Raw genomic sequence first — 143,101 nt, forward strand, 5'->3', positions numbered from 1 at the left:
AGTGCTGATATTAATTCATTTAAATAACTTCTCCCATGAGGTATTTTCTCTTTCCTTCTGCTGACTGGCTTCCTCAAGCGACCAACTAACTGCCATTAGTTAGTTCTGATACCATATTTTAATTTAAAAATTCCTCATGGAAGCACTTTTCTTTGTGTCTGCCTTTGAAAGCACTATGCTTCTCTGTGAGGTATACAGATAATGATAGTAAGCTGCTTAGGTACTGTATCCTGAACAGATAGTTTAGCAGTTCTTAAATGTTTGCTCTTATGCAGCCGCTATACACAAGCAACAGGAGAATGTGTATACAGGAAAGGCAGAAGCACATAATAACAATATGTACTGCTTTTTTTCAATAAAGTTAACATAAATGCTTGCATTGATGTTTTTAGATGTGGATACATAATACAGATTATATGGTATCCTTAGTAGCTTCAGAAGGTAGGTGTTTAATATTAATAATCACTCTGGTAACCTATAGACTTAATTAGAAAGAGAAACAGCTGGATGCTGTGTGAAAACAGTCTTGGCTCTAGATACCCAGTTCCCCTGCAGCAGGCCTGCCCCGTTGCTGAGCTCTTAGCTCAGCGCGGCCGAGAAGAGCATGTTCTCGTGGTTACTTATCCATACTGCTCTTTCTCCCTACTTCTAGGACCTGTTTAAAGGCTTCTGGCGCCTAATGACAAACTAAGAGCCTGAGCACCTATTGAAACCCTGCCTTGAGGTTGGGCAGTTTGTCTTCTGTATGGGAGTAGCTGCCTTTACTCTGCTGGGTAACTTCTCTTGTCTTGTGTCCTCAAGGACGAAAAAACATGGGTTACTTGGGCTTTCATCAACGCTTTAATGCACTTGTCCTGGCTACCCTTGGGCAGATTTTTGCTTAAGCCACGTGCAGACTTCAAACCTTTCAGGTTTTAGAAAAGTAGGAAGAACATAGAAATCTAAGAACTGAAGAATACAACTGAGTTGTTAAGGTAACTCCTCACCTTGCAGAGCTTGTAACTCCAGCGGCGCAAATCCAGCACTCAATACAATTGGATTGGTACACTGTATAAAAACTCAGCAGTGGAGTTAGGCAGCTCAGGTAGCACAGTTCACTGAGCTGCACAGTTTATGAAGAAAGCCCTGTACGTGGGAAACAAGGTGAACAGACGTAGGTGCCTGAAGTAATAAAACACGCAGTTCAGTCAGTAGATGATGCTGATGGATAATGAAAATACCCTACCTGATATGCAAAACGTGAATGTGAGAATGCATGTGTATGTGTAAAAATAGGCCGGGTGCGTCTGCAGTCAGTCCGTCGCAGCAAGGCAAGCGCAAGAAGCACTGCGTCAGATGCGCCCGCAGCCGCTTTTGGTCGCTGCCGATGAGTATCTTGGAACTTTCTCCAAAACAACGCAGGCGATAAAGAAATGAGTATGCAAACTTTTTCTATTTCTCATGTACTTTATCAGCGAGATGGCACCTAGATGGACAGCAGATGTTGTCTTTTGTGATGCAGATGAGGCTGTTGGAGCAGTGCAGCTGATAATGAGCTCTGTGTATTGTTACGAGATAGGGCTGCCAGGCAATAACCACGTAAGAGCCCTACTAACAAACAGTTCCCGTGCAGAGACGGGGTCTGTCTCCTCTGAGACAATGGGTCAAATCATATAATTTTTAGCCTTCATTCAGGGAAAACCTCTTTTAATTTCAGTAGGAGCTTTGACTTTGTCTGGAACACAGGATTTGGCCTTTAGAAATAAACAGCTATTCTGAAAGTGTCAAACAAGATTGCTCAGCTTTGCCGGTAATTGGAGTGGAGTATAAGCAATAATTAGTAGGCAAAAAATAAAAATAATTAGAATAGTTAGGAAATAGCTTTACTAGTTAATATGGAATTTGATGAAATGTTAGGTTGACATCTAACATTTTTTATTTGGCAGGACAGTTTGCAATCCTGAATAATCCATTTAGTGTATGAAATAATGCAAGTACACTAAATATTGGGCTACTGCCAGTCAAATACTTGGCCCAGAAGTGCTTCTTGTAAGCTGGTCCATATAGAAACCAGAATTTTTACTTCATAAATGTCTGTATCGTTATCCCCTTCTTTATATGGGACAGCAAATTGGCATGAGGTAACTTGAGGAAGTATTTGCCGGGAGAACAAGACTATAAATCCTTGTAACAACAATAAGAGGACTAACTTCAGTGGACTTTTGAGCAGCCCTTTCATTTCTGGAGTGAAATATTTCTTCCTCACAGGAATGGACACACCAAGACATGACATCTGAAAAAAATAAAAAAAATAAAATTAGATATCCCCTGTTATGGTAGAGGAAATGTTGAATCTGGTTCTACAGTTCTTAGACAAAATTCCTGATATCTGTATGCAAGGCGTAGCTGTGATTTAGTGAACTGTGTGGTATGTGATCCATGAAGAACTTGCTCACGAGGGAGACGTTTTTATGGTCCACTAGGTATTTGTTTTATCACTTATTCCATCAGAATCGGAGGAATTTGGCCAGGTTTTTAAAATCTGAGTGGGTTAGGGGAACTTTCGTCAATGCCTTATCTGGCAAGATTTTGAAAGGTGCGTGTCCCGTGTATATATAGGGCAGTAAGAGGCTGCACTCTGAACTGTGCAGAATCTGGCCTCTGCCAGTGCCACCATCAGCAACTGACCATGGGGGCACTACAGCATTAGAACAGAATTTTGGGCAATTATTAGCAAATATGTCAATTATTTGTAGGTACTACTTGTAATTTCTGTAATGTTTACATACGCCTTCTCCGTTCTGGAGGGTTTATCATTCATCTTGGTTTTCCCCGGCTCTCTCTTGGAATACAAGAGACTTTTATGATCTGGACAGATTGCAGGTACATAAACATGTTCTTTCCATTATTTGTATGTGTTACAGCGGTGGGAGCGGGGATGGGGATTTTTATAAGTAGCCTAAATTAAAGTGACTTCAGCCTGACTATGAAATTAATAGAGCTATCAAAAAATCCACTGTCATTATACAACAATTGTTAATTATTTACAAGCAAACTTCTGCAAGAACAGCATTGTAGCTGTCAGCATTGTCATTATTAAAATTAAAATGCTTTGAGTAGAAGATAATATGACTCATTTAGGCTAAATGCAGTGAATACTGAAGATTCTGTTTCTCCTCGCCAATTAGTCGGAGAGAGAACAATAGCATCTCTCTCTCCTACCACGATGTTTATTCAAAGACTAACAAGTTAGATACTAACGAATATCTAACAAAATAAATATTTTCAGGGCTTTGTTTAAGAAGGACACAAATTCATTGTAGGTATTGCAATAAAAGTTAAAGCCAAGGGTTTTTTTTCTAGGATGGGGGGGAAAACTATTTACAGTGACTACATTTTCAGATAAAGAAATAGGAGTCCAAAAAGATTTTCACATATGATATGATGCTGTTTGACATGTGCTTTATATGCTTTAGAGTCATGAGTTGCTCAAGTACTCTTTGCTATCTCTGATTTCATTTGTGTTTCCAAACATATCCAGGTCGAAGGGTAACTTCTTCTGATCTTCCTGTAGTTGATCATAATTTTTTTTAAAAAACAGCAAGTGGGGTGTCGAAGAACTTTCAAGAAGACTACGCGGGGTGGCTTGTGTCCCTCTTCCTGCGGTTGTGTATTCTTTTGCATGCAATTTGCACTAGCTAATGTTTCGTTGTTTTAGTGACACTAATGGTGTATGTCAGTGAATCCATCCATGAAAAATTAGAAGCAAAAGAAATGAGGTATGAATATATCAAGGTTGTAAAGGGTGATGCTAGCCTGGCAAGTTTGTACAGATCAGAAGGGACTGAAGCGTCTAGCTAGAGAAGTGCCATGTCATGCTGTCTTTCCTCACAGTAATGCCATCGGTGGTCTCTTCAAAACCTGTTTGGGTTTCTCCCACCTGATCCTTACTTTGCTGCTGTGTGTTCTCCAGCCTACTGTCTTTGCTGGTTTTCTTTTGGGCTGATCAAATGATTCTGGGAGCAGAGCACGCTTGCTTCGGAGTAAGGGAACCGCGGTCCACCTCATGGCATTAAGAGAATGAGTTGTCTGAGAAGACCCCTTACCCTTTTCAGCATAGTTATCAGAAGATGGCTTCGCTGTAGATCTTCTGAGGACTGTGCTTATCTGTGCCTGTAGTGGTGCTTGAATAAGTACAAAAATAGTTTGTTTTTCTAAGTTTTCTTCCATATGGAAAAATTAAGATTGTCAAACACCGCGGGGGGGAATGTTGCTTGGGTGCTATTAGAAATCAAAAGTAGGCTTGCAGTGAGTGAAGGAATCAATCTGTTAACTCATACTGTACGATGAGTTATTTACTCAACTCATTTGCAGAAATAAAATCCAAAATCCTCAGTTACGCTCTCCTGGACTAATGGTTAGGCCACGCTTCCTCTTGAAACTTTAAGTGTCTTGTTTAGAAAACAATTTGTGGATTGAGAATTTTTATATTCTGCTAATGACTTTCAAGTTTTGAATATTCGCGTAGAGGTGGGAGAGAAGCAAGCTGTGTTTCATAAACATCCTAACTTGGAAGGAAAATACGGAGAACACATAATCACGTTTTATTTAACAAAATTTTCTTTAGCATCATTAAAAGCAAGTGTTCATCCACCATTCATTTTGTGTTTGGTTATAGAGGCTGTGGTGGAATGAACAGGAACAAGAGAGCTATTCCAAGTATTTACTATTAAAAGGGAGGGTGGATAGGACTGAATGTGGATTCTATGGAGCAGATTTTTAAAATGTATAATTTGTAATCCTCCCTTTACTGCAAAGGGACCAAAGCTCTAACAAGAATGGTACAAACATGCCTCCTCATTATCTCTGGGCAAAGAGTCTTTCTGTCTTTCCAGTAGCTGGCTAAGAGTGCTTGACCTTCCAATCTGACGTTCTGAGAGTTGGTTCGTTTGATATTACTTTGCCTGTTATTAGAAAAATGTCAGTGCTGGGACACTGCCAGCACGGGTTGGCTCCTATGCTTTCACGCATGTGGTGAACATAGCCCAGTATCAGTTCTAAAGGGAACATCATGCAGGTCCGCATGTAGAGTAGGCTTCAGTTAGGGTCAATTCGTTGGGAATCTGGAATTCCTTTATTAAAGAAAAGGAGAAAAATTCACAGATGTGCTTAAAGTGGAAGGAAAGTGTGTTCTGCTTGTGTGCAGAATGCTGCAAGAATTATTTAGAAATTACTTTTCTGTTACAGTTGCCAAGCTTTGGACGTAGTCTACTGGGTGTATCAGGTCCTGAGCATTGGTTTCACTTGGGCAATTGCACTTTTTGAAGCCTGTCTAAAGTTCTGTGATTTGGTGAGATGTGACCAGTATCGGTTGAAAGGATTTATTTCTTCTAAAGTGTCCTGTTCTTTCCTAACTGTTCTTTTGGCTAATCTTCCCCCAAAGACGCGGAAAGGGTCCAAACTTCTGCCTGATTTCTGAGAAGAGGCCCCGTCAGTTATATTAACTGCTACGATTTCCTTGTTACTCTTAAGCAAGTTATTAATTAACTGAATGTAACCACTGGCTGTTGATAAATCCTTTTAGCTAATTCAAATTCCATATCGAGCTCAGAGTATTTTCGCTCAAGCTGCTGCTGAAGTTGAGCTTTCTGAAGGATTGGTTCTGATCTGGTTTTGAGCGTTAGAGTTGGGGGAAAACGGAGAGAAGATATTTGTTTGCTTGATTCCACATGACAACTCCAGGGTAACTGAATAGACTGTACGGTTGGTTTGATAAGGCTATGCAGTGAGCCAGCAGCCTCACATACCAGAGACGGGGGGCTGGAAGGGGGACTGACAACTGTAATGGATTTTTATCAGAATTTCTCTAAAGACCGACAGTTTGCCTTCACTTACTAATGTTTTTCAGAGGTTTCCCTTCTGAGAGGTATGAATTACTAACTTTAACATGCATTCGTGTAGCGTTTTCAATCATGAATAAATTACTGCATCGAAAGAAGTTTAGTACATCCAAATATTGAATAATGGAAGAAGTTTTTGAGAGTGTGGGAAATGTAGTAGTGTAACTTTTACGGTTTTCTATGTGTATGCAGGTACTATGATTATTACATGTATAAATGTATTACAATAATGTTTGTGAAAAACATGTTGCAAATTAGCTTGAAGTGCTGTAGAGAGAAAAAGCAGTGGCTATGTATCTTGATGTACTACAGCATATGTGTTAATCCTGCCGTGTTCTTAATTCATCTTGGGGCTCACCAGCGTTTTGTTTTCCTCCCCATCCTCAAAAAGCACTTTGTGCCCAGTGATGTAGGATTATTGCCTTACATCTGAAGAAAACGCAGACTAGAGAAGGCATTGGCCCTATTAAAACATGCACTGAAAACAAGCTGGAGCAGATTGCCAGGCACACGGAAGGGACCTTAGGACACTCGGCGATTGTTCAGTGATTGATATCGTAGGAGACTTTGAGGGACAGTGATTTTGTATTTATTCTTCTAGTTGAATTTTTGCTTTGAGCGGAATTCTTAGAGCCCTCTTCCTGTAATCTCCCTCTGAATGCTCTGCTCTGTTTATGCTCTCTTTTTTGATAGAAATATTTTTATACGTTTTGTAAAATTTGGTAACAAGTCCTTTTCCTGTAACAGCACTGGGTAGTGTTGAAAATTCATCACAAAGGTGAAATCTCATCGAAGAAACACTTAAAAATACAAGCTTTTGGCAGCATCACCATGACAATGAGTGTATTGGTATTTGTTCTGTGATACTGCTAATATACTGTAAGTTGTATGTTGTTTATTTTAAGCACAGTATTTTGTGCTTACCAAGCTATTTAGAAATGGAATTCTTACAGATCTGTCTTACTGATATTTAAAAAATGATAAGTTTTATGAAGTGTCACATACAGCATCAGTGTATTTTGAAGCACAGCAGTCAAATTTAAACCTTTATGATATTTTTAATATACTGAGAATTGCAGAAAACTGTCTCCACAGTGTATAGGTTATAAAGTAGACACTCTTTTAAATATACCCTTTTTTTTTTTTTTTTTGCATCAAGATATAAACTGTTTGCAAAAGCAACACTTGGGAAGTTTATAGGTACCCCCTTCACTTCTGTGTGGCTTGTTCTGCGTGAATTGCGCCTCCAGAACCACCTCGGGGGTCCGTGGAATCTGATTTACTTAAAGCAGCATCTGACTTCTAAAACCTAAGAATTAAACCAGTTTATCACAGGAGAGAATGTTTGCCCGCATGCCAGTTTACATTTCTAGGAAGAATACTGAACTTATTTCAAAACAGGAAAAGTAGCAGAGCCTTGCAATTCTAGTAAAGCGATGTATCTTAAAAGAGGCTGTGTAATTCCTCTGGACGTTTTACAGTTGCTTGCAGTAAGAGTACTGTTTCCTTTTACATGAGAATTGGATGTTGAGAGCAAGTCAGTTCACAGCTGCCATGAGTGCAGCAAGGTGTTTCATTAGCAAAAAAATTTTTTAACCGTACCCTAATTAGTAGACTTGGAAATTCATTGTTTCATCATCGGATCTAGCCTAGCATCCACGGGATTTTTAGATGACATGAAGTGTGGAAACCTGTCATGACAGAAAAAAACCAGAGAGGCATGCTGGAAACAATGGTTGTCTTGTGGGAAGAGTTTAAATATATGCAGCTGATCCCATGGGAACTGCTGTAGTCTATTCACCCTGTGTGAAAATGATGCTCTTTCAAAATAATCTTTAATCCTTTTCTTTCACTGAAAAATGTGAGAACTTTATTTGAAAGTTTCAAAAGAATGCTCTATTTTAATAAATACTCTTCAAACGTAAAAGTAAAATTATTAATGTAACATGGAGGAGAAGTTGTCCAAAATATCTTGTGATGTTTTGTTGTGATAATCATAAATCATGTATGAGAATGTCCTTGGAAAATGTTCAAACCAAAACTAAACAAGAAATGTATCCAGGCTTGCTTTTTCCTGGATGGCTGCACGTAGGGAAGGATGTATCCAGCAGTCTCGGAGATATTATGAACTTAGATAACTGAGGTGTATGCTTTTCCACAAAACAATTTTTTTTTCCTGGGATAGAGGAGAAGCCTTTCAAGAGAAGGGAATCCTGTCTTATACACAACAGAAAAGTTTGCTTTGAAGACCGTTCTAGTCTTCCTCCTATTTGTAGGCAAGTAAAATAAAACTAAACATGCAGTTGTTGAAAACATTCACCCTCCACCCCCAGACAAAATGTAAATCTAACCCTCTCTTTGTTCAATCCATGCACATGTGAATAACTTCGCAAACTCCCACAGGGTTTAATAGGGCTGCTGTCCTATCTGTTTTTTATAGGGCCATGTCCTAAAAATTAAATCCTGCTTGGTGAAATGCACAGTCTTATTCCTGGCTGTATCATGCAGCCTGTATTTTTATAGTCTGCATACAGAGTGCTGAAAGGCAAAGAGTTACTGATACTGTTTTGCTTTCCCGTAGCTGCTTTCATCCAAGGCATCCAAAGCACTTCATACAATCCAGTGCATTAAGCATGGCAACATGACTGTGAGGTAAGGAAATTGATTTTTTTTTTCCTTTTTATAGAGAGAATAATCAAAACACTGAGGCTGTGATTTGGCCAAGATCACCACGGTAAAGCAGGGCCTCCAGCCTCCCAGTCCTTTAACGCAAGTCGCCTAATTTTAGCGGCATTCTTCTCTGTGACCATCTTCCTGTCCTGTGTAATTTACTTTAAATTACTGTTTAGAAACGGGTCTTGCATAGTTCTGAGCTTATATCTTTTAGGTTGTTGGGGGTTTTTTGTTTTGTTTGGGGAACGTGAAGGTCATCTTTTGTTTATCAAAGAATTATTGGCTCATGTGGTGACTTGGTCCCTAAGTAAAGAGCAACTGGAAACGCTCCAGTCCTGAGCTAGGCTGCAGCATGTGAAGAGAACCATGTGCTGCGCCGCGGCCAGCTCTGTGCGGTACCGAGGAGAACGGGCTTTGCGAAGTGCTGAACGGATCCCGCCACGCAACCAGTCGCCCCTTGGGAACACTGGCTTGCCACTGGTTTTGGAGTATAGTATGTCATCGGTGTGGCCCAAGCGAGGTGGTGATTTGTACTCGCCAGCCCGTTGTCTCTTGATGTAGACTGGCTTTGAGAGCCTGCAGGGAGTGCTGCTAACGGCTCTGGATTGGTGGATTTTAGCAAGGGGATGAATTAGCTCAGAACTTGGTGCTGTGCGTTTAACCTCCTCCAGAAGTGAGGCCATAAAGTGGCATGCCGCATTACGTACAAGTTCCCTTACAAGTTTAGTTCAACAGTGTAATAGTATTTAGGTGTCTCTTGCTTTGTGATTGAGTGATTGAGGAGATGCTGTAAGATTCACTTAACGCTAACTGCGGATGGTCTATGCTGCTTGAAATTTCTTAGGTATGTTGTGAGGTTTTTCTCATGTTTATATTACTTGGAGAAAAACTTAAGTTAACAATATCGAGACACAGGTCTTCAGAGTTTCCCCTTTTGTTTCCAGTGGGATAGCACCATCTGGGTAGAATCTAGTAACCGTACTTCCATTATGAATCCTTTGAAAATTAAGGAGTTGATACTAATTTCTTGCAGAATTTGCCTCACTAGAAATCTAACTTTTTGGTCTGCCTCTTGTCTTTTTGATTTCAAAGCTTCTTTTTTTTTTGTTTATTTGTTTGTACTTCTAATGTCTATCAGCAGAATCTGAATTCCTGATAAAACTGTAGGACTCAGGCTCTCAACTCAGAGTTCAACTGGCTCTTGGATGCCCTTAGGTCCAACTGCCCTTTTACATGGAATTTCTATTGTTTCTCCTCCATTACTGGAGGAATTATTTTGCAAACAGGCCGATTCAACTGCTTCAAGCTCTGAAACCTGTCAGGCTAGCTTTTATTCTGATTGCTTCTGATAAGGAGCTTTGGTAAGAATGCTGTGCCTCCAGCAAGTCAGAGACTCCCCTCAGAGGGGAACAGCTTCAAGGTCCCAGGGAACGTGTGACTCTCAGTTTTCCATGAAAAGGGGAACTAGGTGCTGAAAACCAGAATCGGAACTTTGAGTGAGATGTGGGACTGCACCACGAACCAGTGGAAATGGCCTGGGTTATATGCTGGGTCTGCATGATGATGATTTGTGAAAAGAGCTGAAGCCACCGCTTTGTTTTGACCGTATGTTCATGTGGGTCCCTACTGCTAAATCCCACAAGCAATGCAACGATGCGGATGGAGCCAGACAGGAGTTAAACTTCTGCTGAGAACTTTTGTCTCTTTTTGTTGATTGTGTACACGGGATCCAAATATAAGACTGATCGGTGTTGATCTGGCAGATATAGTAATCTCTATCCTAGCTGAACAAGAAGATACTGATAGATGATACGAAATCAAGCTGATGAGGTGCTTCAGGAAACACCTCTGAAGTGATTTTTATCATCCAACCCGACTCTATTGGGGGAGGAGGAGGAGAGAAGAGTTAAGAGAGATATTTTACAAGATATGCGTTATGCTTTTCCTTCTCCTTAGTACCAGCTACCTATTAGTAGGAAACAGAATGAGCTTGTAGTGAGCAAGGAGGATACTTAAAGGACAGTTTCTTCCTTAGGAAGGCTATACAAGATAAATCTTTTCAGCACTGTTACGTAATGTAAGTATTAAGAAGATTTGCTATAATTCCATTTCAAAGAGCTTATGGTAAGTAAATGTTTTTCAGTATTGTCCTTAATGTTGTCTATAAAAAAAAAAAAAAAAAATTACATTAAAACAAACTGTTCATAAGAGAGAGGCGGGGAGGCCTTTCTGAGAAACTCTCCTTATGCAGGAGCACATTGAGTAGACTCTCTCTCCCGACAGCTCACGAAGAGGCTGCCGTGTTTCAGCGCGGCTGATCAAAGGGAGGCTTTGCTCCTGAAGCATCCCCGTAAATTATACGTGTGGATTTTGTAATGAAAGTTATGAAAGGGATTGTTAAAAGCCAAAATACATTACAGACCCTCTTTTGTAGTTGTGTAGAGTGCTGCAGAACGATCACGTTTATTCTTTTGGAGAGAACATGTCTTCTACGCTGAGTTCGTTCACTTGTTCTTTTTCTTTCAAACGGTGTGAGCTTACCGAGGGTTTTTTTTTTTTTTTTTTTTACATCCTTCCCGGGGAAGGATAGCTTTCCACTAACACAGAGAGTTCTGTTTTCTCTATTAAAAACAACTGCGCTCAAGTGGAGTAGGCTTTGTATTTTGTCCGAGGAAACAGAGCATTTCATTCAAAGATAAGGCCTCTGCATTTAAGTTCTTTCTAGTCACCTGACGGAGCCGTTGGTAACTTTTAGGCTGCCTTAGTCTGCATTCCTGGCATTCCTTACTCCTGGCACTGCAATTAACAGCTTCAGGTTCACTGCTTGGAGTAGATTCCATAACTTTCCACTTGTTATGCCCTTGGATGTTGCCCGTGGTAGCACAAGAGCAAAGCAAATAGTCTCTTTCAAAGAAAACAGACTTTTCATCTGTAAACGTCATTAAGGATGTCGTTGTGGAGTCGTGAACAGGTAAAAAAAAAAAAAAAAAAAAAATCAGTTTGTGTCTGTGGCTTTTCAAAGTGTTGTTTTCAAATCTGGGAGCTGCTGAATGAGTACAGTGGGCCCAATGCCCTCTGTGCTTGCACCATCACCTTCAGTTCAGTGCCTGGTGATTTATATCATAATGATGATCAGCAGAATCTAGCCTGTTCGGCTTTGGGTTTTGGAATTTTATCGGCTCTTATCTGCTTTTGTCTTGCTGTAAATCAAGCAATAATGTGCTGTAACGATACTAATAGATTTAGGGGAATTAAAAAAAAAAAAAAGTAAAAGTAAGCTTATGGCAGATCAAATGCAGTGTGCTGAATATTGTATTAAAATGGAGATTGCTTCAGTGAAAGATTCCCAGAAAGCCCTCAGCGCTTTGCATCAGTTCTGCCCTTTGTTTGACTTTGACATTTTTTTTTCCTGAAAAATAGCATAAAATTAGGTTAATGGGCATTAAAATTACCCTGTATCTCAAATAACAAGTATAGCTGATCTGGTATGCTACAACATAGTACTTTGTAAACTCCAGAGATGAATGCAGATGAGCTGAGTTTGGCCATGAATCCACGTGAGTCACCTGGAAGGCTTGCTTACTAGATCTTTTGCTCTCCTATGAAATTCAGCACGTATTCTTTGTGATATGAACGAGTAAAGTTGAAAGAGGGCAAGATCGTCTTTGTGACAGAACGTTTGTATTTTAGGTAATGTTTGGATACATGTGAATTAGATACGTATATATGAAGAACTTCCTAACAACCCCTGATGTGCTCCAGTTGGACAGACTGAAGCAGGCGTGAGGTGTTTGTACCTGGTTGAATTTGGTTTAATGTGGCTCTGCACAGGTATAGCAGTTTCACTTATTGCAGACCTATGTGAAAAATCTGATGTTTGATACCTTAATTTGACTGTTACACCTACGCAGCCCCTTCATTATTCTGTTTAGATTATAAATAGCTTATTCATCATAAGACTCTTCACTCTCCTAAATTTTACTTCAGCTATTACCTGTCAAATCTCAAACATTTTTCTTCTTTTTCTTATATAAAGCTACAGGGAAATTCTACTCACTGGAAATATGGAGCTGTCATTTAAGCAATGTATGCAAACGAAGGCAAACTGATCCAGTTTTAGCAACTGCTTTTCTAGTGCAAAACATCTGAAACTAACTCCAACTCTTGAATAAACCTATCTTATATAATGTGTATGTGTGTGTATATATATACACACACATTATGTATGTATATCCTTTGTATTTAGGTAAACTTACTTTAACTCAGAAGGGAATTTTGACTAACAAAACAGCAAATAACCTTCTTCACAGTTCTCTGAATGTTGCTACTTATCTCCTCACGCTTCGTTATAAAGAAAATAGTCATGAAATGGAAGACGCTTGTTGGTGTGGCTTATTATAAATAACTTGAAGGAGTGAGGCTGATCGTTTGTGTACTAAAAAAGGGCCACCGCTAATGCAATTACAGCAAAGGGAACTTAAGGTGATAAGTCAGGCAAAGCTTGCTCAGCGTGAGATCCGTTAAGCTGTACAGTGGCTTCCTGGGAAGAGAGAGGCATTCCAACCTGATGGCACCTACTCTGAATTTTAAAAGTAGACTGCACATAACGCTAGGAAGTGTGCTGTTGCACACACAGGTGGTGAGAGTAGAGGAAGTCTGAGGAAAAAAAGTTATGTTTTGCTTTCCCCCAAAAAAGATTTCGGAAAGTTCTAAGTGATCGTGTAACCTATCTTTTAATGCATGTCTTGGTATGCTCTGAGCCGTGTGCTGTGTATTTTGTTTCCCCTTCTGACTGATGCAAGCTGAGTGTGCTTCTGCTTGGTGTGGCTATTACGAGTGCTTGCGAATGTACTTTATTCCTTATATGGTTTATTCCTTTCTCTGTACAGCTTCAGCCAGGAGGCAATTTCCACCACTGCCTTTCCCTCTCCAGCTCTATCTGAAGCACTAGCAGCCTGGGGAGCGCCCTGCACGTAGGCTTTTACCTCCTCTGTGAGCTGGGAGAGCAAACATTGGCCCCATTTCTGAATTGCTCTCTAGCCTGTCATCAACACCGTACGCTCAGGTGTTCTGCAGCAACTCTTCTGTTGTGCGCTGTAGGTCATTCATTCCACTCGATGTGGACATCCAGTGGCTTTGCTTCTTACAGTTTCAGCCCTTTTCTTCAGGCCTTCCTTGTCCGAGGACTTGGAGTCCGGCTCGCCGCATGCCAACTTTCTCAGGCCGTGGGAGCTCTGCTGCTGTTTCTCTTGTTCCCGGATCTCTGAGGAGATCACAAGTTTTTCTTAATCCTCATTTTAAGACTCCCTCTCTTTCCTCTACTTAGAGTATGTCCACAGCTTCCTCTTTGCTTACTGGGTTTCTCTGTCATCGTGAGTAGGGCGGGTGGGAAAGCGTGGGAAGTGCAGGAGTACAGTCCCCTTTCCCCTTTCCCACACATGGGGCGTCACCCAGACTTGGAAGACGCCTGGTGAGACATCCGTTTGACCTAAAAAAGGCTCTTACCTATCTCGGCAGTCTCCTAGGAAGGGGCCCACATTCCACAGGATGGTGGTGGTGGGGAGGACCTTGGGCTGGCTGTCCTCTCCCTTCGTGTGCAGGGCTCCCTGAGGCAGCATGACTGAAGTTAGGGATAACGGCCCTCACCTAGAAAGTGGAATGAGCAGAGGAGCCCCACCAGCATGAGGAAAGCCTTGGTAATCCCAGAATACCAAACTGCTTTTCTGTGAAATGTGGAAAAAATAAATCTCTCCTATAATTAAGGCAAATATCTCCTCTGGGGTGCTCTTATCATCAGAGGATCAGGGCACAAGTGTGGTACTCTCTTCTTTTATATGTGTCAATGGTACTAAACCTAGGTCCCTGCTTCTGCTCTGCTGTTGTAAAATTCCCCAAGCAAAAAAGGAGTGCATAGTTTCAGCTCAAGAAAGTGTTAATGTTTTACCTGGGTTGGGAAAACTGCAGGTATCATTTTGGCAACAAAGCTGACTGGTTTTTTTCTAGACAAAAATTATCTTTAGAGTCTTACGAATAGCGTAGCTCTGGGGTCAAGACACGAGAGCCCAGAGAACAAACTAAGCGATTTCACCCACCTGCTCTAGGTCTACGCTATTATTGTCTGAAGAAAGAAGGTTTGTAATCCTTATCAGTTAGTCAAGTCAACGTCCTTCTCAGGACCACCTTCTCAATGATGTAGATTGAAATGATAGAAACCTATTTTTGGTTATTAAGTTACTTATTGTTTAGCTAATTTAAAGCTATTTAGTGTTTGAGTGCAAAAGCTACTTCAACATACAATTATGGTACGTGCTTAAGTACAGCTCTGTTTGGTGTGTATACCTCTTAAATGGACCATTTAAAAATTTTTGCTGAACTGGAGGGTGACAGTCAATACTTCTGCTAATAACTGCATTTCTTTCCTTTTAGGTCATGGCCAAGGAGGTCTTGAAATATGCCAAAGACTTATTCTTCCTACTGAACTGATCACTAGTCAGCAGGAATATTTTCATTCTGTCCTCAATTAACTCCTTCATACACATGGTAGATGCAGAGATCTGGCAGACTGGCAGACCACGTCAGCCATGCATCACTTGTTTGAACTGGTTTTGGCGCAAAAGGACCTTTCACGTGCAGGGGATCTTTTCTCCTTGGGCGATGCTGAAATCGAAGGAAGTCTCTCAGAAGCTCTCGAACAAATAAGAATAATTAGTTCGTCTGCGGTAAGCAAAACGCTGTTCTTAATCACTTCGCGTGAGTTTAAATGTATTGTATGAAGTATTAAGTACAGGGACATATACAACTTAAAGATTTAAAAACCTGAAGAATGCCAAACAAAATGCAAGATTTAATGTAAGATTTAAAAGTGTGGTCCCCAAATTCTGTTCCCACTGGCTAAATTCCATTTAAAGATATTTCAAGTTGCTCTTTATCATAAGCTTCAAAAGACTCTTTAATAAAAATTATTGACGATTAATAGGAGTTTAGCGGTGCAGGTGCACTTTGTGTGAAGTATGTATTCACTCTAAGTACTTCAGCAAAAAGTGTCCTGAATGATGATAGTTTTACTGACTTTTAGTGAACTCTAAGTACCGTCCTAGAAAAAAATGCCTTGTATGTTTTCTGCTCTTACTTCTGTCTTTTATCAAAGTCTGTGATGTTATTTGAAGTGGGTGGGTTATGCAAGCCCTGAATTGGCTCTTTTGTGGTGAACTTTAAAAGCGTGTGTGTGGCTTGCTTGGCTGTTAAAAACGTTTTTGTAAGTGTTTGAAGGAGGACATAGAAATAATAGTTTATATCCTCACTTGCACAGTCCAAGGCCAGAGGAGTCCAAGAGCTGCTCTCATCTGACTTCCTCCGTCACCTGCTTGCCCCTGGGTTTTGCCTTTAACTTCTGATTGATTACAGTATAACCTGTGAATAGTTCTTCCATCAACCAGTCCATTCCTTAATTATATTGCAGAGGAGACTTGAGCCTGCTGAGCCGTTTCAAAACTCTTCAGACCCACTTTTGATTGCAATATGTACCAGTTCTCCAAAGGGAACTGGAAGCTTTCATGAGCCGTAAGGCAGTCAACTAGCAACATGTATTTGTTCTGAGAACTGCATTTCTTCTGGCATGTTATAGCATGTGATTTTTAAAATCAGTTTTGGCAACATACAAACGTCTGACTTTGAGAGCTTTGATCCCTGTTTTGCTGGATGCCACAAGAACTCTAAATCATCCATTAGGAAGGTCAATGTGCAGATGCTATTCTTGTCTTTGGTAATTTCTTTGACAGCAATTACATTTGCACAATCTTTCAGAACATTAATCAAGTTACTTTGGCTGTTGTCTCCACTGTTTCAAATCTGCTTCCACTAACCTAATTGCAGATTATCAGATTTTGCAGAAATTCCTCCTAATGTGCTGCTTTGAGAGATGATTACCGAATTTTGGTAGCAAATTTTTTACAGACATACCAGTTTGCATTAAACAGCTAAACCATACTACAGCCTAAAGGAAAGCGAATTTTTAAGTTCCTGAAAGGTAATTGCCACTAGAGGGCATCAATGATCAATGAAACACTTTTTTTTTTTTAAACCAATGTAGAGCTGCTTGTTGCAATGTTAATATTCAGAATTTGCCAGCGCACATATTTTAACTCAAACGTGAGGAACTTCAGAGAAGCGTAGACAGGTGGCTTTCTGTGTCCGAACGGTGGCACCATGCCCGAACAGTCTGGACTATGAACGTCCCTTACTTGCTGCTGGGTGGTTACTCCTAACTCGTCCCAGCCAGCCACTGACCGGGAATGTTCACCTGTTTACCCACATATCATCTTAAAAAAGAACACATGTAAATGTTTGTTGACAAGTACGGGGTTTTCTGGCATACCAAGCAAAGCTCCTAGAGCGTCTGGCTCCTATAAAGCCAGCGAACTGCTTATGAGACAGGCCAAAACGTCGTGTCTTCTGAGTGTTATGTAGCGTCATGCCGCAGCTCCGACCTCAACAGAACCAACTCTCCAACCTCACTGCTGTAAGCTAACGCAGAATTTGGGCACAACCGTTTAAAATCTTCTGTGCAAAAATAATGACTTCTAATACTTCCGTCTGTCTCATCTTTGCTACTCTTTAGGGTAGAATACCCCAGGTTGGACCTGTCTCTCGTCTGTTCTGGGCCTGGTTCTCCACGGACGTCTGTTGCGTTAGCGCAACGTGATACCACTTCGTAGCCACGTGGCAGACGTGTAAATCATTATGGGGGACTGCAGGATTTTGTGATGATGCCTATTTAATTAGTTTGTATTCGTTGTTACACTAGCACAGCGAGGTTCGATCAGTGCTTACGGCAGGGACGCTGCGTGATGTGCAGTGTTTGGGACCCTGCCTTTGGCTATGTGGCTGTACCAATTTCAGTTTGACTTTTGGGACGGTTATGGGAGGAAAAGGCCTGTGCAAGTGGTTCGAATGTAAATGTCTTGACTGTCTGGAACCAGGAGGCCCTGCTTTAAGATAGAGGCCACTGAAAATCATGTGATAACAGTCTGTTTACAGGAAGAAAAGAAAAAAAAAAGATTGTTTCTTCTCTTTCTTTTTGGCTGAAATGTAAAGCTTGAAATGGTGAATTGTCTACCACATGATTAGCTTCTGTTTTTAATCATTCAAAACTTCTTTTTTTATTTTTTGGAAAGATGTATGTGAAGAAAATGGGCAGTTGCAGGAACTTAATGACTTTAAAAGACCTCATAAAGCTAATCTAAAGAACATAGACTCATTGGCAAGTGTCCTTTGTTTGAACTAGGACTACCAAACTAATGACAACGACCAGGCTGTGGTGGAAATCTGCATCACTCGCATCACCACCGCCATCAGGGAGACGGAGTCCATAGAAAAGCACGGGAAAGCGCTGGTGGCTCTCTGGGAGTCGTGCTTAGAGCACAATCTAAAACCTTCGGGAAGAGATGAGGACACACCGCATGCAAAAATTGCATCTGATATCATGAGCTGTATCTTGCAGGTAAGACGGAGCGCAAAGCAGTGCAGCCGAATGCATACCACAGCTCGTCAGCGTTATCCTTCTAAAAACCGCTGTGCTTTTTTTTTTTTGAGGGTGCACTTGAGTGGTTGCATTTGTTTAAAACCAAGGCTCTGACCCCAAATTTTAATGAATATTATTGCATGTATGCAGTATCCATTGTGATGAATCAAAAGTTTTTGGCAACTCTCTTATTAGAAACGTCTTGACTGTTTAGTGCCAGATTTCATTATGCTAATGTGCCATTAATCCTAAGTAATTTGCACTTCATGTAAGAATTCAGGTGGGAGGCAGAGAACTGTCATTTGCTGTGGTTACGGAAAGTTTTATTTGAAAGCGCTTAATACCAAGGCATAGGTTATTCTTTGGCGCTGTTCTGGAAAGCAGCAAAATATCAAAGATATTTTAATGATGTAATATTTAGGTCATCAGATATCCTGTCAGTAAAGGAGGGGGGAGGTCTCCCTTGAAATTTTGATTGCAAGTGCTGAGTCTAGATACAACACAGAAAACTGGCTTCTGAACTGAAATGCGATCTTGCCCATAAAACTCAGTCCTTCAGCCTCAGCCAGTTAAAGAAGATTCGTTAGTTTAAATACAGTTTTTAAATTGTCACAAATATTTAACTGAAGCAGATTTTTAAATGCATTTCTCATTGAGATTATAAAGTTCCTTGGATATTGTCAGGAGAGAAGTTCCTTTGCCGAAGAAATGTTAGTTTGTTGCAGGAATGGAAGGGAAAAAATGGTTTTAACTTTGAGGGCCTGATAGTCAGCATTCAGTTCCCTCTTTCAGAAACTCAGTCATCTTCCTTGCTTCACTCACTGATATGTACCTCTCATCCAAATCTTTTAGGGATTGCATTGCATTATGGGTTATGTCAAGAAAGGAGCTCCCTTAAATGAAATGAGAATGTTATAAATGTACATTAATTTTCTCTCAAATGTAACTTTATCAGCAGGGTCCCTTGCGTTTTTAAAAAAAAAAGAAAAAAAGAAAAAAGAAAAAAAGCATAAACGGAGGGTTTTTTTAAAATATAAAATGAGAGGAATAGTTGAAGTAATGAATATCTTACAGCTGGGTTGAATCTCACAGCATGTTTCTGTTGATATTAGCAGCAGGGAGGTCCCCTAGGTTTGCAAACTTCACAATATCATATTATTGAAATCTGTTTTTCATTGTCACCTTCACGTTTTCATAAGGGTGCTGTCATGCCCTGATATTTGTAATGGAGTCACTGAAACCTTACTCATCCTTCTGTCTGAACAAAAACCTTTTCTTAACTATTTTATCATCTTTATTATAGGAAAAAAATCCTATTCTTTGGAATTTTCTTAGAACTTTTAAATCCCAGTCAGAGGGCTGAAGCTTATCTGCCTGTCCTTTCTGTATGGATTTCTAGCACGTAACTTGGAGCCAAATTTTGCCTCCTACTCAGTAGTTCTTCTCAGCCAAAAGTAATGAGGCATTATGTTGATTTAAGCATGCTGCTGCATAAAGCTCTATTCATTTTAAGGCTTTCCTCATTAAAGAGACAGTCATTGGTCATATAACAGTTGCCGCATTGAGCTATCTTGACACCTAGGAACCGCTGCAGCACGTTCCTCCTTAGGGAGCTGCTGCTGCCGCCGCGCTCCGTTGCTTGGCAAGTCTCTTTTGCGCTGGAAAATCCTCATAGCTGGTTCAACTCGGCTTTTGTGCTTCTCAACCAGTGCAAAATGTAGCCTTAATTAGGGTCAGTCCTGCTCTCAGTGAAGCTAATGGGAAAGGCTGTTGCTATTGATGTAGGGAGAATTGGCCTAGCAGGCAATGTAGCAGGGTATGTGGAACAATAGGATTTTTTTGGTTTGGGTTTTTTTCCCCTCAGATCTAAAGTTATTTTTTCAGTGCTGCTCCAGAATGAGCATGTGTTAAGTCTGGGCTGCCTTTCTTTTCACTAGTTTGTTGCTTTCTGAAACATCTGGGTCCCAGTGGTTGACTGTGATTTCAGATGCTAATTAAATATAATCATACAGCAGGATTATTTTCAAAAACAATGATGCAATCCAGTTTCAAAGAGATGCTCAAAACTGAGTGAAGATGAGAGAAAAGCACTGATTAAGGAGGTTCCAAAAAGAACGCAGGTCCTCAGTAAACAAAAAATACACAACCGGCTGATTGCAAGGAGAACGGATGTATGGGCAATAGATGTGTACAGTGTGTGCACGCAACTTCATGCACAAATAACCGCAGAAAGCAGTTTCTTATGCTAATGTCAAAGCCTAAGTATACATGCAGATACCCCTGACATCACTGAAGTTTGGTGCCGTTTTGAAGACAGAATTTAGCTGCGTTCGGTGCCAAACACAGAAAGATTTCAGTTGACCCTGGTGTCCAATGAAATTGGCTGGAATTTAAGAAAGGAAATCTTAATTCCTAGAGGAAAATTGATGACCATATACTGAAGTGATTCCCCTATGAGCAAGTCCACCGGTACACCTAGTGAAGGTACCTCTCTTGACATGGATGGCTTTGATTTCAAAGTTAATTACATCTTTTTTTCCCCCTCTCTTCTGCTCTCCCAAAGAAGTGGGGGGTTTTTTGTTTTCATTTACTTCCCCAAAACTTCCTGAAGCTGCAAACTGGAAAGAGCTCTTTGCGTTTGCTAAACAGTGCTCTAGGGTTTTAGTTTTGACTTACGGCTTTGGGCTCTCATCACACGCTGCAGCCATTCTCCTGCCTTGGTGTGAGGTTTCTGAAGACAGACCAACAAACAAGAAGGGAAGGAAGGAAGATCATTGCTAGGCCGAGTACCAGGAAGGTCCTACGCTGGCAGAACTGAATGTTTCTGGGGCTTTTTCCGCTGTGATTACATGGGGCTCTGATGCTGCTTTGTGTGTGAATGCAGCCCAGAAGGGACGAGTCTTCAGTCAGCTTGGTGCACGCGAACTGGCTTCTGGGGAGGGAAGAGGCAGTTCCTGGGCAGGGGTGGAGGAGGAGGAGGAGGGGAGGAAGCCAGGCCTCCCTCTGAGCGGCAGCCAAGCGCCGGTGCGGCTGAGCCACGTTGTCTCGCTTGCCCCGCCGCGACGCTGAGCGACGAGGCAGCTGGCGATTTGGGTGGAAACCTGAGCAGCAGGGAGGAAGGAGGACCGTGATGAACAAGTGCCTGGAAACAGAGAATCTCTTTAAAGTGGTGGCAAAAGTTTGGAAAAGAAACAAATGAAAAAACCCCATTATTTATGAAAATGATTTTCATATATCGGTTGCCGTTTAGCGGTCCTAATGACCTTCCCTTACACAAACAGAGCACTAAACCCAAATCACAAGCAGATAATACTGTTTTATACCCGTGCTTTGTCCCAGGGGCTTAGGAAGAGGCTGTTTTGGGAAGGTAGAGGTTGCTTCTCGCTGTGGTCTCTGCGAGCTCAAAGATAGTCCCAAACTCGGAACAGGGTGGCCCGAGTAGTCACGCGAGTTGCCCTTCAGGTCAGGGAAGCCGTGACTCGCACCGGGGCAGATGTACTCGTGCTTGACGTTGCGCCCGCAGCGCTCCTTGTCCGCGCGAGCGTTTCAAGCGGTTCTCGTTGCTGGACCTCGGTGATGGGGAGGGTGGAGCGGAGCGGTGCGCCCGTTGGCGCAGCGAGCAGCCTTTACCGGTCCACAGCATGGCTGACTCTGCCGAAAAAAACCTTTCCTGTGCTTTGGGGCAAAAATTATCTACTCTGTGGGAACGATGGACGTAGCGTCTGCTGTCTTCTCTGGTAACACCAAACCCAAAATGTATTTTGTTAGAAACTTAACCTTTAAGTAGTGCACATAATATCATAATGTTTTCTACTCCTCTTGCAGAAGGCAAAAATAGGTATACTATTAGCATATCCTGTAGTTTTGCATACAGCATATGCTGTAGTTTTAAATTTCCTTGCTTGCTCTTTCTTTGAAGCCTGACCTCAGTGGTGTTACCAAAATACAACCTTTCTCAATCTGATTTTTTGCCTTTTTCCTCTTTGTTTTTTTTTCCAATTCTCATCAGCATAAGACTTTATTTCAATCATTTTTTTCAGCTGCTTATTTTTCAGTGTGCTTTCTTGTTCTCGCAGAACTACAATCGACCTCCTGTAATGGCCTTAGCTGTCCCAGTGGCAGTGAAATTTCTTCAGAGAGGAAATAAGGAACTGTGCAGAAACATGTCGAGTTATCTGTCCTTGGCTGCAATTGCCGAAGTGAATCTGCTGGCTGATCACACAGATGCCATTGTCAAAAGTGTCCTTCAAGGTATGAATGCACAGAGATTTTGCATTTGGTCCTGTTAGGGAGGCTGTAGTAGGCATATATACAAGCATACAAATAAACCTACTATACATTAAATATGATATGTATGTTTTGTGCACTCATAGGAAGAAATCTATAAAGACTTGATGAAACATTTCAGGCACAATCTAGTAATAGAACATACCAAGGAAGCGTCTTCGGGAATATGTGAATTCGGTAAACCCTGATGACGATGGGAGTTTCATTCTAGACTAGATGATCCGTAGAGCAGGAAATCTATCTGTATGTGTTAGTGCGTGGTACTAATGGACTTCAAATTATAAGCCGTTATAAGAGACACTAGTTACTGGGCTCTTACCCTTTCTATTCTTATCACTGGCAATACTCCAAAACTTAAATGGGGATGGAATGAAGCCCGTTCTGTAGAAAAATAGTCAGAGGTAAAATTTAAAAACTTTGTAGCTGTACTTTATTCTTGCCTATGTTATTAGCTTTAAGTGAAATTTGTTGCTAGATTCTGTAAATTTGCTCCTACGACTTTTAAAATAAAACCAAATATGCATACCTCTACCAAAAAGAGACTAACGTAGTTGAAGCAGTTAGGTTTGCAGTACTTGTTTGGGTGCTACTACAGCAGCAAAGTTACAGCTTGTTGTTTTTTTTTTTTTTTTTGAATAGAGGTAATGGCAATAAGTGGTAATAGCTGCCTAATTATTTCAAGAACATCATTCTGAAGAAAGTAAGCCTTCAAATCAAATGTGTGCATTCTGTACTTCTTAACTACACTCAAATTTTTTTTTATTTTATGGAGGGATTGCTAAGTTTGAAAGTATTTTGTTCCGTAAGACATTATGGTAAGAGTTTATTTCTGTCTACTTTGTTTAAGGACAACTGTGTGATTAAGTATGTATGAGCTATGTGATAACACTGATTGAGTAGAATCCAAGTGAAGAATTTTGCTAACAACTTGCAAAGCCAGACAGATAATTCTTTTAAGACTTGTGATGTTAGTATTTAGTTTTTAACATTTTGCATTACCTTTGGGAACCCAGGGCTTTTAACTGAAAGAAATGAAACAAAGCAGGTTTGATATAGTCATAGATTTAGGGGAAAAAGCAGCAAAACCCCACAACTGTTTGAAGATTTTATTATGATTCTGCCTCTTCTTTTTTTATGTATTTATATTGTTCTACCAGCAGATGTTGCTGTGGACATCAGAGATGGAAAGTCTAGATTAGAAAAGGGCACCCTGAATAGGCAAAATGCTGTTTTGCATACTGGGATAATTGCACGAGGCATAATTTGTATTTCAGTCATGAAGAGGTTGGTTTCCAGTAAGCTAAGAACCATAGTTAAAGACTAAAAGTGTTTGCTGAAGGGAGAAGGAAAGCAAGAGGATAATCTGTTAAATATGGATTTTCAGAGCAATGTGGAGACAAAGGGCCTTGTTGTGCAGACGGGGCTCAGTCTAATGGCACTAGTGAAACCGATAGCAGAATTCGGCTCATTGCCTCTGGGTGTTTGAGAGCTAACTGGATTTTTGGCTACTTGGGGCAATTGTTCGGCTGCATAATCAATTTCTTATCTTATTAGCCAAAAAAAGAGCTCTTTAGGAAGAATGTTGAACTACTCTGTTCCATTTAGCGTGAACTCTGCTTCTAACCATGTGGATGTCTATACCCTGCGTGCAGTGCTGACAAATAGACTGTGTGCTGACAAGTTGCATCAGGATAATGGATCAGGCAGGTCTATCCCTGTTTCCAGGGGATAGCAGCAAAACTGCCCTGCAGTCATTACTGTAATCTAAGAGTCCCACGGCTCCTCCGTCTTCTAGGGGAAATTAGCCAACGCACGTGTGCTGCTGTGCTCCGAAGAGGCTGCTTAGAGAGCCGAGCTGAGCTCTGCGGTGTGCTGTAGGCGGGCATGCTTTGCGTTTCTTCGTTGAGGTGCACTTTCCCAGTGTGCTAGAAGGATCACACGGAGTTTGATAAAGGAACTTTATACGAGTAAACATCATTCTTCCTCTTGGATGAAGTATCGTGATAACGGTGTATATAGGGGTTGTAAAGGCTGCTGATGTGGTTGACTTGCAGTGCTGGACAGGAGGAGGCCAGACTGTGGGAAAGATTTGCTAGTGATAAAGGAGAGGAAAGGTACTTGGAAAGAGAATGTTTTCCAGTTGGATCAATGAGAATGAAAGGGCTGGAATTGCATTTGATAATCTGCCAAACCAGTACGAAGATAGTAAGAGACTGCTTCAAAGACAAAGCACTTCAGCTATGAGGTACAGTAAGAAAAGCAGTCAGGAAGGACTTTCAGTAATCTTTTTGAGGATTTTGCTTGTTCTGCTGTATTTCACATACATTTGTTTTCATTTAATGGAGGGCAGTATATGGTAAGAGGATCTGAGAGCGTTGTTGCCCTTGCACAATGTTGGGAAGTCAGTGTTTTTCTTAACTCTGAAGATGCATTTTCTAGCTGACAGCGGATGAACAGAGGTAGTCTTTCACTGTTCCATAGTTACGATTATTTGCAGATATTATTTAGTAAGTGATTTTTTTTTGATGCTCATAGCTAAGCATTTGTAACTTAAATATGTTCTTATTGCAAGGCAGCAGCAATCAGAGCAATTATTTTAGCTGCAATAAACAACATTGGCAACACTTCCGAGCAGACCATGCCACTGTAGCTGTGCAGCGTAAGGCTCTTGAATGGCATAGTGAAGTGGAATTTACCTTGTCATAGCTTTATCTTACTGCTTTTGTGTCATGGAAGGAAGGATGTGGCAGCTGCATTATGTTCAGGAATGAGTATAGCAGCAATATGTCAAGAAACTTTTCAGAGTGTGGTCTTAGGACACGTATAGAGAATGAGAAACACAAACAGGTGAATAGGGCAAAAGAGTGTGCTGATTCCGGTGGAAATAAGAATTGCTTTGAATAAGACATCCTCCAAGAGGACTTGTTCAGTGGCCTCAACATGCAGTGAGGAATCATTCTTACATACATGGCTACAAATTCAGCTAATAATTATTCATTATTCTCTACTTCTGCTCTACTTTTCTACATGCAGATTGCAACCAATATCTACTCTGAGTCTACTTCTTATGTACCACATCCAGCCTTTTTTTTTTTCCTGTGGATTTTGGATAAGCTTGTGTATGCAGGGCTGAGCGTGTTCTGCTCCTGTATGATTTGTGAAAGGCCCTGCCACCCGATGTCTTGTACAAACCTCTTTGTAGCACCAAAAACTGGTTATTTTGGGCATCTAAACATACGTTGAAGCTGAATATGCTCTTCTGGGATAGGCACATTGAATTTTTGATACTTGGAAGGCCAACATTATGTATTGAGTACTGATTTTTTTTTTTTTGGGGGGGGCAGGGGGATACCTCAAAAACAAGCGTTCTTTTAGTCTCCAAGCACTGTGCTAGTACAGCCTTAGGTTGACACACGTTTTTCAGTATGTCAAAGTGTCTCCTCTTTATGAGCAACCCTGTGCATGTGGGAAAAGTCCTAGAGCAGTAGATTCGTCCATATGACAATGTTCATAAGAGGGATTGTTATCATGACAGACGTTTAAAGCTGTCTCTGGCTAGTACTTGGATTTCAGTCCTCTGAGGGTCTTTCCATTTGTATGAGATGTTGACCTTTATGTTCTTTTCCTATTTGCAACTGGAAACAAGTGTTCAAAAAAAATGGAAAAGTTCCAAATTTGTACTTACTTTCAGAGTTCTAGTTCATGAGAAGGGCGGAAAGTATTAGTTTAGTAAACTATCTTTATTTACAGAACAACTTTACAAAAATAATTTCAATAAAATTATTACCAGGTGAATTTACAATATAATACAGCTGCATTTTTTTTCCTCAAAATGTAACATCAGATTATAATGGAGAATATTAACTTTAAATGTTAGGTCAATCCATGGCATAAATAATGTTTCAAACAAGGAACTAGTTTTATTATAGTCTACAAATTGCTAACGATTAATAAACAGCACACGTGGCTTATATGGTTCATCTGTACAGTTCACATCAGCACTATAAAAATCAATGACTGGAGAAGTCTAGAAGATGCACACAGCCTGATGTCTGTTCTGCAGAGAATAGGTCAGCTGTTTACCTGACGTATTCAGTTTAGCACAGATTCCAGGAGCCAAAATCCTGCTCTGAAATGTCCACAGTGGCCCTCATTTCTGTAAATCTGATAGCACTAAGCTAGAGAGACAGCAGTTGTCTGACCTCAGGAACAGCTTTTCCAATGTCATTCCTTGATGTATTTTTTGAGTGTTTTGCCAAAACAGCAGGCAGAGATCAAATCCCATCTCCACAGTACCTCATTTTGTAAACTTACAGTGCTAATCTTCCTGGGGAATTTGAGACTCAGGCTCCTAAGGCTCTGTTTACTTGTGTATATGTTGGTATTCTGCTCTTAGTTAAATATATTCTTCGGTTCAGAACCTACTTTGTCAGATTTTAAGAAACATACTGAGCTCCTCCATGTGGCAAAACTTCAGTAACTCCCCACCCAATGATATTGCCCCTGATGCTGCATGCGTTTTCTCCGCTCTGCATTGCTATCTCTTCATCGTTGAGAACTCTGTCCCACATGTTAAAGCCAGTTAATTTTCCTGAGAAGGCTAAAGCTTCATCAAATCCACCTCCGACGCAGCAACCGTTCTTTTCTTGGCCGATCTGCAGAATTCCTCCGTCTGGAATTGTGTGAGTGTCTGCGATTCCTGAGGTGGTAGCTGCGAGCTCTCCGCTCACCCACAGGGATGCAGTTCCGTTTCCCGAACTCCAGGTGCCACAAAGGTGGATCCACTTTCCGGGAACAATTACATTTTTGACAGTTAACTTGTGCTGGATGCTACCTACAGCAAGCACTGCAGATTCCCGGCTGAGATAAAGCTGAATCTCGTACGGATTTGTCTTTGTTCCGTAGGAGAATACAACAGTTTTGTCCGAAACCTCGGTCACTTTGATCCAAATGCAGGCAGTGAAGGAGTGGAGTGTCATGTCAGCTGTTGGGTGAACGCTCCCAAATATCTTTTTTGAACGCATTGGGAATAAAATTGCTGTTTCACACCCTGAAAGAGTTAAAGATTAGAAAGATTATCTCATATAAATGAAGAACTGCGTATTTGTACATGCACAATGAAGACCTTGACATAAGCTCACTCCTTTTCAAAGGGAGCTGTGAACTCGGCTCATCCGCAGGATATTTTGCGGATTGTGAGAAGCTGTCACAGCTGATGGATGAATTTGCTGAACACTTGGTATGGGAATGGGCCTAGGCTAACAGCACTGCGTGAACAGGACAGGTCCTTCCTCCTGCTGCAGAAGAACTGCATTGCTGTCTTGTACCATGAAAAGTTACCTCTCTGTTTAATGCTGCCTGTTTGACTTGGTGCTTACGTTAGCAAGTTGGACTTCCTAAAGCAGTTGCCTTCTGCTCTGAAGTACCTTGTGGAAGAGCTTGTCTTATTTCTGGGTCACCTGGAGAAATCAGCACTTTACATTAGGTAATTCTGTGGGGTGGTCAAAGGTAAGTGGAGTAATACTTCTTTGGAGGTCTGTCTTTAGCCTCCCCGTTCCTTCTGCAATATGGTGTCATGAAAACAGCAGTATTATGGTAACGGGATGGGTTCAGTGATGTATGAAACTGGAGGCTTTAAACAGTACAATGTACCTATGATAGCATGAAGTTGCTGTTGTGGTTTGTGAGGCAGAGACTTTGGACAGTCATGTTACAGCTAAATAGCATTTTGCTGTTTTAGATAACTGAAAATCTTTTTCAGAGCGCTAAAGGGCCTTGGGGCGTGTCAGTTCTGTGCAATGGAGTGTGGTGGTGAAGCGCCCAAGCTAGCAGGATTACCTGAGAGCTAAAACTAGACATGGTGAGATTGCATCACGGCAGCCTTCTGCTGTGATTGCAGGGCACGGGAGCCTGGGCACCGCTGAAGTCGGCACGTCACTGTGGGCTGGATATGCTGATGAGTTGCCTGTCACCTTTCTAAAGATAATTAAGTTCCTATATTTAGACTGCCTTTTGAAAGTCAAGGCCTAAATCTTTTATGTCATGTTGTTGGTTCAGAAAATTTCATCTACTATCTTGGGTATATGACATAACAAGAAAAACACTGTCAGCTCACAGAAGTTGAAATGGCACAGGTCACTGCGGATGCTTGTGCTGAGAAAGCACACCGCTGCGCCAGAATCTGTTCTGGTTACGTCAGTGTGAACCCAGTGCAGCAGAACTAACACTTGTGGGGTGTTAGACTGGATTACCTAGGGCAAAGTAAACTGCTAGGAAGTAGTTTCAAATCCTGGCTAGTTCCCTTGTCCTCTGTGAACATCTGCCCTAACATCTTCACGCAACTGGTCACAAGAGGCAACCTGCACCAGAGGAGGATGGTCCAATGAGTGTTGGAAAGTGCGAGAAGGGAGTCATGGCAGAGGCATGGAGAATGCAGAGAAAACTTTTTTCTAAATGACTATTAGCCTTTAACTTTCACGTGCACTGGTTAAACATGGGAATAAGATGACCGATATTTTTAAAGCAGCTTGTCTACCATCTTCACTTAATTAATATGTTGCTAATAGAAATTAGATTAGTAAGCCACTAACAAAAATTCATGAAGTTTAGAAAAGTAATTGATGATCACTCAAGTCAAGACACTTCTGGCATTCTATGTACTGTTCCCTGGTTATATGTAATAGCTCAATATTCTAAGAGACATAGGGAAAAGGCAGCCCCCTTCTGCAATTAAGCTGATTCATTTCCTGTTTGAACAAGCTAGAGGATCTAAAATGTCTGGAAATTTGTGCTTTAACGAATGAAGGACTCTTTGTATCCTTCAGGATCAAGCAAATGCATTATTACACAGATTGCTTCCTTTGAACTTTGAGCAAATTTTACACTTTTTCACTCCCTCTTTTGAGAGGCATAGAGTGTGGGGGGCAGCAAGTAACTGTAGGGGATGCACCTTAAAATGCTACTTTGGAACACTGTTGTGAAACAGCTTTTTAATTAGCAAGCTTTCTGGCTTTATTATCAAGGACTAAACAAAATTAAAAACAGCCTCACTGAAGACCAAAAAATGTGATTAGAAAATCCCTCAAGAGATGTCTGGCAGTAGTTCAGGATGTGAGAAATTAAAGGCAGTTGCTAAAAACTCCCTGGAAAAAAATTTCCAGAGACACCCTGGAAGTATTTAAAATGAATCTCTAAAAAGAAAAAAATTTCATATATTTTTTTCTTATAAAACCATGTAGAGACAGATACTGATCTTTCTTATGCAGTGTAAATCAGGATTAAATTCAGTAAAAGCAGTGGAGTTAATCTGGATTTCCACTGATGAGACTGAGATCAGAAGACCATGCTTAATGCAGGTCGAGTTTACTCTCACCTAGTGCATACTAACGGAGAGGTTTGTCATGTTACAGGAGAGAGGCGAAGAATGAGATAATGACTTTTGGAAGGCAAAATCCTTGTCTGTGGTAAAAGGAATATGCTGTATGACCTACTCCCAGTACACAAAGATTACTAAAATGCTACAATTAAAAAAAGAGTAAAAGCAATCTATTCTTGCTTATAAAGCTGAATTCACGTTCTACCTCCAAAGTATAGATTTTTGTCTTAGCTTGTAAAATGCTTTGATGTTAAGTATTGTTGTGTTTGTATTTTAACAGCCTTGTGGAAGTTATTGCTTTTACTCTTTGCCACTGTAAGAAGCGTGCCTGCTTGCTCCCCTGTGTAAGAACCTGTCTGCAGTGCTGCTAGGGAGTTGCTGACAAGCCTGGCATAACTGCACCCCTAGCTTCCTATCTGTGCACACAGCTGCAGATTCTGTAAGGGTAGATTTTAGGGGGGGATTTGGGTTTTTTTTTTCTTAGCTGCAGTAATTTTTTGTGGGAAACGTGATCATTAAAGATGTATCAATACCACTGAGAAATCATGCAACGATAGCTATCCAGTAGGTAGAGCTGTATACATCATAGTTATATTGTGGGTGCAAAATTGCTACGTGAACGCTTTTATATAGATTGGGGCCTGTTCTGTCATCCATAAGTTTCTGTAGTTGCTTTGGCTGGGTATCATATTACAGCACACAAAAATTGAAAAGAAATTTGAGATATGAGCTCATCCTTCTACAGCCACCTCACTTGCTGACCAATAGAAACGCTTCAGAAGGACAGGAAAAAAAAATGTTGGGCAATGTAACTAGTTTTTCCATGGTTGGGGGAAGCTATTGCATCCTGACAGTTGCATGCAGCAAAATGTGTCCTCCTGGACACAGGAAATGTGATCAGCTGTTGCTGGTTGACAGCAGCAGCAGGTCCTCAGATCTAGATCTGGTCCTAAGCAGTCAGAGTTGGTGAGAAGGCGGCAGTGGCTAGGGTAGAAGGAAGGAGCTGGTATGTATATGGCGAGAGCAACAGACTTCAGTGATTAATGAGTATGTGTGGGACTTACCAGCTGGAAAGGTAAAAGGTGAGAGAACATATTTTGCATGTTAGTCTGTTTAAAATATGTTTGCTGTTCTTTGGCTACAGTTTGAATCTGGGAGATTGTCCAGGAGTCAGAATCCTGGCTGAGGGGCTGGTTTACCCTGTGGAAGGACTTTGATTAGATCCTTCCTTGATTCCACGTTTCAAAAGCTCAGTGGTTCTCTCTAGGGAAAAGTTAATGGATCTCCTCCTGGTGTATACAGACTGCTCAAAACTGCTGTACCATTCATAGGATTCCTTTGGAGTTATATACAAAGGAAAGAAGTGTTTGCAGTATGTCTGCTTGGACAGGCCCACAGAAGAGAGTTCTCCAGCAAAACGTCATGCACTGGACTTACCTGCCGGCAGTAAGTGCTGAGCTGCCCATTTTTGAGATACCTTCAGTTCAGCTCTGGTTTGCTGTAGTTCTTTCCAGAGAGAGTTCAAAATGAAATTGTCTCCTGCGGTGTGACCGAATTTATCCTGCTGCTGAAAAGCTGTCTCTTGAACCTCCGCCTCAGATCTGCTCTGCCAAACGCTCTCCAGCTGACTGAGTCTGTTGGACACATTGTGGCTCAGTAACAGCACGTGTTCAAGGATCTTGCCTTGCTCAGATTCGTGAAGCGTCTTTCCTTCCTGAGCTTGTTCGCTGTTCCTCACAAGTGCCTGCTCTACCTGTGACACAATGTGGGAAGTGACTTTCTCAACTGCTGTGGCGTACGTGCTAGCAAAGTTGGCTGCGAGCTGGCTCAGCTCTGCTTGCACGGTCTGTAGTTCCACCTTCAGGATCTCATCGATAGCCTGGAGCATCATGTTCTCCTTCATCTGTGAGTTCTCAAGCATGATGAAGAGCTTGTCCCATTCTGTGTGTTCTCGCTGACAGTCACATGAAGCAGCTGAAATACAAGATACAGATGTTGCTATTCCTTTGTACTTAGGTTTTTAAGCAGAAGAGTTATTTAACAAAATCTGTCTCTCTAAAGTTTATGTGCTCCAAACTACCAGTGTGTTTCCCCCTATTAAAAGAGAAAGGTAAAGCAATGAGTATTATAGCAAATCTAAAACTTAGTGTCATCCCCAGTATTTCCTGGGAAAACTGAAAAATAAGTAGCATAAAGCAAATTCCAAGGGACACTGTTGAAGTACTCTGACGTTTGCTATCTATAACAATCTACTTGTACGTGCTTCTTCCTTTTTAAAAAAGTAATGCGTATAATAACTGTTACAAGAGCTAAGCAGCAAAGAAGACAATTCTGTGCTTAATAAGAGAAAGCTGGTTTAAATCTACTTACTTTCCTCAGTACCAAGAACTGGACCTTCAATTTCATTATCCATATTCACATACATGAGATTATAGTCATCATCTTCATCCAGAGCAGAAACAGGAGCCCTGAAAACACAAAACAGTATGAGCAAGGAAAGCATTTCTTGAGGCAGCATTCTCCAGCTGTTTCCTAAAAGTATCTGCGCTGCCTGGAGCTGAAGGTCTTGAGCGGAGACAAGACTCGGAGTGAGAGGCAGAGAGCCCCTAATAAATGCTGCGAGTGCCTCAGCTTGAATGAATGAGTAGTGCTAGTGCCAGTGGTGTAATAAGAGCACTTCTGATTGTTGTTGTTGGATGGGAGTAGAAGGGGGCGTGCAACTTGCTCAATCTCAGCCTTCAAGGTTTGCACTGGGGGAAGATGTACTGATTACAGGAGGGGAAGAAGCGGGGAAGGCTTGCTTTTGCAAACTGTGACTTTCCCTCCAAGAGCAGATTGCTGTAACGTGCAGTGATGTGAGGGTGAGAACAACGGGATGAAATCACTCGGAGTTGGCTGCCTAAAAGCACAGCGCACGCCGGATATGCTATTTTCTATCCTTTGTGGAAAAGGAAAGTGTTCTCTGCAAACTTGTTTTACCGCTGATATATGCCAGGGCTCTGGAAAGGAGTGGTAGAAAAATAACTATATGTGAAATTGGTTTTAGTACATATGTATGGTTTAACCTGAACATTGTAGCTTCACTGATAGTTATATTTAAATTGCTAGTACCATAGAAGTTTTTACTGCTTTCAGCAATTGAAGAAAACTCAGAAAATAAAGATGACTTATTAGGATTTTATTTTTACAGTTTTTAGCTCTAATTCCCGATAATAACATTCTAACTCCGGATAATGCGTTACTATTAGTATCTTGTTTCAGAGGCCAAAAAATTAGCAGCTGGACAATTAGATTTGTTTCAGTTAACTTGAAAACAAAATGAGGCACCCTTGGATTAAGCGTTAATCTAGTGCTAAATATTATTGTTATTGTTGAATTTTATCTAAACTACACAGTTTCTGTTTTAATTTTTGAAAGCTCAATGAGCTATTGATTATTTCAGGATGCATTGCTTGGGTGAGATTAAAGGTAATAAAGCAATGACACAAATTATATATTCACTATAAAGTATTTGGAATATAGAGAAAACATGTAACTATCTGCTGGGTATTCTGCATCCCCTTTCTGTGCGAGAACGTGTAGTTTAGTGACTTACCCTCATACACATGGCATACAGGAATAACGGGTGCTGCATAAAGAGGGTCCCGTGCTTCCATTCAGGTCTTGCTCATTCTGCCGCCGTCCACGGCAGCTCCTGGCGCCTGGGCCATGGGGGGGGGGGGGGGGGGAGAGATGCAGCTGCACAAAACACCCTGGGGTGCCCTTGGGTGCCCTTGCCCCAGAGCAGATCCACTGCTCCACGAGGCAGTGTTCAGCCTGCCGAGAGTTTGGTGTTGCTACAGCTCGACTCCTCCTGACACCCGGCTTGCACTGTGCAAACCTGAGCTACCTGTGCAGTTCCTACTGCAATGGGGCCTCTGCCTGCTTTCCTGCAAATATAAGTAATAATATCAAAGCAATAACTTATGAACCCCCAGGTAACAGGGTATAACGTAGAGGTCAACGTTTTCAGAGTGCTCTGCCTGCACGGGGATGCAAGTGGCTAAACTGAGCGACAACTTTGGTCTTAATGGTTGAACTTAAAATACTCAGTTTAATATAGAGTGAATGTCAAAATACCACTGTGCAGAACTCTTTCTGTCCATGTTAGGTTTGCAGTGTGCTGCCAGGTTCCTTGTTTTACAACATCACTGCGTAGGACCAAGGATTGGACAGAGCAGAAACCAAGCACAGGGCAACCCTTGCTGCCCTTAACATGTAAAGGGAGAACGGACAAGGGGAGGGTGGGGGCACGGTCCGAGGCCAGCCAGGAGAGCCGGGCCAGCGCAGAGCACTCCGAGCACATACCTGGGGTTACTCCTGCTTTTGGGCCTCTTCCCTGTCTGCCCTGGAGCCAGCGGTGCAAAGCCATCAAACGCACCCAACTGTGTGTTAGTTTCTGAGTGAGTTGCATAGTTGTCACTGTGTGGTCTGCTTGGAAATTCTGGGAAAATCTAATCTGGAATGCATTGGGCATAAGGGTAGTAGGGGGAGGAAGAGGGAGAGGAGGTAATTAAGAAGGTTTTTCCATTTTCAGATGACAAACACGCTTTCAGGCTCGTAGTTTAGGCTGAGACAGACAAAGCGAGATGGAACAGAACCAAATGACTCAGGAGTGGGCACAGTATCGCCTTGGCTAGCCTGAGCGCCAAGGAAAGCAGAGGCTGCTGAACTACGCATGCAGAAATCGCTTAGAAATTGAAAAGATATATGCCAAACACATGGCACAATGTACTTAGAGCTAATTCAAGATGTGAAAATCTGAGAAAACAAGGAATTGGATTGTTTCATGACTTTAAATTGCAAGAAGAACAGACAGGATCTGTGTTGTCTGCTGGGATTGTTTACGAGTTCACGTATACAGGTTGTTCAATTAAAAGGAATTCCAAGTCAGTGAGAGCATTTAAATATCATTCAGAAGCACTGCGGCTGCTTCGAATTTGCCCTTGCTGTTCTTTTATTGTGGTCGGTGAATATAAACCCAGTAACGTTTGCTGTGTCCATTTACATTTGTGCAATGTATTTTTGTTCAGAGAAGATTCATGGCTCCAATCCATCATGTTATGTGAAATTATGCTACTCCTGTAACACATCTGATATTTGAAATGGATATTTTCTTAGATGGAATAATTGCTGTTAATTTCCAGAGCTGACATCTTACCATGCATGATAACCTAATTTAGGCAATAGCATGTCTCAGGTTGGTGTTTGTTATTCCTCCTTTAGTGCTGCTAGTCTTTACTCTTTCCCTTGAGATGAATTTTGCTTGTCTGGGAACATGGGAATTTTGTCTTTTGCAGTTGTTACCATTGCTGAAATTTGGCCAGAGTTTAAGGGTTCTATTCTGTATGTGCAGAAAACTTCCACTTGAAACCAACAGGGGTGCAAGCACAGAGAATGAAGGGCTGTAAGCCCTAAATGATCTGGAGAAGGAAATAATTTTTAGTGTAGTCAGTTATAAAATTGTTCCATTTCAAACTAAGATATTAGTCTAGAAAATGTTAAGTAAATATGTCTTCTCATCATTTTGTTAAACTCTGAGTAATTGGTGCTCTGCTAGACTGTCGTGTAACTCCAGGGCTGTCATAAATATTGCCTTGCCTGGTATTTAGCTGTGCGACATCAGCTGTTGCTGTTACCCTGCTCATTGAGAAAGGACCCGGAAGCTGCACGTCCAAGTCAGTCGGTGGGATTTTCCAAAGAACCTCTGGGATTTAGGAGCATGAATCCCACAGTACACTGGTGACACTCACGCCCCTGAAAACGTTTAGTCTTCTGTTAACATCAAGAAGAGATTTGCGCTAAGAATGTGGGATGGAAGCTAGCTGAACTGAACTGCTTGGTAAGCTGTTTAGGGCAATTCATCAGCAGATATCTTCTTTGCAACTGGCCTTTGTGCTTTCACGCTGAAAGTTGCCGGTTTGCGTTGCAAACTGGGCATGCATTCACACTCGCACGAAGCCGTTCTTGTTGTAGCATAAGTTGGGGTACTCTAGTTTAGGCATTGCACTTCAGGGGAAAAGGAGATCCCAAGCAGGGGTTTCACTTATGGAAAACAACGGTTGTACAACGCACAAGTATTTATGGACTAGAGCAATACAGAAATTCTCCACGTCCATGTGAACAATGGTAGGATCTGAACCTCGCCGTGGCCTTTATTGCTGCACTGATGGTATGGAGGGGGCTTGGAGCTGCCTTCAAGAAGAAGCCAAAGATTGTTCAAGCAGAATAAATGCTTCGGAATAGGATGCGAAAGCCTGGCTGAATAAATGGTGCAGAGGCATTCTCTCCAAGTACAAGGACTCCTCGAGGATCATTATACGCTGATTTGACTAAAAGTTTTCTGAACCTGGTAAGAATTATATTTTAGTTACTTGGCCCAGAGAAGGTGTTGCAAGACCTAATGGTGTCTTGGGGTGGTTTTTTGTATCTGGCCTGAGCTTGATGTGGTCGAGTTTGACCCCAATATTCTTTTTCTACCATCCATTAAGTGACCTGTTTATCTTCCAAAATTACAGGGCTCTAATTTTAAATGGGAGAAAAAGCAGCAGGCCAGAGTGCTTGTTCCTATTGGAAACCAAATCCAGAGAGACTGTAAGGACTTTCAAGGGTTTACAAAAAGGATCGGTACTACACAGCACTAGGCAGATGTTTTCCATATGTTGTTCAAGTGAAACTTAAATGCATTGAGGCAGGCATGTACAGCAATGTGAAGTTATATATTTTAGTATGAGCCTGGGTTTCAAATTGAATTACGCACAGACATCTTAAGAAAATGTGTGAGAGAGGGTTTTGCATATCTTTGTCTGTCTGCAATTGCCTTTCTCTCTGGCTCCTTTCTATTCCTGGAAATGACATCCTTAACTATTTATGTTCAAATTTACTGTCATGCATATTTAGTTCTCTTAATAATCAAGTATCCTTTCCATATGCTGGTTATTTAAGTGTCTGAATCTCAACAAAGGAGAAATATAGCTTTAATGTGCTTTCTGGCCTTTTTTGTTGATTAATTTAAATCACACTTAGTCTGATTTCAGACTCAGTGGAGTATCATCCAAATCTGAAAACTCATTAAGTAGCTGAAAGTACATGATTTTGTACTTGAGACTGAAAATTATAAATAATGGTAAATATTTCCTACTCTCATGTTATTATACCTGGAATAATTCTTGTTAGGTTATTTATTGTTAGGCTTCTTGGACCAGTCAGCATTTTTCTACGGTGAGTTTTATGCCTCCCTAGTTTCGTACTGATGACTCTTAAGAATTGGTGTCTTCAGATGTGAGCTGACTTTCTAAGGGTCTGTCTAGCTATGGGTACTGACATGAAGTCAGTCATGGGGCAGTGACTTTTTCTGGATGGCTTTTCCTCTGTTCTGTTAACAGGGAACTCCATGTTGCTGCGTGTCCTGCCTTCTTTGTATGAAAAGCAACCACAGCCGATAAACCGCTATCTGAGGGAGCTGGTGGCACTGATGGCTCAGCTGGACCAAGCAGAGCAACACCACCTTTTAAGGCTGTTCCAGATAGTGGCTAGGAGAAAAGAACTTGGGGTAAAACTATGTTTGGAAAAAAGTACTGCTCAATATTGTACCACTTTTTGGAGGAGTTTTATTTGTTTTGGATAACTAGGTAATGTTAGTCTGCTAACTACTCTCAGAATGATAAGGGGTCCCATAGCATGCGTGGCGGTGCTTTTCTACTTTAATTCCATGTAAATTCTTCAATTCCATTCCAGATCTTCCATTTAATCATAAACAGAGCATTGCAATGACTCTACTGGACCAAAAAGTTTGGTTAAACCAGAGCTATTTTCTGCCTTTTTGGCTGTTCTTCTGCCAGCTGAGTATTAGTTCCAATAACTATGTTTCCATTAAAATATATGAACTCATTTTATTAAATAATTCATCAAGGAGAATTAAAATGAGTTAAGAACTGATTAGAAGTGAATTAGAGATTAACAAAGGCAAAATATATCAGGCTTTGAAAACAGTATGACGTTGGCATTAAAATGGGGCACAAAACTCTTTATTTTGGAGAAAGCAATTTAGGAAATCTCTGGAAGAAAAAACAACAGTAGTTAAAATCTTCTTCCAGGTAGCCAAGGAAACCTTGTCATAATATATATTTGCAGATGAAATCGAACTCCTTTTGAAAGCAAGATATTTGTTAGCCAGATGGGCCTATTGTGCCTCACTGGCTGCGGGAGGGCCAGATGTGCCTTGCAGGGCTGCACTCTGCAGCTGAAGCGTGTTAAGTTGCTTCAAGTGACTGTCACGTGCTTGCTGCAGACGAGGACTCTGGCTTGGAGCTAGGCAGACGTATAAGCCAAGACATGACGTTGGTGGAAAGCCTCCCTTTGACTTCAGTGGGTGTAGGATCAGTCCGTAGTGCTAGCATGCAAATATTTATCCTTGGTCCTCGTTAGTTTTGAATTATTTCATGTTTGTGCAGTGCTTTGTGTGTGTGTCATGCGTAAGTTCTAAGTATTATCATTTACTACTACAAACAGTTTATTCAGGCCACCCAAATGCAGTATTTTGCCAGTGATAGGTGTCAATTTACTGAGATTGATAATTCTCAAAAAAGCAACAGAAGAATGGGTCACTTTATGCCATGTCACTGTAATGAAATACATGTTTTACACAGATGGCAGTTTCACAGTTCAGAGGTGTATTGGTGTGTATACATAAATATATATATGTGTGTGTGTATGTATATATATATATATATATATATATATATATATATATATAAACCCATTCAAAACAGAGATAGTTGCATATACTACATTCTGTTGGCTGGAGGATTTTAAGGACTGGATCCTAAGCCTCTTGAAAATAGTATTGCTGCAAGAAATGACAACTTGTCTGCACCATTTGCTGTGCAGTGAGGATCTTGGCCCTTATTTTTTTTTCCTCCATTCTAGCTATTAACCTTGTCATGTTGTTTAGTCTCCTGGGGAAACCAGACATTTCTACTAGTACTTTAATTTACTGCATCGTTGGGTAAGACTAATCCGTCTGTTGTTTTAATCAATGAAGTATAGGACTGGCCCAGAGCAAGGGAAATACTTGATGAGGATTTTTGTCTTTTTTTTTTTTTTTTAAACAATTGGGCATTTCCTTACTTATATATGCATAACTGCAATGTTTCAAGGCTACAACTTACCCTTATTCCATATGTTGAGCTGAACTCCTGTTGACCTCAGTGATAGCTCTGTGCAAAGGTCAGTAAGGCTGGAAAAATATTTTACTGAATCAAAACCTAGTGTTTTATTTTTATCACTGCAATGTACAGTACCTCTTTTGGTTACATATATTCACAATTCATTTCTCTCTCAATCTTTTTTTTTTGTTTTAATAGGTGTTGAAAGAATGTATTCCATTTCTAATGAGACACTTAGGAGACCCTAATTATAGTGACATTATTCTAAGCATATTTACAGAAATATCTAGATATGAACCAATAGCCTTAGCCGCTTTTCTTCCGATGCTAAAAGAAGTTAGTGAGAGTTTTCCAAGCTTGATTGGGCAAACAGCGAAGATCTTTGGAGCTGTTGGACGTATCCATGAGGTAAGTTTAAAAACAAAAAAAGTTTGTTAGTTGGTTTATTGATTTGTTGGTTTGGGGGATTCTTTGGCTAAACCTTGTTTAAAGTAATACATCTAAGTATTCCTTTTTTCAGGAATAACCGGATGACCCTACCAGGACATAGTCTTGGTCAAAACCAACAATATGTCTGAGATGTAACGCTAGGATAGCTAGAAGAGCAAACAGCAAAAATATCATGTCGTGTCTTAGTGACTGAGACTACCCTCAGAATTTTTAACAAAGGGGTATAGTAAAAGGCCCCTGCACAAATAGGGTTCAGCTTAGTAAGAAAGAAAGTTTCTCCAAGAGATTAATGATCATGAGAAAGAAGAATATCTAAATTCTTATAACTGTAAAGGCAAACATCTAAATTATCATTATTGTAACTGTGCATCCAGTCTGCGCATGTTTATATTCAGTTTATTTGAATTATCTTTTTATGGAATTGTTAAAACTCTGATAAAATCACAAAACTTCCATTATTCAAGGATCTTAGCTAAGTTAGACTACAGTACCTATAAGTGAAGTGAAAGGCAGGGAAAAATGAAAAAATATTTTGCCCACCCTTGGTATGATACTGGATTTTAGATGCATATAGCCTTCAAGAAGTAGTGCAGTGAAATATGATCTTCGTTGTATAGTGTCATCCAGATATTGGCTTTGTAGGCATAGGTCATTGGATACTTCTGACAAATGTCTTTATAATGCAAATGTTCAGTGGGGATACGGGGCTCAAGTCTGATCGCAGGAACGTCTTCAGGGACTGGAGTAACTGCCTGGTCTTTTGGAGATACTGTGGGTTAACTTTGTGGGATCTGACCTAACAGAAATATTATGCCTAAAAATGATTTACAATGACAAAATCCTAAAAATTACCGGCGTTTCACGACAGAGTAATGAATTTGCACTGATGTCTGTGCTTTAGTCATAAACGTGCAATAGGGACCTAAAAGCTACGTTTCCCTAACCCAGGTGCTGCAAACAGACTCAATGTACCCTGCAGAGGGAAACTACTCTCTTGCCTTTCCTCCCTGAGGGGAAGCCCCGAGCCTAGAGCCCTCTCCCCAAGCCCCGGGCTCTGAGCAGCAGTCCCGTAGCCTCCCGCAGCTCAGCCGGCGGAGGGCATCGCCACAAACGAGGGGCCGCCGCTCCGTCTGTCCTACGGCAGCTCTTTGAAATGCTGAAATCGCGGCAGGCTGTGGCTTGGCGGAGGCGAACGCGGCAGGATGTTCAGTCCCTTCGTGGCATCTGTGTCATCATCTCTCTTTAGCTTGACTGTCAAGTGACTTCTAGTCAGTGGGCTACCCAAGCCCTTCTTATTGCCCGCAACCCGTGTGCGGTTGACGCCGGACGCCTACAGAGGACCTTATTGCCTAAAACCTTGGGTGTCCTGAGGACACCAAGCTGATTAAAAATCCTGACGTGTCATCAATACATCTAATGAGATTTTTTTTTTTCTTGACTGTATGCTTATGAGTCTTTCACCACTATTAATAGGCATTTTACTTTAGCCCCAAATCACTGGCCTGTAAAGTCAAAATAACGTTCTGCTGAATTCAAAGTAAATTACTCATACTTTTCATTCTGTGGCAGAACTTGATTATTATCTAGAAAAATTAATGGTATGTAATGAACATAAACCTTTACTTAAGTGTGACGGTGATGCCTATAGCACAGTAACTTGGATGATTTATTTCAGCAAAGAGCTGAATCCTACAGTTTCCTTGTCCTTTCAGCGATTCCTCAGGCAAAACTTACCTTGAGTTGACTGGAGTTTGTCTGCAGAAAGACTATAGAAATTGGTACTGTATATAAATGAGAATTTGGCTCATTGGCTATCTAAAATGTTTTTAAAGACTTTATTAAATTTTATTTTCAGAAACTGCCTATTGATGTTACAATACAAGAAAGTTTTGTCCCTGAGGAAACACCATTCATTCTTCGCCTTGCTTTGCTTCGCTTCCCGTTTCCCATCTCCCTTCCCCGTTCCCTTTCCTCTTCTTTTCCCCTGTAGGTGATTTTCTTTCTTTGCTTAGAGATCATCGCTTATTTTACCCTCCTGTCCTCCTGCATTCTCATGGGCTCCGCGTATAGACAGGCTGCAGGATTCAAAAAATGTTTGAGCAATTTCACCGCTAGCAGGGAAATTATTTGCCCTGTGGCTAAATATAGGGGAGTTCATTCTCCATTAGCTAGTGACTGGCTTCCTAGCTCGGCAGCAAGGCACGGTAAAGGGGCAGCGGGTCCCTGCAGGCGGCTGAAGGGGAGCCGTCGGAAACGGACGGCACAACTGCCAGGTGTCGTTATTAGATTTTGCGCATATATTCTTACGTGAGCTCATGTAGGGTTCGTCACAGGGTTCGAGTTTCCAGCGTATTCTTTAGTGAATACCAACCATAAATTTATGACGCAGTCTATTATTCAGCCATTAAGATAATTCCATCTTAAATTTTAAATCTTGAATTTTCCAACTTATCAGATAAGGGTTATGGAGTAGTTACTGGGTAAATATTTTACTGAAGGCTTTTGCCTTTCCAAATCAGACCTTTTGGTTGTCCTGCCTACTCCTTTGACTCCCATAGAAGCCAATTTAAAGGGAGGAGGGGAGAAAAATGGCATAGTTTTGCTGTGCAGGAGAAAACCCTCCACAAGTTCATCGTCTTCCTTTAAGATGACAGTTGCTCTTATTTACAGTTGTCGAGGTACAGATGATAATGTGCTCTCAACAACGATAGTGTCATCAGAGAATCTCCAGAGAGATTTCTTTTTCCAGAGAAAATAGTTTCTTTTGGCCCCCATCCAAAGTTAGTCCCCTGAACGTCTCTGGTATTGTGCAGGGTCGTGGCGGGGTTATGTCCTGCACGCGCCGTGCAGCTCGCTGACAGCGGTCAGCGCGTTCAAGCAACTTACCTGTTCGATTAGGAAGAACCGCTGGAGAACTTGAAGAGGGACTATGAACTCCCTGATAAATGATGTGCCGTCGCGCAAAGGCGCAGCGCAGCTGGCTTGACTTGACGCAGAGAGACTCACGTGCAACGTATCACCTACCCTGGTGTATGCACCTCAGACAAACTCATCGTGTGGCATCAGGTTGTGTTATGCCAAGTTATGTGCTGCTAAAGATAGAAGAGACGTCCTTTAGGGAAGCTTAAGGGAAAATATTCCTTTGCACGGCTATTTTAATGATTCAGAATTGTCTCCGCAATGCTCTTAGGTTAGATAGTTGCACTAATTTAAACTGGGAGACTGTGGAGTGGGGGAGCCCGAGAAGAGGCAGGGAGGATCCGAGCTGTGGCCTTTGGGGCTGGGGTGCAGGAGTTTGAGGTCGGGAGGCGAGTTCCTCTGCGCTCCAGTTCGCTGGCACAGATGAACGTCACAGAGGAGTTGCCAAATCCCTACAAAACCATAGGAACTGAAAACATCGCTTGCACCCAGCATTAGTCCTGCCTGCATGTGAAGCTATATGGACACTGTAACCGTGTCTGAAAACGAGTTGATAGTTGTTTTAAATTGTACCTCTACCTGTTGAGGGAGCAGGAGAGAGCATATATGTAAAAATAGATTATTCAGGACAGGTCATGCTAAGAATGCCTTTTTGAACAAATAAAGGATAGAGATAAATGTGCAAATAGACATCACTTCCGTTTGATTTCACTTGTTGCAATAAGAGCAGTCGTTTCTCCTTTGGCAGTTAATTTTGAGTACGTAGGGCCATGGTGTTGGGCAGCAGGGGTCTGATCACTGGTGGATGCAGCACGGGAAGACACTGCGCTTGCTATTTCCACTGATCTTGAGCTTTATGTTCATTTAAAATGAATCTTATAAGAATTGAAAGCCTTTGATTTGGTTGTTTCTGTTGATGTTTAAAAAAAACCCAAAAAACAAAAATCAAAAAAAATATGGTGGAGACAGTGAGTCAGACGAAGTTTGCTGTTGTCTCTTGGCTTGCTTACTTCATCCTAGCAAAATTTACCTTTCACAACAACTGCAGCTGAGCGAGCCTGTGTCTCTGTTTGGCACTGCAGAGTTAGCATCTCCTACAAGCTTTACAGCCCACCCAGAGCCAATTAATCCCACTATGAGCGCAGCTGGGATTAGAACTCAAAGATTTAATTGAGATTATATATATTTAGCATGTTGAACTGGCTTCTCACGTGTGAGCATCCCTGAGGCCCCTTTTCTGCTGCGTTCTGCTACTTAAAATTGACAGAACTTATTTTACATTTATGTATATATATTTTGTTGATTTATACCCACAGTAAGCGTAAGCAAGCAACTAACTGGACGTACGTTGTGTTTCATATATTGTTGGAAAAAACGGACCACAGTAAAGTAGTTTACAGAGAAATGGCTTGCCGAACGCTTTATTCCTATGTTTTTTTTAATCTGCTGGTTTGTGCAGACCCGTAGAGCTACCGAGTTTTGCACACGCACAGCCTGTAAACCTGCAGTGGATAATTTCTTTCTAATTTATCTCTCGTGTTTAGTAAGTGGCCTTATGCCCTGTGTCACGTGCGCTATTTTTCTAGCGGGCTGTAACCCGCTGCCGTTACAGCGCGGCTCTGCTGCTGGGAGCGTTGCTTGTGCGCGGGGACGACGTGGATTTGATTTGTTTGTGGCGGGTTTCGTTTCGTCCCACTGGGTACTGAAAGACATTTATAAAAGCAGCATGAAAAGGGTGGCCAAGGTGAACTTTCCGGCGCGAGACAAATGGCTCCTTCCCTGCCGCGTTTTGCTTCCTGAAAAAAGATAGCCAAGTAACGGGGGGTCTGCCCCGACGGAAACGTCTAAGCGGCTGCGACTTGCTCGGCTAAGGAGAGGGGTCTGTTTCTGCACCTGGCCGCGTGCGCCTGCCGCCCGCCGGTTCGTGGGGCCTTCGTGCCCCTTCGGCAGCGCGGGACACGTTCTGCTCCCCTGGCTCGCTGGGGCGTTTTCACATAACGCGTTCCCTGCTCTTTCACGGACGTTACCGTTTACGGTCTTTCCCTGGCTTTCTCTCTGCGTTTGGCAGCTTCTGGTCGTGACTTTTGGTCTTTCGCCCCAAAGGCCTTTTTGGTTTGTTTTGGGGAGCTTGAATGTTTTGTGGCCGACGGTTTTGTTGAGGGCGCGTGGAACTGCTTTTGAGGGACGTTCGTTGGTCCGCGCTCGCTTGGGCGTGCAGGAGGCTGGGCACCACGACCCCTGAGCCCCTGCCGCGCTGGCGTGCCCGGTAACAAACTGGACCCAGATAGCCCTCCTTTCCCCTTGCGAGGGTTTTGTCCGCTTTACTCTAGCGGTTCCTTCTGCAGGTTTTGCCCCCACCGTATAATAAGCCAAGAGGCAGGTGGTGCCTGCAGGTCCTCCCATGCCTCGTGTATCGGTAAGGCTTCTTGAAAAGACCGGAAAAGCCTCCCTGAATGCTCCATGGATCCCACTGACATGTACAGCACGGCTCGCCGCTGTGCGGACCGTCAGCTAGCCTTAAAATGAGCAGAAACACATTTGGTGTCGTAAAAGCCAGATAGTTCTTAATGGTTCAGCATGTGAGTGATTAGTCCACTTGCAAAAAGAACTAAAATAATACTCTGATCTAAGTGTAACTGTTTAGCCACAAACATTATTGCAACCAGTTCTTTTTTTTTTTTTTTTAAATCAGGTCCGATAGAAGCATGTGAGCAGCAAAATGCCCTTGCCCACATACGTGCGCTGAGGATTGTCTCTTATCTCACAGCCCACTATGGTGATGCCTTCCTGAAAATGCCTGTTGCTGCTTTTCCCCCCCTCTTTCTGCTACTCTAGTGGAGCTGTGCTATACGTACGCTGTTAGCTGTTGCTTATAGACATGAGTCAACATCGGGAACCTCCTTTCAAGCCAAACAAAATAAGTGAGAAGTGAAACGATAATGGTAGCACTGGAATTTTATTTATTCGTGTTTTATTTTACAGGCAGGTTTACTTGGGGAAAAGAGGTGGTCGGGATGGAGGAGGGTTGGCCCCTTTTAATAGAGATTGCAGATATGAGCAGAAAATAGTTTCTGCTGGCTTCTAGAAGCAATCTCTTGTGCTCGTACTAAAATGCATTCTCCACCTTGGCCGTTCAGACAGAACCCCTAGAGAGAGGAGAGATTTGGCTGAAAATACATCCCTTTATTTTAAAGGTTGCCGTCTTGTTTATACACGCCACTTCTGTTGATGTCAGTGAGAGTCTCATGGGTGAAGCTGAAATAAGAACTTATCCCTTAATCATAAATTTGTGCTAAGCAAAACACCATCATGGGGCATAGGTCAAATGGGCATTTTAACATTTTTTTTTCCATAGCTGCATGTTTTGAAACAATTGGAAATTGGAGTTTCTTCTGAAATCCTTCTGACCTCTTTTATAGTCTCCTGAGCCTGATTTTGAGACAAAGCAAAATATTTTGCCCTACCTTGTTACCCATATTTTAAATCTTCACCTACTGGCAGATAAAGTAATACCATAAAACGCAAGAGATGCTTATGATAGACTATATGAATACACAACATAAGCATTCTTAAAATAGTAGTGGGTTGTGTATATCCAGATAGGCTTTCTGAATTTTTTGGGATAAAAATTGTGGCAGAGATAATAATGGCTTTCATGTTGAGCTATTTTGCTATAATTTTGTTTTGTAGAACAGTTACATATTATATTACTGGCTAGAGTTTATTGTTCTTTTACCTCACTCCAGGCGAGTAGCAGCATTTCAGCATGGCTGGAGACATTCCAGCTGGATCAAAGCGACATGAAACTGGTCAAAACTTCTCTTCCAGTTACGTCTGCTGCACAGTTTGTTTAGGAAACAAAAATGTGTTTTAAATGTTAATTGAGCCTGTGTTTATCTCTTGGAGGGTGGAATGTCTCCCAAATAAACTATTGAATATGTACCAGAAAGTCAAGCTCCTTCAAGCCATTGAGAAAAAAGATTGTTCCATCACACTACCCCATCCCAAACATAGATGTATCTGTAGTTTTTCCCCATATGGCTAAAGGGAAGCAATTTGTCTGATATTCTTTTCTCATTTATCTTTGTCATGGCACAGCACAGCAGTTCTTCTTTTGTTTGAAATAAGTTGACTTTTTCTTTAAAAAATGTCTCGCTTGTGATATTTAGGCAGTGTCCTGCTAAACTCCCCAGTGTGTTTTATGGCCCAGCTGTACTTGGAATTAAACTTTCAGCTATTTTTTTTTTTCTCTCCTGCTACATGGTCCCAGAAGAATACAGATAATAACGCTATTGCCCTGGCACATAACTTCTCCTTCTTCTCTGCTAGCTTGCGGGATGGAGAGAATTTTTGGTTTCCCTAAAGTGCCTTTGCTTGCGTTCCGGTAGAGGTCCTAAAAGCAAAAGCTTGCCTTATTTTTGTAACCCGCTGCTGCGAGCCGAACAGATTGCCCTCAGTGAGCCGTGCCCGTTTGCACCTGTGGAGGATCTGCTAGGAGCTACTGAGTTGATCCCTTCTTTGTCTGCTACTTTTCCCACTTTGACATTTTTCGGTTTGGGGAATCTAATACACTTAGGGCAATTATAAGAAAACAAAGGAACGCCAGTAGGTTTCCTTACTTCAGAGTTTGTATTTTAGTATCTGAATTTATTCACATACACACGCGAATAGTTGGAGCTGGAGTTGTTCGCGCTCGCCAGCAAGAGATGATAAGGTATCTTTGATTTGAATTTTTTATGTTACCATCTGAAACAACCGCTTTAATCCTAACTTGTGGGGGACGTGATCTCACTGATAAATTGGCTAGCAACGCTTTTTGCCTGCAGTGGACAGGTCGGACTCGCGATACGCTGGCAATGGTTGATATAACTGTCAGCAGCTTATCAAGCGTGATGAGATCTTGAAATGAAATCTCGTGCGAAATTTCTCTTTGTTGCGGCGTTAGTCATGGTTCTAATCTGAGTGTTGCTCTTAAATGAGCTGCTATGAAAACACAGGCTCTCGGTGGTTGACGAGGTACTTGAACAGCAAGCCATTAGGCCCTGAGCGTGGAGAAGGCGCTGAAGCCGTGTGAGTGGCACGGCGAAGGCAAGGCTGACGACCACCCCGGCGCACGTGGCTCTGCGGGGTGGCCGCTGCCGTCTGTGTGACGTTGAGTCAGAAGGAGCCGGGGTGAGTCTGGGTAGCACCAGTGAAGACAAGCTCTTAGGCAACGCACCAAACGGATCCGAAAGGGAAGTGGCGACTGGGAAACTCTGTTCTGAACACGAGGTGTTCGCTTAAAACTTCTCAACTAGCTACTCGTGACAGTGAGTGGCGTATGCAGAATTCGCTGTAAGTGCCTGCTAACCTATGATTATTTGCACCCATGGTGTGGAGGGTAACGTGGACAAAGCAAAAATCTGGAAATAAGCCTATTAATACAATGAGGCTGTAACACAGACTAAAAAACTCAGATACTGTCATTTGTGAGATGCAGATTTCCACAAGCCAGTGCGGACCCGAGCCCCAGAGACTTCTCAGGGCTGAGGTGAGCTCTCGTGGCACGTTGTAACGTGCTTGTGTCAGTGCTGATGGCTCGGAGAACTTTATGTGCAGCAGGTAAGTTATAAATATGAGGAGAAAGGCTCTAGGAAGGAGAGAATTTGTGACTAGGGCAGCATGTGTGAGACCTTGGACCACTGTGAGAGAGTCTACTCGTCACGAACAGCACAAGATATAACACAGACAGGGCAAGGGAAACTGAGGTATAGACAGGTGAACTAGCTTGGCCAGGCTTTGATAAGGCCTATCAGAGACAAAGACGAAAGTGGGATCTGGTCTGCTGCTGGTGCCCTAATTGCTGAACCAGGCTGATACAGTGCCCTTAGAGCAACGCAGGGCCCTCAAAGTGTCTATGGTCTCTGTCTCTAGGTTTGAGTAGCAGACAGGGTGTATTCAAAGCTAGGCCAGGTTAGCTAATAGAAAGAGCGAGAAATTTAAAGTCAATAGTACACAAAAATAAACACTGTACTTGATGCAGTTGTCTTTTTCCTAGTTGTTGCAAGATAGCTGTTATTCCCTAATGGCAGTGTTTTAATCAGCAGCGTACACACAAATTACCCTTGCACAAACCAACACGGAATGCATTTGTTTAAAATTGTTTTTATGTCCCTGCGTTGTCTAGGAGCAAGCCAGAGTATGTCTGATGCATTTGGTGAACCAGCTGGCCAATATGGAGCACTCGTTTCACCACGTTGTTTTGCTGGAGATCAAGAATCTCACCGACACCTTCTCCGGCATCTTGGGCACCCAGAGCAGAGATATCTACCGCATGAGCAACAGTTTCACTGCCATAGCTAAGCTTCTCATCCGACAGCTGGAGAATGACAGCACATCGGGAGCCGGGTAAGACTAGTTTTCATATGATAAAGGGCCGACTGTGGCGGTATGAGGAGGGAGAGGCAGTGTGAATTGGTATCAAGTATATTCAGGTTGCGATGAATGAACAATCAGCTGTAAATAAGATGGTCTGTGGTTCCTGTAAGTGGCTAAGTTGCCATCTTCGAATTCATCTCGATAGCCCTCTTGTATCATTCCAGTACTTAGTCAGCCACTGGATTACCTTATTTCTGGGGTCAGGTAAGCGTACAAAATGGTTTACAGATACGTAATAGAGAACATCTTGCAGAAGTAACTTAAATACACAGTTCAAAAGCTGGCATAAGCATGAACAACACCAACACATAAACCTATAGTTAAAGGGCGGCAGTAAAAATTGTAGGTGCGCTGCAGCTAGGCATCACATGTCGTCTCAGGCAGAGAGATCTCTGAACGTCATGCAACGGAAATTGTCATTTGGCGCTGAAGAATAAGGAAGCTATTGACGTTTTCACACCTATAAAAGAACGGAAAGAAAGCCGCATCTCAGATAAGTAGAGTAAGGCAATCTCAGAAGCTTCAGTTAAAAGTCAGTCAGTAAAGTCAGACTACACAATTATCACAGAATTTCTTCTAAAAGATAAGCAGTAAAGCCTGCCAAAACAATGACTGGCATAGCTCCATGATGAAAGTTTGCTTAAAAAGTCTGGAAAAGTATTTTCAAACTTGTACAAAAAGATGTTCTGATCATTCAGCTTCGTTATAATAATTTGTACCTTAATATTAAAGCATTGTGAGCATTGCCGCATTTGTCACAACAGGAATATAAGCGTTATTTAAATATGTGGTACAGTAGTCCCTTTTAGTTAGGGGGAGCCTTATAATTAGCACTGTGTATACTGAAGTAGGTCAGGAGGACGCAATGGTGTAGTAATTCTGTGATAAAATTTAACACAGATGTCAGAAAACTCATAGCTGTGAAGGATAGCCTTGGAGACGGACTTGTAGAGTTGGAGCCAAAACACTGAGGTCATTTGAAAAACAATTAGTTGGTATCCTGGAGAGAGTTAAAAATGAAAAAGGAGAGCGATCCTGACATACTGACTCATTTTAAAGTAAGGCTATAAGAAATGTACAAACTTCACCTGGTGGCAAAAATCTCGGCTGAAATACAATGCTCAGATCTCACTTTTATAAAAAGTTTTATTGAAGACAGTGAAAAAGCTTAAGTGAAATGACATACGCTTTTTCCAAGCAAGTTAAGTTCAGCTAAATTAAGAGTATGCCAGTTGTCCCTTATTTAAGGGGGCCAAGAAGAAAGGAAGAATGTCATGTATTATGGGAACAAGAATGAAACAGAATAGGAATTGAAGCTTTAGAAATGAAGCATAATAATTATCCATGCAGGCATTATCTGCTAAAATGCTGAGCTATTCCTATTCCTTGTTATCCTTCATGCCTTATATTATCATTAGAGCTGATCAAAAAAATAGGAAAAGTTTTTCATTAAAATTCTATTGGCATATTTCCCCATTTCTGTCTAAAATTATGCTTTGTTAAGGACTTGATTTGCTGAGTAGAAACTGCTCCATCCGCATGTGTGTACGCTTACATATGCAAAATGCTATTTTGAGTGGAGAGTCTGGGGGGAGGAAATGATAACACTGCAGTGAATTTTTTCAGAAAAAGTCCTTATTTTCCTTCAGAGAAAAAACTTCTGCTGATTATACTAAGCATGAAAGGAAAAGACTTTCATTGTTTGCTTGTTTTAATTACATTTGCTTCTGAGTGACGTGTTTGAACATAGCCATGCCTGTAAGTGAATGAAAATGCAACTGTTGTTTTTGAAATGTAAAAGTTGCCATGGGGTTAGGGGACCAAACTCTTAATAGTAACAGACAGGGAAAACGCAATGAAAATGCCAAAATGTCCTAGGCCTTCAGTGGAGTTGCTCAGGATTTATTCCGTTTGAAGTAAGAGCAGAACGTGGCCTTAAGTCAGCAATGGAAGGAATTCGGAATAGGAGGCCACCACACTGTGGTGGTGGTGGTATTGTTTTTTAACATTTATTTGGATAAACTGCTGCTTTTATGAGACTTGGATAGTCCATGTGATAGAGCTGCTCTTGCTATGAGGCTGGTCTGAGCGTAGCCAGAGGTGAGAGGAACGAAAACCTGTTACTCTTTGATGACAATCTGGGTGATGAATTTTTGTCTCAAGCTGCTTCCTGCTGGCTTGATGTCTGCCTGACCCACAAAGCTGCCTCAGTGCAGCGGCAGGGCCTGAATCCTTTCGGACAAACCGCTCTAGAATTATTTCTTTTTCTCCATCTGCCGCTTAATTTCTCCTACTTCATCTGCCTAATCCTCGGTAGCTCTGGTTCCCGCTCTTCTTACAGCTGCAGCCCGTTTTTGCTGTCTGAATGACTTTTGTGCTGAAGGGATGTGTAGAGAAACACGAGGGGTTTCCCGCAGGAAACGAATGCAGTTTGGGGTCGCAGGGTGTTAGGGCATGTGGAGGCAAAAGGTAAGAGTTGAGGGAGATGGATGTGACACGAAGGAGGAGGAAGGACGTACTGCAATTTGGAGTCAAGCCTTTAAAGTGTGTTTCGTTTTTATGCGGGTGAGAGCCCTGGGAAAAGGCAATAGTAATGAATCAGTCTGCAGCGCGGTAAGGCGCAGTAAAGACATCCTCCGAGCAAATGACATCTATTTTTCACGGCGTATCAAACTGCACGCGCAAGCGAGCCAGATAGATTTCATATCTGTGTCAATGGAAGGATTTCCCTCTGTTTCCGCGGCGTGTAGCTCAAACGTGAACGTGGCCACTTCAGCTGCTGTTGACACGTCTTTCAAAACATGGCTGGAAAAAATCACAGAATAAAACACTGATTTTTCACAGTTACGTTTTAGGGTCATCTTTGATTTTGCATCTCAGGCCTATGTCAAACATAGTATCAGCTATATCAGGCAAGAACAACTATGAGGCAATAGTTAAGACTAAAATAAGAGTTTTGCATTGATTTAGGTGGACTTTCTTTTGACATGTCCTAGCATAAGTGGGAGCAGTCCAGATGCAGACATGGAAATATACTCAGCAGCTCCAGAGCTGCTATGATTACTGAGCTGCAGTGTTTTCTAAAAGCAACAATTCAGAGTATTTGTGCTATGAAGGGAAATCAGGATTTGCAAATGTGTGGCTGGATTATAACCATTCCTTTCAGAAACATGTGTTTACATAAGAAGAAACTGATTTCTTCAGAGCGATTGCTGGCTTGGTATCATTTGACACAGGGAGTTTTGCATGCATGTAGTGGAGAGTATAATTAAAACCATGTGATACTCTATTAGTATTGCCCCTTATTGTCACAGAATTGCAGGTTATTAGTCTCAGAGGTGCTTTTTACGAAAAAATACAGAATTTTAATGGATTGATCCAATTCGCTAGAAGTCTAGTGTGACCAATTAAAAGAAGGGAAGGAAGGAAAGAAAAGGAAAATTTAATGACACTTCCAAGCCCGTGTTCTGGGTAAGAACAAAGTATAATATAGGCTATACCCCTTATTATTGACTTTAACGTAGTGGCTGGATGAAATTATCCTTTCTCCTTAAAGGAGAGGGTAGGTCTACATATGGCTTCATTTAGCATTCATTTGCAATTCATATGCCTTTCATTTTCTATAGTATTTGTCCTTCTTTAAATCAACATTTGTAGTGGTGAAGAGAGCTGTAATAGTATCGAGACTTTCATATGTTGATGAGGGACTATAGGGGGTTTTAATTCCGTGCTTTAGAAACAGTGCAGGTACCAAGAAGGCCATCTGCACAAGGCAGGCGTTCCCGCTGCCGCTCAGCCCGGGCCCCAGCTTTCCTCCCAGGCACCACGTGCAGCGATGCAGGAAGCAGGAGCAGGAGAGATCTGCTGGCCCGTTCAAGATGAGCTGAGTCACCCAGGCATACTCTGCCATGGGCCTTCATCCTGAGTGACCTGCACGTACAGAGACTGTGAACTGCGTTGCAGCTGAAGTGTCTCAGGATGCAGTCTCCAATTGCATGTAGTACCTCACCCTTGAATGTTATCTGACCGATTATGTTTCCATAGTCGGCTGTTAGCAATATTTGGAAGTTCTTAATAGGCTTCCTAACTGTGAGCCTGAGTTTTTGAGATCCTGCTGTCTTTGGAAAGCAATCTCTCTGTCCCCAGGTATCTGCCGTTTGCCTTCTTGAAATCTGCACTTCCATCATATTTAAGGAGGTGATTATGTCTGCATTTGATGAACCACAAGGACCTGCACTTGATCCGTTCGTGTAACTTCCATCCAGAGTTAAAGCCCTGGAAGCAATCACATCTGGACTGTATTCTTAGCAATTTATATTTGTGCGTGCTTGTTTCCCGTTTTAAGCCCCTGGCTGGTGAGGTTGATAACAGTGTTGGTGGACTGGGGAAATAGTCTTCAAATTAAAATATCACTCTTGACTTGCTTACCTGTATATTTAAGTCTCTACAGAGAATTTAAAAGCAAAGAAATAATGAGTAGTGTAGTACCATCGAGATCTTTGCAAGCAAGTCCTTTATGATTTCACAATAGGTTTCTGCATCCTTCTCCTCCCAGCAACAATCTGGGCTTTGGTGTAAGCTGATCCTACTCCAGCAACCTCAGCAATGTACTGAGTGGATTTTGCCAAGATTTCAAACAATAGTTTATTTTATTGTTGTTGGAAGGAGAGGCCAGCAGAAGGGCCTGCCAGGCTTCCAGTTGTGCGTGGGGTGTAGGCGTCATTGAATGTTTCACTTGGGTTTAGTCTTTTTGCTTCATGGGAACTGGTTTGAGTGCAAAGCGTGCACAGGTGAGAGAGAGAGTGGCCTTCCGTGGGGTTTCCTCGGGATGAGCGTTGTGCTTTGTTTAGCCACTGAGGGCATGACCAGTTGGGCCAGGCCCCGTCGTGTCCACTCAGTGGATCAGAACTGAGGTATTGTAGGATTTTGCAGACTGCTGGGTAGTGATGAGCCATGTCTTTACTAACTTACTGCTCCCTTACGTAAGGCAAATAGATTTTCTTAATCTGGTTGTCTAGCAGAAGCATTCGCCTATATTTCCTGCAAAATCCATCGACGGTACTTCGGGTTAGGGCTCAACCGGAGAGAGCTGGAAAAAAAGGTGCTGTTTTAAAAGCCCATTGTTATTTCAAAATGTCATAAGGGCTTGCTAGTTTGGATCTGTCAGTCATAAACCTCATCAGTCCGTCAGCCCCCTCTCTGTAGCCAGAGGGTTTTATGTGTATATATGTATGTAGCAGTTACTTTAGCGAGTGCTTAGCTCCCACAATGAGAGCACTGTTGAGAGGGATTTGGGAGTGACATTATTCTAATAAATTAAATCTTGTCCCACATCTCCAGAAAGATTTGTCAGCAAAGGTCATACTGAGGGTTTTTATTACAGAAGAATATCTTTTGTCAAAATGTTCTGCAGTGTTAATATATTGCCTGAATTAAAAACAAAACAAGACAAAACTTGCGAACTCTCTGGAGAAATACCCTGAACTTCCTATATCAAAACAAATGAAAAAACGCGTTTGGTGATGCACTATCCTTGGTGGTTGTTTTCTAAACATTCTTTGTTTCCACAATTGGTAATTTGCAATATTTGCAGATTCTTAGTGGGCTTCCCAACTGTGAGCAAGACTTGCTGAGATTCTGCTGTCTTTGAAAAAGCAGTGTTTTAAAATTCTCGTCTGTAGGTTTCCATACTCATACTTTACAGATATAGCCATTCAGATGTTTCCTTCTAGGGAAAAAAACCCTAGCAAAAATTAGTCAGAGGCAAAATGAGCTTGTTTTAGAACTGTGGGTAGAGTTTAAAAAATACTGCCAAAAAACCCTTAATTCTGTAGGGCATTTCTGATTCTAATTGCAAAGTTTCTGCACGCTGTCCAGATCAGACTGACGTAGCCTCTGAACATCTCTAGGATGCAGTAGTTGATTCTCCCTTGCATTACTGTGGGCAGTTGCGATCTTGTGATTGCACAACACTGGGAGTTTGGAGGGAAAGCGTGCCGTTTTCCATCCTTGGGGACCAACACTGGCCCGGTTTTTGCTAGCATTTCACACCAGCCTCCCTTTCCTTTTGCCTAAAAAAACACCCTTTGTGGTTTTTGTCTTTGTACTACCTTAGTGATTTTTTTTTCTTTTTTTTTTTTTTTTAAAAACCAGTAGCTGCATAGTTGTGGGAACAAGAGGAAGCGTGCATGATGAGCAGCAAGGCTACCAAGCGCTCCCACTCACGTAAATCCTCCCCAGAAAGCATCCCTCTCCAGAGGGAAAGCAATAACAGTGCTTTGGCCGTAGTATTCTGTTGATTCATTGCGAAATTCCATGCTTCTAGCTAGTTAAATGGCCAAGCTGGCATTTTCAAGTGAGAGTACATATACCCTGGATAGATTCAGGCTTCTGGCCTAATATTCAGAGGTCCCGAGCCCCCGCCCAGGGCTCACTGCAAGTGGGGAGCAGGACGGGAACCCAGGAGACTCCGTTCTCGGGAGCACTGCCTGCAGGCGTGCAGCCCTCCGGCTGAAGACCCCTCTAGGAAACCTGGCTTTGCCAAGGGGGTCGCTCCGCTTCAGCGCACAGTGCAGCCCCTCCGCTAACCTGCGAGCAGCCCTGTGCCTTCTGCTGGCGAGGGTCTGGACACCAGAGCCTTTATCCCGGGACTCTCCTGCAAAGGCTTTCCATAGTACTGCTGCCCCTCCGGCTGAAGACAACGTCTTCCACTGATCGTTGAATATCCTAATCGCTAGGGAGCTCCTTTCAAGCAGCAGTACTGCTGAAAGCAGGTTTATTTTTGTCCTTTAAGATTAAAAGCTTCTCTCCTATTTGCTTTAAGGTTATCTTTGAGTTTTACGTTAGCAGACTACATATTCTGAGGCTATTGTAACACTTTAATTTGAATTAAAACATCTTGTCCTGCAAGTAAGCTCGTTTTAACTCCTAATTTTCTTTCTGTTTTGCTGAATTTCAGTCACATTACTTAAAACTTTTCCTGAGCCTGTTACTTCCTGTGCACTGAGTTTTAAAAGATGTTTTTCTTATGCAGAGTACAATAATTCAGTAGAAACTGCACATACCTTTGTCAAACCTTTTAAACCACAGGCTTGTAGAAACTCTGCAGTTAGCTCTGCTTTTGGTTCATGAAAATAACGTAGCACATCACTCTTTAGTGAGCTTGGAGGAATGGTTTAAGTTCCATTTAAAAAAACTTTTCTCCAAGAGATTTTCCCACGGGGCTGTCAAGAAAAAGCGTTGTTTTCTACCTATGCAGATATAGCACATGCGACTTGCAGTGGTTTCAGAGAGGTTCAGTGTTTCTGATCTGTGTGACAGGGACACTGAGCTAAAAGATGTTTCTGAAAATGATTAATCAGCCTCTAAGAAAATCTCTGCTGAAACATAACTATTTCACCAGATATATTATGTGGGTCAAAGGCTGAAATGCAGTGTCAGCATCACCGTGAGCAGAGTGTGCCAGAGTTAAATCTTTGCTTTTTACTTCTTTAGGACAGAAAATGATACTGAAACAGAATCTCCTGTACCTTTGGATGATTTAAAATCTGTTGTGAATAGAAATGAAGAAGACGAAAAGCTACAAGTTAAAATACAGGCTTTTGAAGAAAAAATAAATGTTGAGAGCAGTACTCCTGGCTCTGTGCGCAGGTACAGTTTAGGCCAGGTTTCTAAAGAAGAAAGGAAGGATATGAGATTTAACAGGTATGGTTCTACAAAATACGTGAGTGGTTTTCATGAATATCAGTTTTGTAATAAAACTTTATCCAAACATTGAGAAATCAGTGCTGTTGTGTAATACCTGTGGGCATCATAAGTCTAATTTTAACCAAGTCTCATATCCATGAATTTAAAGGCTGGATAAAATCTTTCTAAATTATTTATTTAACCTGCTTTGTGCCCTAAAATAGCATGAGAGAGAGGAAACAAAGAAACATACAGAAAGTGCTAGAAAGGAAGATACAGATACCTCTCCTGGGTATTTTTGCTGGCAGAATACGTCAAATATTTGAATTACATTTTGTACCACTTATGCTGCATACGTGCTGTGCTGAGGTAAGCGCAATTGCCATGGGATCTTTGAGCTCAGGCCCTGCTCAAAACAGTAGCCCGCACCTTTTGTTAGGCCATTGGTGCCCGAATCTGCCATATTCCCTACTGTAGTGATAACTGGAGCCTTTGGGCAGTTGGCGTGTCACCTTCTCTGCTGAAGCTTGGGCAGGGGCATTGCCACTTGTGTACTGTTCTCCTCTTCAGTGAAAAACATACATTCACTGTCCCTTCAGCTGTCTCTGCAAGTTCACACATCAAATCTGTATGTTTTTCCTGTTCCCCGAGGTGCCTTTGAGAAATGAAGTTTTCTTGGAAGAAGGGATACTGAGAAAATGAGTGGGTGGAGAGCATCGCCTTTCAGTGGTGTTTCATCAATGCTTAGCACTTTGCGTAGTCATTTAAACCCACGCAAATCAAAATTTCTTAGTCACTTCATTTCTAGCTTCCCTACTCACTCTTCGGGGACTCTCATTTTATGCTCAGCATATAGGTACAGGAGAACTGCAGGCTGAATCTTGGTTCAGATTAGGTTCAGTTGGGCGGCATTTTTATGATGTGATCGATACAGCATATACGCCAGTGCTGTGGTTGTAAGTGTAAGTCAGCCTATAGGCAGGTTGACTAGTTCCTTCCGTGGCATACAGATGTTGTGATATATGGGTATTATTTGGTTGCATTTGCTTGTTAAATCTGTGACTTGAGCTTTGTCATAGGAAAAGCATATTTATCAAAAGGTGTTTTACCTCTAGCTAAATTAGCCCCAGATTCTTCTTTCTGAAACAGCTGCGTAGATGTAACTTGGGAGAGCATGAGTTTGGATGATTTTTCTGCCTGATTGTTCAGCGCGTTGTGTTCTATCTTACCTCTATTGCAAAACATTTTTCCTTTCCTTAACACTTTCCAGGTCCAAAAGTCTTGCTTTGCATGCAGTCCGCATGAAGGTAGTAAACTCAGACAATGGACAAGACCAAGAGAACGGGGACATAACTGCTGGTATCTCCTTTACTGAGATCTACATTAGCCAAGAAAATGATAAATTGCCTTTTAGTGTTGATACTGAAGAAATACACCTGGGAAATTCTTTGGTTTCTCACCAAAATATCGATTACACAAAATCAGAAAATCTGCCAGAATCTGCTAAAGAAAAGGCCCATGAAGGAAGTACAGAGACAATAAAGAATCCTGTGGAATACCAGGATAAGCTCTACTTGCACTTAAAGGAAAACCTGGGTAAAGTGAAAGCATATGTCATGGAGATGGGGAAGAAAATTCCTATCCCCGATCAGTGTATTATTGAAGGTAAGAGGTCTGGAGTTTTTTGGATTATGAGAACTTTAACATAACAGTGAAAGTCATATCACAGGATTCAGGCAAATGGGCAGCCAAGATCCTCTAACACAGAGCTCGTGGATGGGGAGGAACATTGTTTTTATACGACAGTGTCATTTATGAAAGGCAGGATTCAAAAATCTTTCAGGACTTTTGTTCTTTTCCTTCAGAGACATGGTGCAGCCTCACACATCCCAGACTGCCTCGAAAGTGATCGCGATGATTGGTTTTTGGCTGTCATACAGGGAACCAAAACTGAGCTCTCCAGAAAAGAGCATGACTGTCACAAAGTGAGCTAAAGAGCCATACTAGTTAGCTAGGGTTGTCAAAACCTGTGGGGCATGTCTGCAGGTCAGGTGCAAAAGGGGAATGTGCCCTTTCTGCCTTTCTCCTTCTGGCTATGAGCCAGCTCCAGGCTGTAAGTTATGGAGCTGTGTTAAATGGTCTTGGAAAGTTGGGAGTGCAACTGACTACACATATCATGGTTTGGACTTGACCACGTAGACATATATGTGAATACAAAGAGGGATTTATAGCACATGCTGCTACATAAGCCTCCTTCTTCACCCGTTGAGTTGGCCTACCAGCTCTGGGTCTCCTTCATTAACATGACATTATTGAATCAGTTAACTTAAACAAGGTACACCAGAGGTGATGCAGGTCAAGAATCTCAGGTCAGCATATTCCACGCCTGATAAAAAGCTCCTTGAAGGCAACAGAATGAGAAGCCTGGTGCTCTATTTTGGGTTGGAGCCTGCCTCAACAGTTCCCCTGAGGTTGTTTAATGTTTTCTGCTTTCATCAAGGGTGGATACTTGTTTGCAAGTGTGTGAAAGCTGATTATGTGGGACTGCAAGATGGCTCTTTATTACTCTTCTTCAAAGTAAAATTTTTTAGGTTGTGTTGTGAGCTTCTTGCTTACACTGAGCAGCAGTCACTTAAACATGAATCTACATGCATCTAACCACTTGGTGGTAGTTGTGAGCGATTTATAGTCCTACCCTTCGAGGTCCACATGGAACAATGAGTAGCTGACTCAAATTAAATTAATTTCCAGTCACTTAGGATGTCATCTCTTAATGCTACATAAAATCAGTACCTATGTCCGTCAAGTATCTTACCAACTGTCTGTTTACTTTTTCAATGGTCAAGAAGTTGACAAGCAGTTCTCACCCATAAAAGCGATACAAGTATGTATATAGAGAGAGATATTTTAAAAGCTTATTTTTGTGCAGAAATTTCTGAGAAAAACCTCAAAGGTCGGGTTTAACTGTTTGAAGTAGAATTGGTAGAATTCTATTTGGTAGAATTAGAGGTATAACTTTTGCTGCATAAAATTACAGGGGAAACGTGAGAGTGAACAATCTGGCTTGAAGAGCTGAATGCTATGTCCTTGCTTAAATTGAATATAGTATGCTGAATATTTTTAAATATATTGCTCAGTTTCCTTTCTAAAGCACCTAATATGATCATGTTATAAGCATGTAGCTATTTCAAAATTCATTCAAACTATTGTAATTTCCTGGAAGTTCTCAACTAGCATTCTTAAGGAAATTCTTTGAGTAAGGACACATGTGCAGAACGCGAAATTTATGTGACTCATTTTAAATACATTCAGAGAAATGCAGTCTGGCTCATTACGCAGGGGACAGCTTTGTTAATATTTCAGATATTAGATAAACCACTCAATCAAAAGCTTGACAGTTATTGGACTTCTATGAGTCCTGCCATACCGTCAAGGCTCATTCAAATTTATCTGTTTTCCTTTTTAAAGAAAATGTTTAGAAAATATTAAGATATTTAAAAATGTATATAGTTGGCTAATTTTATGTTGGCTTTGTGGGAATTTGTTGATTTGGAAATTTAATATGTAAAAGACGGTGGCAGGGCGCAAGGAATAGGCACTTCAGAGCAGTCTCCCACCCTGAAATAGAAAACTTGAAGGAAAGAATGACAAGATGTGTTGCAACAAAATAGTGCGACAGTCTGCTAATAACGGAGAGTGCAAATTTGCCAAAATACCACTTCATTAGAGTCTTGCCTTCCCTAGTCTTTTAAAATGTAGCTTATATATAAAACATCAACAATGAGTTAATGTCAGCTGTAAGAATTTCTAATGAATGATGGGCCAAATTTTGTCCACTTCACGCGATTCAAAATCATGCCTGTGTTTTTAATGTTGTCTAACCTTTGGGCAGACTATGTGTGAACATGGTACGTTCCTCATCTCTTAAAACTGAGACTGGATGTCATCCTAAAAAGTATGCTGTGATGACATACTGGCTACAATAGAAGAAACTTGCATGCTTTTTGACGCATCGAAAATCAGACTGCATGGCTCCTATCAGATCTGTGAGTAGAACTACGAATAAGAGTAAGAGCTGTAAGAGTGGAAACCAGGAATTTGCAGAAGGTTTTTCAGATACTGAGTAACTAGCTTACGGAATGACAGGTGGCATTCAGTTCATTGCTCAGCAGCAGACAAAAAAAGCAAATGACATCATTATGTCATTGTCTAAATTCATTGAGGCCTGAATCTTGAAGGACAAAGTAGACCTGTCACAGGGAAGGGTTACAAGGATAATCAGGGACTTCCATATGAAGAAAAATGAAATGGACTGGGACTGCACAGTCTGGAAAAGAGATGTCTGTAAAATCATGAATGAGGTAGAGAAGATTAATTAGGAGTGGTAGCTCACTGTCCTTCCTAATACAGCTACTGGAAAGCATACAGTGAAGTTGTCAGGAAGCAAGTTCAAAATATACACAATAGGTATCTCTTAACATGAAATTAAATGGCAGAGCTTATGGCTACAGGTCATTGCATATGCTGAAAGGGTACTTGCTTTCAAAAGTGATTAGGCAAATTCATGGATTAGTTGCACTCAAGGGCTATTAAAAATAGTGTCACCTCTGACTCTGGAAATGCCTGAGCCTCACCTCAGCATGGAGGTATGAGAGGAGTAGAAGGGAAATTATTACTGTATGTTTATCTCGTTCTTACACGCCTCACTTAAACTTCCCTTTCACTCATCCATTGCTAGCTAGATACTGGTGAGATTTTCTGACTCGAATCAGAGTTGCCATTCCAACATTCTTCTATAACGTGACCACTGGAGGGCAACTGCTTATGGAGTGACGTCGTTTTATTTGATCCATTTATATATTGGAGAGCCTGCCCTGCAGATACTGCAGGAACACTGACGGAAACTGAGGGAAAGCAAGGAGAGTGCTCACAGGCCAAGGAAACATGATTTATTGAAAATATTGGGTTGCTTAACCAAAAAGGGAAAAAACTGAAAGAGGGCATGATAAGTTTTCAACTGTGGGTAAGACAGTAAAAGGAACAGCGCACGCTGGACAAGACAAGAAATAGTGATTTAGAATGCCATTAAGAAAGATTTAGTTTAGACAGTAGAAAAAGCTCTCTGGTAGAACTACAGGAATGCATTGCCCAGGAGGTTGCGGAGGACTTCTAAAAGCACATTAAACAAAAGTCTATGAGGGCTGACGTTGGCAAGGCAAGACTTATAGGTCTGACAGATCTGAAGAAGCATTGGTGTCCTGCATAATATGTTTGTTTTTTCCAAGTACATTAGTTGGTCTAATAACAGATTTTACTTCTTCTGAGCTTTGCCTTATTCGATCCTTAGACCATCCTTCAGCTATACTGCTACTCCAACTGGGATGTCATAGGTATTTTTGACTGTGAGCATGTGTAAGGGGATAGAGCTGATGACCACTTGAGTCCCCCTGCATGTTTTTCATTATATCCTCTGCTCTGTAACATTGTCTGTATTTTGCATAGTTTGTTGGGTTTTTTTGCTATTGATTCAGACATTTGGTATGTATTTCATAGCCCTTGCAAAATATTTTTGCTTGGCAGGGTGTGTTTTGCAGTCTCCTTGTTGATTTATAAGCTCATTCAGTGCTGTTTCTCAATCTCTATGGACTATAATACTTCTTTATCCTATATTTCAAAATTCATTTATTATTGAGTTGAGTGTTAGATTTTACAGGTTAAAAACTGTGAGGGTGGATCCATAGCCAGTATAAGTTGTCAGTCTGCAACAGTTTATTTGAAGGTGCCTCTATCCACTTTGAAAAATTGACGTGTCCTCAGGTCTGTTGTCCCATGTAGTATTTATTATTTTAGAATGCATGTGTTTCAAGCAGAGGAAGGTTGTGAATTGAATGATGATTGTTCAGCAGAAGCAGTAGGGCTGCTGGCTAGAATGCCTTAGACTAGGAAAATGGCCAGGTTGAGGGTATTCTGAAGAACAGACAAGGTACAGCAGCTTACCACATACGTGTGAACATTTGCATAAGTGAGTCTTTTGGAACGAACACTGCATTTTAATAGAGGGCTTTAAAGGGGGCAGAAGGAAGGCATCCGAAACCACAAAAATCTTTCTATTTGAGCTTGTTTCGGTTCAGGGCTCACACTCTGGTTCAGTTCCTGTTTAGCTTGAACCAATTTACCCAGATTCACATCTCTACCGTGCTTTAAGATATCTGAGACATTCTTTTATATTATGTTCATCACTTCAATCCTCTTAATCCTGTGAATCTTTTCCTTGAAAAAATTGCCACCGTGTTTGTCAAATGCTTTAGCTTTCATGGAGCTAAGCAAAGTAGTTTTCATCAGCTCATATTTTTCCAGTTGGTCTGTGATCTTGTATCTGATGGCAGAGGCCCAGAGTGGTGCGTCTGTAATTTCCAGAATGCTCTCCAGGTTCATTATATTACTTTTTATGTAAGGCAGAATGTTTTATGTTAGGCAGCAATTCCACCACCTCAATGTCCTTGGAGTTCTAGTGATTACAAAGGAGGACCCGAATTTAAGAACCCTGTGATGCGTTTGCAGTTTCTCCGCTGGCAGTATGATTGCCTTTTAAGAGATCCTTTATCCTTTCTGCTTTGCTGTGTGGCACTTTCCCCATCTGGGGAAACAGGGGCAGTAATGGTTTCAGTAGGTTGCTTTGAAAATGCCTAGGTGAAAGACGAAATTCCAGGTTTAGATGTTATTGGTGTTGTGACCTCTCAGCGTCAACTTCAGGAGTGCCACAGCGATCCCTCTGGTAACAGACGCCGCTCTCTTTTACGTGGTTTGCCACTGATTACTCCTCCATCCGGCCCAACGTTCTCCAGCATCTGACGGCCTCCATCTGTTCCAGCCTCGCCAGTTCTCACCTTGAACCCTATATGTCAGACGACTTTTGACTTATTCTTCTTGTTTCACAGACGCTTAGGAGTTACAGATCTAGCACAGGGCCTGTGCATCCTGTCTCTGGGAGTGGCTGCTGCCAAATGGTTCATGGACAGGAGTCTGTACAACTGCTGTTGTTTGTTTATGATTTGAGGGCAGATCCCTGTTTCCCTTCTAATTATATCCGCTCTTTAAATAGCTGGGACAAAAATGTCACCCTTAATGCCTACAGTGTAAACCGTTAGAATTAACTGAAGTGTTGAGTGAGCCATCAGAAAGAAAACATTTGACAATATATGTATATAGAAGATACTGAAGGATTTGCACATCTCTAGCCTGCTTGACCCCTCCTTTAAAAGGATAGAGCTCAGGGAGATCTGATGCATCATTCAATTCTTGGTCACTGAAGCCACATCAGAATCAATTTCAAAAGGCAATGCCATTCAATGAAAAATAATATTATAATCATTTTGTAGTAGTAAGTCATTCCTGGATCCTTGTTGCTCTATAGGATGAAATATAAACAGCAAACAGTTTGTCGGATTAGTGACAGGACTCTGAAAAAGGAGGCGGCGGCAGGGGAAACAGGTTGCAGTATGCTGGCCCTAAATCTGGTTGTTATTATGTTTTATGCTATACTGAGAGATAATGGGTACCATATGATGGAGTAGATGGAAAAGATCATTGCTCCCCCGCAGTGCTTGCCTCTGCACCATTCTGGTAAATGTAAGCATTCCATAAGCCAAACATTGATTTAGAACATATGAGCCTCTGCTAATTCAGTGTGACCACAAACTTACATAGACTCAGGCCAGTGTTTCCAGAGATAACTGGGTTTTTGCTATGCCAGAAAATATTAGTTGGCATTTTATTATATAGAACTGGTATTAACTTTCAAACTCATCCCAAATGTGAGAATACACTGTGGAAATGGAAGTGCTGACTCACAGAATGGTGATCCTGCTTGCAGTGATCTGGATCATCCAATTCCAGAGAAATTCCCTACTCAACATGGAGTGTGGTAGCAACGTGAACGCACTCATAACTTGATGCTCTCTCGTATGTGACAACAGCAAATCATGTGCCTTTTGCATTTAATTTGGAAGCATCAGTTTAAATATTGAGAAACAAACTGATCTCCAGATGGGCTTTATGTGGTAGCTGATAGATCCTCTTTGAGGATTTGTTATCAGTCTCCCAGGGAAAAAACCCAAACCAAATAACTTTTACTGCTGTGATTCAGAAGGTGGGTCAGACCAGGACGGACCTACATATTCCTCCAGAAGCTTTCGCAGCTGCCAGGACATCTCTGCTTTGGCTGCTAGACGTAGCCCCTGTCTTTGGTTTAAGAATCGGAGAGAAAAGCCAGAGTTCACCAGGAGAGTGGTCAGGGTGCAGGGAACAAATCCTAAGAGAATGAGCGAGGTGGTGAGCATCGGATGTGTGCCCTGGCACGGAGGAGAGGGGTCGGGCAGCCGTCTGCCGGCGCCGCGACCTTCCTGCTTGCTGATCAGAGGCAGCTAAGGGCTGCCACAGAGGGAGGCAGGCGGCTGCAGGAGGAGGACGCTTTTCCTGTGCCCTGCTCTCCTACGCAGGCCTATCGAGCTCCTTACAGTTTACACTTCTTTGCAGAAGCGCTTTTGCTTCTGGAGATGGCACAGAGTGATGGAGATTACTGCTATACCTGCCCAGATGGCATCAGCTTTTCGTTACCCTGATGGTAAAGGGAAGGAAGGAAGAGTATTTTGTAAAGTTAGCAAAACTATATGTTCTCAAAGGTGGCTTTTGCCACTCAAATTCGCTGAACTCAGTGTACTAAGTGCATTGTTGTGGCTGTCCAGACCCCATTATGGTCATATCTTCTCCAGTAACATTTATGTGAATTTACTGGAGGTGAAATCTATTAGTCTCAGTTGTGGCATGCAAAATAAGCTGTCAGATTGCAAAGCTGGTCATGTTCAAAATCAAAACAAACAATAAATGTCATTTCTTGAAGTGGATTGCTTCAAAATTACCCTTTTTTCCTTTAAACATATCTATAGTTGGCATACTCATCTTTAATCAAAACTGAAGAGACGAGGCAAAGGAAGCTGAAATGGTTTAAAACTGAAATTTGAAAGTTGTATCCATTTCTTATTATCTGCTTGCATGTTTATGGGTCATTTTGATTCTATCTGGGAAAACTTATGAGCATACTTTTACTCCTATTAGGACATTTTATTGAAGAGTAAATGATTACCTATGTAAACCAAATAATGCATGGATTATTTCCTGAACCACTGACTACGTACCTACTGTTTACCCCAGCAAATTCAGCTGGGGTCAACAACAAGCAATAATTCTACTTATGTATTCTTGTGTTTACGGTTTGTTCTCTTTCCCAAGCACAACCACTTAATAGTTAATTTCAAAATTCCGACATATATTCCCTTGTTCTTGTAGAAAAAGAAGTTGGTGCTTATTCTTTCGGTAGAAGTTTGAAACTTCTCCACAGATGTATTGAGAAATGCTTCTTGACTGGATTGGCGGTTGTGTTTTCTTGGGAACTTGATCTGGGCTATTAAGTAGTTTGTATCTATCTATCTGTATATGTATGTAAAATTATGCTTTGCATTGGCTTCCACGCTTTCTTTATGTTCTGAAATCCTTTCCTTGTGCTGCTCTGAATCTTGTTCTAACCTAAGCTGAAGCCAAGGTGGGGAAGGAGGAGAACTCATCCTTGAGGCCTCTTTAAGGAGGAGATATGTCCAAGCCTTGCAGTGGCTGCTGTCGCTGGTGGAGGGGTGCAGGGTGACAGGGGCAGCGGGAAGGAGCCCGAGTGATACGGTGGCCACGGGGAGGCTGAGATGAGGAGCCCCGCGGGTGAAAGGATGCACGGAGCTCTAGCGTGTCTCATTTTGAGTTTGCTCCTATGTGCTCCAATGTAGGTATAATTCATATTAATGGGGTCAAACCAGCAATTGCTCTGTCTGTTCAGTTTACTGCCCCAGATATTTGACAGCAGTAGGTATTTCTTTGCTGCTAATGAGCTGAAGCAAAACTATGACCTTTCCTTCTTTGCTGAGTTGATTTGGGTTCTGAGTCAGCGCTTACCCTGAGTGAAACCCTCATTAACATATACAGGCTTCTCACCTAATAAAACTGCTTTGCACTGGAGCTCGCTGGCCTGTCCTTGGGTACAGCAGTGCTGGTAGCATTCGAACTAGCAGCCGTCCCACCTTGCAGTGTGGACACAGCCTGAGCAACGCGAGTGCTGAGAAACTGGGCTGCGCCTTCCCGCTGTTTCTCAGCTGTTACCAAAATGAGCAGCACAAAGATGCACAAAACGTCCCATAATTCTCTCTGAGAAAGTCAGAGCATGGTACAGCAGCACTCACACCCATGAGAACCTCGTTTTTCATGCAGCATGGATGTGGTGGTGACTTGCAGTCAGACCAAGGCACTGTGTGCGTTTACATGTGACAGCTTATCCCAAGTTAACGCTACAGTGAAGACGTACCTGGTATTACATCGTTTTGTCCTTTCCTCCTAGTGTAATGTCTTTTGACATATTGACAAGTACAAGGAATTTTCTTGGCCCAAGTAAAACAAACGTATTCATCATCCAGCTCTGTGAGCTAGCAGTCTTAAAGTAGTCATAAGACGAGTCTGTCTCTGTTTTTTTATTGGATTTTTTTCCCCACAATTAAAGCTTCTGCAAGTCCAGTTAGTATAGAAGTGCTATTAGAGTCACAAATATAATGGTTGAGGTGGTGTTTCTATAATCCTAATTGAGGTCAGGTGGGACAGGTTAATAAATGAACTAGAAGCTGGCATAAACACACTGCTTCAAATTTGCTTTCTACTTTTAGAAGCGACAATAGTTTTTAAAGTACAGTACTGCTTCTAGAGTCTGTAAATGTGTAGCTTAAATGTGACCACTGTAATAGGCTTAATGTCCTCAGAGAAATGAGCTAATTTTTTCCTTCCTTTCTCCCTTACATACTTGTGACCAATTATTTTAAAGAGTTGCAGATCCATCTTTGCTGTAATTTGGACTTCATTGCTTTAAATCACATCAAAAGAATCTTAAGTCAACATTGAATTACTGGCATTTGCCAAGATTTGCTATGTGCTGGGGAAACTGTTACAGAGCTATTAAGTTTTGTTGACAGGAATCTCATATGTGTTGTATCTCACCGTTATCCTGAAAGTTTCTTCAGGGCTAAATTCATCTTTCCTTACCAGGCAAAGTCGGAGTGAATGGTTACATGTTTCCACATGGGGAATTACATAGCGATTCGGGAAACGAAGTTGTCTCCACCGCTGTAGGCTGAGGCTGGTTTCTTTTCCCTTTCTCCAGGGATTCTTTCCCGGTTCAGATACTGAAATAAAGATTGAGCGTGGCGAAGTAGGACCTGTATGAAGGGTGGATTTATTGGCTGTGCTTCTAGCCTTCACCTGTCCTGGACTCATTACTCTTACAGGTTACCCACCGCAGCACCAGCAGGGACTCCTGTGCTGCCAGGTCTACGGAGCGCACGTTATCCAGCCGTGCAGTCCTTGGATGCCCCCTCCTTATTTTTATCAACTTCTTTGTATAATATTAAAGCATTTTTCTCAATTATGCATACATTTGCCTGCAATGGGAATTTAAGGTTTGTTCACTGTCTTACTCAAGCCTGGAAGTGATTTATTTTCACTCTTTCTAGCAGTTTGTTGACTCCCCTTTCCTAGCTAAACCCCCGAACTCGCTCCCTGTTAGGTCAGGCTCCCCGTTGTAAGTTGCTATGCATTCCCAAGCACAAATGTTGTGACTTGATTCGCCTAGAAATGACTATCTTAAAGTTTCACAGGTGTGAATAGGTCTTGTTGTGTTGTGTTAGCTCTGCCTTAGCTCGCCTGAAATCAGCTGGGATCGCGCAGGGTTCGTAGTGCTTTATATGACTTTGCAACGAGGGACTGGAAAAAGTATGCAACACAGCTTACTTAAAGTTGAGCTGTTTTCATGTACGTGTGTTTTAGGAAAGCAAAAAATATATCTTCTTAGGCTGCCTTGGCTCATATGGAGTACTTAATTACATGTCGTTTATAAATAATGCATTGATTTGAAAAGCACATTTTTCATTCTATGTCAAAACGCATGTGAGCACAAGTGTGAGCACAGTTGTGTTATACTCCCTGCTTTGCACCTAAATGAGCCTTCCGCTCCTCTGTTTCTCACTTATACTCATGGTAAAACAAAAAAGACTTACTGTGAGGGACATTTTGGGGCTTAAGTTCTTTGGGATCATTGAATAAGGTATTATAAAAGGACAATAGTGTACTAGTACCAGCAAAATGTCTAGTGACTGTTACAGCTCTGTGCTGCAGTGAGATAGAGTGCACCGCACAGTCTCCAAGTTGAAACTGCTACATGAGAAGGAGAATTGCCAAAGTACTGGCATTTTGGTTTGCACTTGGATATAACAGTGCTAGATATGGATCGCAGTCATCTTGATCTTTGTCACGAAGAGTTGATTATTTAAATCTCACTTTCCACTAACTTGGGGATAGCAGAGATTAGCTGTTGCATGTTGACACTGGTAATTCATTGCAAACTATTTAAATACATACATAGTAAATTTTGTGTAATTACCAGACGTTGCCACATTCAGCATACCCAATGTAGCAGAAATAGAGTAGCTACAAGTAATTGCTCCTTTTATACTGAAGGTTTGAAGATTACCTGAGATAAGCAGGAGGCTTTCTTTCTGTTAGTCTGGACAAATGAAGGCTCCTTTTTTCCAGGGGCTAACTTTTTGTGCAGCCAGCATAGACCCCAATGCTTGAGCTAACCTTTATTTTGGCATGTGTTACCACGATTAGCATTTCTCTCAAAGTCATTGAGAATGTCTTGCTGAGCCATTTCTTGTATTTGTGTATTCCCTCCATACATCTTTTCCAACATTTTGTTTTGTAGCGCTTAAGAATCTCCTTCACAGTCATATTAAACACAATCCCAGCGAGCGTTCAGCAATTGTTCCTTAATTGCTGACCGGAGCTGGCGTCCTGCAGTTGTGCTGCCCTCTGCTAATAGGCATAATGACTCCTGGGTGCGAGTACGCAGGGATGCTTTAATCAGATTGATTGGCCTTGATGCGATTGACAGAAATGTAGCTCCGGACTTTGCTGCCTTGCGCAGTTGTTTAATGGACTCTAGTGTTTGCCTGCAGCCTTTAAATGCCTCCCAGGTTTCTTGCCAATTTATGTATTTGTAACTAAAGAAAGAACTGCTGTATTCGCAGCAGAGGAAGGTGTCGATTCCCAGCTCCTTTTAGCGGTGGCAATAAGCGGTTTATGACCACTTTTAGCGAAGAGTGATTTCCCATAGTGAAGCATCAAACTTTTCACACGCATGGACTAAGGCCAAACCTCCATTCCTATTTGAGTGTGTTGAAATTAAGGGGGTTTTTCTTCTGTTTGTTTTTTTTTTTTTGCTTTTTTTAGCATCTGTGATGCTTAAACCAGGAGTCTTTAGTTTGGACCATGCTTTTGGAAGAACATTCTGTGAACAGCCTCCTTGGAGACATCACTTAGTTTTTGTGCTTTAATATGTCCCAGGACTTAGGATCTCTCTAACTGCTTCAGCTTCTCAGAATCTTTTTAAATACTGAACACGAGCACTGTCAGGTTGCTGATTTGCATAGTTAGATTGAACTCAAATTTACTCATAGTTCCTGTTCCAAAAATAGTGGATTTTATGCTTTATCTTTTTCCTCCTGGAGTGGGATGGGAAGGGCATGCTGCTTATGGGTGTGATATTTGTGATCTGCATCTAAGTTGGTTGTCTTTCCAGAATTATTGTCTCAGTTGAGCAGAATTTAGCAGAACTCTTCTTTCCGTGTGCTCTGTGGAGCCAAGAGTAATGGCCCCGATTCAGTTCCTCTTTTCATCTCTGTCTCACAGCAAAGGAGACTTCTTCAAAGTTGTCCTCAGGTAAATGCGCTCTCTTGGGACAGATATGCGCATGTTTTCTTGTTTGCTTGCCCATACATGAGGAGGGTCAGGGCTGGTCTAGCTAACTGGTGTCTCTCTGCAGGGTGGTGAACTGTGATGGTATTTTGTCATCCTGTTCTGTTCAATATCATTTTGATTTAGTTCGTGTACTCCTTCTCTAGGAGGAAAGTTCACCACTTTGTTTCACCCTCTGACTTCTAGTGCCTGTGGCTTTTTTTTTTTCCCTCCCTTTCAGTATCACTCTTTCTGGGCCCATCTTGGCTTACGCACCTGCCTATGATAAAAGATTAATGAACACCCCAGTGGTTTTCAGATAATCCAAGCTTCATCTGCTGCAGTGCTGTTGATTATACCTTGTAAGCGTTCCTCTGAGAAAGAAGTGCTGTTGTCATCCATTTATCTACAGCCTGTCTAATCCATTTTCGTTCTTGCATTCACTTCCAAATGTTATGCATTGCCTTGGCTTGTGTTTTTTCCCACAGCATGTGCTGTGCCTCTGCTGTTTTTTGTGGACTCCGATTTTAATCTTCCTGTGCTTTTTTATTCTCAGATCTTTTCTATGTTATTTTGGAATCTCAATGAAGTCTACAGTGTCAGCTTGTTAGTGGGTGACGGCTTTTATTTATTTATTTATTTATTTATTGGGGGGAGGGGGAATTCAAATAGCTTTGTCAAAGGATACTAAAGTGGCTTCCAGTAGCCAGCTTCTGAAGTTCCGTGTCCCAGATCCTACCAGCAATCTGGCCACTTACCCAGAGATTAAGTGGGTTTCCGCATCCCAAGCTTCAAGTTGTCTGCATGTTGAGGGACAACCTGATCCCTTGGTGCTTTTGCTCAAGGGAACCATCCTTCTGTACCTCTGGTGAAGACATTTCTCCTATGCTGTGTTTTTATGTGAAAAACTGAATTTATTACATTTCTCTCCTATGCTTTCACATCTTGATTAGATGAAAACTGTTAGAAGCAAGTATTTCAAGACTGCCTGCTCTTGGAAATAAAGGCTGCCTCCTGATAGTCTTCCTTTTTGCTGACTGTCATTGTCAGTAGATCCAGAAGGATGCGATATTTAAACCATCTCCCGTTAGTCACATTTTCAAAAAGTTACAACTCCTTTTTCCGGTTAGAATGTTTTCTTGCAGCATTTTATTCCTATAGCTTCACTGCATTGTGACTCATCAGGACGGCACGAGATTCTGAGTAAAGTGCCTGTTTCCAGCTGGCCCATGCCAGCATCCTTGAATGCGTAATTCATTTTGTCGATACCGCATAGAGAGACCTGATTGAAAGGCTCCGCAAGAGAATATGCATGCGCTTTGTTTGCCTTGAAAATGCTTTTGCACGGCCGCTGCAGGTGTTGGCAGGACAGGGCCTCAGGAGAGGCTGGGAACAGCAGGTCTGCATATGGATCTGTCAAGTGGGCTCATCAGCCCACGCAGGAGGACTGCTTTTCTGTCTGTCTGCTGTTTCAGCCTTTAGCCAGGAAATAAGGGTGGCAGCAGCCAGCGGTTTTTCCCCTTCCCTTTGGAGTTCAGCCGTCCAGCTGCGTGAAGAGAGCGTAGCTATGCCCTGTACTTTCCATCAGGTCCTTGGTTGAGGATCTGTCTCTTGTTCTCCAAGCCTTTTGACATTGGAGAGCTGCTTGTTCCTGTTCCAAGGGGTTATAAAATGATACTGCTGTTCCAAGCTAATAGAAAGTCTGATTGGGTTATGCCTGATATGCTGTTATCATTAGGAGTAGTTAACCAAGACGAAAACCTAGACTTCAAAGGCAAAAACAGAAGCATACATCTCAGAGGGCTTTATTTCCAGTTAGGTGCAGCACAGTAAGTTCAGAACGGGCAACGTGATGCTATGTAGCATACGAGCGTCTGTACTGAGCATGTGATCCCGGAGGACACTTTCCGACTGCATGTAACCCCTGTGGGGTTTATATCTGTAGATGGCGCGATCCCTGATGGCAGAAGCAGACGGTATTTGAGAGAGCAGTGAGAATTAGAAACATCCGCTGTGTATAGTGCACTGGGGCTGGGACTACGAATCAAACTGCCCTTTTGGAGAAAACCTCTCTGTTCAGTGGATGATACTTAATCGTAGCTGTGAATGTACGTAGTCCAAATCCCCCAGCATCTCGGTGCGTTTTTGGTCCTCTCTCTGTTAGAATCCCAAGCCTTTTCCACGCGGGTTTTGCCGCAAAGCCCGCGGCCGCGTTAGCAGGAGCGGCTCTGCCAGCGGCTGCCCTCGCGTTTCCTTTCCGGTTTGAGCATCTTCCCCTGAAGACAGCCGGGAGCAGCGGTCCTTGCGTGTTGTGCCTCAGTTACCAAGCGGCTGCAAAACGCCCCAGCGCCCTGGTTTCGGAAGCGGTATGTGAGAGCGAAGCGTTGCTAGCAGCCCCGCAGCGGGGCGTGCGGAGCCTGGAGCCCTGAGGAGCAGCGCTGCAGCGAGGGCGCCTGCGCGGGCGGACAGCCGGGGCGGCCGCCGTGCCGGGCAGCACCGTGTAAGACGGCCGGTACGGCAGCCGTGTGACGTGCACGGTAACATTGCAAATCCGTGCGTGCCTCTTTCGGCTCGCGGGGAATCCGTTGCGGAGCGAGGGAAATAACGCTGCTTTTGGCGACGGCTTGAGGGTTGGTTTCCGGTTAGGAAGCGGACGCTGCCTTCCTTAGCAGGGTTCGATTTCTACAGGAACCGGCTTTTATCCGAGTAAAGACTCAGCAAGAATTTCATAAATGCGGGGCGACGTAAGGCTGTTTCCCAGTGTGGGGTGTTCTTCCCAACAAACTCTTTAAATGAGAAAAAGCGATGAATGGTTTTGACACATCCGTCTGGTTTAATAAGTGAAGCAACTCATACAGACCTCACGAGGACTTCTTAAAACACGAAGACGACAAATGCTAAGGGCCTGATTGTGCACTTGCCCCTTCTGTACTTGGGTGTAGACTGCCGCGTAAGATTTAAAGCGGTAGAGAATAAAATTTCTCTAGTACTGTCCCGTGGCTTGTATTTAAGGGCGCAGACTTCGGCTGAACGGGGCCGAAGTGAACCCAGAATGTTTTATATATGCTTGATAAATGGGAGAACGATTAGACTATTGCAAATGCACCGGTAGTGGAAATATATCTGCAAGCACCGCATGTTTACACATACGCTGATAATGGACAGTTAGATTTACTTCTTTTATGTAGTTGATTTTAATATTATGTATATTTATTTCTAGATACTGTTAGAAGTTGTGTAGCAAAGTTGTTCTTCAGCTGTCCCCTGAAGGGCCATTACTGCCTATACAGTAAATCCAGTTTTACCCTCATCAGCCGACAGCCTCCGCTATGGATCCATATCATGTTTCTCTTTCAGCAGGTGTGTGCAATACAAACTAGTGGCACCTCTATATAGTTAACTTTATACTTGGGGGAAAAAAAAATGTTTTAATGGTTAATCTGTTTAAATATGCTTATAGTCCACAGCGCTGTTAATGTGAGTTTATGTGACCCTTGTGATTTCTCAGAAAGTAGGCAGGTTTATTATTAAACTCACCACTGAGGGTACGTTATAGCAGGTTGATGTGACTTTGCAGTTTTTCAGGATTTCTGTTAAATTTCACAACTTCACAGTGTCTGCAGAGAGTACAAAGTCTGAAGGAAGGAAAAAAAAAAAAACGTGGAGCCAAACCTTACTGTCCCTATTCAGGCAAAACTTCCGGTAAGTCCAAGGTGCAGTCCTGCTCCCTGACAAATGAACAGAAAAATTACAGTCGGTTTGTATGGGAGCAGAACTGATTCCGTAGATTTTAGGGGGAGCTGAAAGTTTCTGCCCCCACTGGGATTTTTTTTTTTTCCTGTAGAAGTTTTGACTGAGCAGGATTTTCCAATTGGATCAGTGGTGTTCCCTACCAGTTCTGAGGATGTTTTGTTACATTTAATGTTGTTTCCAATAAAAGGCCATTAACTGGATATACGTGGAAATTCTTAATAGATAGATTACAAAGAGTGTTTAATTGTAAGAGAAAACCCTACATTCACAGTTCCAGATGAAACACGAAGTTTTTTGGTTTAAAACAGTAAGGTTCAGTTTCTCAACCTACATACAGCTAGTCATGGCAGGTCCTCCCATCCTATTGCAACCTTAGAAATACAGAGAATCTACCTGAAATTTAAAGCATGTCTGATGAGTTACGCTGTGAATTTAGCAGGTCAAATCACACTTTCTAGAAACAGATCCAAAACGTTCTAAAATTTCTAATGAGAAAAGCGAAGCACGTTGATTGCATTTTCAAGTCACGTAAACCTAACCCGCATGAGGACATAGTTCTCCTAACAAGCTAAGCCCTGCTCCTAGGCTCCCGTCCGGCCTCAGCGCCGCCAGCAGCTGGGGCTGAAGCCGAGGACGTGTCTTGGAGACCACCACAGGGGACGGTAAGCAGGGACCGAGGCCAGAGGAGGAAAGCAGGCAGAGCTCTCGGGGGTAGGAACGGATTCTGCGTTTAGGCTATCAGGCTTTGTATGTGATTTTTGTTTTTTTAGCCCTTTCGAAGGGAGACCAAAAACTTGTCCGGTTTTCCAGCAGCTGGTCTCACAGCAGATAATAGCTCTCCCCATAAGCTCGCTTCTATTCTCAGTGTAGAAACGCTACTGCAGTAGCGCTGCTATAGATGTCTGAACACCACTCACGAGCCTGGCCCAGCACGGCGTTCAAGCGAGCACCTCTCGTGAAACATTGAGCTTAGGTCTGTTGAGGCCAGCTAGGGTGTTTGAGCGTTTAAGGAGAAGCGGTGCTCGCAGCAGGTGCTGCGGCTTCGGCGGCACCTCTCCGGGGCGGGTTTGTGATCTGCCCTGGTCGAGCTGGCGGTACGTAGCGGGTGAGATGCGATGGCTGTTAAGGGACTGGTGTTTCCTGGTAGACGGGGGAAGATGATGGTCAGGAGATGAGTGGTTGCGACAGGGGAGGACCTTGAGAGAACAGAGAAAACGAAGCAGAAGAGGAGCAGAAGGAGAAACTGCAGTGAGAAGACACGACGAAAGGGGAAAATAGAGGAGGTAAATGCCTGAAAACCTCAAGAGGGAGGCTGAATGTGAACGAAGACCAGATAGAATAAGTGAATTATCTTACGAATATACATTTCCCATTTTGTTTCTGATGAGAGTGCGGGAAACAGATGTTGAAAAATACGGACAGAAGTATTAAAATGCACCTAAATGAAAAAGGAGAAGCAGAAGTGGAGGCGAGTTAACGTTCTTTGTTCGGGGCTCTGCGGTCTCCGCTGGCTGGTGCTGTGCGTGAACAGAGTGACCTCCGCTCTGCTTGTGGTTTATGTTTTGAATCAGTTGCACTGACAATTTAATCGCTGATTCCACCTTTAATCCCCCATGCCTAGCCTTTTCCTGATACATTTTTCATAAAAAAAAAAAAAAACAAAAAAAAACCACCTCTCCCTTTAACCCCTTCCCAGATTACCGCGAATTTGGCCCTGTCTGTCCCTTTTTTTTTATGGGGACTGTTAAGCTTCACCTATTTCGCAGCTCGCAGGGGAAGTATTACTTTTCTTGCCCGTTGCTCCGCGCGCTGCTGCTCCTCTGCCCCGCTCTCGCGCGCCCGGCCGCGGGGCTGGAGGCGCCGCCGGTCCCCCCGCTTTCCCGTGTTTTTCTCCCCCCTGCGCTGGCTGATTGCCTTTGTCCGGTTACAGCTGGGAGCCGGCAGCCGTCGCTTTGGGCACGCCACGGTCTCACCGGCTTGCCCGCTGATGCTGCTGGCTGTCTCCTCCGTCCTCCCCTCTTTTTTTTCGGTTGTAGACCCTTGTGAGGGGGCTGCTGCGCGCGGCAGGACGGGTTTGCAGTGGTCTGGGCAGCACGCTAGCCGCCCGCAGGGGCCCGTCCTTCCCTCCGTGCTGGAGGAGATGTCAGCGCCCGGAAGGCGATACCGCTCCTGAACGTCCGGCTCCGGGCGACTGCTTCGTTCCCACGCTCGCCGCTGCCCCGGCAGAAGCTGCTCAGCCTCCCCGGCACGTCCTGGGCAGGACTGGTGGTCCCCGAGCCCCCGGCTAGAGACTTGTCGGTCCCCGGCGAGGAGTCTTGTCTGGGGAGCCTTAGCCCTGGCCTCCAGGTGTCCGGTGCCCACCTAGGTCCATCACCTGGTCTTCACCGCTGGGTGCCCGGGAGCCTCTCCTCCTGCCCCTTAGCCGTCGTTTTACACGCTTTGTCTCCTTTCTGAGCTCCTGGCTGAGGGCTGGCTCTGGTCAGCGTGTTCATCCATCGCTTTTGAAGCGCTCCGACCGCAGCAGGGCTGCTGCACGTCTGGAACCTGACTCGGCGGCCAGGCTGCCCGCAGCAAGATCGGCCTCAGTGGGACGGGCTCAACGCGACGCCGTTCCGTTTTGTGTCTTTGCGAACGCGTTGTGAATGCAGCGCTTTATGTGCTCTTTTATGGCGAAGTTATGGTTCCGCTTGTGTCGCACTGAGCGGTCAAACCTGCTAGGCATCGGTGTGATGTTTAATGTACGATAATTTATGCTTTTCCTTTGTTTGAAATCCCAAAGCTTTTACGTACTGGAAATATAACTACGATTAAATTAAAGACAGTGCGCTAAATTCAGCCCTGGGATAATGTTATTTAAGTCTCTGAAATTGCACAAGAGATAAATTTGACATAAAATATATTTATAGTGTGTTAATAGTAAGTTAAATGAAAGGCCAGTGATAAAAACGTAGCTTTCAGCAGATTTGTCATAGATTCACAGTCAAAAGAATAATATATGATTTCTAAGAATTTCCATAGGAGTTACCATATTTTTATTTATCTTTTTTGCCAGTCACTCTGTGTTGTCTCTGACATAGCTTTTGCTTTTCTAGGATGCAGGAAGAGAGAGTTTTTCTCTCACGTCTCCAGAGCAGATCCTTAATTTCATGACCCTGCTGTCTATTTAATTTTAAAAATACTAGTGAGTAGTTATATCGTGTTTCGAAATCCTTGGGTGGAAGTTGTGAAACTGCAAATTATTACTGCGTTTTCAGCAGAGTAGCTTTTGGCCAGTAGGAAGAGAAGAGTGTTTCCGTTAAGATCTACTCTGTGGATCTGAGAAATTTCCTTACAGTGAAATGATTATTTAACAAAAGGCACAGCGGTAGTGTAAGGGATGATCTTAGAGTATTCTGCAGATCGGATATGTGATTTCACAGATTTGTTCATTGAAATCGTCCTCTACTGCCGCTTGATTTATGGTTTAATTTCTCCTGTCGGGTGCGAAAGCGCTATGCCGGTAAGGCAGCTCCATCTCATAACCATTGCCTGACATCTCCTTTTATACTACCTTGCTTATAGTTGTTCATAAATTTGCCAAACGCTAACTAATTGGGTTGCAATTTTCTCGTGCCAGGTGGTTGCCTCAAGCTGACTGTTTTTCTAATTTTAATTTGGACAAAACGATCCAGCTGTTTCTGACAGCCTAGCTGGAAAAAATGCATGGCCTTGGCCATATTCACAACTCCTGGTGACCGTTTCTCTCAATATGCCTAGTGTCTACGTGCTTCGCAGCAGGAGCAAGGAATTTTTTAGGACAGTGTTGTTTATGAAAGGATTGTGCCATCCCTGCGTAATCCTGCCAGATTTACTTACAAGCCTTCAGGGTTTGCATGCGCTTAGCAGAAACTGCCCGGGTCCCTCCAGGCTGCCGGGCAGAGCCGCCGTCGGCTTGGGGCCCGCCGGCGAGAGAGCAGCGCAGGGTTCGATCAGCGGAGCACGCGCACCTGAAAACCCTGGCAAAGACCCCAGGAGCCTTTCTCCTTTCCATAACAATCAGCAAATTTCTGTAAAATCCGATGGAATCGTGTGTATCCCGTCCCCTTCCAGTGCTGGCCCAGGCCAGGCACGACGCCGTGCCGCAGCCATCGAGTTACGTCGTTGGCCCAGAGGGCTTCTGCCCTCGGTAATCTTGGGTTTGAGCCTTACCAGTGAAGTGTGTCGGCGACAGCTTGCTACCAGAGGATGGAATCTGCAGCGTTAGTTTCCTTTTTGGGAAGGGAACAAGGAACGCGAATCCCCAAAACCTACGTTAAACGGACGTTTTTCATATTGTGAAATAAGGTAGTTGAAATCTGGAAAATCCGATGTGCTTGTGCACTCTTAACTTCTCTCCTGCATGCAAATGCAATTTTTTAATTACAAGATCACGTACAAGAAGTTTAATGGAGGCAGAAAGGCTAAGCTCGCACAACTGCAGCAGTGTTCTTTTGACAGCGACTTTCTGTGAGCCGTTTATATATTATTATATTACAATATTTAACCCAACCGTGTTGAAATGTTAGAAGAATTTAAGGCAGCATAGGTCACTTTAAGACGATAGCCCCCAATCTAACACAGACTTCACCTTGTGCTATTTTGCCTTGTTTTGTGAACGTTCAGGAGATGAAACTTCTTGCATCCTAGCAGTAAAATCTGCACTGAACATGTTCTGTGGAGTTTTTTCTCTTCCATTTTGTCCGAGTGTCTGCCCAGTGCAGTCAGAGCATAATCCAGCAATAATTAGTCAGGCTCAAGTAAGACTTGCAAACGTGCAATGGTTCTAATCATCTCTTTGCATTAACTGATTCATGACATCTCCCTATCATTTGCAAAAAAGAAGTATATCACTGTGATGTACATTGAGCTTATAGAAGCCAGCGCTACTAATGTTTTGTTAAACTAGCATTTAAATACAAACATGACGTGCAAGTTGCTACACATAGTAGTAGCTGATATATGATCTTCAGTGAGCCAAGGATCCCAGAGACATGTAATGTTCTATAAAAAAAAATCTCCCCCTAAGAGCAAATGAAATATTTGGGGATTTATCTGATTGTAGGCATATGGATCTATTGTAACTCCTAAGAGAGAAATGAATTAATTCCTTGTTATTTTGCATGGCTGTCCCATCATGAAGTAAGAACAAGATGCTGTTTATTAAGGACCAAGTAAAAGATGCTTGAAATGCTCTTTTCAATATTTTCTTCAGAGCTTGTTTGCAGAACCCTTGTCTATAGAGAGCAATCCTGTGCAAGTCCTTAAGGCCCTGTGGGAGAAGACACAGCTCAAGGGGACACACAGTTTTGAAAATGCCATGATCCAGTCTACGTTTCCACACCAAAAGGTAAGCATTTTTTTCTCTGGAAAAAGAATAGCAGAAGAATTTTGCACTGACTTTTAGAGAAGCTCTACAAAGATCTTTGCAATAGCTATAACAAATCTTTGCTGTGCTTATAGTGAAAAACAAAACTTTCCCTTTCCCTGCCCTTCTCCCCTTTCTTTTCTTTTTCCTCATTGTTGCTTTTCTTTTACCTCATTTCTTCTCGTCTCTCACACAGTACATCTAAAACTGTGCAAGGTATAAAATCCTTAGAAACGAGGAATTAGCAGTGAGCCAGCAGTGTGCCCTTGTGGCCAAGAAGGCCAACAGTCTCCTGGGCTGCATTAGGCAGAGTGTTGCCAGCAGGTGGAGGGAGGTGATCCTGCCCCTCTGCTCAGCCCTGCGGAGGCCTCACCTGGAGCACTCTGTCCAGTTCTGGGCTCCCCAGTACGAGGGAGACATGGAGCTCCTGGAGTGAGTCCAGCGAAGGGCTCCTAAGATGATGAGGGGACTGGAGCATCTCTCCTATGAGGAAAGGCTGCGAGAGCTGGGTCTGGTCAGCCTGGAGAGGAGCGGGCTGAGGGGAGATCTGCTCAATGCATACAAGTCTCTGAAGGGAGGGTGTCAAGAGGATGGGGCCAGCCTCTTCTCACTGGTGCCCAGCAACAGGATGGGAGGCAACGGGCACAAACTGAAACACGGGCAGTTCCGTCTGAGCATGAGGAAAGGCTTCTTCACTGTGAGGGTGACTGAGCACTGGCACAGGTTGCCCAGAGTGGCGGTGGAGTCTCCTTCCCTGGAGATATTCAAAAGTCATCTGGACGCGATCCTGGGCAATGTGCTCTGGAGGACCCTGCTTGAGCAGGGGGGGTTGGACTAGATGATCTCCAGAGGTCCCTTCCAACCTCAATCATTCTGTGATTAGGTCCAATCCTGTTGCCTGTAATGGCATTGGCATTTTTACGCTGACTTAAACTAAAGAGAATTAAATCAACATCTCCTCCTTGCTCCTATCTAGTAGCTTACTTGAGAATAAAGAAGTAAATACACGAACTATTCTTCTAGTGTAACATTTCCACATAAATGATAATTATATTGGTCAAAAGGCGGTAAATAGGAGTTAGCCTGTGCAGATTCGAACTAGAAGAGAGTTGATCTGTGAGCACAGGTAGGATTAGAAAAGGGTCTGTCAAAGCAGTAAAAGGATTTTCAACATCTCTGCAAAGCAGCGGCCCATAGGATGGAAATGCTGCAGCATGTGTTCAGAAGGGAGATTTCGTTGTGCTTTCAGGACTGTGGTTAAATCTGTTTGCCTTAGCTCTGAGTTCTTCCAAGCATTTACGCTTATTAACACGCCAGGTCCCCTTCTACTGGATGGCCATATGGCGATTCATGGGGTTGTGCATGTGACCTCTTTTTTGTGTGAAGTACTTAGCTTGGGGGGGGGGGGGGGGATTGAAAAATGTTCACCAACCATTATGTTTTCAAGCTCTGCAGCAGGTCCATGGTGTTACTTTGTACTGTGCTTTGAAAGGTCTCCAGGCTTGTTCTTTAATCCCTCCTACACGCCTCATGGGAATTGTTCCTGAAGTGATGAAAACTAGTGATGGTACATATGGATTTTTTCCTACTCACATGAACAGTTTCAAACTCTAGATTCAAATTAGCTGCCGTTATGGACTGTTTGGCAGCCACTTGGAAAGTCACCTAGTTAAACACAGAGTTGGATTTTATGGGAACAATCGTTTGCACGTGCACCATTAGTTACCCCCATCAGTTTAAAAGATTACTCGTTCAAAGCTCTTTACTGTCTCAAGGATTTTAGGGAATGCTATTTCAAAGCTATTAATCAGGCTTCTTGGAAGAGAACACTGTAGGTTTGTAAAACAAATATCTATTTATTCCTGAACATCTCCATCCAACTAAATTGGATGAGATGAATTGTCAAACATGATTTTAAAATATTTTCTCTCAGAATATTTTAAGCATAAAAAATGGCTGACTGAATAAGATTAATTTACTAAGGTTATGGCTGATTTAAAAATAGGGGTTTTGTTACAAACACCTTCTGAAACTCAGAGATAGTTCTGCATTGAACTGGGAACTCCCGCGGTGGCTTGCAAGGGGAGTAGGGGATCCCCAAATCTGAGACCCAGCTTATGGGCCAGTTTTAGTTAGACACATCGGAGCTTGCACTAAGTATTTTAGCTGCTTTTGAAATCCTAGCCTGAGTCATCTGAAGGCATTAGAACTGCCTTTCTGTTTGATAGTGGCTTAACTTGAGACCGTGCCAAAAGCTGCTAGTCGAAAGTCAGAGCTGGTTGAGTGTAAAAGAGTTTGGGGTGAATAAAGAGCTTAGAAAAGAACATATTTTCATGGGCAGAATTAGATGTAGTGCATCATACATATAAATTCTACAAAACATGTCCAACACCCTGGAAATGTGATTATTCTCTAGTGTCTTGGTTGCATAATCCTACTACTGTTTAGATACTAGCATTTGGCCTATTTTGGGAAGTTTCATCATTTCTCGACAGCAACAGTATCTTTGCGTTCCCAAAATAGTTGAGCTGGAAAATAAGGTACTGGTCTTTACTGATTTAATGAAATAAGTAGTGAATTGAACTTTGGAAACTCTGGGAGTTGTAGATTGCATAACGTCCTTCAGAGGCTAAAGACAATCAAGTCAATGTAATACATCTGAAATGTTTAAAGACTTTAAAATTCGGGGCTGGTCTCTGCAGCATGCTGCTGAGTATGTGTTCTCTGTTTTGGTTTTGCTTACTAGTGGAGAACCTGAATTTGCTTTCAGTAAAACTTCCACTGAGTTTACTCGGAAAAGTCCCACTGAGTTTCCTGGGAGCAAAACCTGGGTGTACTGTAAGGAAGATTCCTTTTAACTGGTACGTTCCCAAAAATACTAGCTAGAGGAGCCTTCGGCAGTAGATTCCAAATATGACCTAATAGCGATTTTGTTTGACAGAATAAGCAGTACTCTGATTTTTTAATTTCAGTAAGTTCTTTCTGTTATTCATGGAACTTAAAATACTACAAATGATTTGACAAAATTATTGTCATTGCTAATATTATTCCCCTTCCTCTAGTGCAGAAAGCAAAATTATGGATTTTTGGATTTCAATAAACGTAGTACTTATCTTTTCATATAAAACTTTTTGAAATGTGTTGATGTAAATCGGTATCAAAGTCCTGTATTATGTTCAGATTTTATGAGTCATGTTCCAGTAACATCTAAATGGCTTTATCAGACTCAAGGAACTTCTGTGCTCTATAAGCACACGGGGGAAAGTAGGGTACAATCCTACTGAGGTCAATAGGAACCACAGTGCCAATACTGTAACAACTGTTCTGCAATTGCTCAATATTTTGCCCTGTGACATTGTGGCTAATCCAGAATGAATTAATTTGCACAATTTTTTTTTTTTATTTGGTAAACCATTTTGCAAACCTGGAGAAACCTGCAGAAAAATCATAACATCAGTGAGTTATTCCAGGATAAATTCTGCGAAATAGTTTCAGATTTACATCATTGTAACAGATCTTTGAATTTGGCCTGATATGTGGGTGCAAGGAATTTGCAACGAATACCTAGCTTATAGAAAGAATGTCATGTATCACTGTTCAGTATGTTCAAGCCACAAAAAATATTTATACTACACTGCTTAAAATGTGCCAGAAGTAAAGTATTTCCAGATGTACGTCCTCACAGATTTCCGTTCAGTTGCTTCATAGTTCTTTATCAAAGTACACACAGGCCACGTTATAACAACTAAACTGGTTTTGAGCTCATTGCAGAATTCTTTGTGTTGACTCATGCTGTGTCAGAAGAGAGACATGGTGACTACTTTGTGAGCCTCATGTGATCCTTAAGATAGTCTTTTGTTGAGTAGCCTTGCAAGAGAATGATTAACATTCTTAAGCCGTTGTTAGTTCTGTTCTCTCGTTCCCTTTGTCTGCTGTCTCAGTTTATGCAGCAGAAAGAGATGCCACATTTTCACAGTGGAGTCGCTGAAATTTTCAAGATGATGTAGCATAAGGACGAGATAAATCTCTCCTCCTCAGTTAGGCTTTTACCATGCAGTCCCCCTCCTAAAGGAAGTGTCTTATTTCAGATTATTTGCTCTATTACAGAGTGGAAAGGGAAGTGTGAGAAAGATTACTGCATTGGTCTTTTAATATTTGCCTTTCTTCTGATCTGCTGGTCACACCACTGACTCACTACAGCAGCTCCACTCAGAGCAATGCCATCATCATTTTGTCCATCCATTGTGTCCTCCCAGAACCCCAAACCAAGGAAGATCAGAGCTGGGGCGCATAAGGGCAGAGCATGTTCCTAGACATGCTTTGTTGCCCCTTTGCATACTCAGAGGGTCGTCTTGCACTGGATCAAGAACCTGAAGTGGGCAGGAAACTTTGAGAAGCTGGCTGAATGCAGTCTGACTCTTCTGTTCTCTCAGGTCCTCTTGCCTGAGGAGTTACCAGCCCTGAATCTCACAGGAGCATGCATGGCATATCTGAAGGTAGACTCTGTCTGAGATCTGCTGCTGGCAGAGCAGCAGAATTAGTGGGAATGGAGGTTGCACAGCTCTCGAGTCGCTGAGCGCAACACTCAGCTAAATTCCATGAATGTGTAAAATTCCTCTTTGTAGGAAAACATGAACTTCAGCAATGTATGAAGAGCAGTTTAAGAGCACAGTAGTAAAGTTTTACTGGCTGTTTCCAGGAAGCCAGTGTTTGAGTGCTGTGGGGCAGAGCAGGCTGGCAGCAGACTATGCAAACACACTGTGCCTGATGTACACACTTCTAGGGAAGGAGGGTCGGCCTCAGAGAAACACTAAAGCATGAATGCAACCTTGACGCCAGGGAACAAGGCACACAATGTATAAGGAATTGCGCAACTAAATGTTACGCCACATGCAGCAGTAGGATATGATTCCTCAAATATAGAGGATAGCAGGGAGGCTGGACCCCAGAGGAGAACCTGAAGAACACCAAGGGCTCCTTCTGCCTCCCGAGCGTGCAGCCCTCTGCACCCTGCCCTGGAGCAAAACCAGGCTGGAAAACAGCTGGACTTGGAAAGGCCCTCTTGGTTTGACAGATCTTATATGAGATGTTCTCCCTGGAGGTTTATTTAAAAGATCAGTGTTCAGGGCTTAGTGCGTTCGCAGAGCTTAGAACTGAGGCAGTTTAAGGTGTCGTCAAATTTTTCTTGCCTTCTCTCAGCAACTGCTGCCAGCTGCAGGCTGAACTCAGCAGGATGGGCCATGGGGATGCTCTTCGGGCACTTAAGTGGGGAACCAAGCTCTGAAGTGATGTTGCCATAGGCAGGGCCTGGAGCGAGGTAGCTGCTGCAGCAGGGCCAGTCATCTCCACTCTCCGCGGGAGTGGAGAGATGAGCTGTGGCAAGGTGTTACTGCCTGGAGAGCACTCTCCTGCAAGCCAAGTGAAGGTGCATCTGAGACTTGTAGGGTGTAAGCATCTGTCGGTGTTGCCCACTGGTCCGGCCAGCTCCAGCTAGCCAGGTTCACCTGGGGGCACCTGAACCCGAAGCCAGAGTAACGGAGCCTGTGACCAAAGGAGTGGGGCATGGCCAAACACTGCTGTACCACCACTCTCCAGTAAGGCTAATACGGAAACGTCTCTGGTTAAAACTTCATGTTCTCCTGGGCGACAGCTGAGTGGCAGAGAGGGGAATGAGGTCATCTGAGGCCATTTTGGTTCTCAGGAAAATAGCTGCTTGCTGACCATGTCGCAGTTCGAAAGAGTTTGGGGAAGAGAGCAGCAGTGCCACTGGGTCTCCCATCTGAGCTATGGGCTTTTTCTCCCTCTTATTCTGAAAATGTTTTGAAATAAATACACATGGGAAAGGCCTGAATCAGACAACTCTGTCCTTTGTACAGCCTTGTTCAGTGGGTTGAACTAATGTCCCTGGCAAGAGAAGGTGTTTTTTCCATTTACTGTATGAACTGTGTAAATTCATGTTTTCTTTGGGCTGCCGCATGCAGTATTGCAAGATCTATGAAGACCCCACGCAAATAAATAGGAGTGTTTTCTGAGCGGTCTTGGCAATTTCCTTTGTGTTTGTAGTGAGTCTAACACTAGTGTTTGCTCAAGTGTGAGATCACAATCATTTTTAAAATGAAATAACTGGATTTAAGTTACACTGAATTATACAGTGTTACTAATTGTGCAAAAGAGAGTATTCTCCAGCTTTTCCAGTACTTGAAGCTGCAAGTGTAGTTTCTGTAGGCTTCTTAGATCAAGTCAGACATTAAGTTTACTTTTAAGATGCATAATTCATACTTCCCTGACTGTTCTCACTGGGAGAATAAGAACATCACATTCATGCGGATATGTTTTGTCTGAGATAAATTCATCCTATCATTACTGCGCTTCTGGAAACAAGCATTCATATTAGTATATTCTCACAGGAGGTTTGGGTTTCGAAACTCTGTTCTTAAAAAGAGAAGGGAAAAAAAAAAAAAAAAGCGGGCCCCAGCCACTGCCAAGCTGTTAACTCTTGTTCTATCCACTTAGAAGGGAAGAAGTCCCCAGCGGCTTAGACTATTAGTAGAGACCACTAAATTGTGGGTCGTTGGAAAACCCTAAGAGAGGACCAGAGGTAATCAAGGAGATTCAGCCGGAGGGAAATATGCTGGACAGGACTGCTAAGAGCACAGCTGGCAGGAATGTTAAAGAGGCAAAAAAAAAACCAACCCAAACCAGGCCTCTTCCTCCTAAAGACTTGTTATATTAGCTGCTGCTGATGATAAAAAGAGAGATGTGTCCTGCTTAATACATTTGCCCAGGCAGGTTCTTTGTCCACATGAAAAATATGAAAGATGGCACTTGTTAGATCCTGATGCGCTGCCCTTTGTGGTTGCGTTTTATGAGCTGTTAACTGTGCAGCAGTTCACATGGTGAATGGCTTTGGTTTTTTTCCTTATTGGCCTAGGATCTGGACCATGTACAGATGCACCTGGAAGAAGTGAGGTTCTTTGATTTATTCGGCTACAGCGAGGAAGCAGGAACTTGGCAATGTTTTATGTGCAATAATCCTGAAAAGGCAACAGGTAAGTGATCTGCATTCATTACTGATATGCAGTGAGCAGGGGAGATTTATTTCTGGCAGGCGAGCTCCTAGGATGGATGATGCAGCGTAGCTCGCGGAGATAACACTCTGTGTTTGCACTCTGTGCAGTGGTCTCAGAGGAGAAAGCTTATAGAGAAGAGAAAGCAAACTTTCAAGCATGAAGTAGACAGCGTCTATTTTAATTGGAATTCTCTGGTGAACTCCTCTCATCTCAGTATCTCTGGTGAGATTCAGAGTCAAAAGCAAACCTTATTTGGTGTATGCTTGGAGGGGTGCAACCCAAAGTTAGTGTGGACTCATAAATCTGCATGACTAAATCTCTAATAACCCTTAGGGAGTGGGAGTGATCTACACCCATCTTGCAATGTCCAGATAGAGGAGCACATCCGTGTACAGGAGATATGTCTGCTGGACGACGTCCCAGCATCCATCCGTTGGAGACTACAGCAGTTGCCGCATGTCAAGGGAAATTGGCACAGATGTTGCACCCAATCCATATTCTCTTTGTCTGACAAGGCATCCCTGGGTGTAGTGGCAAGGGTTTTTCTCACAATTATTTGCTTTAATATAACTGAATCCATAGTATGTATCTTCTTAGGAACAAGCTAATACTGTGTAACAACCATAATACTTTAAATATACTGGAAAACACACTGAATGAAAAATAAATTTTTGCCCAGGTAGAAGATTCTGGTGATCTTTTTTTGAAGCTTTCTGATACCTATGTTTTTTAGATCAATGCACTGAAATTTGGAGGAATGGCCTTTTGCTTAGATGTTTTTGCCACTCTCTGAAAGCCTGCACAGATCTGGCCAAAAATATTGAATATTTTGGATAAGATTTTGAATAATGGACTTTTTCAGGTATTTATGTTATCAGCTAACATCTCTTTGTATTTCATCAGCGCTGAATTTAGTAAGTCTTGTAAGTGTGTCACAACTGCTGCAGACCGGACTGCTTGTGCTCACCTTCATAGGGTGTTTCACCATCTTACTCGTTTCACCATTCTCATATGGCACCAAACTAGAGTCAGAGAAACTCTGCTTTTAGCTGAAACTTTGTCTCAGTAGAGTGAGACTGCTGTGGTTTGCCCATTATTTCAGCGTTAGACCTATGTCAAGCTACAAGGAAAATGAGTCTATTTCACTTAAAATTGCAAAGCTTAATGTAATAGCTTTGTTTTGAATTCTCAAAAAACATCTGTCCGAAAAGCTGTATGTTTGTGGCAAGGTATTGATTATGCTGGTAGAGCTGCTGCCACCAAACCAGATGGGACCTGCTACAAATGCAGGAGGTGGCAAAGGTAATCCTTGGTGGAGACATGAGACACCATTTCCATGTTTATGCCATGGATTTTGCTGATCTTGCTTATGGCACTGGTCTGGAGACATCAAAGGAAGGTTGACATCTTGCTTCCCTTTTGCTTCTCTAACAAAGTGCTGAGATCTCCTAGGCTATGTCTGAGAAGGCTTGGAAGCAGGATGCAGTACGGTCGGTCTGTGAGCCAGAGGACTGTGGACAGTGTGGTGATGGGTATTGCTCTTGTATCCGTGATCTGGACCCCACCAGTCCAAGCAGTATAGAGCTGGTATTTTTAAACGGGTCTAAACACAAGGCTAATAGCAATAAAAGGGCATGAGAAGGTAACAATTCCCAGTGACCTCTTCATTGCTACTTGGTTAATATAATGAGAGCTTACAAAAGGGAGGACCATGGCCGTATCACTGCCAAGAGGCACTTGAGTCTGTTTTCAGAGTACTTGAACTAACATCTTGAGTAGAGTAAACTGTGTATTGTGCTTGACACTGATAGTCCTTAGGAAGTAAGAACGTAACGCGTATCTCAGAAGGCGTGAAGCAAGGAGTCTTGGCGTGCTCTCTCACTTACTTGTCATTATTTTAGGCTGGTGAAAAGTCACGTGTTACAGAGTTGTAGATTTGGTGTCACAACATCCACAGAAACAAAGGGGAAGGTCACTTTACCCCCGAGGGTTTATCCCTTGCCTAGATGCTATGAAAAGGCAGCAATGAATCTTGTGTTAATCCCATTTATCTATATGTGTAAATAGCGTTCTCCATTTATACGTTTGTATAAAGTGAAAGGAGTAACGTATTCGAATCTCTACTCTCAAGCTGGAATGTTTTCCAGCTGACAGGAGAGGAGCCAAGGTGCTTCCCAAGGAGTCGTGGTTGTTAAGGGCTCGGTCAGTTCGGACAGTTTGATCAGTGCTTTGGAGAGAGCGCTTCCCGGGAAAGCAGGAGGAAGGCCTGGGCTGGGCTATCAGACCCTTTCCTGATAAGGTTAATGAATACTGGGGATTACTAGGGAAGGAGTTCAAATCTGTGGATGAATATGGGCAGTAAGGAAAGTAAGTGATCCTCAGTGCAGAAATCCACCACCGTGTAGCTGCGTGAGCGTGAGAGCTCGTAGCCAGCCAGGCTGGGGGCTGCTGGCCATCCTCTGAGCTGAGCCTCTGAGGATGGCGGAGGCTTGCACAGCAGCTCCAAGTACAAATTAGACTTGTTTTTCTTTCATTTCTATATACTGGTATGTATACAGGCCTTTGTAAATTACGTTGCCTCTTCTTGGGGTGGAAAAATAAATAGTCTTTTGTTAGCCTTGAGTTTTATCTAGCTTGCGTTTGTAGGCTGTCAACTAAACCCCAGTGGAAAAAAATGTTAGTACAGCATTAAGATTTTAAGTGAAATATTACCTTCTCAGTGGACACAGTAACTTTAGACTTTAAATATGCTTTGCTCAAGGGTTTTGGAAAGTTGATTCCTAACATTATGGTAAGTCTTCATCTTTATTTGTGTATTTTTTCTAAAGTGCAGATAGCAATAACACTGCTCTCCCAATCATGCCATTTAACCAACTTCAGAGCCATAGTTTGCACTTGGTAGTTTGTCTCTTAACGTCTAGCAGCTTTCTTCTCTTCTTCCCAAGAATGGATAAAGGCAAAGCTCAGCAATGTTCTTGTGTTTTAAAAATGTGCAAGTTTGGTTAGATCAGTGGCGTTGCTGATTTTTCCCAGATGAAATTTTAGGACCAAGGACATAGGGAATTGGGCATTAGATTGCGAAAGAATTGAGGATAAAAGTTTTGTTTTGTTTTGTTTTAAGACAGAGTTAAAAAATCTTGTGTTATGTACAGTGACTTCAGCTGGCAACCTGGAAACACCAGGAACCTCTCAATGCCTTGAATGTCTGAGAAGGAAAAACGTTCTTCCAAATGTTCAGGGGTATATTCCGCCACTCTCAAGTACTCAAGGCAGCTTGTAACTCTGCCTACTAAAGGAGGGCAGAAAAATTTTCTTAAATTTTTTTCTAATTCTCAGAAAGTGACTGTATTTCCTTGCTACCATCATTCCAGCACGCAGTTAGTTTGTCCAGGGGAGGCAGCAGGGGGTTGCGGGGTAACTGGACCATCCGAGGAGCTGTGGCCCGACCCGGGCAAGTTGGGATCACGACTCCATGGTAAGAAGTAGTGACTGAGAAACATGAATCTTCACATCTGCAGGACAAGAGACAGCTACTAAGGGAGTAGTATAGGCCTATTTACGGTGGGGAAAAGTGGGCAGTTTTCCTTTTGCCCTTCTCACTTGCTGCACGTTGTACTCTTCAGTATGTGGTTTCTGTTGTCTGTTCTCTGCACGCGCCAGAAGAGACTACATGGAAGAGGACTCCTTGTTTCCTGCAGTTACGTCTTTCATCACCATAAAATGACCCTTTTTGCCCCTGTCATGTGCCTCCCTGGTTCTAAACTCCAAATGTTGAGAAGTGACTGCTCTCTGTCTGAATGCCCGTTTCAAGGTGCCTGGAGCAGGACTCCCCAGAGGTGTGATTCATTCCAGTGCACTTTCCCATAAGATGCTCAGTGCTTCGGCAGCAAGCAAAGAAAGCCTATGTATTTCATGCTGGACTTCTAAATTTAAGCTACCTCAGATTTCTAACTATCTCTGAATGTGCTGGCCCAAATGTGCTTTCCTACCATTCCTTTTTTTGCAGCTTCACTCAAATATCTCCACTTTCCTAAAACCAGAAGTTACCTCCTTCTCCTTTCCCTGCTGCTTTTTCCTTGCTTTTCCCTTCCTTCTCTTTTTCCTAATCCTTCCATTTATTTTATCACCCTGTTAATATCCAATCCCATTCTTGGCTTGGGGTATAAAATACAGTAGCAAGAAGCACAGAGTAGTGCACATGTTCCTGCATGAGTTGAATCAAAATCAGTGACAAATGTAACTCCTTTTCCTGGCTCCACCTAGAAGTGTAGAAAAGAAGTATAGGAAAGCAGGAGGCCTTCTTAGGTCTTGGCAGGAGAATTTTACACCCTCTCTGATGCTGCAGAAGGATCAGTGAATGTGTCTGCAAGAGTGAAGAACAGAAAAAGAGACGGGGGAAGAGATGGGTAGCTAAAAGGCATCGGTAACAGAAAAAGGCAAGAAGAGGAGGCAAACGTGGTGGGAGTGAGTAAATCAGGTCCATACAGCTGCTCATTCTGCAGGAGAATATGTGATGTCAGGTTAACTGTAGGGAAATGTGCAGTTGTCTGAGCTATGAGGGCAGCTCAGGGGCTTCGCTGGTTGTTGGAGAAGCGGGAAAGGGCTCTGAGGGCCCGTCTCTGTGGCAGCATGGTCCCCCTGCCTCGCTCCTCGGTGTCCTCCTTCGAGGGCCAATGACGGCACGGTGTCTTGCCTCGCCTGCCTCGGCCCCGGACAGTGCGGCAGCGTGAAGGTGCTGCCTAATGGAATAGAAATCTGCAGGTGAATGACAAGTTATTGGTATCGATGATTGCGATAGCAGCTGGGGACAGTCACGTCAGAGTGGGAGACACTCCAGCGTCTTCTTGGGTTTACAAGATTTCACGGAGGAAAAAAAAGGGATCAGAGATCTCCTTGAATTGGTAAGAAATGTAAAGGACATGAAACATTTTGTATTTTCATTCTGCAGTGGGCCATACCCTTCTGAAATTTCGAATACTTTTGAAAGGCAAGAAAGTCATTCCTCCCTCTCAGCGATGCTGTTTAATGACCAAATTCTTCTTAAAGAAAGAATTCAGAGGCAAATTCTTTTTCTATTATTTTCTTTTGTTTTTTGTTAATTCTGGGTTTTGTTACATTTTTTGGATACCATGTTGCAAGATGCCATTTATCCTCAAGACTTAGGAAAGGATTATGCCTTAAAGCCTTGATCCTGCCTTAGGATGCCAGATCAGTGATGTTTTTTCAGATGTAGCTAAGATGGTTTTCAGAGGCACACTACGTTTGGAGGCAAAGTTGATGAGGAAAGAGGCAATTATGCTTAAGCAACATAGTGGATGTGCCCAAAGTGGCAATTAAACCAGAGAAAGTTTGAATATTTCTCATGCATTCTTCTCACGGCAAAGCATTTCTTAGACAACCACACTTTTCCAGAAGTGCTGTTAAATCATCATGAATTGTTTTTTTTTTTTCCTGCTACCCTTGAGCCAAGGAGGAAGGTTCCCACATATCCTGCTCTTCTGATCAAAAACATGTATGTGCCCTAAGTGTACAGATGGTCGCAGAGTTAGGAAAAACAAGTTATACTACTTTTTAAATGGTGGCTGTTCAAGCACAGATATAAGGCATTTGAAATGTTAGTAAATTCAGTGTGTGCCTCTTGTTAGGAAAAGCTGGTTCTTAAGAGCCTCATTTCAACATAACCTTCTGTATTGACAGTTGGCTTCACAAGCTCTTGCACAAAAAACATTCAGTAAAACCACTTGATAGCCTAGGAGGGAATTGCAGTACATTCCATATTCTGGAAGCTTACAAAGAAATTGCGGTAATCCCTGTGGGCTGCAGAAGAGACATTGTGCCCATGGGCAATGAATCGGGTAAAACTGAGGCTTTTTTATGAATTCCTCTTTAAAAAAGCAATTCTCTCAGAATAGCCTACACCATATTAACTTCTGAATACATTTATCTTTTGCTAGCAGTGGTGATTATCTAGTGAACTGAAATATCCCAGCTATAATGCTTGCTTGAGAATTATAAAAAGTGGCATTCAGTAATGTGTCCTTTCCAGGTTTTCAACAAACCAAATGTGACGATTACTGAAAGAGAGTGAATCCATATTCCCTTAGGTTTATTTCATTTATCTTCTTTTACTTACCACCCACACATTCCATTCTTTCAAGTTAAGAATAGTTTATTATCATTAAGATCATTCCTGATTGGGTTGAATTTTTATGGATGATTTTGTGTTTCATCAAATGCAAGATTTAATACTTTGTTTTTATCTAACTTGAGTTCCTCTTGAAAAAGTTTTTTTTTTTTTTTAACCTTTTATTCGGTATCAAAACTACTTAAGGCTTGATGCACTATAGTTCTGCAAAGAAAGTAAGGTATAATTAATAGAATATAATTCCCATGGGCAGTTATGCTAAGGGGTCCTATTTAGGGTTATATTGATTTTGGAGTTAGTCTCTCTGTACTGAGGAGCTTTAAGAAGCAATAGAAATGATAGTAAATAATTCTCCATTTTTAGTTTGGGTAATATTTTCAGCCTTTTTGTGGGTTGTACAGAAAAAGTTATGAAAAATATTTAATAACTATAACATTTTGAATCCTATAACTCCATTTTTTTTAGCAAAAGATCTCATGACACGTGTCAGCATGCCACCCTACAGAGAGATTTTAAACCAAGTGGAGATTACTTGGTCACCTACTCTGATCTTCTATAAAACAGTAGCCAAAAAATGTAGTGCAATAATGTTTATATCAAAGAAATGCCCTCTCTTTGATCTGTATCATTTTTTTCTAAAGATATCTGACCTTGATTTTTAAAAGTCAGGTGAAGGAGAACTCATGGCCTCCCTAAGTTGTTGCTCAGGTAAATTAACCTCACCGTTAAAATATTGGTTTATTTCTGGTCTGTCCCTAAAACTGGATCACATTCAGACAGAAGAGTTAAGTTCTGCATTTCTAAGGCAGTACAGATTTACTCAAGGCATGATGTCTTAACTATACTAACATAGCTCCATGCACTTACTCCTAATTTGCACCAGGCATTCGGTGCACTTTTGGCTATCAGTGATGAGTAAGTAAAATCCTAATACGGACTCCAGGACAGGCTGCAAAAGGAGAATTGTTTAATTTAGAGAACAAACTGAAGTAGCATATAGGATGTAAGGGCTATTACATGCTGTTTATACAGGTTAGACTTCGTCTTGAATTCTGCATCCAGTTTTGGACCCCCCAGTTCAAGAAAGATGTCAACAAACTGGAGCAACTTCAGTAGAGGGCCACCAAGACGTTTGGGCGCTGTAGCATTTGCCCTCTGAGGGCAGGCTGAGAGAATAGGGCTTGTTCAGTCTGGAGAGGAGAAGACTGAGGGAGGACCTAATAGCAGCCTGCCCATACCTCCAAGGAGGTCATCAAGAAGACGGAGCCAGGATATTGCAAGGAGGGTGTGGTGGGAGGATGAAAGATAGCAGGCATAAATTGGAAGACTAGCAGGCATAAAATTGGAAGAGGTTCAGACTGGATATAAGGAAAAACTCTCCCACTATGAAGACAATCAAGCATTGAAACAGGTTGCCCAGAGAGGTTATTGAGTCTCCATCTTTGGAGTTTTCAACACTCAGCTGGATAAATCCATGAGCAACCTAGTCTGACCCCATAGCTGACCTTGCTTTGAGCAGAAGGTTGTTGTAGAGACTTCTTGAGGTCCCTTCCAGCTGAATTATTCTGTGATTCTGTGAAGTTAACCGCACTGCAAATAAGCAAAAGGGTTTAGAAAAATATTGAAATAAAGCTTCATTCTTATCCTTCATGAATCTTTTTATTTTGATCAGACCCTCAGACATACTGGCACCTGCTTCATTATGTTGTCTGTAGAAGCTGACGTCAGAACTCCCCATGGACTTCTTTGTGGATGTACATGAGAACTGCTGTTATAGCTTTGGTTCCAGCCACCGAGCGCTTTAAGGGAGATCAGCATCTCTTTAGCAAGTCCTGTTTTTAAAAGACTTTGGCCATAAAAATCCATTTTAAGCCAAAACTGCCCATTAACTCCCGTTCTCATATTGCTTTCCTGACCACCAACCATCTCTGTATCTTCTGGTGCCTGAATTTTTTTTTACTTCTTGGTTTGGGTTAAAATATGTTCCTACTGCAGTGCAATCAATATCAAAGCTGTGCTGAATGGGAGCAGGAGCCCGATAGATGCACAAGATCCAACTACTGAGCAATTATCTTCTTCCATCTGATCACTCTTTTCCTGTCTTACCTCTGTCATTTTTATTGAAGTGAAATTCTCCCCTTTTTCTTTTATTCAAACCCCATTAAAGCTTGCTACTTGCTGCTGCTGTTTGTAGTTTCCAGATTCATAGCTTTTTGCTCTCAGCGGGTAGACTTTATCACAGCAGTTTTAACATTTCATCTTGGGGGATGATATGGAACCATGCCCTGTTACCACCACATGCACCTGAGGTGGTAATTTCCTAACATCAAGTTACGTACTACCGGGATGACATCTTCTACCAAGAAACTGCACGTGTGCATGTACAGTGTGATGGAGGTTGATCCCACCTCAGGAGTAAAACAGAAGTCTTCCAGGAATAAGTTACCAGAATCAGAGCTCAGTTCTTAACTGTAACATGCAAATACTGCTCAGTGCAGTTCCTCATGGCCCTGCAAAGTAGTGTTAATCAACAGCCGAGAGCAACAGGCCTTCCGTTTCCTCTGTGCTCGCTGTTTGCTTTCCCTGCTCAGCTGCCATCAGCAGACGGTGTTCCTGTCCGCAGGCTGTCAACACAGCAGCTGTCTCAGGCAGAAACAACCGTCTTGTCCTGCCCAGGTGAAAAAGTCAAGGCATCATCTAAGTTCTGATGGTCCAAGGACCCAGTGCGCTTGCAGTAATTTATCTGCAATTTATCTGAAAAATTTTATCTGAAAAAATAGCTTTTTCGCTTGCTCAGAATGAGTTATGTTCACCAGTGCTTTTTCTTCAGCGGTATTTGACAACGTTTTGTATGCATTTTGTGACTTGTGTGAGCTGGATTTCAGCTATTCCTTCTACTCTGTTTGAACTGGGTTAGTCGCGATTAGAGAGCTTTGCCACAGGATATTGTTTCTGTTGCCTAGAAAACGTGGAGCATGCCTATGCCGCGTTTTTGCCGTCAGTTCATCGGCAGTTAATTCAGCATGCTTCGTGTGAGGGTAAAGTTTTAGTGCTGACTGCATGGCCCGAGGCTCCTTCACAGAGGCTTTTGGCCTGGATCAGTGCTTCAGAAGCCGAAACGAATGAGGCAGAGCGATGCGGAGTTTGGGCAGTCTCCCTGCGGCTCATGCTCCGGGTCACTTAGCAGGGAGATACCACCTAGCCTTTTCCAGATGGGCACTGCCCCAGCACGCCGCTGAAGGCAGCGCAGTGTTGCATCTCCACGTGCAGTCGAGGGTTGGGGTGCATGGGTGGCCAGTGGCCTCAGGAGCTACAAGGGGTTTTGCCTCTCTGCAAAGCTGGTCACCGAAGGTCACCACTGAAGGGAAATCTCTAGAATGAGTGAGAACGTGTGTATCTGTAGTGGTTTTGAAAATAGTATGTAGTGCAAGTGAGAAGTTACTGTTAAAGGGCACAGTGTAAAACGTGGCTCCATCCAGCTACAGAGCGTATTATGAAATTGGTGCAGACACAAACTAGTTTCCTTGTAAACCTGTGTGCCTGACATTTTGCAATGACAAATATTTGTGCAGGAAGAAAACAGGCACTGGTTGTACTTTGTCCCAGGTCAGCTTAGGTGTTGTAACCCATCAGTGGTGGCATGAGAAGTATGCAGAGAACACGGGCTATCGGAGACAGACGCAGAGTGCAGCAAGGGATGCAGGGGACAGTGAGGAGCAAGGGAATGACCTGCTTTTATCACAGTAAATCACAGTTAAAGTTTCCCATTGAAGTTGAAACTTGGCCACCCTCATTTTCATTCAGTATGTCTTCCAAAAGTTCTCTAGCTGCAGAGGCAGAAATATTTATAATCCTTCATAAGGAAATTGAAATAGTGCACACTGAGGACCCCCAAAGCCTGCATGACTGCCAATATAAACAATACGAGGGGAAAATACGTTCTTTATCTAAATCTGATGCATGGTGTTCGCGTTATTTGTTTTTCTGGTATCAGAGAGAAGGTAGTGAAAAGAGAGATGTGTCTGTGAAGTCTTTGAAATCTCAGGTGAAGCCCTTCTAAGGCAATGGCTGCACTACCTTTGGTGGCCGTGCTTGGCCTTCAACTGGGGTCTTTGGCACCGTGCGCCAAGGCATCGCACCCGTTACTGCCCACGGGGCCGTTCTCCAGTGCCAGGAAAAGCCCAGGGCGTCCCCAGCTCCCTCCGGACTCGGGCAGCAGCAGGAGTCAGGCAGTCAGGGAGCCTGAGACCGGGCAAGGGGCCAGGTGGTGCCCAGGCTCCAGGTCTGCGTCCGGCGTCCAGACCTCCCCACGTGGGCTGCCCGAGCCAGCGCTGAGTCCTCGCGCCGCTCGCCCTATCCTGGGGGCTTCAGCAGGGAAGAACTATGTTAGGGGCCCTGAAGGACTCGCGGACAGATCATACCAAATGCTTTCAAGAAGAAGCTGTATCGGACAAACTTTTATGCCAAGGGATGTGAGTACAGCAAGCCAGAGGAGAATTAACTCTTTGACAGATGCTGGGAAGTACTCCAAGTCAAATATCAAATCAAAATAACATCCGTTCTTAGACTGCTTAAGCCTTGGACTGCTGTTCAGTCTATCTGATCTATCATGTTCTGTCTATTGGTATAAAAATAGAAGAGATAGGAAAAGAAACAACTGTGGCCTAAAAAGTTTAAAAATTGTATGCTCCACTATTCTGAATTTCTTATGCCTGTAATTTCAAGCCTAGCTTGTTCCTTTTTAGCCTAACTTCTTCACTTCCATGTAATGCATGCAGTGCAAATTGCTCGAGAAGCTGCAACGAAGGCTGAGGAGCGCGCTCGGGAGCAGGTGGGAGTTTCTCCGGCACACGTCTCTGCCCTCCGCGCCGGTCCCTTCTTCCCTGCTCTCATCTGCTGCCGGTTCCTCCATCGGGGCTGGCGTCGCGCGGGAAGAGCAGTGACTCCCCGACCGCGCTGCGGGTAGAGCTTTAAAACCCAGCTGCTTCGCTTGGTCGCTTGGCTTTTCTCGTGCTAGAAAACGCCTGTACGCGTAGGTGGTTTTTGAACGCTATGGCCGCTCCTGAGAGGTCGCACGCTTCCGGCTGGCGTAACGGGCCGGGCGGACGGACCCCGATGAGCACCGCGGTCGCGGGGCAGGCGGCAGCGTGGCCCTGTCCTTACAAACGCGCTGCGGCTGAAAACGAAAAGCTTCCTCCTTCCATATCCATGCGGTGCTTTGAATTCGCAAAGTAATTTTAAATATAGCCATATTTTTGCAGCATAAGGGAAATTAAGGTTTTCTTTCCCTTTACTTTCTTTGGTTTTTATGTTTGAGGGAATTGGTTGAAGAAAAATCTATACCGATAAAGAGAAGTTATTTTTCTATGGCAAAATCACATGTTAGGCCACTGTAGAAGATGGACTGGAAAATAGCTGAGCTGAAGCCAACGCAGCTGGGTGTATTTTTGCTTCCATGCTGATTGCAGTCATTACATGTACTCTATATTATGTATTTTTAATCACATTTCAGATTATTCTTAGGCAGCGCACAGTAGAGCAGGTCATCAAGGGGACAGGCGCTTTGGTGTCTCTCCTCTCTCTCTAGCTATACTCACCCAGCGTATAAGAGAGGGAACATTATTGATCAATAGTTTGTAAGTAAATTTTGCTGCAGGAGGTAAAAACGTGAATGTCCCCAGCTGGTAGCATGGTTTGAGGGCCCTGACCGCTCCTGGGGGAGCGAGGTACGTCCTGAGCCCTGGGACCGAGCACCGAGGTGCTCTGGCAGGTCTTGTCCAGATGTCAAAATGAAGGATGTTACTTTAGAAATGCAAAAGTGATAGAAAACATCGTGTTCCCAAGTGAGCGGTGCTGTGAGATTTAGAGGACATAAGTAACTCTTGGTTTATTGTCAGGTTTATTTTTTATGAAATTGATTGTTAATGTTAAATGACTTTTGAAGTATCCCTGAAGAGAACTAGAAAAGAGAATCATGATGCAACAAGGAGCGACTTCTACAAAACATGGGGCTAAATTATTACTTGCACACTGGATACGGGAAGGCTGGTAAAAAACATCGCTCTCCCCACGAATGCACGAAGGAGTTGCGTCTTGGTCCCCCGGATGAGGCAGAGACGGGGTGCGCCGGGGAGACAAAGCCCCTTTGTCTCAGCAGCCCTTTTCCCAGCAAAAAGTCACATTTCTAGGCTGGAAATTGCTGTGAAACCGAAGAGAGATCGGTGATTATCCCAGCGGCATGCGGGGTCTAATTTCTTAGCTCCATTTTAAAATTGCAGTTCTAGCTCTTAATTTGATCCATAGCGCTGTTTCGGGAAAGAAGCGAACTATTGCAGTTAGTAGAGGGTCATATCCTCGGAATATTATTATCCACAGTACTCCGTAGCAGGAACATACCTGTATTAAACTATACAGTGTGGCTTTAAATCCCTGAGACAACGTGAATGCCTAACTTTAATTGCATAAAATTGTAAAGTATTATTGTGGGGCTGAGGAACAATTGGGAGACTTTATGGTGGGGATAAGTACATGATGAATAGTAGAACTGAAAATGTGATGGACAGAACAGCATGAACTGTCAGCTCCATCTCTTAGGCCTCCCAAGCGAAATATGACTAAGGGCTGAAGTGCCTTTCTTCAACGACAGCTGAATACTTGAGGTCACGAGGAATGTGGTCTTGGAGCTGACACAGCGAAACTGCAAAAAAACCTTTTCTGCATCACAGCAAAAGCCCGGCTTTCCACTGAGGCAGAGGCAGGAAAGAAATAACCCCCCTCCTTGTCTGTTCATCTCCCCAGTTGTAAATCAGGACGGCCAGCCTCTGATTGAGGGCAAGCTCAAAGAGAAGCAAGTCCGATGGAAGTTTATCAAAAGGTGGAAAACTCGCTACTTCACTCTTGCTGGCAACCAGCTTCTTTTTCGGAAAGGAAAATCCGTAAGTCAGAAGAACATCAGTTTGCTTTCTTTGTTTCCCTCCTCTGCAACACCATTTCCCAGAGGTTTGTTTTTTTGTTTTTTTTTTTTTTAACACTCAGCTTTTTCCCTTTATTCTGTGTACACGATATGGCTAACTTCAGCCAAGGTTTTCCTCACTGCATTTGTTCGTGCCCTTCTCTGTGGATCAAGAGCGTGAGATTTTTGAGGGTACTCCGCGTTAGATTGACGTTGCTGTTAGGCAAGTTGATGGCAATCGCGGAGTGCGTGCGAATAGCCCACTCCAGGCGCGCAGGGCTCAGACCTGCCCTCTACGGCACTGCACCTTTCATGACCAGTAATGTCTCAGCGCTTTCATAACGTACTAGTTGGTGACCGGTGCCTGCGAATCCTCCCCTCTGCCTCAGTGTATCCGAGGGTCATGTTTTAGATAATTTTAAAAGCTCCTCCTTCAACAGGTTAAAAAATTATTTTCAGTCTTGACTAGAGATTCTTTATTTCATTGAATAAACAAAACCTCAGTAAATTCTACTCAGGTAAATACATATTTCCATTTGCAAAGCGGGTGGCGTATAACAGCAAGGTAACCGGGAGCCACAGCCAGCACCGTGAAAGTCACCTGTGCTTTTTGGGTCCCAGACTTTCACGGGATCGGCAGTGTTTGGGGGTAAGACCGTTACATTCGGCACAGCTAGAAAGTTAGGCCCTTTTAAACCATCTCAGGATGTTCTCCAAAACCAAATAACAATTCACTTTTTTAAAAAAGTCTTGTCTGTTTTTATACATTAATAACTGTTCTTGAGATGATGGCATTATATTTGATGCTTTTTGTGCAGGAAATGCAAGTTTTTTTAAAGCAAGGTAATGCTAGAATGTTTTTGTCTGCAAGGAGCTGAGCTTTTTGCTTTCACTTCTACCTTCGTCTAAGTTCAGAGCAACTCTGCTGAAATTTCAGGGAAATTATTTGAAATTTATACTAATATGACTCAGAGAGAAGTTTGTCTCAGGACATGGATGATATTATAATTGAATTTGGTCTTCATTCTTATTTCTTGGTTATTAGAAACTGACTTTCTTCAGCTTTTCACAAGGAGAATTACCAAACGTTATGCAAAATAGTCTTTGCCTTGAGTTACAAGAGCTCTCTTAGATAATCCAAAAATAGCTGTATTTTCCAATTATAGTCAAACCTTAATATTTCTGGCAAATGATCTTTATTATTACAGAAACCTAGTAAAGCTCTTTAAGCTTCTTAAATGGCTTCTTGAGTCCCCTCCTTTAAGAAATACAAGAGGGTGTCAAGCCTAGGAGGAACATGTGCCTGGGAACATGGGACAATGCCTGAAAGCAAGTGTTTCATAACATGGCCTTTTCCTTAATATCTAGTGACTTCTTCTGATGTTTTGGTTGAGATTCTAAAGACAATTTAATCCGTACAAGTGTCACAAGTTTAGTTCAGTACTGGTTGATGTTCACTTTTTAAAGAGTGGCTGAATAATTGTCCTTTTTCTAGCAAGTTGATTGGCTTATAGAAATGTATTTAAGGGAATGGATTTAATTAGCTCTCCAAACAAGCCAGGCACAAGACGCATCAGAATACCTTGATTGCTCCTGAGATGTGATTAGCACATAAAAATCAGCTCCTTGGATTTGCACTCTCAATGGTCTCCCTGTTAATGTGAGGAATGTGTAACGCTTCACAGACAGATGAAGCTGGCAGATGAGATTGTTGAACAGCAGTTTTTGCTCAATAGCATAATTCATATAGATTAATTTTCCCCTTTTAACTGGCAAATTCAAGACTTCTTTGCTATTTTAAAATTAAGCACAAATATTTGGAATGGTTCTGCGGAGCAGCAGACTGGCCTCCAGCGCTCTGGAGACAGGAAGCACGGTTGTTGTGCCTGAGTAATCAGCCGTCCAAGTAGGTGCATTATATCCCGTTGCTTTTACGTTTGTGCTTAAATTAGAGCTGTCTGCAGAGTCAAGTCCTGCCTTCAGCCACTGCTGGGGTGACAGCCTGAGAACAACGGCAAGCCCCACGGTTTCTGCTCTCGCTAGTGTGTTGCGTGGTTGTTCTGAAAGGGCCCTTGAGAAAGAGATGGGGAACGGGGCTGCTGCCAGGCTGGGTGGTCCCTTGGTCCATCCCGACGGGCAGACTGAGTCACTGGGTAGCACAGACGCTGCTGGAGGCGGAGAGCTGACTGAGAGCACCAACAGAAAAGGCTTGTCTTTAAGAGGGGCTCAAGATGCAAAGTCTCCAAAAAGTGGTTCAGACAATAAAAGCGTGAAGTAAGATTTTCAAATCTAAATCTGTGAGGTGCATGCTGACACCACGAGGGGAAGGAGGCAGCGGTGCTGCCTGTGTTTTCCCTGGGCTGCAAGAGACCATGTCCTGCAGCTGGGCTTGGCAGGGGTCGTGCGTCTTGCACACGAGTCCTGTTCCTTTGCGTTGTGTTTTGTGGGGGAGAGTCAGTTTGCCTCCCAGACCTGGAGAGATCTGGTGAACATCTTAGAGCAGGCAATGAGACGTCGGTGCTGGGCCAGAGAGCTGTGCAAAGGAATGTAAAGTCCTTGGTGAGGTAGCCAGGTGAGCTGATGGTCATAGCTGTAGTTGGGAAGACTGATCTTCCCACGCGGCTTGAGATGTTGCCAGTGAATAATGGGTCCCGTTTTATTTTGTCATTTAAAAAGGAAAAAAAAAAGATTCACAGAATCACAGAGTGGTTGAGGTTGGAAGGCACCTCTGGAGATCATCTGGTCCAACCTTCCTGCTCAAGCAGGGTCCTCTAGAGCATATTGCCCAGGATCATGTCCAGGCGGGTTTTGAATATCCCCAGGGAAGAAGACTCCACAACCTCTCTGGGCAACCTGTGAGTGTAAATAAGTGGCAACCAAGTGCAGAGCTGACTGAGACCATCCCGTACCCAGGTGGGGAAAGGCTGGCTCCTGCGCAGCTCTCACAGCCAGGCTTCCTGAGACAGTGGCACCCAGGACCAGGCTGCCCAGCTGCGTCTGGTGTTTGTTTTAGTTATTGAAACTGGCAGATACTTGCCTGGCGGATGATGAGAATCCTGCCCTTCCTCTCTGGCATGGTCAAACAGGCCGGTGCCATGTGGGTGTTTTAACTTTGCACAGTGCTCTCTCACAAATACAAACCAAACACAGAAGAAGCATTGTGAAATAGCCAGCTGGCTGTGCCTGGATATTCCTGTAGTCCTGCTATGAACCTTGCCTTTGTAAAAGTCACCATGTGAACAATATTTGCGCTGTGTAACAAATTATATGGGCAGTGGGTAAAAGGGAGGCAAGAGAAAGCCCAAATATGAGAGGTCCAAATGTGAACCACATCCTAAACTCTTGGAAAATTGTGGTAAACTCTTTCCAGAGAAATGTGCCTAGGGTGCAATCAACTTTCTTTAGCAATCTGAAGTCAAACCCAATGTGTGCATGACATATAACGAAGAGAGGATATCCTTTTTGCTAGATAGAGGTCTAAGCCTGAACATCTGGCTCACAGGGTGTAAAGTTTTGGTTCTTTGAGTCTGTCATTGCTTTGAATCTTCTGTGATAAAATACCCAGCATGTTTTATCTCAGGTCCAATTTCAGTGCTGAGCCTGCTTCAACTCTGTTGATAAAGCCTTGTCTGAGTCGGTGTTTTCTGAGTCAGTGTTTACAATAATGCTAAGATTCATAGACTTACCTGCTTCATGTGTTTTCAAATAAACTTACAACTGAGCTATCCTATATTCTCCATTCCCTACTGAAAAATGCCATGATTTCCCTCATATTCCTGGACCACATTCAAAGTACCTGTTCCATTTTTCAAAACTAATAAAAAGAGCTGCTGCTTCCATTTTTGGTGGGAGGGCCTGAGAAGGGGGAACAACTTATCGTTCCTTAAGAGAAGAGTGTCTCCTGGGGACTGGCTGATTTTCATGCCCAGGAAGTATTTGCCATTAACAAGAATTGTACATGGCTAATGGGCTAAAGATTTTTGGAAATCTGTGTCCCAGATGTGTTTTGCTTTAAATGTGTTTTATCTTAAATATTATCATTTTTTAGCAATGCCTCCTTCTTGTCCTGTTTTTGAAAACACGCCCAAAAATGCAAATGAAACTTGGGAAGGGGCAAAGTTTACGAATTGTATGGGAACACAATAAACAAAGAATTTTTTAACTGGAGAGAAGTGGCTAAAATATCTACTACCGATTTTAGAAATGGCTTTGGGTACGTCCACATCACTGAATGATGTTAGTATTTAGAGGCAAGTTGACACTAAGCCTTTAGATCCATAAGACACTAGTTCATTTGCCCTAGCTACATGAAACAAGTGTATGGGTCTGAGTCCATGTCCTCGTGGATTTGGCCCTAAACCTGCCTATGGCTGTGTTTGGCCCTGGGACAAATTCCCTAAAGCCCAACAACTGTGCTGGGACAAATGTGCAGGGAGACCCCCTGCTCCTTCCAGGCCAGGAACACGGCGCTCCCGGGGCAGAGGGTGTCAGTGCCAGAGGTGGGCAGCGCTCTCGGTGGAGCGGTGACTGCAATAAAACGCTATGTTTTCCTGGAGAGTTTTTCAGGCATCTTTAACAAAGGTCACCATTGTTTAAAGCCAGAGGAAGAAAAATCCAAGCCCATACTGACAGCTGAAATTGTCACCAGAAGTTGGAACTAAATAGTGCAAATGCAAAAGGAGAGCTGCTGGTGGCATGGCTGTGGACCCCGTGGCCATGCGAGGTTGTGACTCCCCTACGGCTCTGTTGAGAAAGCCCCACCAGAGCGTTTGCCCGCATGAGTAATGTTTACAAGTCTAGCTCTATCAACACAAACTGTTCAGTAAGACGATGGAGTGCTTAACCTTATGAACTTGGCTTTGTTTCTCTTCCCCCCAACCCTGCGTTTCAGAAAGACGACCCCGATGACTGCCCCATTGAACTCAGTAAGGTGCAGAGCGTTAAAGTTGTGGCAAAGAAGCGCCGGGACCGCAGCCTCCCTCGGGCCTTTGAAATATTCACCGACAGCAAGACCTACGTGTTCAAGGCCAAAGACGAGAAGAACGCGGAAGAGTGGCTTCAGTGCATCAACGTGGCCGTTGCACAGGCTAAAGAAAGGGAGAGCAGAGAGGCAACAACTTACCTGTAGGACCGCGGGCATGTCTGGCTTGGGCCGCTCAGCTGTGGCTGTACTAGTGAATTGAACAAGTCTGGGACCATTCTCTGGCACAGAGGCCGACAGCCCAGATCACCCCACTGCCGTACGTTTTACCTCCAGACCAGGGTAGCCGTATGCAAACTGTTTAACAGGAATGTCCCTGGTCCCGGATAACTCCTGGCTCGCTAGAAATTATCAGGGAGACCGTTGGTTGGCGTGGGCCAGGGATATTTGTGTTTAATGTTACACGTTCAATACGTTTTGATAACGCTACCAGATGACTGAGTACCATTGTCTGGGAACGGTCCCTGGCACCATCTAATTTACTAGTATAGAAGCAGCTTTCACGGCCAGATGTGAAACACAATTTTTCTTCAGCCTGTTTGCTATAAAACTAGGAAACGTGATTAGAAACAAACTTAGATCTCAACCCATCTGCCTTTGCTTTCAAGATGAGCAAAGTGTCAATGGGTTTGGATGCTGCTGGGAGCATTCGAGCATTCAGGGACCACGGGGTCCGGCTTCTTGGGAGCTCCAGGCTTTCTGGGAGAATCTACTGGCTAAAGAATGCATGTCCATCCAAAAGCAGCTTTACTTTACATCTAATATGAAAAAGAGCTCCCTTTTACTCTGAAAGAAGCTGGAACACAAAAGCAGCCCTGCAGCTTTGTCTCTGTGTACGTATTTCGACTTCTTTTGCATTTGCTATAAATGTAGCAGATTTAGAAGGTTAATCTCAGCCCAAAGTAAGCTTACAAAATAAAAGTCAACGTTCAGGGCTGTTTTCCTCTCTCTAAGATGACCTGATTCAGGCAGAAGTATGTATAAGTGATTATAACATAGTTGTTTTCTTACCTTATTTTCCCTTGTAGCCAAAACAAATGAAAGAAACTATTCTCAGCAAAAGCTTTTACAAAGCAGTCTCAAACTATCCGGAGTTTCCATGCACTGTCATTTGGACAGCTAAAACTGGGGCGGCTGTTAGCTACCATTTCTCTCTTTCATCTTTTCTCATTTACTTTCTATCTGTAAAAAGACAATTTTCCTTTTCAGTTCTGTACTTTCAGTGTATAGTAGCCTTTTTACTGTTTCTGAGTCAGTGAAAAAAAATCAAATTTGTTTCTGTTTTTCAGAAGGTTTGAAATGGAACAACTTTAAAGATCTGAAAAATAAATTTAAGTGTTTAAATGTTTTGATTGTCCCTCTTTCTCCTCCTTTTTCTCCCCTTGTCACTGAATGTAATTTTTGAATATAATTTTTTTCTCTGTTCTGTAGTGTTTCAAAATTTCTCCAAATCTGGAAAATTTCCACATTTGGAGTTTTTTTTCAATCACTCTCAAATGATTCAAAAGTTGAAGAAGTACAAAAGCAAAAAAAAGCAAAGAGATAAAAAAATGAATCAGACGTCTGCGGGTGAAGAAATCAACTTAGCAATCATTCAAGGCTGAGTAGAAATAAAATTTAAAAATTTCCAATTTGACTGAAACCTAGAAAAATGTATCTTTTGCAAAAGGTTGTTTCCCAGAAAGAGAGGAGGTGAGCTTAAAAACAAAAAAACTAGGGGAAAAAAAAAAGCTGTACATGTTTTTTACTGAAATCTGTATCTTCAGCGGTAGAAAGAGCCCACAGTGTTGCTGAAAGTTTCCTGCAGAACGTATGAATATTGCAAAGTCAGCAATATAATCCACTTTCTAAAATACTCGCTTGTCTACTTTCTGTAGCTTTTGCTGGTTGAGTTTTGGACCGCGTTTTTGGCTGTCACGTTTCAGACACGACGTCAGCAGACACCGGTAGCAGTTGCCGCGCTATTCCGGCCCCGGTGGTAGCAGCGAAGTTGGAAGGTCTCCGTTCCAGGACTGGAATAAATTGCAAAGAAAAGCGAGGCGTGATTAGAAACAGTCTATGGGCAACGGTCGGTGTCAGCTCAACGACCGGGGCGGTAAAGTCAGGTTAAAATACAGGAAGCTGAAGTTGGGGCGGTTGGGTGTTCCCTGAGCGCTCTTGCCGAGGCTCTCACCGAAGGAGGTGGGGGTTGGCCGGCGGGTCGCCTGGCCTGTCCCCGGTCACTGGGATGACCGCTGCTTGGGCCGTGTTGCTCTCCTGGCCGAGGCGGCGGCTTGCCGGACGTGCTCGGAGCTGTTGGCCGACAGCCGAAAGCCAGTTCCCACCTCTCGGCTGGTCGGTGCGTTGAGCCAATTTTCAGGTGTAATTCTCATCCAAGACGCAACTCCCTGGTGGGGTGAGAGTTGAATTCAGGCATACCTCTGAATTTATAGCCTGAATTTTCCACCCATCCTAAATAGTCACAGCTCTCTGGATTTCAGTCAGATGCTTGCTGGTCAGCAGCTCTGAAAATCAGGCCCTGGATAGTTCAGAAATGTTATCCTGCTTCTGTTTAAGTCTTCTGATGCTTTGGGAGAACGGGGCTGTGGTAGCTGCTGGAGCAGAGCTACCACTACGAGCCTGGAGCAGGGAGTGCTGCATCTTGCTCCCGAGGCTGCTCGCTGGAGGCCAGAGGGGGGTTTTCCGTCCTGTCGTCACGGCTGCAGCGGGTTTGGGGGTGAGAAGGCGGATGCGTCGCTAAGCAAGGAGGCACCGGGACCTGAGCACCAGGGGATTTTGTTTCCCTGAGCAGGGACTTTAATTTGATTGTTTTGTGCCTGTTTCATAAATGGGCCTGTTGCTGCGTTTATTTAACGGGGTTATACGGCCAGAATTTTGAAGTCACGTTAAAACTGGCAAGATCAGCATCTATTGACGTATGCAAAATCCTGAGCCTTGAGCACATGGCCGTCTCCTGACACCAGCGGTGCAGGGGCACAGTTGCACCTGCGTTTTTAGTGGGACCAGTGAATCAGGCTCCTTTCTCTTCGCTATTAATGTTGTCGAACAATATACATTTGTGCAGTGCCTGAACTTGTAGCATACTGTATAAGTAATTAGTTTTGGTGTTTCATAACTACATAAGTACTGAGTGTTGCTGGCATTTGGCTCTCTAGCCCTCCAGAGCTCTATAATTTGTTATATCATCCGGTAAAATGCTAAACTTTGGTGTTGAGCCACTCAAATTAGGATGAGAAAAAATTAGTCTCTTCATAACACAGTAACATAGGAGCTCCTGAACTCTGCGGCCAGGTAAGAGTTAAGGGGTGTCCAGTCCAGCGTCGTCCCTCTTACAGCAGCCAGAGTTGGCTGCTGATCATCAGATCTTTTGGGGGAAAAACACCAGGGACTTGGGAGCATTACCACTACTATGAGTTTCCATTTAAAATCAAATAAAACCTAGGTAAACCTTTGAAAGGCTGTTTATTACTTCTGTAGCCCCCTGCAATTGCCTGCATTCATGGGAATGTGTGTATGTGTCTTTGCTTGCAGGTTTTTTTTCCCCCTTTCTTTTTTTAATCATTTCACAAACCACATGGTGAGGGCGATGGACAACTGGTGGTCTGCAGACCCCAGGGGAAGAGCGCTGCACCGGAGAAGGTCTCCCCAGTTACAGAAGAGGCACCGGCTGCCATTCCGATTTCTGAGAGTGAGAGACTAACTTGGGCCATAAACAGAAATACTGGTATTAATCACTCCATTGATCTTCTTGTAAGACAGATCTGAACAAGGCAGCTGAGCAGGGGACTACGCGGTGGAAAAGTCACGGTGGATGCCACGGCAGATCTTGTGTCGGTGACACTTATTAAATTAGAAGATAGGCTTGCCTAGGGAAGAATTTGTATGTTGAGACCTTTACCGTGCTAATGAACTTTTTACCTTGTAAAAGGAACGCTGCAGGCTCGTATATTTTAACGAGCATTGCTCGGACCCCTCCCCGTGGCAGGCCCAGCACAGGCCGAGCCTTGCTGCGCTCCTGCTCCCTTGTCCTCGGGCACGGCCACAAGCCCGAGACCGCGGGGCGGCAGCGGTGTGGCTCGGGGAGGTGAGAGGGGAGCAGGGAGGTGCCAAGAGGAAAGGGATTCCCCATGAGGTGACCGGCAGGGAAGGGCTGTGCCTTTTTTTTATTTTGAATTGAGAAAGATAACGTTGAATATTGAGGCATTCGCCCCTGTGCATTACAGCTCTGCTGTAGTCACACAGACCCCGTGGTCACAGCGCAGGGATCATAGGGTGGGAAACATGCAAACCAGCTTGAAATTGGTTGGCGCCAGTATTAGTACCAGGCTTAATGCAGGCCTCAAGACCCGTGGAAGGAGCCACCTAAGCAGTCCACAGCGAGCTGGAGGTGTCGGAGGCTGCTGGCAGTGCCACCGGGGCGTAGATGGTGCTGCAGGTCTCTGCGTAGACACACCGTGTCTCAGAATCGCCCGCGCTCCCCGTTTGTCGCATTCCCATCCCTTCGTTTTCTGTACCCTTCATGGATGATTCTGCACCAGAATTTCAGTTGTGAAACTTGGCCTAGAGAAAGGGATCCTGGAGACTCCACTCTCACCGTGACTTGCTGATGGCAGGACATTGCACTTGCATGCAATGAGGCTGCCTTTCAAAGCCACGCGTCTGCTCTGGAGGGATTTCCGTGTGTCCAAGACTTAGCACGCCCTGCCATCCTACTTCCTTGTCCATGGAGAACCAACCGCACCAATCCCAAAGCATTTATTTTTCCAACTCTCCGTGTTCTCCCCAAGTCCTCTTTGAGCCAGTGAAACAAAACTAGTAATTCCTTCCTTATGCTCCATCGCTCCTTTATGGACTCTTATGAATGAGTTCATATAAGTTTGTTTTGTTTTGCCAAAGGATTTCCAGTATTTCCTTTGACCTGGTTCCTCTCAAAACTTACAGGCCAGCGCCTTTTTACAGCATACACATGACCTCCTTCCCGCCTTGTTAGCCACAGTGCATCACAGCCAGCGCTCAAGTCAAAGCGTTTTAAACAATTGACTTGGCATCCATGTCCTGAAAGGTCAGCAAGCCCTAATTTTAAAAGACAATATTTTATTTCTAACATTCCCATTGTAATTGGAAAAGGAAGGCCTGATAAATCACATCATACTGTGTGTGACTGAGAACAAAGTGGTTTGTGAAGCATTCCTATATCAGGGAAAATCTGGGAGGATTTTTTGCTTTAAAGCCGGCAATATTTTTGTAGATCTACAAGATAAATCCATATGGATGCTAACAATGTTGGGGGGAAAGAGAAGAACACTATCAGTGGCCCATACAATGCTTTAACCAGCTCCAGACTTCCATGATGTTCTCAGCTTTCTGGAGAAAAAATTCTAAAAAGCCTTATAGTAACTTGAATGCGGAGATGAACATTAAATCATACAACGTAACAAAGTGAACAGAACAACTTTGTAAAAGCTAAATTTACTCACGGAAAATATTGAAAGCCAATCTGGGACCAATTTATCCAAGCAAGTCTGTTGACATCTGCATAGGTCACAAGTCCGTGCAGAATATGGCTCTCCAGTGATAACGAACTCCTTCTCTGTCCCTGCTGCTTAAACGAGCCAGGCAACTTGTGCTTTGTGCCAGCAATATGATATTATAATACTTACAACTTCTATTACAATTCATGTCTCTAAAAAACAGGAAGTCAAATTCAAGCCTGATGTTAAAGAATCAAACTTTATTTGTTTTCAGGAAGATGCACCCATTTAGTCTGTGATTCTTTATTTTTTTTATTGTTATTTCAGTGATAAGGGATGGCTTGGTAAGGGTTGCTCAAGCCCAGAATATGAAACACATTCGATCCAAATAACTTGCACTCCAGTAAGTCATACAACATGTAAAGAGCAGGGAAGGAGTCTACTGTAACTTATGTGTTATGTTCATATAAATAACACACATCTATATATTGCACCAGCTCATCAGGTGGTCCAGACGTGTAGCAATAAAGATTGGATCATCTGCCACCTTGTCAGCACATTTTTAATACAGACGGAGCTGTGACTATTTTCACGTGCATCTCTCCCGTCTTCGCCATCCTGCCTGGATGTGATATTGGGCAATATGCTCTAGGTGACCCTGCTTGAGCAGGGAGGTTGGACTAGATGATCTCCAGAGGTCCCTTCCAACCTCAACCACTCTGTGATTCTGTGATTCTGTGACTGACGATATCACTTCTGCTACCTGTGAATGTAAATGAACCCATGGAGCTGAACCTGGTTTTAACGGGAACAGTGCAACCGTAAGAACAGACATATAAAGGGAAATGTCCATGGCTTCAGTGACAGAAAGGGACAGGAGGCTTTAGTCATTTAATTTTAAATACCTGGATCATTCAGTCCTAGCTTCACCCACATAAGATGCACCATTGAGTCTAATGGAGCTCCTAGTGGAAATGAGGTTAAACGCATGTGTATGAATTTGCAGATTTATGGCCTTCAGTTCCAGTTATAACCTATACTAAATCCTGCATTTACTCATCGGGGAATGTAACTGGAGTCTGATGATATACTGAGATGGCCAGTTTAAAAATTTTTTCAGAAAAACAATTTGTATCTGTTAATCTTCATGCCAAATTTCAGTCTCCCACCTATGCATTACATCATCACTTTAATCACCTGTGTCTGTGTGTTTGTACAAAACACACATCGTCATCTAGCGAACAAACTATGGGGATGTGCAAATCAGGACAGAAAACCCACTCTAGTGTCAAGTGATTTCCATATATGAGTGTGGGCAATCACAGTGCTGCTTCACCTGCTGTCTTAAAGTTTTGTCATCAGCATTTAGCTGTCATCAGTCACTTGTATCCTTCCTTTCAATCCCAATGTGATTGAAACAATATGGAGTGCAGAGCTATGTAGTTAAAGAGAACCTGACTTTGGGGCCAAAAAATAAATACATAAAATAAGAAGCTTAGCCACACTTCTTCTGTCTTAAATTAAAACTTGGAATAAAATAAAAGAGAAATTCAGCTGGCAACTTATTCTAGATATCCTCCTAAAAGGAGAAACACAGAAATCACGAATCTAGTTATGATGAGAGCAGGGAGATTTAAAAAAAAAAAAAAAAAAACTCGCTGTTGCAAATTTTCTTCTTGAGCAAATATATAAATAGTTTTTATTGGTTCCTTTTAAAACAACATGTATTGAAACATTCTAAATTTAAATAGCGCTGCCCTCTGAACAGGGAATATTTTGGTAGTTCCTGCTGCAATGCATTTTCTTGCTTTGTTTGCTTTTCCCTTGCAGGAATCATCCCTGCCCTCGTCGAAGACAATGCTAAACCTCCCAGTGGCTTCAGTGGGAGGATCCCTGGGCATGTAAGTGTGTGTGGCAGCAATCTCGGAAAAAGAGATGCAAAATCCCTCTTTGGCTACAGCGCTTGTACTCTGCAGAACTTGTGTTCCTCTCTTCCAGGAAACAATTTGCCTTCTGTCTTGCACAACTTCCAGTACAAAAGATGTCATTCTCGCTATTGTAGTGTGATTTAACCTTTGTTAAAGAATCCCATAATTCAGCCAACCAACCTTTGGGTGAGGAAATAAGCCTTACTCCTATGGAAAGATATGCGAGAACTGTTTTCCAAGTCGTGGCCCTGGCCACACGGGACACTAAAACTACGTGCCATCCCAAGTGCTGCACTTGCCCCTGCTGCCCGTGGGCGGCAGTGGGGCAGTTCCCCTGGGGGCCGTGGAAAGGGGTGGTGAGCTCTGGGGCTGTCCCGGCTGCGATCCTGGCTCCGCCAGCCGCTCCGCTGGGTTCGGCTGCTGGGGCTGTGGCCCAAGGTGGCTCTGAGCCCAGGCTGTAACCTGGAGGAGTGCTCAGCCTCCTCCAGCCCACTTCAGGCCCTGGGGGAATACACTGAGGCTTGTGGTCCATACCTGACTCCACAGCTAGAAGACCAGACTAAAACCTGCATCTGAACATTCCCGAAGGCAGGCAATTCCTAAACCCAAACCAAATTTTACAGTTCAGTATAATTTCTCTAGGAACCATATGATTTCTGAAAAGTACTGGCTCCAGCTTATATGAACTCTTTTATGTGAGGAAAATAATCCACTTCTTCATGGACCAGTTGGTATCCACCACGATTTTTATGCCATATCACATGCACCTTTGAGGAATCTATGTCTGTGATAGCATGTGGCTTCATATTACACTTAAAAACAAATGGTACTTAAGCATCACTTAGCCTCTCTGACAATGTAACGGCAAAGAGGAACGGTGTGATGGTTTTGGCACAAATGAGCTGGCTCGCACCTCCCAGACTATAAACCAACGTTGTCACGTAACACTTCTGTTGAGGGGAGAGAAGTGTGGGCTCCCTCCACGGGCTGTTGCAATGCAAAGAGCAACTGGAGAAGTTGCAGGGAGGGAGCTCATGAGCGGGGGCAGAGTCAAGACCAGTCGGACTACCTGGGCAGAGAAAATCAGGCGCTCCGCAGAAGGGAAGAGTCAGCTGGCAGCAGCTTGCAATGACAATTGTTTGCAATTGCTTAAAGCCCTGTCCAGTGTATACCCTAGTGGGTCTACTGGATCAAAGCCCTACTTTGAATGAGGGTTGAGCTGGATGACCTCCTGACATCCCTTCCAACCTAAAATATCCTGTGATCTATAGGAGGTTAAGAGCATTGCCAAAAATGTATCAACAGCTACCCATAACGGCTTCTAAAACAAATCACAGAGCAGGCTAGAGCTGCTTTCCACTGTGGCCCTGCATAACCGCTGGCGCCTTGCTTGAAGCATAGCATTTAGGGAATTGTATGGATCTAACTGCCTGTATTTTTCACCTTGTGCTTACTGCTAAGAGCAAACAAAGAGTAGATTTCTGTGTAACCAGTATAGCTAGTGATGAGCTAGCGTGGAAAGTTTTCTCATGGGGAAAATCTCTTCCCTCCCTTCCTTTAAAACTGCTGTCATGACCCTCTTTCTTCCTGTATTTGTTTTGGTTATGACTACTTGCATCTTTGTAATCCTGTAGCAAGTTTCTGCTGTGCAGACCCATACCCCTATGAGGATTCCTGTATTCAAGACATACCGCATGACTGCAAGGATTTACCTGTGCCCTGCCCTGGTAGGAGTGAGGAGTCGTCGGCACGGGTTTGCTGGCCGCGCTGCAGTGCTCGGTGCCCAGCGAGGGGCCGTGGTGCCAGAGAAAAGACGTGGGATGGCGAGACGGTGTAGCAGACCCAGCCCTTTTGCTGGTAGCTCCGTACTGTCAGAAAGAAGCTCCTTTCATTTTCTCCACTGATTTCGAGAATAAGTAAATGCTAGCTATGCTTGTTGAGTCTCCGGAGTACAATGCAGTGCTGCCTGGCCCGCCTATGGAAGAGACAGCTACATCATCCACCACAGCAAAAATATTGGGACCAGTCAGTAGGTAGTGATAAAAAAGGATATTTCCAAAGAAAGCCCTGTCATTCAGTTCTGAGGTCACTGGTGTGTATGGACCCAGGTTACCATTTCAGGATCATTTCTAGGGCTGTAGGTATTATAGATTTCTGGCCTTCATATTTTCCCACTTGCACCCTGCGTGGTTTCGTTGACTGTAGCTACAGTGACAGCAGCAGTTTGGGTCTTCCTGTCTTCTCTCTGCTTCATCTAAACTTGGTCAGGGAGAACTGGGCACAGAGTGACTGGAACAAGGGCAGCTTGTACTCGAGGTTACTGCTGCTTCCCCAAATAGAGTAACACCACCAGTAACAACAGTTAGGGTGAACAAGAAAAACAGCGTCATTCCACGATAAAAGGTTTGTAAGATAAATAAGGAAATCAATTACATTTAGCCAGGCAAATAATATGCAACGAATGATTTCTCTAACCAATGCCACCTCTTCCTCTGTATTTCTGTCGTTCATGAGCAAATAATGCTTTGTTTCAAATATGTTTATTATTCACTGAAAAATTCTGCTGTTCTTTCTTGCCAAGTCTTTTTTGTTGTTGTTGTAAACTGCTGCTTCTGATTATTTGACATCTACATTGTGCTGGTCAGTTTTTACTGCTCAGACAGGGATATTTCTGTCCCTTGACTGGATGATTATAACTTTTATAATCATAAACACGACAAACAAGTGGTCTTCCACAAATGTTCTTTTAAAACCCTGTCTTATTAAAATGTTGTTTCTTCCCCATTGTTGAACTGACTGTGCTTGAAAATTCAAATTAGTATTTGTGGCATTTTTGCAGTGTTGATTAAGCTTGAAGTAGGTCACATTCTCAAAGCCAACTGAGCAGCAATTTCCAATGAAAATTCTGCCTTTCAGACAAAGCTCAAAGCTTGCAAGCAGGGCTAGTTGGGCTGAACACCATCCAAGTTGTATGCTTTAATAACACAAAGCTGCCATGGGGCCATTAGTAGCTCTGCTTGACAGTATTTCCTAGAAATATGAACCATAGGTTGTACACAGAAACTGCCTTCACAGGGCTTGTTTATGAGAGCTGAGCCCAGCTCTGGGAAGTTATCCAAAGAAATTTTACCCTGAGATTCCTCCCCTGCCTCCTCGAACAAAGAGTTCTACAACATGTTTGACAGGAACAGAATAAAGCAGGCGATAAATGCTTAGACATTATACACACGCATCACATGCATTGTGGGTATAAATGGAATAAGCAGGACATTATTTTTCACTCGTGGATTTTCCAGCTTTTCTGATCCCGAGTTCAGCAGCCCTTGGGAATAATCTTGCCTGCTTATTGTTGACAAGTCTTCTAATTCATCTTGATACTGATGACTAATACTCTTAGGGTAAAATCCTTGGCCCCACTGAGTCAAATGCAAAATGCTTGTTAACTCTAACAGGGCAGAATTTCACTAGCATCTTTGTCTGTTTCAATCTTACCTGTAAAGCTTCGTGTGATCATTACAATAACTGGATTTGTATCTCTGGTATCCAGGTACAGAAACGGAAACAACTTCCCACCTCACTAATAAAGCTTAGATGCCAGTTTTGTAGCGGTTGGGTGGGAAATGCTGCTTCTCTCACTCCTACTAGCTTAGACCAGCCGCTATGGCCTGAGCAACGTGCATCCATGCTGCTTCGAGCAGAGGCTGCCCTGCAAGAACCGCATCCTCATAAGCCTTCCTCCCGGCAGGGTCGTTTAGTTCAAGCCAAAACGTAGGCAAGGAAGATGACCAGTGTGGGCTTGAGCTTTTCAGCTAACATGACCGCATTGGTTCCTGTTCTGGGACACATCCACTTTGGTCAACATCAGTTGGTTATTTTTTTTATTTATAACAAAGCTGGTTATTTTTTAATAGAAATGTGCTTCCATCAGTTAGGAATTATTTAGATTGCACCTGCAGAGGAACTGGACATTGATAAATTAGATGTTAAATTACAGAAACATTTAGTTGGCTCAGTTACATCATAAATCTCTCTGTTGTCTAATTAGGTGAAGAAAGAGGCAAAATCAAACTTGATTCATTTGACCGGAAGTGACTTGGAGCTTTCTAAATTGTTTGTATTTATCAGGGCCCCGAGGGCACTAACGGGTCTTAACGGCCCCCATCAGCCTCACCTGAGCTCCCCACCCCTGCCCATAGACCTGCTCCAGCCCAGGCCTGGCCCCCTGGCAATGCCTGGTGCTTGTGCTGTCCTGTTGCCTTGCAAGGGCACTGGAACCAGCCCTGCCCTGCCAGCACGGGGAGACCCCTGGCTTCTGGGAGCCCCCAGCACGTCCCATACCCAGTCAGCTTTCATTGACCTTCAAGACATCAAAAGATTTACATGCATTTACTTCCATAAATGTGGATACTCTAATGGAAATACCTCATCCATCTTCTGTGAGTATAAAGCTTTCAAAAGGTAATCCTGCTTTTTAAATGCAACTTTTAGTATACACTGAAATCACTTGCTGTTTATAGGACAAAAGTAAACATGCAGTGCCAATGTGTTTGCATAGCAAACAATAGCCATAGTTGTTTTTTAAGAGCCAAGACTTGCTCACTGATCTGTACCATCCACCTCTCCCCTCTGTTTCTTCTGACTCTCCCTCAACAGGGAAATCAACCTGGACATACAATTTCTGTATGTCTTACAGACAAAGCATGAGGAAATTAGAATTTGAGAGGGTCTTTAAAAATCAAACAATGCCTTTTGTTGCTAGTAAGCCTCAGGGAATATGCATATCCAACTTTCTTTCAAGAGAGTAAAATAATTATCTGCTTTGGGAAATATCCAAGGCCATGCTGACTTGTTTGGAAACCTTGTCTGTATTTGTGCCACAAATACAATATTGTAGGGCGTTCTGTCTTGCAGTACCCAACAATAGTTTAACCAGATCTGAGCTACTCCTGTATTCTTGGCTATCTGGCAAAGCCCTAAAGCCACAAAATTCTTGGAACAGCCTAGAAGTGATGATGAGCTTAAGCTGCACGCTTACAGATGTTGATCTCCCTGAAGTCAGGAAGATTAAATTCATACCTGAACTACTCAAAAAAGACCTTTAGTTTAAGTCAGTAGCATTTCTGTCCACGTTTGTCACCTGTGTGGTGTTGATTGGTTGTCTCCTCCCTGAATTCACTTTTCTGGTCATGGTTGTAGATCATTAAAAAAGTGTGATAATAGAAGGGACTCCAGTGTCTCCAGGATATGAGCAAAAAGAACCTTTTCTGGCTACTGGCCATGGAAAATATGTGTAGCTGTAAGAGGGTTCTTTGTTTCTATGTTCTCTTGTAAATGATAACTTTATACAACCAGGTAGCACTCTTGTTGATGGGCACAAATGTGTATTCATTGGAATCACCCCTTTATTTAAGAATAAATAACAGCTGCAGGCTCTGTGCCACAACATGCAAAACAGATTTGTAACCAAAGATCTCTGGTTGGTTGTGGTCTGGGGCTTCCAGCCCAAGCGAAAACAGTTCATGGCAAGTGTTTTGTTTTCTTTTCTTTTGTTGAAGTATGCTAGTGTGAAGTTTCTTCGCTTCAATGCAGGTGGTGCTTCAGCAACAGAAGAACATGCTGTTTCCAGCTGTCTATGACTGTGCCTCAGTTTTGACTTTGGGAGCCCACCCCTGGGTTTCAGATGGTCTCTGTTGGCACCGCCACACTGAGGTCAGCTTTGAACCCTGGCCACCAGGTCTCTTGGCGCTGGATAGCGAGTGATCATGTACTCACACAGGCTGTCAGGCTCTGCTTTCATATCTGATCGAACAGGAATGTTTTCCAGTCTATGTAGTATTGAGTCTGTGCTCTTAACTCTTACTCTACTTAGTATTGTCTCATTTCACAGGAAGATACCCCTAACTGGCTATGAGGTCGGAGTCAGGAACTCTGACCTGACTCAGAGAGACCCATAATACTGTCCTAATATGTCGTGATTAAGTATTACCATAGTTACCATATCTAGCAGACAGCGATAGGGCTCTTGAGAGAAGCAGGATCTCAGGCTTTTCAGGCCAACAGTCCTAGTTGGGGTTTGTCTATATGGCGATCCTGGAAAAGATAACACAGATGAGCAGGTTTGGGGAGCTAAAAGTTTTTTATGGGCTTAAAAGGGGGTTGGACAGTTCATGAAGGAGAAATCTGTTGTAGGCTACTAAATACAAAGAAATCACCTCTAGTTCAGGGAATCCATTTTTAGGAGCTGGAATATTATTCTGGCTATGCTAGCTGTTCTTCTGCTGCTCTTCAGTAATCCAGTATGGTTGCTCTTATCATCTTAATCGAAGAAGTGAATCTAAAACACATAAAAACAGGACCACTTTCTGATCTGTTTCTGAATTTAATTCTAGCCATGCTTTAGCTAATCTGCCGTAGACACTGATTTGATGATTTGCCCTCTGTGTTCTACTGTAGAAAGGCCCTGCTCTAATGGCAAGTGGTTGGGGCCAATATTTACATCAGAGAAAGGGAGGAAGGACATTGTCCACTAGCACCTAAAAGGTATATCTTTAAAACATATACTAAAACCTAAACTACAAAGAATCAAAGGCACTTTCTAAACATATCCCATGTGTGCACAGAACTGTGACTGTTATATTTGGCTCTCCTCTGGAGGCTGTACGGTATCTGTTTCACTGTGTTTTCACCATATGTCAACCAGATCTGGATCCAACATGACGCGTCCCATAAATGGGCCCAGCTAGTTCAAGGTTCCTGTCAGTAGGACAAACAGGATTGTCGTACTCCACAGTACTTCTACTTCCATAACTGAGGAGACCAGAGAGGCTTAGCCTGTACCAGGCAGATGTCTTCTGCTAATAAAAGAAGTAAATTGTGTGTCTAAAAATACCACAAGACCTGTTTCAAACCTAAAATCTTTTCCCAAGGCCTGGGTACTCTGAAATATCCATGTCTGTGTAATGGCATGACATCATGACAGCTAATCTTTGCAAGGACGTGGTTCCTCCTGGTGTTGTCTACGTGGGGACAATAGTACATGTTTCTCAGCAGAGTGCTCTGCCTGTGGAATTTGCTCCCTTGACATGGTAGTCCAAGCAAGTCCTGTGGGTATGGTCACGCTCCTAGTTTGAGGTACTGACAGCTGAAGTATTTCTCAGATTAGAAGTGGGTAAACTCTGTTCGTTTCCACTTGCTCTCAGCTACACTTAGTCCAGCAACCGCCTCTTGGCAGTCCTCGCAAGACAAGTCTGCTAGCCTTCCCCCAGTGAAGTTTTATGAGTTATATTTGATCTTTCAGCGCTAGCTTTGTTTCATACTTCCCATGCAGGATAGGATTTTATGCCTTCAAAAGGTTGTCAATCCTAACATATAGAATCATGGTGTATATGATAAACTGGTGTAAATAATTTCATATACTCTTGACTCAAGCCCTTGTGCCACTAACTTCTCTTATCCCTCACTAAGATTTCAAACAGTTCTTATCGTTAAACCCCTCTCTCAGCATTAAAAACTTACCTCTCAGCCTGTCTTCCATACCACCATGAATATTCCCACAGAACGTGGCTGGCTGAATCCTGCGTTCTCTGACACACCACATAGGTATATCGCGAGGTTTATATCAAGACCAGAGCTTGAATGTAAAGATGCTTCACAGGGAAATGAACTAAAGAGACAAAAGATTAGGAAGCACCTTTCTTTCTGTTACGTGGGAGCAGCAAGGAGGGGCCATGGGAGCCCTGGTTTCAACTCATTGCTTTAGCCAAAGTCATCTAGATACTAAAAGCACAGGTGGACAGCAGAAATCGCTTAGAGACCACTGCAAAGTAGCTGCCTCTCCCTTAAATATGTCTTATAATTTTAGAGGATAAACGACTTGAAGCTGTTCACTTTGCCTAAAATACAATTGGCCACTTGCTTTTGTTTCTGTTTCCTGATAGCCTGGCTGAAGGTTACAGACAGGAAAATAATGATAGCCAAATGTTTCTTGGGGAGGAACATTTGTCCCGTGCAAAGCTGTTCCAGCTGGAATTCATCAATAGTTTGGTAAACACCTTACAGCCATCCAGATATTTGTTTGGCCAGACAAAAAGCAGCAAATTGAATATAAGCTGAGTATTCAAAACTACTTTTGCAAACTGTTTCTGCTCTGTTGAGTGCTTCGCATCTGGCTGTACCCTGTTGCATTTAATTGCTAATGAAAATGCATGTGAAAAGCAGTCGCCCTCTTCAAAAACCTTATTTCTGCTTTTAGGTGTCTCTTTCTGCTATCTATTAACTCTCCACTTTCACAATAACTCACTTTCTCATTTGCAGTCTCCTGCTGCTCTGATCGTCTTTAAAAAGGGCAATAGAATGGGGGTGCGGAAGGATGGTGGAAAACGTTATGGTCAGCAGCCTGTTGTACATACTATTATAAACGAGAAATAAAACCCATGTGTAAAATATCAGTATTGGTAATAAACTGTAAAGCCCATAAGCCTGTTAACTGTAGGAAAGGCTGTGATGGGGTGGATCAATGATCTTAGATGAAAGCCACCTGTCCAGTATCTTGCTTAGGGAGAACGTAGGAGAAGACGAATTTAGAGTGACCCCCTCTCTGCAACATCCCCTTTGCTTCCACCAGTAGATGCTTTTTAAAGCCATTCACACTTTTGGCCTCCACAACATCCTGTGGCTATGAGTTCCACTGTTTAATTATGTGTTGACTGATTGTTTGAGTGCCCTCACCTGCAAACCTTTTAATGGCAGCATGAGAGCACACATGTAATTTAGCTGTCCAGCACTGAGGTTTCCTGCCTGTTATGCACAAGCCCAAGGGCCCAATAGGAACTACGAAAGCTCTTTAAGGCATGCATAGCAAGCAAGGAAGACAAATGAGAGATGGCACGTGCTAGGAGCTGAACTCCTTGCATTGACTCATTGCGGAAGAACCAGAGGGAATATGTTTCAAGGTCGCTGGGCTTACGTGAAATCTGAAATCATATCAAGCATTTAAATACAACGGGATCTTCAGTGCGTTTCTGTCGTTCAGTTAGAAAGAGCAATAGAGTCTCTCATACCATCAAGTGTAACATCAAACTAGACCACGAGTCTACTGAAATACGAGCAAAATATATCTCTTTCCTCTTCAAAAGCAGGTAAAGAGTCTTCTAAACGTTCATAGCTTCTGAAGAATTCACCATGTAAATGTGTCTTGGTTAAAAGGTTGTCAGCTCACAGTCTTGTAAACATGACCTCATCCAAAGACCATCAACAAGATCAAAGTTGTGAGCTGCATTTGAGGGCTTCATATATCCCATTCTAATAATCTAAATGCTTCACTGCCCTCTGCTTCAGTAAGAAATCTTCAAAGGAGAGGATTCATAGGCCTCTTCTGGGTGTTAACTGGGGTTCATTGGTGGTGCTCACTTTAGGGTGAGAAGAGTGTGCAGGAAGCAGATAGCACTTCACTGTAACACTAAGACATATCAGTGGAGCACAGCAGGAATGTCTGAGCAACAAAGTTCTACCTCTAGCATGGGAGGTACCCAGTGTGTTGCAGGGCAAGTGGTAGAAAATAGTTGGATGACCTAATTAGCATCCTTTCACCTCTGCTAAAGAAAGCTACTTGTGTCTGCTTCTACTTTTTCCCTGCATCTTTCTGGAATGTTTTTCATCCCCAGGCAATGGCCAAAGGACAGATGAGCAGGAATGTGCAGTCTTTGCCCTCACTACATGAGGGCAAACGAGGGGCAATGTTTGAAATGTTGAATGTATCTTTGCGTCTTGTGGGCTGTTTTGCTGGCTTGGGTCTGTCTGCAAAGGTCTGATATACTATATTTTGAGTCTTCCTTTCAATCTTCCTTTCTTTAAATCTATGGCTCTAATATCTACATAGCAATACCTTTCTTTCCACTTCTGTGTCTCTATCAGTCACTTTTTCTAGTCCACTCCTCTTTTCATTTCTCTTTTAAAAAGTTTATCTCTCTTCTTTCCACCTAAAAGATTGAATTGTGATTAATGGATGCAACAGGGAAGTGAACACTTGAACACTTGGGATTAAAGTGCAAAGTACAGGTCACCTATTTGTTTCAGGAAAGATCAGGCCTGCCAGGGCAAATCCATCAGCTGAGATGTCTATTTATAAACAGACATTATCTATTTATTTGGTAGGGAGGATCTTTAGGACAGATCTTAAAGAACCTGCTGCCAAGTAAACATTCAGAAGATATCACTGAGCAGGTAAAATGACTGCAAGGGCACCTGCAATAAGCAAAGTTCACACTTCCTCGTAATGTGGCATCTTTGTCAAAAGGCCTCATACATTGACGGTACTCCGTGTAATCTATCAGTCTGGGAGGAGTTCCCACTGTAACAGTAGTTTTAATTTTCCAGCTCCTTTCTGCGAGCTTTACAGTATCAGTTCAGTCCTGCATCTTTTATCCACATGAATAACCTCTCAAACTCCATGATGGAGCACTTCTTGTGTAGATGCTGGAGGAAGTATGGTGAGGAAAGTCCACACCATCAGAGATGCTGCATCTTGGCAAGTAACATGCATTATAGCTTCTGCTGTTCCACATAGGTCAGTGATCTTACAGACTACACAGGTTCATAAGAACTAGTCATTTTAAAGGCATCTCTTTTTCTGAATTAGGATTAATTTAACGGGATAAAGAATCCTATGGAAGAGGTTCTCTGCTTCTAGGATCTGAGTTAGCTCAGGTATTCTCAAGGACAGCATTGTGACAGGTATGCATTGGTGGGTGGTAGATAGGACAACATAGGAAAGAAGGAAAGAAGCTGCATGAACCTTCACATAGTTATGAATAACAAAATGATAAGCAAAGTCTCAGCTGGATGTGTCTGGTGGAATGTGTCTTTGTATATGTTGTAAATCACTGAGGAGACATAGGCAACATTAAGTTATTTACTATGCACCCGAGGCTCCTGGTATAACAAGATGCCTCCTGCAGTGAATGTCAACAAACACTGTGGATACACTGGATCTCCCATTGAGCTTGTTAATTTTAGGAAAGGTCTAGATATGTGCATGTTGTTTTGATCATTTCATTTTGGATTAACAAATATAGCTTGACGTGAGGTCCAAAAATGCCAGAAATGCCTCATGTCCACTAAAAGATTTCAGCAGCTTGTTAACTGTTAACAGACTGTTTAAACACACTATAATCGGATAGACCCAGAGACTGGCCGGTTGGAGACATCTTTCATTTACTTGGCCTAATAAGTGAGCTTATGCAGCACACTCTGTTAATCATGGCTGCATCCTGAAATGTGGCTTGGTGAAAACAGCAGTGCAAAGGAGTCAGCTGGGCTTTGCCAAAACTGTCTTGGAAGTTCCGATTGATGACTGTGCAAAATATTTTCTCCCAGCTTCCTAGGAGCAACTTAACTTGATATACACATATAGAGGTGGGTGTCTGGGCTTACTGAGTTAATAAAGAACCAGCTGCTGGGGTTTAGTTAATAAGTTGGAGGTGACAGAGAGGTATAAATTTGGGGTGGAGGCAGTGAAGAAATGGTGAGTGAGAACAGGATTTCCTTTTTTGTGTTTTCTGGTGCAAGCATGAGGACACGCAAATGGTGGCTGGTTCTAAATGCAGAAAGTGTGTCAGAAAGCTGAAGATTTCCTTGCCACAGGAAGTTCTGGGTGCTGAAATTTTACGTGGGTACACCAACTGGAAATATTTGGGGGAAAAGTCTAGCCAAAAGTACAAAGGTATCAACTTCAGTCTAAGAAACTTCTGAATTTGCTGGAGGAGGCTGGGAGAATACCCGAAGAAAGTCATTGTATGGCCTGCTTTGGTCTTGTAGACTTTAAAAATCTGTATCGGGGCAGGATGCTGAGCTGCATGGAGCTTAGGTCTGATCCGGTACAGCTACACTGAAGTTACAGAGGTGATACCAAAACTGAGTCCTTCTCCTCTCAATGCTGTCTCTGTGGGTGCTCTAAGTGACAGCTGGTGTTGCTCTGACCGCCCAAAGGAAGCACCTGGTGAAGAACATGTGATGGCCATTTTTTTAAGCTATGCTTTTGCTGAGCTCTGAATGCACAGCGAGTTATTTTGAAGGAGCAAAGACCCTTGGAGGAGGCCTTGCTCTATTCCATAGTCACCAGGCGAAGGGAGCAACTCTCTGGGGAAACAGCACCCACGAGACAATTTCAGATCAGAATCTATATATTAGTTATTTTGGTGTGGTGCAGCCATGTGAAAATCAGAACTGTCCAAACAGATGGTTGAGGCTCTGATGAGTTTCAGCTGATTTAATCATTTCAGTTTTCTATTCAGATCCAGTGCAGTAAAAACAATTATGGTAAACTGTAAGCTTTTTTAGTAATGATGTAGGCAAACAGTCTGAGGGGAGAAAATTGATCTATGCCAATCATTTTTATTAGTTTCATCGTAACACCAAAGCAAAAGTCCGACATTTTTCAAGACCATGTAGAGTCAGCAAAAGTCACCTTCTGTTTCAGAACAAAGCCAAAGTCACAGAAAGTCTTTCTTCCAGCTCTGCTGGTAATATTTGAATATTTGAACCTAAAAGTACGCAGACTTTGCATAGTTTCTATGACAGATTGTGTACAGCAATTTTTTTGTCATGTTTCTTTCAATGTAATGTTGTCCTGAGAAACTGTTTGCATTACAAAGCCCTCGCTTTGAGATGTCTCCACAGAGCAATGTTTCTTCAGAGGTGATCGAGCCCCTTCTCCCTGCAGCGAATCCCCAAGGACAAAAGGGTCATTAAATTCAAATTAACAATTTTTTCATCAGATACAATCCCTTATTAGCACAGTCATACTTGCAACTAATGCAAGATAAATGTAGCCTTTCCCTTCTAAAGGCCTCTGGTTAGCTTCATACGCTTTCAGCGTCACTTGGCTCAGCACCTCCTGCCACCCTCCATCAGGCAGGTGGAGGATTAACGCTGCAAGATTCATTTGTAATTACTGTACAGATTTTTATTGTCACTACTACTGGAGGCAGCTGGCAGATCAGACTGCAGAAGAGGACAGGTGTTATTTTGGTTTTCAGTTCACTTCAAAGTTTAGGTTTACTTATGGTCAAACACAAAAATGTTACTAGATTTTGGTTGTTTTTGTAGTAAAGTGCTGCCTCCTGCTGGGTAAAAGGCATTATACTAAACCCTTTCTTTAGTAATAACTCTGTAATTTACAATAAAGTGGTTTTTTTCACCTGATGACATTTTAAAGAGTATTCTGTTAGCAATGAAACAGAATACTCATTTGAAAAACTTTCTAGCCCAGAAGGAGTCAAACTAACTCTGGACACAAGAGCTGCACAAGAAAATATCCTGATACTTCAAGACTGTGTTATTTACTTCCCTGAACAGAGAGGGATGCTGTCAGTGTGCCAGCTGCCCAAAGGTAGAATTACCCTAACTATAATAAACAAATAAGGTTCAGTCCGAACCTCTTTGCTCATACCTAGCCTGGTGTAGGTATAAAATTGAATGCCCTGAGGGATTCAAGCACAGATTTCGCACGTTGTCCAACGCTGCCTAAAGCGCAAGGTGGGCAGGAACGAAGAGCTTGCTTCTGCTGAAGCCTCCCCCAGTCCCTAGGGGAAGGCAGGTGCTAGCAGGACAGGGAGAGCGAGGCTCTGTGGTGGAAAGGCTAGGCTGTGGGAACTACTCCCTGTTCCTACAGCTGCTTCTGAGGCAGTCGTGGCCTGCAAAACCATGCTTAGGAGCAGCAGGGTGCAGGACTGCTAGGCCCCCTCTCATCTCACCCCATCCCATCCAGTCCTCCACCCTTCTGGACCTTTTTGGCCCAGGGATCCTGTGTAGCTCTGACCATGTCTGCATTAGCAAGCAATGAGGCGTATCTGGGGCAGACCTGGGGATCAGGTGCTGAGGACAGAGGGTCACAATATACCTGCTGAGGAGGGAAATAGTTCTAGTTGGTCCTGTGGGCTTTATCTGAGAGGAATGAAGGTGAAAATGGAGCACCACCATTGAACACCACCTCTAACAGCCAATCTAAGAGGAGCGTCCAAACATCTTCTGGGTGACTGGCTTCTGCACTGAACTTGGTAAAAGGACATACAGCTCTGTAGAGGGGTCAGGGCTGTGAAGATGCTTGTCAGCAGCCATGAATAACCTCCAAAGAGGAAAAGGACGTGGGACTTGCCTATATCCTCACGGCTTCTTACTGACAAGGTCTGGGGCGGACTGTGCTGACTCTGGCGGTTCCTCGCTGAGCGTGCCAGCTGCCTTTGGCTCTTGTCCCAGGGTGTCTAACCTCTCTCTTCCCACACTTGGCATGCGGTGCTGCAGGGAATCGCGCTGGGCCTGGAGTCCACCTCGGCTGTAGAGCGTGCCAGCATCCCAGACCAGCCCTGGCTCCTCTCCTGGCTGCCTTGTGCAGCCATCCTCGTAACATATGCAGACTTCCTGCTTTAAAGGTGCCCACTGGAGGAGGGGGGGGAAGGGGTGGAGTGTTATTACACATACATACATATACTTGTCAGATCTGCTTGTCATTAATTTAGGGAAGTATTAGTAAATGGTATTGTGGGTCTTTCCAGGACCTAGATAAGGTTGAGAGCATCTTTAAGAAACTCCTAATTCAGACTGAGATCTGTTCCAAAAATAAAAGACAAAATTATTATGTTATGTTGACTAAAAGGAGAAGTATATTAAACAGAAATCCTATTCTAATGTATGCTACTATACAGTTTGGGAAACTTTGATTGTAATGGTATTAATCCCTAGTTGCATCAATCAGTGAGAAGAACGTGTCCATCTACACGAGTAAATGACCTGCTAGCATTAATGTTTAGGTCTTCCCTTATTTCTAATTAACTTGTGCTGAAACTGTTCTGAGATACTGATTCAAGAAGTGTTTGGTCTTGCCTACAGTAACACAGAGCAGCTGCCCACTGCTGGTTTCTATCAGGTGTCCATGGCTTTTCTTAATGCTATTGAAAAGCATCAGAAAAAGTTTTGACCTTGTCATCTACATTGATACTCCTGTTTTTTTTTTTTGTTTTTTTTTCCCCTCAGTGCTCTTGGGGGGGGAGAGAGAGCTCACTGACAGCTAGAGCTAATTACTGCAAATTATCCTTTTCCTCTGTCTGTAAGTGATTTGTGGTCTATCAGTGGTGATATCTTTTGTGTACTTAATATTGCTGTTGGTTATATCAGCTAGGAAAATCTTGCCTATATATTAACCATTAAACTTCCTCTTGTTTGCTAGTGAGGGTCTTGGTAACAGTGCAACTGTAAAGAACCATCCATCCTCTGTGTCCTGTGGTGACTGGCCTGAGATGACAGAAATCATCATCCTATGGCTCTTCTGCAAAACTAGATTAACCCACTAGATGGCACACAACCACTTATAAAAGCCCAGAAATATGATCCTCTTATAAATAAACATAGCCACATAAAATTCACCACTGAAAAATAGCCATGGGAATTAAGTTTGCGCTTACAGTTAACCTCATAGAGTATACTCTAAACTGGTCTAATAATCACCATATTATTAGCAAAGTATATTATTAATACTTCTTTCATGTACTTAAGATCATGAACTACAACTAACAGCAATATATTTAGTGTCTTCCCATTCTGTCAGGATGGTTAAAGGTGTCTTTCTAATTATTACGCTGCCACTTCATTCAACGGGTTACTCTTGGTAAGGTGATATAGAGTCTAAGAAGCTGTGCTATTTTTCTGTCTAAAATGCCCTACTCCAGCCCTAAGGACAGAATTTCTTGCTTTACTGCAGTCAGTGGGAAATTTGCCATTGACTCAGTAGAGCTTAGATTTCAACTTAGATGCTGGAAGAGAAATAACCTCCCTGACGGAGGAGCAGAGATGAAGGGGGAAGGACTTGATTCTTTCTTTGAATCATTCTGTATGAAAAATAAAAAAGAACAAAAACTCTCTTGGGGTTAATAAGACACCTGAAAGTGCTTTATAGCAGAAAAAGCTAGCAAAAGCATGAAGCAGTGTTTGAGCAGCTCACATCCCATTACAGCAATTCCTACAGTGAAAAAAGCAAGCCAGCCGACATGGTTAGCTCATCCCCAGCACTACCTCCTTTCTGCTCTATGCCCTTCTACGTTTGCCAGCTACTTTTCTAATATTTGGACACTAGCTGTAATTTAAACAATTTGGTTCAATACAAAAAGCCTACAACAAAAGACTCATCTTTACACCAAAAGCGGTGAAAGTTCTTGTTCTAAAAAAGCAGCAGTTGTGATCTACTTAAATGTGTGTAGTCCTCTCAGGCAACACACTTAAACTGGTTTTAAAGATGGCTGTAGAGTCGGAAAGATTTCTTGTTGGCTGCAACTTTTGTGTGTACCAAAGGTCTGGCGTGCAGCTAGTTCTGCTATTGCTAAACTTACCTTTTACTCATTTTGGACAGATCCACAGTTCAGTAAATACAAATATGCAAATGGACTAAGCGGTGAAAGATTTGCTTAGTATTTACATGAGATGAAGCACTTCTGTACTGACTAGATCTGTCTGTAGGGGAAACACCTGGTAACATTGTTCGTTGATTGCAGCTAGATGTTTTCTAGATTCTGCAGCTGCTCTGACAAGCACATCAGATAATGGTTCGGAAAATGGCCACCTCCCCCAGCTCCGGCCACCAGGAGCAGGATGTGGTTCTGCGGCAGCAGCGTGCTTGCTGCCTTAACAGGGAGCCTCTCCTGCGCTCAGAAAAACGTTTGACACCGCTGCTTCGTTCTGCCTTCGGGAGCCAGGCTGGAACGCTAACCATCTCTCTCGGACGGGGCTGATTGCAATGCTGCAGTCAGGCTTGGAAAGTCACCTTTTCTTTCTGCTGCAGAACAAGGTCACTGAAGGACCGAAGTGTCTCACTGAGGCTGGAACAGGTCTGCTAAAGCCAAACAGCTACCTATTTAGATAGGTAGCAAACTAGATAACGCTCTCAATACTGTGAGCCTATGAAGCATGCCTCTGTTAGGTAGTTCCCATATAAAACTGTTCAGTCTTAAAAGGGTTCTCGCTATGAAATACTCATTTGGGTTCAATCTGCTAGACATACCCAGCCCAGAGTAAGGACAGCATGTGTGAGGTTAGGGTTTGTAGACTACTACTGTCACAGCTAGTAATACTAAATCCTGATGCTGTACTTGACAGAGCACTGCAGCACATCATGTCTTGCATATATCAATATACATTCCTCAGCTTCCCAGTCCTGCGCACGCATCACTCCCCACTAACACAACAGGATAAATCTCCATATGACAAGATAGCCTCATCTTTCCCTTTCTTTTAAAGCTGCAGACTTATGATGCAACCCCTAAAAATAATTCAGGCCTGCCCCATTAGTGAGAAATACTCTCCTGGATGAATAAGAGCTAAATATGTCTCTCTGATGTGTGCCTTTGAAGATACAGCCTGTTCTTTTCCATCCCCTCAGTAGCTTGGCGGTGTTCGCGTTCTGTGCTAGCAGCTCTGGTATGGTTTAGTTCAGGTTAATGCCTTGATCCTTCACCTCTTTATACGTATGCCTATAGCTACGGACTTGTTCAATTGTGATATATCTGCAAGAGCTGCATTTGCACACAAAACGTGTCTGCACTAGAGGACTGCATGGGAACGACAAAGAACAAACTCACGCATGTTCCCAGCAGTTCAGGTCATTCACTGTCTGCCATCGCGTCCCAGGGTGCAAGACCCCGTTATTGAAGCAAGAGGTTATACTCTGAGATCTGAAAGTCTGTCCCATGCTTGATGCCATCCTCTCTTATATGCCATTTTCCCAGTTTTCTTACCAGCAGATGGAAATGCTGTTAGTATTATGCTCATGGTAACTTCCCCCAGGACAGATCTGAGACAAGATGTATAGGCACACATGCAGAGCATACTGCTTTGTAAGTGTGTAGTGATCACCCAGGGTATAAAAAGTCAAGCGTTGCTGCGGATTTCCAACCTGTTCCAAAAGCAAGGTGGCTGTTGTTTATCTTTCTTATGATGATAGGCTGCTATGAGGAGTAGGGAAAACAGGGTTCACTGTCTGCTCCTATGGTGTCATTTCTGGCTGAAGAAGCTGGCTATTAACTGCTGCACACGAAAGAGCCCACTTTCTTGTCCACCTTTTTAGGTCTTACCTAATAGGGCTGAGTCAAACGTGAGATGACAGCAGAAACTGCCTACTTCTCAGAACCACTTGGCAGCAGAGGCATCATTTTACCGTTGTCGCGCGTTTTGGGTAATCATCTGCACTAGTACAGAGGGAGCATTACCTGCTCTGTCTGCCTGCATTTTGCACGTATCTCCAGCCCTGCCTGTAACCATACAAGGTCCATGCAGTGGAAAAACATGACTCAGGGAGTACCTAAGCCTGCTAGGCTTCTTGCATCCAGCCTTCTGAGATTTCAAAGCAAGGAGAGCTAGCCTGAAAAGTCATTTTTCCACAAGGTCAGTTACCTTGACTTTTTGGTAATTCAGTCATTTAAACGCACTGATAGGCATGCACTGAAGAAGAAAGTCACCGGGGTTTAAGGCGTCACTGTCCAAGTGCCTTCCCCACTCCTCTGACAGAGTGTATCACTTCCACAGTTGGAGCCGTTGCATATAACCGCTGCCCCTAAGCATCGTCAAGCCTATTGGCGTGCATCTGCCTCCTTGTTATGGGTCTGCTAACCTTGTCACAGAGGAAAAATGACTGGTGAGTAGCCTGTTGCTGGTGGCAGTGTCTTAAAATGGCCTTGACATCTATCACAGCTTCTGCCTCAGAGCCCTAAGCAAATGCCGAACCTTTTTGTTACAATTATACGTTTACCCTTGCAAAAAGAACTGAGAAGCTACCTAACCCATGAAAATTGTAGCCCATGAAAATGAAGTGATGCTAAATCAATGAAATTAATTGATACAAAGATCCTGTATGACCCCCTCTTACCTCACTGAGGCCTGCTACAGATGTGCTCTGGTAATTCAAGGGCGGCTGCCGCACTGCTACTGTCAGCCCTGCCCCTTTTCCAGAGGTTACCTGCTGCAGTTTAAAGGCTGGTATATTAACTGCAAGTGCCAGTTGCAGTCGGACACATATATTTTCTGTTTCTGAAACCAGCTTACTTAGAGGCATGCAATTTCTGTATGTGGACGAAATCTATCTCTGATCTGCAGTCTAAATATGACTTCTGCGATCACATAATTGTCTGACCATGATAAGGTCTGATAAATCAAATTCTGCTCAACTTTTTCTTGAATACTGATGTGTTGAGATGAGAAAAGCAGGCTTAAGTTTTAAATGTGCTGGAAAACATGTTTGAACTAAGATGACTTTAAACATGCTCTTCAATCTGCAAATGCATCAAGTTCTTGTTCTTTTCTTATAAAAAAATAAGCTGGTCAACATCAGTCTGAAGGAAAAACTTTTGATTTTAAAACATGGTGAGCGTTCAGTATTTACACTTATATTCCAAATTCTTTATGCTTCTATTGATGAAATTCTTTATGCTTCTATTGATGAAATAATAATTAAAACCAATACATAACAAGAGCTATGCAGTATTAAAGCCATTAGAGTACGTTGTGACGGGAAATTTGAAGTCCTGACTCCATAAACTCAAAAAACGAGTGGAAGAGGTAGGCTTCGATTAGCATCCAAATGCTGTAGAGCCTGAACTAGAGTATTTAACAGTGCTTTACTGATTTTTTTCAAAAGAAATGCAGCTTTCCTAAGAAAGTAAAAGACAAGAAATATTGTATCATGAGTAGACGATTTCAAGACCCTAATATCCAGCTCAGCAGCAGATTTTTGCATTTTAGATGACAACATCCTGGAAAAAAGAAATTGTTTCTCTCCACAAGGGGACAAGGTTTGAATCTTTTCTTGACAGATTAAGCCAGTCACCACCAGTAACTTCACTGGAGTAAGCAAAAATGAGTAATACTAGGAGGAATGTGGAGTAATGCGACTGAAACCAATAGAAGGAGAGTTTAGGGAGTGAAAGGTAAAGAGTAAGTTAATATGAAACAGAGAGAGGTTTATGTAAAAGGCTGAGGTCATAATTACACTTCTTGTGTCATATCAAGCTATTCAGAGGAAAAAAAAAAATCAGATTTTAACTAGCAATACTGAATTGCTCTGTTTTCTTTTAAGACCAATGAGTTAAGAGCTTAAAGAAATCACCTTCTGGGAATGACTTCAAAATCTTCACTGCTTCTCTGAGCTATTAATTTAGACTCCAAAATTGACTTCCATCTTTTTCAAAAATATCTAATTCCTCTTAATTTGTCTTAATTTGACAGAGCAAAAAAACCTGTATTTGTTACTCCAGCCTGAGCAAATTTCATGCCAAGTCTTTTCATGTCATATTTTTTCTTTTACATCAATGCAAACCCAGTATTCAACCCCTACTAGCAGTGTACTGTTTCCAATCAGAAGTTGTATTAAAGCCAAAAAAGCAATTTTTTTCACTAGATGAGAGATGATTCTAGATTCCCAGTTAATTTATCAGATCCAATACACAGAATTGAAGACAAATTCTTAAATGATTTGATTAAAAAAGGCTTCTACTTTCAAAATTCTTACACATAAAAACTAATTTGAATGCAGCAAGTAAAGAGAGATCTCGTAAATTTTCATTCCTGTAGCTTGATCTACTGCATATGACCCCAGAAAATTAATGGATTTTACTGCCTAATGTCCTTCCATAGTTCTCTTACAGCTAACATCTATCACTGTGTAAGGAAATTGAGATTTTCTATTTCAGATTCTTACTTTTCCCAAACAAATCCTCTCTATTCTATTAAGGTAATTACATGTAGCAATTTGCAGTTCTTTGCTGAGAAACCCGTTCTTGTATTATCTTTTGTGAAATCTTTTGCTGACAAACCTATAAAATCATTGGGGGATGTCAGGCACTGAGGTAGTCAGGTTACCCACTGGAAAATGCCAAGAACAGAGCTATGTCCTAAATCTCCCTTCTCAGAAGACTTGCGCAGCAGAAGGTGATGCCACCTTCTTTTCGGCTCAATCATCCTTTGCCAATGCAGCTCAGTGCTCAGTTTTGAGCTTGTAACTGTGATGGAAAGCATGGAAGAATTCCTCCTAGCTGTAGCCCAAATGAAACAGCACAGACACTGAGATAGTGAAAGATCTCTCCGGCGCTGCAGAAATGTGCAAGGGTATGGTACCAAACACGGACGCAACAGATACCACACAGATTTGGAAGATGTGATACGCTGAGATGTCGTATCCTCCAAGTGCATTTACGTGCTTGGCAAGCCAGGCGCTCACGCCCTCCCAAAGTCATTTTCAGTAGCAGGGGTCAGGGTCCAGCCTCCACTCCTAGCAGCCTTCCATCGCTCTGGTATGGGGTCTTGGCACCTGCAGGATGATGCTGAGGAAGGACGAGTACGAAAGGCAAAAGGCAACGTAGCACTGACACCAAATCTGTTTAGGCACCAATGCTGCAAATGCTGTACCCGTGACTGTAGCCTCTTCACCAATACTGCAAATGCTGTACGTGTGACTGTAGCCTGCTATGAGTGTACATATGAAACAAAGGCATATATTTTTAAGTCCACTTTGATGTCCAAAAAACTGAGTGCATGATTCGCATGCACTCAGTTTAAAGAAAGAGCTTCCATAAACTGTATGGTCCCAGGCCAAAGGACACAGAAGAATTAGGCTCATTAATGTATTCACATTCATGACTCAAGTAGCAATTATTGATTGCCATTGTCTTCTGGCAGTGTACTGTTTTTCAGCAACAAAGTACGAACTTTAATTAATTCTGCTTTGTTAATGGGTTTAAATTGTCCACTGTGTGTGCTTCTACCGGGAGAGGACTGCCACCGTGGACACCAATTGCTGTGGATTCTGCTGCAAAATAAAGTATTCACAGACCTCCATGTTTAGTAGTTTGGAGACATCAGGTACCAGCTCACTGGCTACTGCAGATTGTTTGCATCTTTTTTTAAAACGTGCTTCAGAAAAACTTTTTGGCATAGCTAAGGCTTTCAATTGCGTAACCGTTGCTCAACTTTATTGAATTCAAAAACATATACATGAAGAACATCAAGAATCTTTAAGAATGGTATCGGCAGATTGAGCCACCCCTAACGAAAGCAAACACACTTCTCCCTAGTTTGTAAAGCATCTAAGTGTAATATGGCAAACCAATATGCTATGGGTGTGTTCATGAAAATAAAAAGGCAGGCAAATTCCACTGTAATGACTGACACCTGCTGTTTGCATGACTCTTGTTTTTAACTTCTCATTCCAGATCTTTCTGCACACATCGCTAACTAGTATCAAAGGAGAAAGAGCTGTTTGCCCTCTGCAAATATCAAGGAACCTGTGATATTCTCACTTTCAGGATAATCTCAGGGTTACAGAACTGGTCAAACGATGGTAAATTTTCCCCAGCTCCCCTTTTTATTACTATTTATTTAATCTTTAGTATGTTCAACGGACTTTGAGTTGCTTTTGCCATTGTACAGATGCCAGGCACTAGTATCACGGGTTCCTTGGTCTTTTTTCGGCTGTGCAGTGCAACACAGAACAATGTTGGAGGTTTCTAAAAGACTTGAGATATTCCAGGTTGGTGATGGTTTTCCTTCAACCTATGTAAATCTGTTTTTAAAATCTCTGTGACTGTACTGTATATGACTAATGGAGGGGGCTCGTGAAAGGACCAGGGAGATAGGGTGGGCATATTAAACAGTATTCCCGCCGAGTCATGAACCTGCAAGCGCAACACCCTCCAGCACTAGGAAAAATCTGGAAGAGCAATTAAAAGCTTCTGAAAAGCACTATTTCAGTGATAGTTACAGACCCCAAACTACAAATGGAAAGAAAAAGTAAAAGCAAGTGTTGCGGACTCCGTGATCTTCCTACAAGATTTGCCTGCAAAACTAGGAATGCTTTGACTAAACACTGTAACCAGGGCTAAAAACGAGCAGCAGCACCCAGCTACTGCTAAGCATCGAGTGCTGGCTGCTCTCACAAACAATACGCTAGGCCACATGTACCTCAGCCTCACTCAACGTGACCGCCCCTGTGAAGGCCTAGCAGACAATACTAGAATTCCGCACATTTTTTTTTAGTCCTTGATGAAAATTTTGGATTTGCATCTCTCTACAAACGTTCCTTCCTATCCTAGGTTCTCGCAGCATAGCAAACCCCGCGAGCAACGAGTTACTTCGCTTCTTTGTTCAACGGAAAACCATACTGCAACTTGGCCTTACTCAGCGAGGCTTAGGCAACCTGATGCTGCCCCCCGCCCCCGCCGCGAGCCCCTTGTTCGCATCAAGCCTGCTCTTCCTCAGCAACTAGAGGGAAGGGGGAAAAAAAAAAAAAAGTTTCCCGAGCCCTCTGCAGCACTGCAACCTCCTCCTCCTCGCAGAGGGCTGGGTCTGCCCCCCACTAAAGGCCAAACTGCACCGATCCGTCCTTCTGGCAGGGATGGGTCTCCCGTGCGCAGGGGGCAGCGAGCTCCTGGAGAGAGCACCCCCCCACCTACCAGCCGAGCCCAGGGCTTTCCTCTTGCACGTATCCCCGGCGGCAGCCCGAGGCATGGCCCCTTCCCCGCTGCGCAAAGGGTAAACTGGGTGCTGGGAAACAAGCCGGGCGGCGCGGGGAGACACCGGCTGCCCGGAGGGCGGGAGCGCGATGGGGGCCGAGGGCGCCCTGAGGAGAGGACGGGGGCGGCCCGGCCTCGTCCCCTCCTCCAGGCACAGCTCCGCGCAGGAAGAGATACCTTATCTCCCCGGGACACCCCCGGCTCCCGGCCGCTTGCGCGGGGCCGATACCGCCCGCTCCGCCGGGCCGGGTCGGGCCGCGGCCGCCGCCAGCCCTCACAGGGCGCCGCACGACATGGCGGCCGGCGGTCGGGGGGGGAGAGCTGCCGATCAAACCGAGGGAGCCAATCAGAGCCCGAGTCTGCCCGCTGGAGGGGCGGGACTTGCCGCCGAGCTTGCGGTTAGTTCCAGCGGCGGGCAGTTCTAGTCCCGGCAGCCGCGGAGGGATACGGCCAGCGAGAGGCCCAAGCGCCCTTCTTCTGAGAAGTGATGCGCGGCGGCCGGGCGGGAAATGACCTGCTCGCCTCGTCCGGTTGCGACAGCGCGGCGGTGGCAGCGGGCGGCCGCGGGGGCTCCACCCGCCTGGTGGCAACGGCCGGCGGGGTCGGCAGCGCCTCGCCGGGGCGGGGGGCCGTGTCCGCCCGCGCGGAGGTGGCGGAGGCGTCGCGCGCGCGGCCGTTACGCGCCGCCGCCCCTCCCCCCCCCACCAGCCCGGCCGCCCTGAGGCGATGGCCGCCGCCGGCTGAAGGCGGGAGCCGCCGCCGCCGCGCAGACGGAGGAGCTGCGGGAGCCGCCGTCCCCGTCAGTGCCGCCAGCCTCAGCAACGGGGGACCTGAGGGTGCCGCGGAGCGAGGGGGACCGAGCTGCCGCCGCACAGAACACAGTGATTTCCCCCTCCTCCCCCCCCCCCACCCCCAAATTAAGAAACTGGAGAGGGTAGCGGAACGCTTAAGAAATCCCGGTGCCGTCTTTATGCTGTTGACAGAGCTGTAGCCGCTTTATTGGCGACCGACCTCCTTGTGTACCGGAACGGTTTATGTCTTTGAAGCAGTATACAAGGTAGCAGTAGAAACTTATTGCAGTAAGTACAGTAGTTACCTCACAGCAACATGACTTTGCAGCTCTTAAATGCTTTTACTGGAAATAAATGCACTGTATGTGGCATGCCCGCAGTCGGAAATCAGATGAGCTGTCATACAGCTTTGCGTGATGTTACTGAGAAGTCGTAGCTTTGAACAATGAGGAACTTCCAGCAAGCAAAATTCAGAGCAGTGCGTGTGGCCTAAGGCCAACATAGCCCCAGCTTTCCTGTGTCCGGATGGGATCGTTGCATGCTAAACAGCAAAGTGATTGGAAAAGCTTTGAGACAGATGTGGAAGTTGCTGTGTTGGGCAGCATGTTTTGTGTGGTTGAGGACCCAGATGTTCAAGGAAGCACAGGAAAAGCGTGGGGCAATGCTGTAGGCAGGAGGGTGGTGGGCCACCTTTCAGTGCCGGCCTGTTCCCCAGCACTCGCCTGTGTAAGTACAATGGCATACAGCGCAGGAGCCACTTTCGCCTTTTTTTTTCCCCTCCATTAATAAATCCACTTGATAGAAAATAAGACATGGGAGAGCGTGTATTCACTCTCTCTGGAAATGCGTAGCCCAGCTTATGTCACTATTTGCACACACAGCAGTCATGTATTTTCTCTACTTGATTTTATCAGTTTTTCTTCTGTATGACATCCTGCACTCTATAAATGCCCAAGAAACACCACAACTGCAGGGAGACCATATTGTGACAGTTCTGAGCGAGTTACTGTCAGTTAAGCCTGTCTCCTTGAGACAGTTCTGGTTTAGTCTAAGGTGTGAACCCCAGGTGACTTAATTCACCCTTTGATATGGACACCATAATTTCACTTTTGGGAAAGCTTTTCCCATTTATTTGAAATTATTTAGAATTGGAATACAAAATAAAGAGTTCCCATACAGGGTATGAACCAGTTAAACTATACTGTCTTTAAAACATAGTTAAGCCAACGTAATTGCCCTTTCCTTTGCTGTTGTTAAACATACAGTGCAGTTGTTAGGTGTTTTTCAGTGGTGAAGTGGAATACTGTTTAAAATCATTTCGCGGGGGGAAATGCTGTGAAAAGGTGAATAAATACAAGGCTCCTCCAGCCTTTTCAGCTTTCATCAAAAGGACAGGAAGACCTGCAGATAGCTGTGGGTGAAACCGTTTCCTTTCTCTCCTGCAAGTGAACAGAGAGACTGTACATGGTTATGCACGTAATCATTTCCTTCCCGTCTTGCGAAAGGCCATCTCTGTGCGGTGCAAATTTCCTTTCAATCCAGGAATGCGATCAAGCTCCGAGGAAAGCAGGCCCCTCCGATCCTGTATTGGCCCGCCAAGGTTGCACGTGCCTTGCCTTTCCACTCCCCGGGCTGAGTTTGCCTCGGCACCGTTACAAAAATGCGGGCAAGTTTTCTTGCGGTGAAAAGTCCCGGGGACGGGGGTTAGCACCAGTTAAATCACTGCCTCACTCGCCTGCAAAAGCCGAAGGCGCTGCAAACGGGGGAGCTAGGGAAGATTTTCGCTTCCCGTCACGAGCACAGCGACAGCCAGGCCTCGGCGGCCCTCTGCCGCGGGCCGGCAGCGAAGCGCGCCGCCGCCGGCCAGGGCTCGGGGGGGGAGGCGGGGCGCCGCCGAGGCCCGCCCCGGGGGCGGGGGCTAATGCGGCAGCCAACTGCGGCCCGCGCCTCGGCTCACGTGACCGCGGCGCTCCCGCCCCCCCAGCCCGCGTGCGTCACAAGCGGCGTGCAAGCCGCCGGCAATGTTGCGTCACGGGAGGGGCGGGGCGGAGCGGAGCCAGGCGGGCGGACGGACTTTTTTTTCCCAGGTGGCAGCGCGCGGAGGCGCCGCTGTGTGCTGCGTCACCGGGCGCCGGGCCGGGCTAGTCTGTGCGTGGCCGGCTGCGGGTGTGCATCAGCTCCGCCATCATGGCCTCCGCCGTCGCCCACCCGGCCCCCCCTGCCGCCGCCGCCCCGCCGGCCGCCGCCACCGCCGCTGCGGCTGCTGCTGCCGCCGCCGCCGCTGCGGCCGCCGCCGCCCCGGGTATCCTCATCGGCGACCGGCTCTACTCGGAGGTATCGCTCACCATCGACCACTCGCTCATCCCCGAGGAGCGCCTCTCGCCCACTCCCTCCATGCAGGACGGCCTGGACTTACAGTGCGAGACCGACTTGCGCATCCTGGGCTGCGAGCTCATCCAGGCCGCCGGCATCCTCCTCCGACTGCCGCAGGTGGGCGCCGGGCCGGGCCGGGCCGCGGGTGGGGGGGGTGGGGGGAAGGGCGGGCGGGCGCCGCCATTGTGGCGCGGCGGGAAGGGCGTGTGAGGCGGCCGCGCGCGCGGGGGGGGGGGGGGCGGCGGCGCCAGCTGGTGCCTGACACAAAATGGCGGCGGCGGCTGGGTCCTGCTGACTGACTCCCGCTCCCTCCCCGCCTGCGTTCACAGGTGGCGATGGCGACGGGGCAGGTGCTGTTTCATCGCTTCTTCTACTCGAAGTCCTTCGTCAAGCACAGCTTCGAGGTGAGCACGGCGCGGCCCGCTGCGCGAAGGGGCGGCCCCGGCCATTTCCCGGCCTCCATGCGGGGTGCGGCGGAGTAAACCCGCACTGGCTGCTCGCCCCGAGCCTTTAGGCCACGTTTCTTTCTACTGACATGATATTAATGTCGTCGTGGTTAGAAACCACTTTCTTACGGAAATGGGCTTCTTTTCAGATTGTTGCTATGGCCTGCATCAATCTCGCTTCCAAAATTGAAGAGGCGCCTCGTCGTATAAGGGACGTGATCAACGTGTTTCATCATTTGCGCCAGTTAAGAGCAAAAAGGTAAGATTAGCTTCGTTATCAATATAAGTGTATATTGCCACTAATGCACACTGCAGTTCTCAGCTCACAGGATTTTTCCAGGCTAAGTTCAACGACCTAAAATTAAGAAGGGAGTGCTCCTTGGCTGCTATGTAGGCAGTACAGTCCAATGCTGACTTCTTCTAATGCGACTTTTGATGACTTGGTAGATGCACTTTTCTTACTAGCTGCAAGTCTTGAGTGTTGGCTGTAGTTTTAGGCCCGTTACTAGTTGAATTTGATGTCTTAGTCCTTGAATGGTAGTCCTAGGTGTAACTTGCCAGTTAGTGGATTGCTGCATGTGTTTCTCCATTCTTTTAACGGTATTTGGTAGTCCTGATGTTGTTCTCTTGTTAGTATGTAACTGTCTGTATGTGGTTATAGCAGCAATAAAGTATCAGTGTATAAAAGATGAAAACCGAGCTTTAAGTTATAATGCTATTACTTTTTGGTTGGAAAAAAGCAATTTAAAAAATAACTGAGTGTGGTTTGGCCTATAGTGTTTGCAGCTTTAAGGACATCACTTCAACAAGGAATGTGTAATTGAGTCTTGGAAGCTGAAGGTATCCTTTATTACCAAAAGTGAGACATGGGTTTTTACGGTACAGCGTGCTTGTGTCAGTTAGTAAAGTTGGAACATAAATTTAACCTGATCTGTTTGCAAATCTGAGTAATTCTGTCTGTTCCTGTTGTATAGCTGTTCTCAGTTGTGAATGCTTAATAATGGTTTTCTGGGTGTACAGCGATACATCTTTTCAAATGTAAAGCAAATTAGTGCGAACCTTTGGAAGGAGCAAGGAATGGATGAAGGGAAGGAGTTTGAATTACTGTTAAATGCAACGCTTTAACAGGAGGCAGTATTGCAGGCTTCTGTAAGACGTTCTTGGAGACGTGTCAGTTACGATAAAGTAGCATTAGTTCTAGTGGTTGTTAAAGTATAAGGTAGTCTATAGTTGTAAAGGGATTTTGTTCTCAGTTAGCTTCTTAAATTTACTTTTTTTTTTTTTGTCCCCTGTATTGCCAGGTTACAGCAGGAATTGAACCTGAGTGTATTGCCTTTTCTAAGTAGAATAGAAATCTTTTAGGGAAACCAGCTGTTTCTTGGTGTATTTATCCTGGTTATGCTTCTCTGTTGCATCTAAAACTTCCTCTTTTATTGCCTTGTGCTCATCTTTTCATAGTTTTAATTATAAGAATGATTGTCACTTTTATAATTTGGATGGAACTTAGCTTTGCCTTTTTTTCTTAAGTTGTTATCTCTGATGGCCCTGAGAGAGTTTTGTGACGTTATGCTGAATGTGAATTCTGTGGTATTGTTCCTTACCACAGTTAATGACAAAGGAGTCTGGTTATTTGATTATTAAAGCTGGTTCAGTGATTCCTAATGTTTTGGCCTTGATCCAGACACTGAAGGTTAATTAATCATATACAGTGCTTCTCTTTGCAATGAGAATACAGATTAGTTGTTTCTTTGTGCGTTACAAAGGATCAGAGAAACTGAACCTAACCTGTGAACTTAAATCTTTCCAGCTAGCCTGTCTAAATCAGAGTCACTTATGCATGTTACATGGTGTATAAAATTCATCGTGTCGAGAGAGATCTTACACTTCTATTGACCCATTATTTCCTGGAGAGATGGGTATTTTTGCGTTGAGATTCCAAGTGAATCTGCATGAAATTAGTCTTAAGATGCTTAAGTCTGACATTCAGGCTTGCCTTTTTTCTTTTTTCTTTTTTTTTAAACAAGCAGGATGTAAACATTTTTCTGTACTTTTTTTACAAGATTACAATTACATAACCTGTACACGTTATTAACTTCAACTCTTTTTTCCCTTGCAACCGACTATACAGCGACCAGCTACATTTACCAAAGCCTGGGTGATGTGGAGTGGTACATAAAGATGAAGCTGTCGTCATGGCAACAGTGAGTGAAGTATCGAAAATCCCCAAGGAGAAGCCAGTGCTCTGAGAATAGGTCACTGGAATCGGGGGACAAACAGGTTGGCCGCTGGTGAACCATTTGGAAGAACTCCTGTATCTTGTTATAAGCTTTTTTCTTTGCTGTCCAGGTTTTATAGAATTCTAGTTGATCTTTTTTTTTTTTTTTTTTTTTTTTTAAATCTGAAGCTAACAGTTAGGCCATAGTTAGTTTCTCACACACAACCCAAAACTGAAACAACCAGTTAGGATGCTGTACTTTCTTTTCACCTTTAGTCTAGTATTTCTGTTAACTGAAGCTCTTAAGCTGCACATGAAGTTTGAGGTAGTTTCAGTAGGCTTGCTTGCTTTCCTGAACAATTTTGGGTTCTTAGTTCAACTTTCTGGCTCTGTATAATTGCAGTTTTCCTACTAAAACATGCTTTTACAAGGATACAGAAGTCTTGAATGTGTAAAGCTATATATACACACACACATAAACGGTAATGTAAGCAGTCCCTTGTATGTAAGTGTTTGCAGAACTGGGAATTGCGTTGGAATTTTCTTTTTACAAGACCTGTGGTCAACTGAGTTACTGATAGGTGGTATTTCTAATGCTGAGAAGTAAGAAAAAGCTGAAAGTGTTTTCAACAAACACATTTTCTTATGAATCTTTCATGAGCCTATGTCATGGAGTATTGCATGTAAAATTGTGTGCATGGAGAAAAGCTCGTGTTATGAACGAAAATTGCTTTATAAATGTGTGCTGAAACATCTGTTTTGAGCCAAGTACAACCATTGTTTAACATGCAGAATATAGTTGGAAGTTGATTTTTTTTTTCTTAAATTTATATGTGCCTGAAAGCTACAGAAAGTCCTTATGAGGCTTCAACCAATTGTGACTTGTTATATAATCTTACAAATGTTGGTTTGAGATGTTGAGTCAGCTACTCTTTACTTCTGTTGCAGCAATCAAATAGGGTTCGTGCAGTTGTGTTGGGAGTAAAATTTGCCTTGTTGGTGGCCTGTTCTAAATAACAACACTTAGTGTTCTTAAAACTGTTCTATAAATCTACAGTGCTTGTATTTGCAATGTTGGAGACAGATAAAGCATTCTCTTTTTTCTCATGTTGACTGGCATAAGAGATTTCTGATCTTTGAAATGAGATGCTGATGTTATGCTGTACTTATTAGAAGTATCTTTTATATTATAAACAACTACATGCAGGTCACCTCTTTGTTCAACATGTTAGGCATTCCAAAGACATGGAACTTCTAATATTTCGCCTAATAAAGCTGTAGTTGTGTAGAGAATTAAGGTTTTGTTTGTCAGAGGGGATTAAAAGATATTTGGAATTTGTGTAAATCGTTACAAACATGTTACAGTATGTGTTTATCCTGTGGGTTGTTATGCTATCTCTAAATCCAGTTGAAGTTTCATGACTAAGTGCTGGATTGACCTATCAGAATGGGCCCTCTATGCTCTGTTTTTCAAGTATGAAGTCTTGCACTGAGCTCTAGTGCTGGTTTATAAGAACAGGTTATTTAATACAGTATACAAAGTAAGAATTTGAAATATCTTGTGCTTATATAGGGCTTGATGCTTATATTTCATATATAGGCTTATAAATTATTTTTCTTGTATTACTTGGACCTAAAATGATTACTTTTTGGACTGAGAAGTAAGTGCAGCAAGTACAGTATGGAAGTTCCTTCCCTCTCCCCTTGTTCTCACTAGGAAACAGGCTAAGAAGTTTTTTCAAAAGGAAATCTCTGAAGTTTGCAGC

The 143,101-nt window shown here is 43.2% G+C and overlaps 3 protein-coding genes and 1 long non-coding RNA gene across 15 annotated transcripts in view; 2 read left to right on the forward strand and 2 right to left on the reverse strand.

Moving 5' to 3' along the window:
• The first annotated feature begins 2,596 nt into the window (after positions 1–2,596).
• On the forward strand, positions 2,597–106,265 carry VEPH1 (ventricular zone expressed PH domain containing 1). Of its 12 annotated transcripts, XM_068954109.1 has the most exons (16): positions 2,600–2,862; positions 8,461–8,531; positions 12,243–12,383; positions 14,979–15,271; positions 17,836–18,051; positions 22,149–22,323; positions 37,159–37,325; positions 39,139–39,348; positions 48,476–48,696; positions 56,221–56,430; positions 57,683–58,077; positions 73,508–73,647; positions 79,271–79,405; positions 86,355–86,472; positions 99,437–99,573; positions 104,482–106,265. In XM_068954109.1, exons 4-16 carry the CDS (start codon positions 15,134–15,136, stop codon positions 104,716–104,718), a joined length of 2,499 nt encoding a protein of 832 aa, XP_068810210.1. In that variant the 5' UTR covers positions 2,600–2,862; positions 8,461–8,531; positions 12,243–12,383; positions 14,979–15,133; the 3' UTR covers positions 104,719–106,265. The 12 variants fall into 12 exon arrangements, with proteins under 12 accessions (XP_009666788.2, XP_068810210.1, XP_068810209.1 ...); XM_068954108.1 differs by lacking the exon at positions 12,243–12,383 and having other exon boundaries at positions 2,619–2,862; XM_068954110.1 differs by lacking the exons at positions 2,600–2,862; positions 12,243–12,383 and adding an exon at positions 5,613–5,722.
• On the reverse strand, positions 26,083–32,395 carry PTX3 (pentraxin 3). The gene is made up of 3 exons (XM_009668510.2): positions 32,105–32,395; positions 31,172–31,708; positions 26,083–27,409 (listed from the first exon to the last, which is right to left on the reverse strand). Exons 1-3 carry the CDS (start codon positions 32,250–32,252, stop codon positions 26,796–26,798), a joined length of 1,299 nt encoding a protein of 432 aa, XP_009666805.2. The 5' UTR covers positions 32,253–32,395; the 3' UTR covers positions 26,083–26,795.
• Positions 106,266–124,340: 18,075 nt separating the features above from the next.
• On the reverse strand, positions 124,341–135,821 carry LOC104140005 (uncharacterized). Its single transcript, XR_011142932.1, has 3 exons — positions 135,688–135,821; positions 126,123–126,403; positions 124,341–124,682 (listed from the first exon to the last, which is right to left on the reverse strand). It is a non-coding gene; the product is annotated as an uncharacterized lncRNA (long non-coding RNA).
• Positions 135,822–138,473: 2,652 nt separating this feature from the next.
• CCNL1 (cyclin L1) overlaps positions 138,474–143,101 on the forward strand; it is a 13,640-nt gene continuing 9,012 nt past the window's right edge. The window contains exons 1-3 of the mRNA XM_068955112.1: positions 138,474–138,791; positions 139,004–139,078; positions 139,270–139,379. Of these exons, the coding sequence (XP_068811213.1) occupies positions 138,489–138,791; positions 139,004–139,078; positions 139,270–139,379 (488 nt within the window). The 5' untranslated portion in view covers positions 138,474–138,488. The remainder of the gene's footprint in view (positions 138,792–139,003; positions 139,079–139,269; positions 139,380–143,101) is intronic.

Source organism: Struthio camelus, chromosome 9 (genome assembly GCF_040807025.1).
Source record: "Struthio camelus isolate bStrCam1 chromosome 9, bStrCam1.hap1, whole genome shotgun sequence".
NCBI classification, from domain to species: domain Eukaryota; kingdom Metazoa; phylum Chordata; class Aves; order Struthioniformes; family Struthionidae; genus Struthio; species Struthio camelus.

What these genes read in the sequence shown, in the direction of transcription:
- VEPH1 (XM_009668493.2), top strand. Translation starts at nt 15,134, where the DNA reads ATGCATCACTTGTTTGAACTGGTTTTGGCGCAAAAGGACCTTTCACGT. An exon ending in GAATAATTAGTTCGTCTGCG is followed by an intron (nt 15,272 to 17,835) that starts GTAAGCAAAACG and finishes TGTTTGAACTAG; the next exon opens with GACTACCAAACTAATGACAA. An exon ending in AAGGATATGAGATTTAACAG is followed by an intron (nt 56,431 to 57,682) that starts GTATGGTTCTAC and finishes AACACTTTCCAG; the next exon opens with GTCCAAAAGTCTTGCTTTGC.
- PTX3 (XM_009668510.2), bottom strand. Translation starts at nt 32,252, where the DNA reads ATGCTGCCTCAAGAAATGCTTTCCTTGCTCATACTGTTTTGTGTTTTC. An exon ending in AGTTCTTGGTACTGAGGAAA is followed by an intron (nt 31,709 to 32,104) that starts GTAAGTAGATTT and finishes CTTGTATTTCAG; the next exon opens with CTGCTTCATGTGACTGTCAG. An exon ending in TCAGCACTTACTGCCGGCAG is followed by an intron (nt 27,410 to 31,171) that starts GTAAGTCCAGTG and finishes TAACTCTTTCAG; the next exon opens with GGTGTGAAACAGCAATTTTA.